The sequence below is a fragment of the Moschus berezovskii genome, chromosome 3, assembly GCF_049115385.1.
Source record: "Moschus berezovskii isolate FMDL1 chromosome 3, NW_MosBer_1.0, whole genome shotgun sequence".
Taxonomy (NCBI): domain Eukaryota; kingdom Metazoa; phylum Chordata; class Mammalia; order Artiodactyla; family Moschidae; genus Moschus; species Moschus berezovskii.
Genome location: NC_142462.1, coordinates 12219035 through 12363213, shown reverse-complemented (window position 1 = coordinate 12363213; position 144179 = coordinate 12219035).

Genomic DNA, 144179 nt, shown 5'->3' with positions numbered 1-144179 from the left:
AACCTTAAGAAATAATTCACACACAGTACGTGTTCAGTAATACTTGTGCATTGAATAAGTGCATATTGCTGAGTTAAGAAAAGGGTTCCTGTTTCTACTCTGTTAATATGCACTATCCTCATACCCGGAAGAAGTTCATGTTTTATTAATATTTATTAATTTTAAACACTTTTATGATTGTAGGTAGATGATCATATATACCTTTCCATTAATCAATTAATATAATTAATTACTAGATTACAGACTTGCCAAAATTAAGCCATCGTTTATTCCTGGGATATAACTCATTTACTTGCATACCACACATACACGCACATGTACAACCTAGTAGCCAGCCTAGACTAAATGAGAATAAGACTATTTCAACTGTGAAGATAATTTTGGGATACTAACTCATTACAGGCAGGAAACAGATTGAAAACATGTTTTAGATATAAAATTCAAGGCATGTTTTCCGTTGTATTTTGGAAGTGACCAAGGAGTGTGATGCAGCAATGCTATCTATCCCAGAGGACAGAGCCAGGCACCATGGAGAACAAAGAACTGGGCACCAGAGAGAAGACAGAAGACCAATCTGAGAGCATTTTCTGCTCAAGACACAAGACTTACAGAAAACAATAAATAGAGTGGCACGTGTACTTCTGATAGTGTCAAGAATAACACTGCGTTAGTGGAATAAGTAAATCAATCAATAACCAAAAATTGTCAAACTATTAAAAACATAAGATCCATCTGTATGCTTTCTGCAAGACATATACTTCAGACGTAATGATATACAAAGATTGAAAGTGATGCTAGGAAGGATTTGGGGTGGGAGGAGATGGGGACGACAGAGAATGAGATGGCTGGATGGCATCACCGACTCGATGGACATGAGTTTGAGTGAACTCCGGGGGTTGGTGATGGACAGGGAGGCCTGGCGTGCTGTGGTTCATGGGGTCGCGAAGAGTCGGACACGACTGAGCGACTGAACTGAACTGAACTGACTGAAGTTACATTTTACAAACAAAAACCACAAGAAATTTAGAGTGGTTATACTCTGCTAAGTCTCTTCAGTCGTGTCCGACTCTACGTGACCCCATAGACAGCAGCCCACTAGGCTCTGCAGTCCCTGAGATTCTCCAGGCAAGAACACTGGAGTGGGTTGCCATTTCCTTCTCCAATGCATGAAAGTGAAAAGTGAAAGTTAAGTCGCTCAGTTCTGTCCGACTCTTTGTGACCCCATGGACTGCAGCCTACCAGGCTCCTCCAACCATGGGATTTTCCAGGCAAGAGTACTGGAGTGCCTTCTCTGGTGGTTATACTAATACCACATAAAGCAGATTTGTTTTAAAAAGTCACTAGTGATAAAAAAGAGATGATAATTATGATTAAAAATTCAATATTTTAAGAGATATAGTGATTATGTATATGTACTTAACAAAAGAGTGCCAGTACAGACGAGAATAAAGATAAAATTACAGAGAGAAATACAGTTGTACCATAATAGTTGGAAACTTCAATTCTCTATTTCTGAAATATATGGCATAAGTAGGCAAAAAATCAACAAAGACTTGAACAAAATCATTAAACAATCAACCTAACAATTCACTCAATAACTTCTCAAGTGTACAAGAAACATTTTCTACGATAGAACATATGTTAGGCCATAAAACAAGTTTCAATAAATTTAAAAGGATTGAAATCATGCAAAGTAAATGGTCTAACTACCATGGAATGAAATTAAACATTAACAACAGAAGTAAGGTTGGAAAATTACAAATAAGTGGAAATGAAACAATGCCTTACCAAGGAACTAAAGAGTCCTATTTTCCTTCTTGAAATGACTACTCAAATATTTGCCCATATTATAATAATTGGTTTCTTCTTGGCTTCTCATCATTGAACAGTTGTGTTCCTTATATATTCTATGAACAAATATATTACCAAAACTATGATTTGTAAACATTTTATCTCAGTCTGTGGCTTGACATTTCCTTTCATAACCATGTGTTTTGAAGTGCAGCGAGTTTTAATTTTGCTGAAGTTCAGTTTATCAAATTATTCTTTTATGGATCTTGTTTTATGATGCTGTATCTAAGACTTTTCCTTTCCCAGTATCATGAATATTTTCTCTTGTTTTGTCCTCTGGGAAATTTCATATTTTTGTCACTTAGGTTTAGACTTGTTTTGGTTTAATTTTGGTATATATATATATATATGAAATAAGGATTTAAGAATTTTGTTTGTTTTGGTGTTTTATTGTTTGTTTTGTTTTTACTTATAGATCCATTCAATGGTCCCAGAACAGTTTTTTTTTAAATATATTTTATAAATATCAAATCATTTTAGCATTTTTGTCAAAAATGAATTGATCATTAATGAAAAGATTTATTTCTGGATCTGTATATTTGTTCCATTTAGATATACATCTATATCTATGTAAACAACACATTGTCTTGTTGATTTAAATTTTGAAATTAGGTAGTTTTTCAATATCAAAACTTATAACCCCAAGATTTTCTCAATTTTTTGGCTATTTTGATTCTTTACATACCCATATAAATTTAAAATTAGCTTTTGAACTTATAATCTATTTTGATAAAGATTGTCTCATGTATGTGTTCACAGAAAGGGACTAGTCTCTGAAGAGACTAAATCTGCTGATCAAGCTGGCCCTGGACAGGTTCTGCCCTTACTGCCTGGACTCATTGCACTGGACATGGTAACCCATTCACCATCATAGATCTGGCTGCAAGAAAGGTCTGCAAAACTGTGATGCAGCACTTACTTACACCAGACTGTGGGTCACGCGAGTGACACTAGTTCACTGTGCAGTAAGAGAGTGAATGGAAAGAGGCACACCTTTACCCGTTACTGACTAGTTGACCTCACTCGACTCTTGCCCCTCTCAGGGTTCTTGGTGCCGCCTCATCTCTGTGGACACTTTTTCAAGTTAACATGTTATTGTTCCAATCTGAAGGGAGCGGAACTTGACACCCCCAAACCTCTCTTTGTCATGTAGACTATTTTAAACTGAAAATTATCAAGGCCCAAAAGACCCAGAAAGAAACTTTGACCTTCTTCCTAACTGCTGCTGCTGCTGCTAAGTCACTTCAGTCGTGTCCGACTCTGTGCGACTCCATAGACAGCAGCCCACCAGGCTCCCCCATCCCTGGGATTCTCCAGGCAAGAACACTGGAGTGGGTTGCCATTTCCTTCTCCAATGTGTGAAAGTGAAAAGTGAAAGTGAAGTCGCTCAGTCGCGTCTGACCCTTAGCGACCCCATGGACTGCAGCCTACCAGGCTGATCCATCCATGGGATTTTCTAGGCAAGAGTACTGGAGTGGCCTGCCATTGCCTTCTCCGGTCCTAACTGCTAAAAGAATGTAAATAGAAAACTTGTTCCAGGAAGAGAGCTTCAGCATATATAACTAGAGCTAGCTATAGTAGACAGGAAGGAACCCAACACAGTATGTTTGGCAAAATTCCTGTGTCCTATTGTCTCTGCTTGGCCTAACAAACATTGGTTTATCAAATCTTTGCTTTTCCAGCTCCATGTGAATTGCCTCCCTACCCTTTGAAGTCCCAAGCCACTAGCCCAACATCTTCTTTTGTCTTTAGCCAAGGATGGTATTTAAAGTGAGGACTTCAACCGTTTTGGTCAGTTATACAGTTTTCTAGGATCTCTCCTATGTATACATGTGACTAAACTTTGGTCTTCTGTTAATTTGTATCATATCAATTTAATTCTTAGATCAACCAGAAGAACCTAGAAGGGTAGAGAGAAATGTCTTTCTCCCTGACAAGTCTAAACAGCTAACTGCAGTCACACCAATGTGCTCTTGAAACTGACCTGTCGTGTCTCCAGTTTTCCAGATGATCTGCAGTGTGACAGGTATTGTGAAAGTCACTTGAGAATGAGCTGATAGTCAGGCATCTGGTGGCCCCTGCTGTTCACAGGCTTCTGGTATCATTGATTTGGGAAGACCCACTGAAAAATCAACTCAAAAAATTTAGACACTCCTTTCCCTTCCATTTTCCTAGTCCACTCACCTCAGAGAAAGGCACTTAGGTCACGGATCACTGAATAAGGTCGTCACCAGAAAGGGATTTTACCCTCCTGACTGCTTCCTGAGTCATTATCAGCAAGAGAGTGAAAGACTTCTGTAAACTTATTTTGAAAACTTAGGATTCCACGCTGGCCATCCTCAGCTATGTTACACCCTTCTTTCCCCCAATAGAAGGCCAGGCAACTTGGTTGTCATATCCTGTGAGTGACAACAGGACAAAAGGGGCTTAAAGTTTTAAACTTAAACCCTAGTTAAACTGTGTAAAAATGCCCTTGTCTCTTTTGCATACGGCTTGTCCAGCTGAAATGTCTAGGTGGAATTAGAGGTGATCAGAAAAAAAAAAAAAGAGGTGATATGCAGATTTTGTAGATAGCAACCCCCAGCACTTGTGGTAGAAGCCCACTTAGACTCTAGGACATACAGTGCCAAGAAGGGGCACAGAAGTTTTCCTGGAGACTTATGAAAGAAAATACCTGTGCTTCTCTCGTGAATTGCTACAAATGTCTTAAATTTAGCTGATCTTTGAATGTGCTCTGCCAGGTATCTTAACCATAATTTGATCCATATTCCCTTCACTTCACTGAAAATTCTTTTGGAAATAGCAGGGGATGACCTCAGCTCCCACACCGATGAACACCTCCATTTGCTGCTGCTGTCCCATTCCCTTCATGGTGCCTCAGTCATTGTGGAAGAGATGAAAGCCACTCGCCTGATGGCACAGGCATGGGACAAGCTGAACTGACTGTTCTCATCTGGCTCTTCAGAAATAATTTTATCTAGGATCACTATGAATATTGATAGTTTTGCCTTTGTCTGAAGTGAAAACCTGTGTGCTGCTGCTGTTCCTTAGTCACTTCAGTCGTGTCCGACTCTGTGCGACCCCATAGAGGGCAGCCCACCAGGCTCCCCCGTCCCTGGGATTCTCCAGGCAAGAACATTGGAGTGGGTTGCCATTTCCTTCTCCAATGCATGAAAGTGAAAAGTGAAAGTGAAGTCGCTCAGTCGTATCCGACTCTTAGCGACCCCATGGACTGCAGCCTAACAGGCTCCTCCGTCCATGGGATTTTCCAGGCAAGAGTACTGGAGTGAGGTGCCATTGTCTTCTCCAGAAAACCTGTGTAAGAGGGTATAAATCAGTCTGTTGGACTGAAGCAGCTCTAAAAAACCCCAGCTCCCCAAATGGTTTTGCAAAGTCTTTTTAAAAGCCAAGTGAGGGAGGGAGTTGCAGGGTGTGTGATCAGTTCTTGCACAATTCTGACTGGTTGATGGTGAGGTAGCAGGACCTTTTCACAGGGATTAACATTCTCAGTCCTTAAACTCCAGGAGGCCTGGGGCTCTGTGCTCACCAGTCATCAGGTAGTTAATGTCTTCCATCTGGTGAGGGTTTTTTACATCTGTAAAACAATCAGGAAAAGCACCTAACATACTATTATCTAGGTACTTCAGAGAGCAGCTACATCAGAGGGTATGGGGAAGGGCTGAAAGCCCCATATAGTCCTGCTGGTTTACAATAAGACGGCATCGGAAGCTCTCTGCTCCTTTTCCCAGCTCAGTGGTCTCAAGATCTGCCTCCAGCACCATCTTTCTTCTTTTTCTTCATACTGCCTACAACCCCCTATACCCTTGGTGTCCCATACAAAGTCTCTTGCTGAACTTCCCATTTTCTCTGAAACTCTCCCCACCCATTTCCCTTTGAACCTATCAGAGCCTGGCCCTTTAAAATTGTCTTCTTAACCAGAGGTTGAAATGTTACTTTCTTATATTTCCTGGACAAAGTGTTAACTGTGAGGTATAGTCAAAAATTTTCCCAAAGTAACAAAATATCTTCACAAATTTACCAAGAAATTTAATAGACATTCAAACTATCAATCTGATTTATCTCACTTAGTCAGCTAGTTCATATGCTTTTTGATGAATGCCAGGCCCAGCATCAGATGAAAATTGCTAATTGTAAAATTCCTGAAAGGTTTGTAGAGTTACAAGAGATCAGACTGCTAATTTATCTTATGATCAGACTCAGGCAATCCTTAGGCAATTTCATGAGACAATTCCTACAACTTTTCCAAAGACTGTTGGTTGGAACAAAATTCACACAAAAATCAGATGAACTTGCTTATGACTATTACAGTTAACTCCAGATTGTTTTTAAAGAATATTTTGATCTTTAAAATATTTAAAGATCTTTATAGAATCCTTCAGATACTGACTTCACCAGTGTACCTGTTAACTCTATGCCTATTTATTGAAGGAGTCTTTGGGCCTAGAAAAAAAAAAGAAACAGTGGTCTCAAAGGTCCTTGCTGAATCATCTAACTTCGGGGAAAACAAAACCGAACTTTAAGTCCCTCCCTGATGCTCTGGGCCAATTGCATCTACCTGGGACTTATCACCCTCTGCCCAGGGGACTTAATACCCCCTGCCCAAAACCTCCCACCCCCTGTTCAACTACAAATGCCATCTCAACTAAAGATTACCCAAAATGTCCCGGCTGACTAACGTTTCCCTTATTGCTTCCACAAACCTTCCTTTAAATATGAAGCCTCCCTGATCCCTCTCCCGCTCAGCCTGGTCATTAGGCCCACTGTCGCCCCTCCTTGCCTGAATAAAGGTAACCTACCTCCGTGGAGGTCGTCTCTCCTTTTCTGCCTCGGCCCGAACTATACCTTACATTTATGAGCTGAACCGGAACCTTTCCCTTCTAGCACAAAGGACCAGGGTGGAATGGAAAACTGTCCACTTCAGATTATTTAATCTGATAAACTACCTCTCTCACACTTTAGAAGAGTCACCTCAAAGGAAGAATGATAAGATTTTAAATCCTCAACTCCAGGAAATAAAGGCCCTTAAATGAAAACAAAACCCTTCTAGTTTCTGTTATTTATTACAGAGATCGCTACAAATTTAAGAGCTTTAGGAACCTTCAGTTTTATAACCAATCTATCCAACATCCTTCCAATTCTCAGTGGTGGGGCTCCAAGGACCTACAGAGGATCTTCCCAATCCTTTGTCTTGACTGGCTTTGAGAAACATTTCTGCAGTTGAGGGCTGAGTCACTTCCAGTTTTAAATGGCGCTGAAGCCATTCTCTCGGGCACACTGCTCAGCCACACTACTGTAAAGCATCAAGGACTAGAACAGTTTAAATAGTGGGGATTTGTAATGAACCTCAAGAGGTTCTTTTTTCCCAACCTGTTCCCTTTGGTTTATGCCCTTTGAGAAATATATACCCTTTTCTTGTATGTTCCCCCATTTAATAAATTTATTTGGCTGAGATGTCTTAGACAAGAATCATGCTAGAACTTTCTGCTCCCATAAGAGGGAAATAAATCTAGAATTTGACAGTAGTTCATCAAAACAGACAGCCAGGTAAATTAAGTGATGCTTTGACATCTACTGTTTGCCCCATCTTTAAAAATACTAGAGCTGATTCTGGAAATACTGATAAATTGTCCCTATTGAACCAGCTAACCCTCTACTTCTGGCAAAATTACCAGTTGATATTGACACATTTACAACATACCTCCAATCAAGGTTTTAATACATCCTTGAAAACCCCTCTCTAAAATTAATCAATATTCTGGAGTAAAGAAGCCCTTCAAGGCATAATGCCTGTAATTGAATATTGCAAGTCTCAAACCCTCACTGTCCTTTGTACTAGTCGCTGTAATATTATTATTTTAGCAATGAGAAAGCATAAGGACCAAGGGCAGAGGGTTGTTCTAGAACTCTGGGCAATAGACAACATTGTCATCATACACTCAGCATGTCACACAGTGCACACACGCTGTTCCTTATGTGCTGCTAATACCCATTCCTGCGTGTGTGCCCAGTTGCTTCAGTCATATCTGACTCTGGGACTCCATGGGCTGTAGCCTTCCAGGCTTCTCTGTCCATGGGATTCTCCTGGCAAGAGTACTAGAGTGGGTTGCCATACCCTCCTCCAGGGTATCTTCCCTGACCAGTGATCGAACCCACAGCTCCTGCATTGCAGGGAAATTCCTTAGTGCTGAGCCACTGGGGAAGCTGTGATCAGAACAAGAGCTACACCTAAATCTAAATGTACTTCTTGGTATTCTAAGTTTCCCAAAACCCCAAAGTAATCTCGAACTGGAAGCATTTCCTGAGCTAATTGCTTATTACCATAATTGGATTTCAAATTTCTGTCTTGCAACCAAACCTCCTTAGTATATTTTACTAAGGAACAACAACTCTGACTCAACATAAAGGAAATGATCAGACAACATAGCCTTTGAGGTGATAAAAGAGAGCTTGATGAACCTAATTGCCCTTGGATATTTCATCTTTTTGTATAAGAATGTGAAGGAAATGCCCTTGGGGTCCTGGCCCAAAACACGGGAACCACCATTGACCCACAGAGTATAATAGTCAACCGCTGGACCCTGTGGCATGGGGATACTCTGCCACCTTGCCTTAGAGCCAATACAACCACTGCCCTTTCAGTTAAGGCCACTAAGAAAATGATTGTGAGATGCCTTTTTAATGGGTCTTCCTTGGTGACTCAGACAGTAAAGACGCTGCCACAATGTGGGAGACCTGTGTTTGATTCCTGATTTGGGAAGATACCCTGGAGAAGGGAATGGCTACCCACTCTCATAATCTTGCCTGGAAAATCCCATGAACAGAGGAGACTGGAGGGGTATAATCCATGGGGTCACAAAGATGTCGGACATGACTGAGAGACTAACACTTTCACTTTCCTCTTTAACAATGTTTATACCTTAGGCAGCAGAAGTTCTCCTGAGTTCTCATCACACTCAACATTTCTCAGTCAGCCACTCACCTCCAATGAAATCCTTTTGTTAACTCCTCCTCATGTAACTTACATGACCCAGCTTCTCTTCTCCCTTCAATGACTGACAAGGTCTCTCATTACTGCTTGGACCTGAGAGACCATATCCTCACTTCCAATGAAGAACTGCAGGAAATTCCTTTGGGTAATGCCCACTTCTCACTTCACTGATGGCTGTTTTTTAAAATGTGGCAATGGCAGATATTGTGTTTGGTATGCTATTTCAGTTTCTTTTGATGTAGTTGAGGCAGCATCTTTACCTATAGCTACTTCAGTCCAACAGACTGAATTATATCCTCTTACATAGGTTTGCACTTTAGACAGATAAAAAACTATCAATATTCATACTAATACTAGATAAAATTTTCAGTGGTTCACAACTTCATAATATTTCTGAAGCAACTTGTCTTTCTTACTTCCAGCTGAAATAAACTTTAAAATGGTACCTATGTCCAGGAATTATTGGATGCAATACTTTTACCTGCCACTTCAGCTATTAAAAGATTCTAGGATATTCCAAACTTGACTCTCTGGAAGCTAAAAGACATCATCTTGTTGACATTTCTGCAAGGAATGCAGCCCTTAAAGGAACCAACAGCAGGCAAACCTCAATCATGGTCCAACAGATTTCCCCAATTGATAACCTAGAAAATCTGATTTAGAGAAGCCCAAGAAGGCAATGACAGCCCACTCTAGTGCTCTTGCCTGGAGAGTCCCATGGGCGGAGGAGCCTGGTAGGCTTCAGTCCACCGGGTCGCGAAGAGTTGGACACGACTGAGCGACTTCACTTTCACTTTTCACTTTCACACATTGGAGAAGGAAATGGCAACACACTCCAGTGTTCTATCCTGAATAATCCCAGGGATGGGGGAGCCTGGTGGGCTGCCGTCTATGGGGTCGCACAGAGTCAGACACGACTGAAGCAACTTAGCAGCAGCAGCAGCAATGATTGGCCTCAGGAAAAAACAAATGAAAAACCAAGATGGAAAATTCAACAAACGTTGGTTTGATAACAAGAGAAACTCTGGCTTGGACCAAAGAAAAACTCTGCTATATCAGAGACAGTAAAATGCCTAGTACTCACTACTGCACGTGAATGAAACCATTGGTCCACTTAACAAAATGATGGCCTTCATGAATGAATACTAGTGGGGAAACATTAACAGCCACAAAAAGTGCCTACTCACTTGTCTCATTTGTCTGAAGTACTACCCAGGGAAGAGTACTTCCAGGCATTTTATACTGCCTGATGGACCAACTGAGGTCTGGCAAGTGGACCTGCACAGCAACCATCTGGTCATCTGAAAGTTAAAATTTCCCAGAATTAAAGCAGATGACATCTGATTGCCCAAGATATGTGACCAGGCCTGTAGAAAGTTTGTCTGTCAAACCTTGGCTCTAGATGACCACCAATGCAATGATACATGTTAGATAAAAAAAAAAAAGGCCTCAATCTTCCTCTTATTCCTCATTACTCAAATGCAACCTCCATAGTTTCACAATCGGTGTGCTTTTTTCTTTTTAAGAAAACTTATTTATTTTTCATAGGAGGATAATTGTTTTATAATGCTTTGTCGGTTTCTGCCATGCATCGATGTGAATCAGCCATAGGTATACACATGTCCGGTAGTTTGAGCATTGTTTGGCATTTTCTTTCTTTGGGATTGGAATGAAAACTGACCTTTTCCAGTCCTGTGGCCACTGAGGAGTTTTCCAAATTTGCTGGCATATTGAGTGCAGCACTTTCACAGCATCAACTTTCAGGATTTGAAATAGCTCCACTGGAATTCCATCACCTCCACTAGCTTTGTTCGTAGTGATGCTTCCTAAGGCCCACTTGACTTCACATTCCAAGCTGTCTGGCTCTAGGTGAGTGATCATACCACTGTGATTATCTACATCATGAAGATCTTTTTTGTACAGTTCTTCTGTGTATTCTTGCCACCTCTTCTTAATATCTTCTGCTTCTGTTAGGTCCATACCACTTCTGTCCTTTATCGAGACCATCTTTGCATGAAATGTTCCCTTGGTATCTCTAATTTTCTTGAAGAGATCTCTTGTCTTTCCTATTCTGTTTTTTTCTTCTATACTTTGCATTGATCGCTGAGGAAGACTTTCTAATCTCTCCTTGGTATTCTTTGGAACTCTGCATTCAGATGCTTATATCTTTCCTTTTCTCCTTTGCTTTTCACTTCTCTTCTTTCACAGCTATTTGTAAGGCCTCTTCAGACAGCCATTTTGCTTCTTGGCATTTCTTTTCCTTGGGGATGGTCTTGATTGCTGTCTCCTGTACAATGTTACGAACCTCCATCCAGAGTTCCTCAGGCACTCTATCAGATCTAGTTCCTTAAATCTATTTCTCACTTCCACTGTATAATCATAAGGGATTTGATTTAGGTCATATGTGAATGGTCTAGTGGTTTTCCCTACTTTCTTCAATTTCAATCTGAATTTGGCAATAAGGAATTCATGATCTGAGCCACAGTCAGCTCCTGGTCTTTTTTTTTGCTAACTGTACAGAGCTTCTCCATTTTAGCTGTAAAGAATATTATCAATCTGATTTCGGTGTTGACCAACTGGTGATGTCCATGACTGTGCTATTGAATGGTTTGCCTTGGAAATGGACAGAGATCATTATGTTGCTTTTGAGACTGCATCCAAGTACTGCATTTCGGACTCTTTTGTTGGGCATGATGGCTACTCCATTTCTTCTAAGGGATTCCTGCCCACAGTAGTAGATAAAGCCATGCTCAAAATTCTCCAAGCCAGGCTTCAGCAATAGGTGAACCGTGAAATTCCAGATATTCAAGCTGGTTTCAGAAAAGGCAGAGGAACCAGAGATCAAATTGCCAACATCAGCTGGATCATGGAAAAAGCAAGAGAGTTCCAGAAAAAAAAATCTATTTCTGCTTTATTGACTATGCCAAAGCCTTTGACTGTGTGGATCAGAATAAACTGTGGAAAATTCTGAAAGAGATGGGAATACTAGACCACCTGACCTGCCTCTTGAGAAACCTGTATGCAGGTCAGGAAGCAACAGTCAGAACTGGACATGGAACAACATATTGGTTACAAATAGGAAAAGGAGTATGTTGAGGTTGTATATTGTCACCCTTCTTATTTAACTTATATGCAGAATACATCATGAGGAACACTGGGCTGAGAGAAGCACAAGCTGGAATCAAGACTACTGGGAGAAATATCAATAACCTCAGATATGCAGATGAAACCACCCTTAAGACAGAAAGTGAAGAGGAACTCAAAGCCTCTTGATGAAAGTGAAAGAGGAGAGTGAAAAGGTTGGCTTAAAGCTCAACATTCAGAAAACAAAGATCATGGCATCTGGTCCTATCACTTCATGGTAAATAGATGGGGAAACAGTGTCAGACTTAATTTTTTTGGGCTCCAAAATCAACGCAGATGCTGATTGCAGCCATGAAATTGAAAGACGCTTACTCCTTGGAAGGAAAGTCATGACCAACCTAGATAGCATATTAAAGAACAGAGACATTATTTTGCCAACAAAGGTTCGTTTAGTCAAGGCTATGGTTTTTCCCGTGGTCATGTATGGATGTGAGAGTTGGACTGTGAAGAAAGCTGATCGCCGAAGAATTGATCTTTTGAACTGTGGTGCTGGAGAAGACTCTTGAGAGTCCCTTGGACTGCAAGGAGATCCAACCAGTCCATTCTAAAGGAGATGATTTCTGGGTGTTCACTGGAAGGACTGATGCTAAAGCTGAAACTCCAGTACTTTGGCCACCTCATGCAAAGAGTTGACTCACTGGAAAAGAGTCTGACGCTAGGAAGAATTGGGGGTGGGAGGAGACGGGGACGACAGAGAATGAGATGGCTGGATGGCATCACCGACTTGATGGACATGAGTTTGAGTGAACTCTGAGTGTTGCTGATGGACAGGGAGGCCTGGCATGCTGTGATTCACGGGGTTGCGGAGAGTCAAACACGACTGAGCGACTGAACTGAACTGATACACATGTTCCCTCCCTCTTGAACCTCCCTGCCACCTTTCACTACATCCCAGTCCTCTAGGCTGTCACAAAGCACTAGGTTGAGCTTCCCATGCTATACTTTAACTTCTCATTAGCCCTCTATTTTGTACATGGTACTCCAATACTTTGGCCACCTCATGCGACGAGTTGACTCACTGGAAAAGACTCTGATGCTGGGAGGGGTTGGGGGTGGGAGGAAACGGGGACGATAAAGAATGAGATGGCTTAATGGCATTAGCGACTTGATGGTCATGAGTTTGAGTGAACTCCGGGAGTTGGTGATGGACAGGGAGGCCTGGCGTGCTGTAATTCATGGGGTCACAGAGAGTCGGACACGACTGAGTGACTGAACTGAACTGAACTGAATGTACATATTTCAATGCTACTCTGTCAGTTTGTCCCACCCTGTCTTTTCCCTTTTGTGTCCATAAGTCTGTTCTCTATGTCTGAGTCTCTTTTCCTGCCTTGCAAATAAGTTCATCAGGACCATTTTTTCTAAATTCCATATATATGCATTAACGTATGATATTCGTTCTTCTCTTTCTAACCTACTTCACTCAGTATAATATGCTCAAGGTTCATCTACCTCGTTAGAACTGACTCAAATTTGTTCTTTTCTATGGTTGAGTAATATTCCATTGTATATATGTACCACAACTTCTTTATCCATTCATCTGTTGACAGACATCCAGTGTGCTTCCATGTCCTGGCTATTGTAAATAGTGCTGCAAAGAACACTGGGGTACATGTCTTTTTCAATTATGGTTTTCTCATGGAATATGCCCAGTAGTGGTTTTGCTGGGTTGTATGGTGGATTAGACTTCCCTGATGGCTCAGTGGTAAAGAATCTGCCTGCAATGCAGGAGATACAGTAGACATGGGTTCAATTCCTGAGTTGGAAAAATCCCTTGGAGGAGGAAATGGCAACCTGCTCCAGTATTCTTGCCTGAAAAAATCCCGTGGACAGAGGAGCCTGAAGGGCTACAGTCCAAAGGGTCACAAAGAGTCAGCCACAACTGAGTAACTGAGAACACACACATGGTAATTTTATTGCTAGCTTTTAAAAAATAAATCTTCATGCTGTTCTCCACCGTGGCTGTAACCATTTACATTTCAATCCTCCCCAGCATTCATTGCTTATAGATTTGTTGATGATGGCCATTCTGACCTCTGTGAACTGATCACTCACTGTGGTTTTGATTCGCATTTATCTGGTAATAAGTGATTGTTGAGCATGTTTTCATGTGTTTGGCATGGGACACTACACCCAAAAGAAGTCCTTACATGTACTGAGGGACAAGAAGTCACAGAAATTGGAAAACTTAACTTTTGATCAATGGTACTTTCACCAAAAAATCTTGGTCAAATAGAGAAATGTAAAAGTTGGGAAAAAGAAACCTCAATTAAAATAGAGACTAGAGGCTAGAAGACAGGTCTCTCTCTCTCTCTCCATGTAATAGTAACAGAGCCCAACCTGGAGGGAAAAAAAAATATATATATATATATATATATTTCCTGGCATCAACTCAGTGAATGAAAATGCATGAACCCTTTGTTTATTAAAGACCCTTCTCCAATTTCCTCTATGATAAAGCTCTCCTTTCCTTCCTTTGGGAACTTCAGGTAGTTCATCATGGTTGCAGGTCCGAAATTACAATTCTTTTTTGGTCCCAAATAAATCATTTTGCTAAAGAAATAACTGGTATATACTTGCTTTAGGTCAACAAGTCATTAGACCCATTTCATAGTTGCAGAAAAAGGCTTAAAGAGATCAAGGAATGGGATTTGTACTCCACTGCTTATTTAGTTCCTGGGTCAAGATCAATTTAAATAACACCTCCTTTTTGTAGCATTCCCCGACACCCTTCCTGTTGCTGTATCCTTGGTTTAATTTTGCCTTTATTTTAGTTTTAGTTTTAGTCCATTAAAACGTTTTCCCAAAAAAAGCATATGTTTTTACATTTCCTAACAAACTTGAATGATATCATTTATGGCTATGCTTTCAAATGGCAACCTTATTTCCATATGAATTAACTTTAAAGAATATGTTAGATTAAGATATATACATGTATATGTGTATATATATATATAGCATGATTTAAGTAAATCATAATTCTGTTATCTAACTTTTTGACCATGCTAAATAGTTTTTGAGATATCTTACATCAGTTTCTGAGATGATTCATTATCTTGTGAGTTTGAAGTGTCACCATACAGGAGGTACATGGCTTTTTTTCAAGGCCAAACTCCCCTAGTTTTGGCTTTGCAGATTCTTGCTTTGAAGACCTAAACGGTTCTCTGACTTTCCTATTTTGTTTGCAAGGTTGACTCCTGTATTGCCAAACACATTAAGTGGAAGAGAAGCTCAATAATGTTTTCTGTGTAAAAACATTCAGTAGCATGGAATACACAATGCATATGTTATCACTGATACATGAAGAGATGGCCACTGAGTGTGTATTTAAAATGCAGAAAATTTACCCTGAGACAATGACACACCAACAATTGTATATTCCTCCTGGGGTTTCTACAGTGTATTTCTAAAATCAAACATGTCAAAACAAAGTCCTACCTCTTCTCCATAAACTTGAAGTGCTACCTTTTCCCTATAAACTTCAAGGAAATCCCAATAAGGCTACAGAGTAGGATTTCCCCTTTTTCCAGCTTTTGCCTCCTGACCAAAACCTGATGATTTTCCTGGGATCCTACCTGGACTAGCATGATCTCTTGGGTACCATAAGAAATAAAAATCTTCTTTCAAAGGCATTAGCCTTCATGTCAAAACTTAGTCACCTCTATGAATTACAAATGAGACATAACCTCTCACAAGGAGGTGGACTGGGGAGTTAGTCTCATACAGTGATTTTCCTAATCAATAGTGTGTATATTTCCTATATGGCTATTTCAATCTACCAGTGACATTACTGGAGTTGGAAGGAGATGGGCACAATTGACTCTGGCTAGATGGTGAAGAAGTCTCCAGAAATCCACTAATATAAATCATGTTAGACATCACCTCCTTCCAGAAACCTTCATCACACACACAACTTTACTACTTTTAAAACTCTGTCAATATTCTTCTTAAATGTATCACATATCTCCTGTTTTTCTAATTACAATAAATAAACAAGCAAAAAGTATTAAACCTTGTTTGTTGAATCAATGATCACATTCTATCCATTTTCTTGCATAGTCAATTTTAAGCCAGGTGCATGACATAGTTTATCTGATGAATATTCTCTTATCCAAGCATGAGTGAATAACATATCAAATAATTTCTGAGTGTGTCTTATATGGGGACAATGAACTAACACTTAGGTTATGAGAATGAACAAAACAAAATACCTTTCTTCAAGAACTTTAAAAATGTCAATGGGGAAGGCATTTCTACATCAACACAAAAACATAAAATGTTAAATAACACTTGTTTGGGAGAAAAGGAAATGAAAGATATGGTAGACTAGTTAATATCTCAGAAAGCCTAATAAGCCATGCCAAGGATGTGGGGCTGCATGTAGTAAGTAGTAAGAGTCATCCAACATTAAACAATGGAATGACATGTTATATAGAATATATGACAATATGCTGTCACACAATAGTGGTCTAAATTGTCTATATTTAATGCATTCAAATCACAAAATTGGTAGAAGAGGGGAAAACCATTTTAAGTAAATCATATGCTTGCAAGCATGCTCAGTTGTGTCTGACTCTTTGTGACCCCATGGACTGTAGCCCCCATCCGTAGAATTTTCTAGGCAAGAATACTGGGGAGGTTGCTAATTCTTCCTTCATGGGATCTTTCCAACCCAGGGATCAAATCATCATCTCTTCCGTTGGCAGGTGAATTTTTTACCACTGAGCTTCCTAGGAAGTCCCGAGTAAATCATAGTTATGTATAAAGAAAGATCATACCTGGAAAAGGCTTACTTTTCATTTAGGCTATTCTAGCATATACAGAAACATTATTTCTACAAGATAAGAGCTAGGATGAGTAGTAACTTGAGGGCAGGAGAAGCTTTCAAGGGACCATTATAAAAGTGCACATGCTTTGGTCTGGGGGCTGTAAAAGATAAGGGAGAATTCCAACCCCCAGTTCAAATGCTTCGATTCATACATCTACTACAACCACCAACAAACTCTATATTTTCATACTAAATCATCAAGCATAGGGGGAACGTCATAAATTCTGAAATCAGGAGACCTCAATGAGTATCGACCTTTTTCATATAGAAAGGGTTTATCTCTTTATTGTTAAATTTTAAAGCTTTATATACATTTGCATACTAATGAGTGGTATCTCATTGTGGTTTTGATTTGAATTTCCCTAACAGGGGGACGACAGAGAATGAGATGGCTGGATAGCATCACCGACTCTGTGGACATGAGTTTGAGTGTACTCCGGGAGTTGGTGATGGACAGGGAGGCCTGGCGTGCTGTGATTCATGGTGTCGCGGAGAGTCAGACACGACTGAGCGACTGAACTGAACTGAACTGAACAATTAGTTTTGCTGAAACTCTTTTTGTGTACCTATTGGCCATCTTTATATCTTTGGGGAAATGTCTGTACAGATTCTCTGACAAATTTTTTAATCAGGTGGTCTGTCTTTTTATTGTTGTTGAGTTGTATTGGTTATTTATATATATTGAATATTAACCCATCTTTGAATATATGAATTGCAAATATTTTCTCTTATTCACTGGGTTGTTTTTCATTTTGATGATGGTTTCCTTTGCTGTGCAGAAGCTTTTTAGTTTTATGTGGGCCAGCTTGTTTATTTTTGCTTCTGTTGCTTTTGGTTTTAGAGCCAGGATTTTATAAAAAATCTTCACTAAGAGCGAAATGTCAAAGAGCTTACTACCAGTGTTTTCTTCTAGGACTTTTGTAATTTCAAGTCTTACATTTAAGTCTTTAATTCATTTTGAATCAATTTTCACGTTAGGTATAATAGACCAAGTTTGTTTTTTTGTTTTTTTTGCTGTGACTTTCCAATTTTCTCAGTACTACTTATTGTAGAGACTGTCCTTTCCCCTTTGTATATTCTTGGCTTCTTTCTTGTAAATTAACTGACTATATGTGTGTGGGTTTATTTGCAGTCACATTATTCTTTTTTCATCATTATGTGTTTATTTTTCTGTTGAAATTTTGTATGAGAAGGATGATCCTGGATCTTTGAAGCTTATTTTAGACTTTTAAATATGCCTGTCAATTCAAATATTGGTCACTAAAAAATCCCTTTTTACATTCAAAAGCTGTTAAATAGCCTTACCTCCCTACACCCTCCCCTTTTTTTGGACAGATTAGATCTGGCACAGTTTTTTGCAAAGGCTGAAGTTTATACCTAGAATTGGGTTTTATATAATTGAATCAACCCCCTTATAAAGTAAAATTCTTACTTTTACTTTTGTAGTATGTTAGAGGAGATAGTTTATATTCTGTTAAAAAAATAAAAATATTAAAAAGTCTTTTAAAAAATAATTGGGTTTGCAAAGTTAACTTTTCAAAGCTTTCAGAATCCTCTATATTGGAAGTTGTTCAAACAGCCAAGCAGCTACTTGGCAGAACATTTTCTGTCTGCTTGATTGGCAATATTTATTAAACATAATTTAGTTCAACAAATATTTGCTGTGTGCTTTCTATGAATCAATTACTCAGCTAGGCTCTGGGGAAATAATAAAAGAAAAAAACACGGTCCCTTGTTCAAATGAGGTGTTTTTATAAAATGATTCAGCATAATAGTATTTCAGCTGCTGCAGGTACTTAAAGAAGACACAAAGAACCCAAGGCAATTGAAATTCCATGAAGATTGTATTTTCTTTCAACTTGGATGTTTATGATTTTCTTTTGTGATTTAGATTTAATTAGATCTCAAATACATAGTGCTTATATAAAGTTCATATTTGCCAATTATTAGGGCAAACAAAATTGTAGCTTTACATAAAACTTTCCACCTAGATGTTGGTGTGAGCTTTGATGAAGAGTATGCCCCAAATGGGCTGGGGTCAGCAAGATAGCTGGCTTGGCTAGACATAAGGGAGAAACAGAAAGAGAAAAGTGGTGAAGGGATTTTAAGGTGTCTTGGATCAGATAAATGTATGGGTAATCCTAAATGGTTAGATTCTTTACATCCTTGAGATCAACTAGATTTCCCAATGGTCAGGATATGATGCTAGAAAGAAAGATCAGGATTAACACTTGTACTGAATAAATTTAGAGATGGAGTTGTCATCAACAGAGAAAGTTTAAAGGTAACATCAGTAACTCACCTTGTGAATGCCAGATTTGAGACTTATCAGACTTTCACTAGAGCTATTGATCTGATAGGATAGTTAGGGAAACCAGAGTTCAAGAGAGAGTTCAGAACAGAATATTTAAATTGTAGATGTATTAGCATATAAATAGACAAGATCATCTAAGGAATGAGTGTAGATGAAATCAAAGAGAAATTCAAGGACTGATTTCAGAGGCATTTATATTTTTAATATCAATTAAAGAAGATAAAGAAACAGAAAAAGAGTCTAGGATGGACCTCCCCAAAAGGTAGAACAGGAAAGAAGACAAAATGATGTATTTCCTCAAAAATGAATAAAATGTTTCTAGGAAATAGGAGTGGCCACATCTTTCCAATGCTGATGACCAAGAATTGACACTGTATAAAAATAAGAATATTATTTGATTATGTGATAAAAGCACAACCTGTGGGGTGATGAAGACAAAACCTATTACAGTTGGAGCAAGTAAAAATTTGAGGAGAAAAATAGAGGAGAAAATACAGGCAAATTTGCCAACACATTTTGCTATAAAACAAATGAGAAACAGAGTGACTGATGAGATGTTAGATCAAGAAAGAGTCATTTTGGGATAAGAAAAACAAAGGCATAACATAGGGAGAGGTTTCACTTGAATCTAGAAGTGAAGGAAACGTTTAAAGCAGAGTTTGAGGATGCGGAAAATTCCCTTGGTTACTCACTTTGAGTTTCAGAGTGGCCAGTGGAAAATTTTTAGATGAGCAGGGATTGAGGAAGCATCCAAAAAGGTTATAGGACTTCCCTGGTGATCCAGCAGTTAAGACTCCACACTTCCACTGCAGACACATAGGTTTGATTCCTGATGGGGGAGTTCAAAAGGCCTTGCAGAGGGGCCAAATAGAAGAAGAAAAAAAAAAAAGATTATAGACTCAACACAATGGAGAGTGGGCCCAGTGAATAACTCGGGAGTCCTGGGAATCTTGTTAACTGAGATGTACTGAGATAAATGGTGTATTGAATTTGGTCCGAGTGTCATCACTACATAACCCTCACTGTGATCTACTATTGGTAGGTAGTAAATGAAGGTTGTTAAGAACTGAGAATTTCATCTAAGAATTAAGAGTTTCACTTGACTTGAGTTCAGAGGGGAATGGAGTCCTGCAGAAAGATGGCTTCCACCATGAATGATGTTGACTTTTGCTCCTCTTGGGCCTCCAGAAAGAGAGAGTAGGTGTTAGTTTTTGAAACAAGTAATCTTTGACTGTCAACCATGATCTAAATAGTTGTTCTCTATCTGGGACCATAAACATTCTCTTGAATAATGCAGGTAGATGAATGCAAGAAAAATGTCTTAAACATACCTATAGAAATGAATAACCACTTTTTTTTTCTTTTTGAATTATGCTTTTGGTGTTATATATCAAATTCAAAGTAATGAAGAGTTTCTCTTAAATTTTACCACAGAAATTTTGTAGTTTTAATGCATATATCTATAATCAATTTTAAGTTAATGTTTGCATATGTTGCGCAAAAAGGTTCAAAGTTTATTTTTAACCAATGCCTTTTCAACTGTTGGCTCAGCATTAAAGAATCTGCCTGCCAATGCAAGACATGCTGGTTTGATCCCTGGGAGAAAGGAATGGTAACCCACTCCGCTATTCTTGCTTGGGATATCCCATGGACAGAGGAGCCTGGCAGGCTACAGTCCATGGGGTTGCAGAGGGTCAGACACAACTTAGTGACTAAGCACACACACATACTTTTCAGCTGTTACAGGACCATTCATTGAAAATATTATCTTTTATACTTATTAATTTGACACAGCCCCTTTCTAGAAAATCAATTGACCATTTATGTATGGGTATATTTTAGATCCTCTTCTCTGTTCCATCAAACTATTGCCTCTCTTTATGTGAATACCATACTCTCTTCATCATTTGAACTTTATAATAAATCTTAAAATCATAAAGATAACTTTTTCAACTGTGTTGTTATTGATCTATTAGTTTTGAATTTCCATATAATTAAAAAAATAATCTTGTAAGTTTTTACAAAGAAGCTTGCTGGGGCCTTGACTATGATTGACTGAATTTATAGACCAATTTTGAGAAAACTGATATCATAATGAAAATTAGCTTTTTGATCTGTAACAATAATATATCTTTCATTTTATTTAGGATTGTTTAAATTTAATTCAGTGATATTTTGCAATATTCAAATTCTTAACATACATTCAGTTCAGTTCAGTCGCTCAGTCGTGTCCGACTCTTTGCGACCCCATGAATCACAGCACGCCAGGCCTCCCTGTCCATCACCAACTCCCGGAGTTCACTCAAACTCATGTCCATCGAGTCGGTGATGCCATCCAGCCATCTCATTCTCTGTCATCCCCTTCTCCTCCCACCCCCAATCCCTCCCAGCATCAGAGTCTTTTCCAGTGAGTCAACTAGGCTCATGAGGTGGCCAAAGTATTGGAATTTCAGTTTTAGCATCAGAACTTGCTAAAATAATTTATTTGTTTTGGTAGTGTTTTTGAAAATTTAGTTGCATTTTCTCCATTGATGGTTATGTCTCTGTGAATAGAGAGTTTTTCTTTTCTGTTCCAATCTCAGTTTATTTTATTTTCCTTGTATCACTGTGTAGAATCTATAGTACAATGTTGAACAGACGTCAGGAGAAAAGAAGAACATTCTCCAGGATAGATGACATGCTAGGCCACAAAATAAGGTCTCTTTAAATTTAAGAAAAATGAAATCATATCAAGCATGTTTTCGAACCATGACACTATAATATTAGAAATTAAGTATAAAGGAAACACTGCAAAAATACACAAACACAGGGAGGCTAAAAAATAAGCTACTGAACAACAAATGGATCATTTAAGAAAAAATAAAAAGAGGAAATCAAGAAATACATGAAGACCAAAAAAAAAAAAAAACACACATAATGATCCAGTATCTTTGGGACACAGCAAAAGCAGTTCTAAGAAGGAAGTTTCTAACAATACAAGTCTATCTCAGGAAATAAGAAAAAAATCTTAAATAAATGATCTAACCTTACACCTAATGGAACCAGAAAAAGAAGGACAAATAAAATCCAACATTAGTAGAAGGAAAGGTATCATAAAGAGCAAAGTAGAAATAAATGAAATAAAGACTGAAAAAACAATAGGGAGGTAGGTGAAAATAAAAGCTAGTCATTGAAAAGGTTTAGAGTAATTAATAAACATTTAGCCACACTCATCAAGAAAAAGAGAGGGCCCAAATCAATAAAACTAGAAATGAAAAAAAACATAAGATACAACTGACCCCACAGAAACACAAAGGAAAAAGAGCCCACTGCAAAAAATTATACATCGATAAAATGGACAATCCAACCAGTCCACTCTAAAAGAGATCAATCCTGGGTGTTCATTGGAAGGACTGTTGCTAAAGCTGAAACTCCAATACTTTGGCCACCTCATGCGACAAGTTGACTCACTGGAAAAGACTCTGATGCTGGGAGGGACTGGGGGTAGGAGGAGACGGGGACAACAGAGAATGAGATGTCTGGATGGCATCACCGACTCGATGGACATGAGTGTGAGTGAACTCCGGGAGTTGGTGATGGACAGGGAGGCCTGGCGTGCTGTGATTCATGGGGTCACAAAGAATCAGACACGACTGAGCGACTGAAGTGAGAACTGAACTGAGAAGAAATAAATCCCTAGAATGTGCAATCTTCCAAGATTGAATCTGGAGAAAAGAGAAAATATGAATAGACCAATTACTAGTAATGAATCTTAAATTTTAAAACTTCCAACAAACAAAAGTTCAGGACCAGACAGCTTCACACATGAATTTTACCAAATATTTAAGGAAAAGTTAACATCCACACTTCTCAAATGACTTCAGAAAATTGCAGAGGAGGGAAATTTCTAGACTCATTCTAAAAAGCAACATTAACCTGACACCAAAACAAGATGAGATACAGCAGCAACAACAAAAATGTACAGACCAATAACACTGATGAGCAGAAGTGCAAAATCCTCAGCAAAATATTAGCAAACAAAATTCAACACTACATTAAATGGATTTATATAATATGATCAAGTGAGATTTATCCCAGGGATGTGAGGATGTCTCAATATCCACAAATCAATGAGTGTGATACACCACATTAACCGATTACAGAATATAAATCATGAAAATCTCAATAGATGTAGAAAGTCTTTTGACAAAATTCAACATTCAGTTATGACAAAAACATTTTTTCCAAAGAAGACATACAGATGGCCAATAGGCATGTGAAAAGATGCTCAACATCATCAATCATCAGGAAAATGCAAATCAAAATCACAATGAGACCTTGCCTTGCATTTGTCAGGATGGATATTACAAAAAAGACAACAGATAGCAGCTGCTGGCAAAGTTTTGGAGGAAAGGGACCCTTCACACACTGTTGATGGGAATGTAAATTGTTGCAGCCATTATGAAAAACACTATGGATATTCCTCAAAAGGCTACAAATAGAACTACCATACCATCCAGCACTTACATTTGTGAGTACTGATCCAAAAATAACAAAAACACTCATTTGGAAAGATAGATGCACCCCGATGTTTGTAGATGCACTACTTCAAACAGCCAGGATATGGAAGCAAGCTAAGGGTCCATCAACAGAATACGGACAAGATGTGGTACATACACAATGGAGTATTACTCAGCTATAAGAAGAAAGAAATATTGCTATGCGTGACAACGTGGGAGACCTAGAGAGCATCATGCTACGTGAAATAAGTCAGACAGAGAAAGACAGAGAGTGTATATATTTCATTTACTTGTGGAATCCAAAAGGAAAACAAACAAACAAACTTCATAGAAGAGAAACAGAAGGTAGATACAGAGGGTAAACAGATGGCTGTATAACAGGAAGGGGTAGAAGAATGAGAGAATAAGGTGGAGGAGACTAAGAGGTACTAACTTCCAGTTACAAAGTAAATAAGTTGGAGGAATGTGAAAGGCACACTGGGGAAGATAGCCAGTAACTACATAGTATCTTTGCATGTTGGCGTATGGTAACTAGACTTACCATGATGATGACTTTGAAACGTATGGCCGTATTGGGTCACTATATTGTGCACTAGAAGCTCACATAGTGTTGTAGGCTGATTCTGTTCAAAAACAAGCAAATATTCTCATAGAAAAAATTTTAAATCTTTTATTTTACGAAGTGATGGATTTTCAATTCACTTATTGTAGTAATCATTTCATGATTTATATGTCAATTCCTTATGCTGTACATCTTAAACATATATATACAGTTCTGTATGTCATTTATATTGTAATAAAATTGAAAGGAAAACAGTTAGGATTGATGATATCTGTTCCAGGTTTGTGATTTTAAGGGTGATGCATTGTCTTTTATCACTGATAAATGTTATTATAATACTGTCACTAAGTCGTGACTGACTCTTTTGTGACCCCATGGACTGTAGCTCGCCAGGCTCCTCTGTGCATGGGATTTTCTAGGCAAGAATACCAGAGTGGGTTGCCATTTCCTTCCCCAGGGGATCTTCCCAGCCCAGGGATCAAACCCAGGTCTCTCATGTCTCCTGCGTTGGCAGGCAGATTCTTAACCACTGAGCCACCAGGGAGGCCCTTCACCCCAGCCACCACCGGACGCCTGTGACCCATGCCGCCTAACCCCATTGTCCTCTGGTTAGCCAGAGACCAGGGCTGTCACCGAGGGTGAGGTCAGCCAGATGTGCACACGGGAGCTGCAAACATTTCATAGATCAGGTTTAGGAAATGTGCTTATATTTCTACATTCATAAGTTTTTGAAAATAAGGAGTAGATGTTGGATTTTCTCAAATTCTTTCTCTAACTCTTTAGATAGTCACTTTTTTTTTTCTTTTTAGGTTACTCATATGGTGAATTACTTTGATTTAAACATGTTAAATATACCTAGCATTCCTAGGAATAATCCCACTCAGTTGAATTTGATTTTCTAATACATTTGTTAACATTTTTTGCATCTATATTTCATGAGACATAATAATTTGTTTTTTCTCTTCAATTTTTGTACTAGGGTAATACTGGCTTTGTGGAATACATTTGAAAGTATTCATTTTTTTAAGTTTTAGAAAAGTTTTGCTTAAATTTTGTTATTTCTTCTTGAAATATTTTGTATAATTCACCAGTGAAGCCATGTTTCTGTGAAGTTTAATTATGGGAAAATTTTAACTACAAAATCAGTTATATAAAGTCTTTCCTAAGAGTTCAATTTCTTCTTGAATGAGCCTTAGCAGTTTGTATTTTTAAGGCATTTGTTCAACTAAGTTGCTGAGTTTCTTAAATGTTTTTTAAAATATTGATTTATAATACTTTTAATATCTGGAAAATCTATAGTAATGCCAACTCTTTCATTCTTACCTTGCTAAGTTCTCTCTCTTTTTTCTTGTTATGTCTGGGTAGGCTTTTTCTTTTTTTAATCTATTTTATTTAACTTTAGAAAGAATCAAATTTTCACACTACTTACCTTTATTGTTCATCTGTTGACTGATTGCCTTGACTAGACGGACCTTGGTTATCGTCCCGTGGTCATGTATGGATGTGAGAGTTGGACTGTGAAGAAGGCTGATCGCCGAAGAATCGATGCTTTTGAACTGTGGTGTTGGAGAAGACTCTTGAGAGTCCCTTATACTGCAAGGAGATCCAATCAGTCCATTCTAAGGGAGATCAATCCTGGATGTTCATTGGAGGGACTGATGCTAAAGCTGAGACTGCAAAACTTTGGCCACCTCATGCGACGAGTTGACTCACTGGAAAAGACTCTGATGCTGGGAAAGGTTGGGGGCGGGAGGAGAAGGGGACGACGGAGAATGAGATGGCTGGATGGCATCACCGACTCTGTGGACATGAGTTTGAGTGTACTCCGGGAGTTGGTGATGGACAGGGAGGCCTGGCGTGCTGTGATTCATGGGGTTGCGGAGAGTCGGACATGACTGAGCGACTGAACTGAACTGAACTGTTGACTGATTGATTTCTTCTCTGACCTTTATTATTTCCCATCTGCTGTTCACCTGATGCCTAATTTTGCTGAATTTTTCTACTTTCTTTTGTTGCTAACTGAGAAAATTGATAATTCTTGAGCACAGGATTCAATGTTATAATTATTTTTCTTATCACTGGTTTAGCAGTGTCCCACTCCTTGGAAGGAAAGTTGTGACCAACCTAGATAGCATATTAAAAAGCAGAGACATTACTTTGCCAACCAAGGTCCGTCTAGTCAAGGCTATGGTTTTTCCCGTGGTCACGTATGGATGTGAGAGTTGGACTGTGAAGAAAGCTGATCCCCAAAGAATTGATGCTTTTGAACTGTGGTGTTGGAGAAGACTTTTGAGAGTCCCTTGGACTGCAAGGAGATCCAACCAGTCCATTCTAAAGGAGATCAGTCCTGGGTGTTCATTGGAAGGACTGATGCTAAAGCTGAAACTCCAATACTTTGGCCACCTCATGCGTCGAGTTGACTCAGTGGAAAAGAGTCTGATGCTAGGAAGAATTGGAGTGGGAGGAGACGGGGATGACAGAGAATGAGATGGCTGGATGGCATCACCGACTCGATGGACATGAGTTTGAGTGAACTCCGGGAGTTGGTGATGGACAGGGAGGCCTGGTGTGCTGTGATTCATGGGGTCGCAAAGAGTCGGACACGACTGAGCGACTGAACTAACTGAACACTTTGATATATTGTATATTTTAATTCAGCTCAAAATTTTGTTTCATTTAATTTTATTTATTTATTTTTTGCCTGATGTTTTATTTAGAAATGTTTTATTAGCTTCCAAATATTGGGTAGTGTCCAGATTGTCTCTTGTTGAATTCTAACTTAGTTTCATAGAACATAATAAGCATTTCACTACAGTTGTGGATTCTGTATCCAGCCTGCCTTTGAACTTGAAATGCAACATCATTTTCTCAGGATTTACGACCTGAAGATCTGCTCTGCAGATCCTGGATTTGCAGCACTTATATCCACTGAGCCAATTCCTTACAGTCTGAGTCTGAAACTCTCACTGTCTACACACACACACACACACACACACACACACACACGTGTGCATATCTGCATGCACACACACCACTTATTGGTTCTGTTCCTTATTAGAACCCTGACTAACATAGAGTTTGATTTTATGGCCTAGAATATGTGCTATGTTGGAAAATGTCCCATGTGATCTTTAACAGAATACTTAATATTGCGTTTTTGAGAACATTGTTGCATGAGTGGCAACTGGGTCAGGATGATTGACAGTTTTGTTCAAGTCTTTTACATTCTTATCTTTTCTCTTATTAATTATTTATAAAGTGTTGTTGAGATATGCAACTACAGTTGTAGATTTATCTGTGTCTTATTACCCTTTTTATCATATTTTATTTAAGTATTTTGAACTCTGAAGTTAAGTGAGCACACATTTAGGTGTAGGTCTCCTTTTTCATAAACAATCCACATTATTCCCTGTAATATTCTTTTCTCTGAAAATGACTTTCTCCTATATTAATGTAGGAATTTGGCACTTATTTTTATTAATGTTCAAGTGGTACTTATTTTTCAATATTTCTGACTTTACCTTACTTGTGTCTTTATATCTGATGCTTCTGCAAGCTGTATGTAACGGAACCTTACATTTCATCCTATTTGCAAGTGTGTGATTATTAATCTGGTGTTTAGACCATTTATATTCAATATGATTATTGATTTGTGCTTATTTTTTAATTTGTCCCATCTGTTCCCACTATGGCTTTCTATTTTTCCTTTCTTTCTTTTATGACTGTATTTTCATCTTCCTTTTTTTTGACTTACCGACTGTTACTTTGTTACTTCTTGTTTCAGCTGTTGCTTTAGGGTTTATAGTATGCATGTCTAACTTACCACGGTCTACTTTCAAGCAATATTATGCTACCTTATGTGCTGTATATGATTACGGCAATCAAATATCCTTGCTTCTCCTTCCCAAGTGAAGGTCACTCAGCCGTGTCCGACTCTTTGCCACCCCATGGACAATACAGTCAGTAGTGAAATTCTCCAGGCCAGAATACTGGAAGGGAAGGGTATCCATTCCCTTCTCCAGGGTATCTTCCCAAACCAGGGATTGAACCCAGGTCTCCCTCATTGCAAGGGAATTCTTTACCAGCTAATTCACCAGGGAAGCCGGTGAAGTATATACCAGGGAAGTATATGAATACTGCAATTAAATATTCTTGCTTCTCTGTCCCAAGAATATTTGATTGCAGTATTCATACATTCTTGCTTCTCCTCCCCAAGGGCTTCCCTGATAGCTCAGTTGGTAAAGAATCTACCTGTGATTCAGGAGACCCTGGTTTGATTCCTGGGTCAGGAAGATCCCCTGGAGAAAGGATAGGCTACCCACTCCAGTATTCTTGGGTTTCCCTTGTAGCTCAGCTGGTAAAGAATTTGCCTGCAATGTGGGAGACCTGGGTTCAATCCCTGGGTTGGGAAGATCCCTGATGATGGGAAAGGCTACCCACTCCAGTATTCTGGCTTTGAGAATTCCATGGTCTGTATAGTCCCTGGGGTCACAAAGAGTCAGACACGACTGAGTGACTTTCACTTTCATTTTCTTCTTCCCAAAGCTCTACCTTTTTTCATTGGATTTAGTTCCATATATGTTATATACCTCAAAATACATTCATGTTTTATTGTTTTACAGAAATAATTGGTTATATTTTAAGGAAATTTTAAAAATCATAAATATTTTTATATCTGCCCATACAATTACTATTCCTATGTTATTTATTCTGTTGTTTAAATCCAGCTTTCTATGTGATATATTTTTTTGTTTTTTCTTTAGGATTTCCTGTAATATTTATTTTAGCACAGGTGGCTGGTAATGAAATCTAAGTTTTTGTAGGTCTGAAAAAATCTTTGATTTGCATTCCTTTTCTAAAGATATGTGACTGGGTATAGAATTCTAGCTTGAGTATATTTTCTTTTTAGTGCTTTAAAGTTGTTGCTCCACTGTCTTTGACTTGAATGATTTGTGAAATGAAGTCTACTTTTATTGTCATTCTTGTACCTCTGAGGATAATGTGAACTATTTTCTCTGATAGCTTTAAAATTTTGTCTTTATCAATGTTTTTAGCATTTTGATTATCATGTGACTTGGTGTCATTTTTTTAATACTTCCTCCCCCTGTAAATTACAGTTTTTGCATCACAAATCTGGAAATGTTTCATCCATTATTTCTTCTAATATATGAAGCCTACCTTTCGGAACTCTAGTTACAAATTCAGTTGTCCTCTTAAACTGTCCCAGTGTTTGATATTGCTCTGTTTGTTTGATGCGATTGTTTTCATTCTGCATTTCACTCAGTAGTTTCTGTTGCCATGTTTTCCAGTCCTTCTGGGATGGTGGGCCCTTCTTGCATATTGGTACTGCTCTGCTGCTAGGAGCCTGGGGCCCCAAGGAAAAAGGAAATTTCCATTTTGCTTCCTCCTGGCAGGGCTCGTGATCCATCTTCCTTCCCAACGTGAAGCCAGACTGGCCTGTATCAGTGGACCTCCCGTTTGACCCACGATAGGAATGAAGCTCCCTGGATCACCTACTTTTGTGTGTTTAGGTCAGGAAATGCTCAGTTTTGCTCACTTTCTTGGGTTGGACATAAGACGATCCAATATTATTTTGTTTTTCCAATTGTAGAGTCCCAACACAGTTATGTTAACATCTTCAAGTTCTTGGTTTCTCTTGCAATGTTTCCAGTACTTTCATTTGTGAGACGATATAGACAGAAAGAGTTCTATTCCATCTTGTCCAGTTTTGACATCCTCTGGTCATCGTCTCATTTGTAAAATGGGCCTAACAACAAAACATACATTATGGGGTTATAAAAATAACGCATTAGCTGGTGCTTCTTCAGTATGCAGTCACTGTTCACTATTGCCTTTTCATCCCCTTTCATCTCATTTCCTTGTTCTATCCTGCCCCTGTCATTTTCCCAACAGCCCCCCCAAACCATAACTGCTACACACCTGGCAACCATAATTTGGCACCCTGTTGCGAGTATTTTGTAACTATCCACCTATTTGGAATTTTATCAAATTTGGTATTTAGTTAGGGCTGAAAGGATAAGTATAGAGGGAGACATAAAGAGGAAATTTACCCTTCTCTACATTGTTGAATGTTATAAAGCATCTATACCACCTAACCTGCTGTTTTGTTGTCTGTACTGCATTTCTCCTGTTATCCTGAAAGATTCACATAACTAAGAACACTAAGAATTAAACTGGAATCTAGTCAATTAATTAAGAACTGTGAAGGTTTTTACTTTCAAGTATTTTTTGTCTTTATTTCTTCCTTTCTTTCTTCTTTCATGTAGGCTTTCTTTTTAGCTTTGAACAGAAATTCAAATAATATAAGTACAGGTATAAAGAGCAATAATTTTCTACTCAGAAAATTGTTTTAAGTGAAGAAATTTTTCTCAATATTATTTTGAGACTCAAAGAAATAAAAAAATTGATAGGTTATATATGCTGCTGCTGCTAAGTCGCTTCACTCTGTGCAACCCCATAGACGGAAGCCCACCAGGCTCCCCTGTCCCTGGGATTCTCCAGGCAAGAACACTGGAGTGGGTTGCCATCTCCTTCTCCAGTGCATGAAAGTGAAAAGTGAAAGGGAAGTCTCTCAGTTGTGTCCGACTCTTAGTGACCCCATGGACTGCAGCCTACCAGGCTCCTCCACCCATGGGATTTTCCAGGCAAGAGTACTGGAGTGGGTTGCCATTGCCTTCTCCGAGGTTATATATGAACAATTAATTATTTTGCATTTATTAAGCCCCAAGAAAGGGATAAAGAAGATAACATAATTGAGTGGCAGAGAAAGAATTATGTCAGACATTAAAGATGCCCCGATACCCTGTCACTTAATATTGGTTTTCTGTCTCCAGTGCTGTGAAGTGTGTAATACATTCTGATGGGCAGATGGATGGGAGAGTTGGATATATTGATGCAGCACTAATAACCCAGCAGGCACCAAGATGAATGGTACATTATGTTTAGTGAATGCAGACACCATTCTTCATGTACCTACTTATCTGAATTCAAAAAAAGGAGGAATAAAGTGTAGGTCCATGAGAACTTCTTTTTAAGTAAGTTAAAGTTAATGTTTTTATAAATAATTACTGATGAAATAGAACAGTTAAACTCTAGTGGCAAAGATCCACACTGATTCCTATAATTAATGGACATATTCTTATCTCTGAGACAGGGGAGAGGTAAAATATTATAAGAGGTTTTAAGTATGTATTAAATATCAGAATTTATCCCAGGACTCATTACATTTAGTAGTTCATTTATTTCTAACAATAACACCACAAAAGACAGGTGGTATTATTTTGGCTTAACTAAAAAAGAAATATAGACTCAGATAAATTAAGTGAATTTCTCAAGGTAGCAGTTATTAAAATAAGAGATTTCATTTACAACTAGTGAAGTTCTGAGTCAAAACTTGTGGCACTTGAGGAATATCTGATATTCCTCTAGTCTGCTAGTCTGAGGCAAGAAGTACACAAAATCAGGACTCCCCTGGTGGTCCAGTGGTTAAGACCAAACTTTCACTGCACAGGCACCAGTTTGATCCCTGGTCAAGGAACTAAGTTCCCACATGGTGCACGGCACAACCAAAAGAAAAAAGGAAGTATACTAAATAATCTAGGCTATTTTATAATGCTTTAAAACAAGAAATCGAACAACATGACATTGGTGCCAATGAGAAGAAGCTTCTTTGGGCACACATGGAACAATATGAACATTAAAATAATAATGAATGCAATTTATGAAAACTGTGAGAATAAAGTTCTTCTGTCAATGATGATAACTGACTGATTTCACTCTCTCACCTGAAATGATAATATTTATAAGAATTATGCAGATAGAGTCAGGCATTAAACATCAGGCAAAACAAGTGATTTATGATAGATAAAGAAACAGAATGACAGGCTTTGTTTACTATCTGGAGAGTTCCCAGTCCACCCCATTTAGGGGAGACCAGGATTGCAGCAGAGACTTCAGATTGAGAAAGCAGAGGTAGGGTCTGGTAAGATTAGGGTGAGTGGAGTTCCTAAAGTAGAAAATTGGAAAGAATAAAGTTGCAAATAGAGTCTTCAGAGTCCTGAAGAGATTTTTCAAACCTCCAGCTGAGCACTAATCAGTGTTTGCACATGGAGCGGTTACCTGAGTTCTGGGGATGAAGCACCTAAATTTACAAGGAGGAAATCTGCAGAGTGCATACACAGCTAGATTTTCTTTAAATTCACAATAGGGAGAATGTGTGAAAAACTACCCAAGGCCAGAAAAAACCCAATGGAATGGATTACAGAGAAAACTGCCCAATGAAAACACAAGGAGGCTTAGGTCATGTTTTCATCAGCAGCTTTAGGTGGGTTGCTGCTGCTGCTGCTAAGTCACTTCAGTCGTGTCCGACTCTGTGCGACCCCATAGACGGCAGCCCACCAGACACCCCCGTCCCTGGGATTCTCCAGGCAAGAACACCAGAGTGGGTTGCCATTTTCTTCTCCAATGTATGAAAGTGAAAAGTGAAAGTGAAGTAGCTCAGTCATGTCTGACTTGTAGTGACCCCATGGACTGCAGCCTACCAGGCTCCTCCATCCATGGGATTTTCTGGGCAAGAGTACTGGAGTGGCTTGCCATTGCCTTCTCTCTCTTAGGTTGGCTACTCAGGTTACTATTCCAATGGTGGATAAGTCCTAAACTAAATGCTGCTCTGTTTTTTCCTAACGTATTCTAAAAGCAAGCAACAAAACAATTAAACCATCTCAAATAATTGACTGAGTCCTAAAATATAGTTTAATAATATTTATAGAATTAAAAAAATTCTATCCTACAAGGTAATATTCACAGAATCTGTCAAAAAGGAAATAATTATTAGGCCTATAAAAATGTAGAAAACTGTAAACTATGATGAAAAGAAAAAGCAATACATTGAAACTAACTCACAAATGAGTTGATGTTAGAATATACAGACAGCAAAGTTATTATTAGAGACGGGAAACTTCAAAATCAGTGAACCTGAAACAACATAAACTATCTCAAATAGCATGCAGAGTATTAAGAAGAAAATTGAAAAAAAAATCAACAAAGCATCATAGAATAGTAAGATGATTCAAGAAGCCAATGTATTTGTAATTTGAGTGCTCTGTGGAGAAAGGGTACAAATATTTGAAAAAAATAACAGTTGGAAATTTCCAAAATATGTTTTTCTTGAATATAAGATAATATCAACAGAGAAACAACAGTTAGAAAGAAGAACCAAATGGAAATTTTCAAGTGAAAATCACAATAACAAATTTTAAAAATCTTATGGGGTTAATATTAGCATGGAGATCACAAGATAGAAGCAGCAAAATTGAATACAAATCAAGAGGATTTACCCAATCTGAACAGTGGATGTTAACTATATAAATAAAGTCTCAGGGGACTTGTGGGACAACACCTGAAACATGCATCATCAGAATGGCAGTATCAGAAGGAAAAGAGATGAAGAGTGAAGCTGGGAAAGACAGTGTCAGATCCCACAGGTCAAGGGCTCAGTCCCCCAAGACAGCTCACTCCCCATCCCTGCGTCAGATAAAGCTGCATGTCCAAGTTCTCCTCCGTACCTCTGACCAACCACCTATAGATGGGAGATTTCCAGGACTCTCCCTTGGGTTTAATTAATTTGCTAGAGCAACTAACAGAATTCAGAGAACCATTTTGCTCACCAGATTTCCAGGTTTTTAAATAAAGGAGTATAACTCAAGAACAGCCAGATGGAATGGAGGCATATGTCTAGGGATGGGAACAGGCTGAGGGTTCAGAGTTAGGTAAAATAGAGACAGCACCTTGTATCAATGCTCAGGTGGCCTCCAAGCAAGGTAGAGAAGACTTAAGCTATAATTCGTTAATAAATTCTGATCTGGAACTAGGGCACTGTTTGGGAATGTGGGCTGACATCTTCAAGCATGCTGCCAAGCCCAGGAATGTTGGTCATGACCAACGTGAAGAATGCCACACAGCTTTCCTACCATTTTGTGTTGCCTTTTCCTAAATTCAGCATTTGCTTGCTTGTTATTAACTTTTGACAGTTTTCCAGATTCCTAAGAAAATTGGTTCTGATAGTTTCTGCTTGTTTTTCAAGATTTTCATTCATTTTCCTGATGCTACTTTGTCAGTGGTTTTTAAGTAGTTTATTTTTTTGTGGCTTGCAAGGAAATCAGGGTTGGAGAACGTAACTCAGGACCAAATATCATAATGAATTATACTAAAATCATATGAGTGAAACATGATAAATGTACTTCTTTGGGGAAGTTTGCTTATCAACTCCATTTACTATGATTGTTGCAATAGGAAGACCATCAGGTTTAGCAGGAACAGACCATTTTATGATCTCTCCTTTTGTTATCTTAGTGACCTTTCATGACTCATTAAATTATTTGAACCTGTTTCCCTTCTCTAGGATGTTAATAGGCTTCCCATGTGGCTCAGACTGTAAAGAATCTGCTGGCAATGAGAGTTCAATCCCTGGGTAGTGAAGATCCCCTGGAGAAGGGAATGGCTATCCATTTCAATATTCTTGCCTGGAGAATCCCATGGACAGAGGAGCCTGGCAGGCTACAGTCCATGGGGTTGCAAAGAGACATGACTGAGTGACTAACATGGACAAATGATATTAATATCTAACACTTTTCTAAAGATACACTGAAATTAAAAAGAAAAACTGAGATAACTATCATATGAAGTTCTATTAAAACAATTTGTAAGAATAATAATGCATTCTCCTACCTAAGTATCATCACAGTTTCTATCAAAGGACATAATTTCTTCCATTGTATTTTTAAATTTGAAATTTTTACATGAAACCAGGTGAAAAATCAAAGTGACTTTGGTGGGATCACATAGTGTTTCACAAGGGGAGGATCTGTTCCACTTGCTAAAATGTCTATAGATGGAAGAAAGAAATACATAGAAAAACCTCAATGGATCTGTCCTGGAATATATGAGTACAGTCGTTTTTCACTTTTACTTCATTCTACATGGATGCACATAACTAAAAGAAGCAAAAAATAACTCAGAAATGTCAGCACCAGTGAATTATTTAGCTTTGGTTTAGAAAAGTTCACTTTATTTCATTTAAAAGTTATCAGAGACTTTACTTCCCAAAAAGGCTTTGTACTTAATAGCTTGAAATTTTTGAGTTCACATAAGGCAAATCCTTCAAACTGGGCCTCAAGTACATGTGACCTGAGAACTTACAGATGTACAAGCTGGATTTAGAAAAGGCAGAGGAACCAGGATTCAAACTGTCGACACCCACAGGATCCTATGGAAGCAAGGGAATTCCAGAAAACACCTGCTTCTGCTTCATTGACTACGCTAAAGCCTTTGACTGTGTAGGTCTCAATAACTGTGGAAAATTCTTAAAGAGATTGGAATACCAGGCCACCTTACCTGTCTCCTGGGAAACCTGTGTGTAGGTCAAGAAACAACAGTTAGAACTGGACATGGAAAAACAGACTGGTTCAAAAGTGAGAAAGGTCGAGGCTGTATATTGTCACCCTGCTTATTTTAACTTCTGTGCAGAGTACATCATGCCAAATCCTGGGCTGGATGAATCACAAGCTGGACTCAAGATTACTGGGAGGATATCAGCAACCTCATATATGCAGATAATACCACTCTAGTGGCAGAAAGCAAAGAGGAACTAAAGAGCCTTTTGATGAGGGTGAAAGAAGAGAGTGAAAATGTTGGCTTAAAACTCAACATTAAAAAAAACTAAGGTAATGGCATCTGGTTCCATAACCTCATGGCAAATAGTTGGGGAAAAAGTGGAAACAGTAACAGATTTTAATTTCTTGGGCTCCAAAATCACTGTGGATAATGACTGCAGCTATGAAATTAAAAGATGCTTTCTCCTTGCAAAAAAAACTCTGAGAAACCGAACAGTGTATTAAAAAGCAGAGACACAATTTTACTAACAAAGGTCCATCTAGTCAAAGTTATGGTTTTTCCAGCAATCATGTAAGGACATGAGAGTTGGACCATAAAGAAGGTGGAGCACTGAAAAATTGATGCTTTTGAACTGTGGTGTTGGAGAAGACTCTTGAGAGTCCCTTGGACAGGAAGGAAATCAAGCCAGTTAATCCAAAAGTGTATCAACCCTGAATAGTCATTGGAATGACTGATGCTGAAGCTGAAACTCCAATACTTTGGTCACCTGATGCAAAGAGCCGACTCATTGGAAAAGACCCTGATGCCAGGAAAGGTTGAGGGCAAAAGGAGAAGGCGGTGACAAATAATGATATAGTTGGACAGCATCACCGACTCAATGGGCATGAGTTTGAGCAAACTCTGGGTAAGAGTGAAGGACAGGGAAGCCTGGCATGCTGCAGTCCATGAGTCACAGAGCAACAACTGAACAACAACAAGGCAAACTGTCCTCTTGGTTATATGAGGAAATCAAAGATAAGAGAACTTTCTCATAAAATTTGCAAGACAAAAACATCCTATGGACAGTTTCAATACTCTAAAAACAAGGTATCTGGTTTCTCAATAAGTGCAGTGTATGAGGGCTTACAGCAGAGCTCCTGTGCATTTACCGATCTATGATTTGACAACAGGACCCTCAAGCTTGAGGGGAGTGGGTAAATATTCATCTGTTTGGGTTCAAATCATGAGGTGATCATTTCTAGTAGTGAAAGGCACCATTGGAAAACCCAGGCTGCACTTTAACATTGATTTAAAAATCCTGCTTCAGACATATTTTCAAACTTTTTAATGCAGAAAATTTCCATTGTATAAAAATGTAGAGAGAATACTGAAATACACCACAAAGATGTAAAATTCTTTACACTTGATTAATCTTGTTTCAATTTACCTCTCCTGTTGCTCAGTTTCTACACACACACACCCAAATTATTTTAAAGTAAATCCCAGAGAGTTTATCAGGTCATCCAATGATGACCTAAGAATGTTTCTCCTAAAGATAAGAGATCTATTTTAAATATAAGTTAAATACTATCACAACTAAAAAAATAACAATTCTATATTATCTTTAAATATTCAGCTAGTATTTAAATTTATTGTTTCACTTTTTAAAGTGGCTGATCTCTTGAATCAAAATCCAAGTAAGGTCTTTGTTAATTTGGTTGCTGTTCCTTGTTATTTTAATCTGTAAGCATCTTCTTTCTTCTTTATTTGCTTTTGTAATTTATTTATTTAAGATCTCAATTGGTTTTCTTATAGAATTTCCTGCTATTTGAATTTTATGTCATGCCCCTGTGTCATTAATAAGTTCAGATGTCACCTGTATTTCTTGTAAATTTGTAGTTAAGTTTACAGTCTTGGATCAATTCAGGTTGGTTCTCACCATAATGAGTTTTCAGATTTTACCGAGTTACAAACGGGTTAAAATATCTAATGCAGACATGAGTATATGATGGATGACGGTTTAGGTCACAGAGTCAAGAGCTAAATATCAATTCAACATCTGGAAAAAATGTGATACCTAAAGAGGATTCAATTCTCAGTTTACAAACTTTAAAATAAAGAATAAATCAGAATAAGTTCTGCCTTCAAACTACCTATCCCCAGGCTGGCTGAAGCATTAACTTTACCATTTTCCATCAGCTGAGCAGAGTGGAGAACTCAGTGTCAAATATTGAGTTTCTTAGAAAGAGCAAAGCGATGTCATATTTCTTTTTTAAAAAATTTTATTGGGTTAATGTCAAGTGTTCAAAATAGTGATTCACATGTTTTAGAAGTTACATTCCGTTTACAGTTGTTGTAAAATATTGACTATATTCCCTGTACTGTACAATATATCCTTGCACATTTGCTTCTGTGAAATGAATTGCACTAGCTCATAAACAAAGTTTCACTATAACCTCACAAAAACCCTTGGTCTATATATGAATATACTTAGGACACTGATACTTGGAAATGACACTGTTGGACTTTGAAGATTCTGAATCTAAGTATTTAGTGATCTTATCTAATTTCCTTCTGAAAAGTCGCTTTGGTTTGCACTTCCAAGAGCATCCCCACTTTTGGAAATGGTATTAATTGCCAAGTTTTTAATCAGAATAGAAATTACTGTCAGTTTCATTCACATATTTCATCTCATTTTATTATTGTAATAATCCTGCGAGTTAGGCTGGTTATGATGAAGTCAATTTGTAACTCCACACAATTTCAATCGAATTTGAATCTGTCCAACTCCAGGAGTCCCTTTGGTAACACACTAAGGTACTCTCCTAGGGGGAATTTTGTAGAGATGGCTTTTAGATGGCATCGGATAAATGGAATAGGCTTTTAGCAACTGTTTGAGAAGTAACAAGGTTCAGGCATTTCGGTTTATAGAACTCTACAGTACGGGGACTGAAATGTTAGTGATGTTCTAAATGACCTTTATCTGACCTTCCAGTTTGGAGATTTACTTCAACAATTAGAATTCAAATAACAAAGCTTAAAGAGATTTGTATCTAAAATATTTGGTAGCCAAAGAAGATGTATGTGTGTGTGTTTGTCTCTTTCTGTGTGTGTGTGTGTGTGGGTGGGTGTGTGTGGGTGGGTGGGTGAGAGAGTTTCTACAATATTTAATGCTTTATTCCCTCAAAGCGATATTTTTTCTTCAGTTACTTTTTGAAATGGATGTTGTTTGAGGAATTGTATACTATTTTTCTTTTTTGTCCCTGAAAACAAATAAATCACTCTTTTCAGGCAAGTTCAGCTTTTCATTTGTGACAAATTTAAAAACTTGACTGGCTGAAAAATGGGAGGGTTTATTTTTCATCCCTTTTCTGAATGAGGCATTAAGTCTAAAATTGCTTCAGTGACAGATTCCTTTCACCATTAATCCTTCATAGAAATAACTTAGTGAACTAAGATTGACAGAGGCTTCAGAGAAAGAAGCGATCTCAACTTTGTAAATAAAACCCATCTTGAAAAATAAAAGTAAAGTAACAGACACATGCTTACCCTAAAGGTTTTTTTTTTAATTTAAATTAGGCTTAAATGGCTTAAAACATAGAACAAAATAAAATGAAATCAAATCTTCTAATTATTTTGTCACCCAAAGTGAAATTTTTAGTCTCTATCTCTTGCTTGTTTTAGCAATATAAACAAAAAGGTAGCCATGGTGCTTGATTTTCTTCAGAACTGTCTGTGTTATTTACGGAAGAAAGTTTTAAAAAATATTTTATATTAGTACTGTCAGGGGAGAGTTTGTAAGTTCCTTGGTTCTGTCTCACCACAGCAAAAATTTGAAGCAATGGATTGATGAGTGTCACAGCTTAGTTTTAGCAAGCAAAGGAAACTACATCCTTGAGACATGAGGGCAGGCTGACCCAAAAGATACAAAGAGAATAAAGGCCCCCCAGCTCAATTTTGGCTCCTCTTTTTACATGTTTTTTCTCCTCCCCATGAGCCTGCCCTATGCAAATTGGGCTAAACCAGGAAGGCTCCTTGTTTTCCCTGAGGTTCTCACTCTGGTCCTCAGACTTTCCTTTGTTCTGTTTTCACAGGCTTTTCCCTTCTTTGTCTTTTAGCCACCACCATCCTGGACTCCTTCTTCCTATTCTAACTGCCTAACAATGCTAATATTAAACCTTAATATCATGGTCATTTCTGATGAATTCTGATCAACAGACTTCTGAATCTACTTTTACATACTTTGACTTGATGAAAGATGTGTGGTGATCACGTATGTTTCAGACACTGTACAGAGCTATTAGAGACACTGAGATGATGCAGATAAGCATACTGGTCCAAAGGACTACTTGTCTACCTAATATTTTTGACAAATGAGTTGAAATAAAATGGAAGTGTATTTAAATTGCTTTGGATGGCAATCAAATGAATTTTGATCGTACCTAAAAAGATGACATGAGTTTGAGTGAACTCCGGGAGTTGGTGATGGACAGGGAGGCCTGGCGTGCTGTGATTCATGGGGTCGCGGAGAGTCGGACACGACTGAGCGACTGAACTGAACTGAACTGACTGAAAAAGATGAGGAAGCATAAGGGTAGAAATAAGCAAAAATCATAACAGACCAAAGGAATGCATATACACCTTAAAAATATTTTTAACAGCACAGCAGAAATTGTTCTCTGTGACGGCATGGCGGCAGCAGAAGCAATTGCTACTGCGCATTTGGGTTCACTTTGAGGGTCTGATGAAAGCCATCTAAGGAGTTAAATGTGAACTTAAATTCAATCTTCTAAAAAGAGACAAACATAGGGATTACAATAAAAACAAGAGTTTTCTGAATTTTATTATCAATATGTTGGTTTAAAATGGATTAATTTTGATGGGGATAATTTTCAATTATTTGACATGTAGTCTTTAAAACAAAGTGAATATAAACAACACTTCATTTAATATTTAAAGTTCATAATTAGTAAATGGGCACTTGTTTTTTGAGAGCTTTATTTCAGTTCAGTTCAGTCACTCAGTCATGTCCCACTCATTGCGACCCCATGAATCACAGCACTCCAGGCCTCCCTGTCCATCACCAACTCCCGGAGTTCACTCAGACTCATGCCCATCGAGTCGGTGATGCCATCCAGCCATCTCATTCTCCGTCGACCCCGTCTCCTCTCAACGTCAATCCCTCCTAGCATCAGACTCTTTTCCAGTGAGTCAACTCATTGCATGAGGTGGCCAAAATATTGGAGCTTCAGCTTTAGCATTAGTCCTTCCAATGAACACCCAGGATTGATCTCCTCTAGAATGAACTGGTTGGATCTCCTTGCAGTCCAAGGGACTCTCAAGAGTCTTCTCCAACACCACAGTTCAAAAGATCAATTCTTCGGTGATCAGCTTTCTTCACAGTCCAACTCTCACATCCATACATGACCATGGGAAAAACCATAGCCTTGACTAGACAGACCTTTGTTGGCAAAGTAATGTCTCTGCTTTTTAATATGCTATCTAGGTTGGTCATAACTTTCCTTCCAAGGAGTAAGCGTCTTTTAATTTCCTGGCTGCAATCAGCATCTGCAGTGATTTTGGAGCCCAAAGAAATAAAGTCTGACACTGTTTCCCCATCTATTTCCCATGAAGTGATGGGACCAGATGCCATGATCTTTGTTTTCTGAATGTTGAGCTTCAAGCCAACGTTTTCACTCTCCTCTTTCACTTTCATCAAGAGGCCTTTGAGTTCCTCTTCACTTTCTGCCATAAGGGTGGTGTCATCTGCATATCTGAGGTTATCGATGTTTCTCCCAGCAATCTTGATTCCAGCTTGTGCTTCTTCCAGCCCAGCGTTCCTCATGATGTACTCTGCATAGAAGTTAAATAAGCAGGGTGACATACAACCTTGACGTACTCCTTTTCCTTTCTGGAACCAGTCTGTTGTTCCATTTCCAGTTCTAACTGTTGCTTCCTGACCTGCGTACAGGTTTCTCAAGCGGCAGGTCAGGTGGTCTGGTATTCCCATCTCTTTCAGAATGTTCCACAGTTTATTGTGATCCACACAGTCAAAGGCTTTGGCATAGTCAATGAAGCAGAAATAGATGTTTTTCTGGAACTCTCATGCTTTCTCCATGATCCAGAGGGTGTTGGCAATTTGATCTCTGGTTCCTCTGCCTTTTCGAAAACCTGCTTGAACATTTGAAAGTTAATGGTTCCAATATTGCCGAAGTCTGGCTTGGAGAATTTTGAGCATGACTTTACTAGCATGTGTGATGAGTGCAATTGTGCGGTAGTTTGAGCATTCTTTGGCATTGCCTTTCCTTGGGATTGGAATGAAGACTGATCTTTTCCAGTCCTGTGGCCACTGCTGAATTTTCCAAATTTGCTGGCATATTGAGTGCAGCACTTTCACAGCATCAACTTTCAGGATTTGAAATAGCTCAATTGGAATTCCATCACCTCCACTAGCTTTGTTCATCATGATGCTCTCTAAGACCCACTTGACTTCATATTCCAAGATGTCTTGTTCCAGGTGAGTGATCACGCCATCGTGATTGTCTTCGTCGTGAAGCTCTTTTTTATACAGTTCTTCTGTGTATTCTTGCCACGTCTTCTTAATATCTTCTGCTTCTGTTAGGTCCATACCATTTCTGTCCCATCTTTGCTTGAAATGTTCCCTTGTTATCTCTAATTTTCTTGAAGAGATCTCTTGTTTTTCCTATTCGGTTGTTTTCCTCTATTTCTTTGCATTGATCACTGATGAAGGCTTTCTTATCTCTCCTTGCTATTCTTTGGAACTCTGCATTCAGATGCTTATATCTTTCCTTTTCTCCTTTGCTTTTCGCTTCTCTTCTTTTCACAGCTATTTGTAAGTCCTCCTCAGACAGCCATTTTGCTTTTTTGCATTTCTTTTCTACGGGGATGGTCTTGGTCCCTGTCTCCTATACAATGTCATGAACCTTCCCTTGCATGGAGTTTTATTTAGACATAATTAAAATAATTAAAATTTAAAATTTTATTGATCACTTCTTTCCTGAAAGAGGTATTTACAGCAATAAATTTCCCTCTAAGCACAGCTTTAACTACATCTTAAGTCTGCTGTGATGTGCTTCTTTTTTAACTCATCTTAAGGCATTTTAAAATTTACCTTATATTTTCTTCTATAATTTTTTAAATTTTGCATAATTTTGGGTTTTCTTATATAATTTACTTCTAGTTACATTGTATTGTTTTGAATAAAGCTCATTTTATAATTTCAATTCTCTTAAAGTGATTGATATTTGCTTTATGGCCTTGTATCTGACATTTAACATCTCTTAAAATGTTAGTTTCTTTCTTCAGTTTTGTTTGCTATATTATGATAGGTACATATATGTTTATAAATTTTATATCTTCTTGACAGAATGGTCCTTTGATAAGCAATAGTTGCTCAATAGTTTAAAATGTTGGTTGTTTTATTTTTTTAATCAATTATTTATTGAATGCTTAATATGTGCCAGTCACTGTTCAAAATTGGGAGAAAAATAATGAATAAACAGGAAAATTTTTGTTGTAATGGAGCTTGCATTCTATTTGGGAAAGCAGACCGTAAGTATTATGAATAAGGAAATAATATATTGCTATAGGAAAACAAAAGGAAGCAAAAAGATCAAACCAGTCAATACTAAAGAAATCAATCCTGAGTATTCATTGAAAGGACTGATGCTGAAGTTGAAGCTCCAATACTTTGGCTACTTGATGCAAAGAAGTGACTTATTGGGAAAGACCCAATCCTCGGAGAAATTGAGGGCAAAAGGAGAAGGGGGCAACAGAGGATGAGTTGGTTGGATGGTTTCACTGACTCAATGGACACAAGTTTGAACACTCAGGTAGATAGCGATGGACAGAGAGGCCTGGATGCTGCAGTTCACGGGGTCACAAAGAGTCGGATACAGGTTAGTGACAAAACTACTGAGCAAGGTAAGGCGATGATTACTGCAGGCTGGAGAGAACTAAAATTTATGCTATGTAACCAGAGGGGACGACAGAGGATAACATGGTTGAATGGCATCACTGGCTAGATGGACATGAGTTTGAGTAAGCTCCAGAAATTGGTGATGGACATGGAAGCCTGGCATGCTGAAGTCCATGGGGTCACAAAGAGTTGGACATGACTGAGTGACTGAACTGAACCAGAGCAAGTCTTTCTGAGGATGTAACAACAGAACAAAGATTTATTGTTAAGATGGGAATTTTGGCTTTATTGTTGGAAATATTAGTTCTTACTAAAAAAGGGATGCAGGTAAAAGAAAAATAAATAGAAATAACTTATTGAGTGATGAAACTAAGACACTGTTTTAGGCACATTATAATCATCATATTGTTGAATTTTCACAGCTATGACGAGTGGTACTTACTTTTATCCTCATTTTCCACTGAATAAATTAAAATTTAAAACTTTTTCTTTAACTTGTTCATGGTCACAATATGAAGCAGGAATTAGTCAGATGAATTCAACTTTTAAGTTCTTATGTGATTCTATTAAATATTAAATTGATTCTGTATATATTAGAGAATATACTTGATGATATTTTGTATATGAAATCTCTGATATGTTTATTTTAAATGACTCAAAGGAAGTATGTGAAGACAACTCTGAAAGTTTAAGGGTATATTTAAACTGATTTTATCTGAATAATGATTCCAGAATTTTTTTTACATTTTTTGCATAATTATTATTAATATTCCTTTAACCTTCTGTTTGTTTCAAAGTTATTTAAGATAGATGAGCTTCAAAACATAGGCAGCTTTCTTTATAGATATTCTAATGCTTTCTGGCATTAGATTGTAAACATGTCTTCAAGTACATATTTTATTTAGTCTTCAACTTCTTACATTATTAAGTAGAATGTCATGCATAAATTTGACTTTACTTCATGAACAAGTTAATTTATATCTCATTAAATAGGAGACAAGATAAAGTCTCTGACATAAAATGAAATCACTACTTCCACTCATCACATTAACATTCTTACTAGGTTGAAATTTTCATTAAATCTATCAACTGTCAGGAAGATATAAACAGGTAGTGAAAGAAGGATTTCACAAGTTACATATATAAGGAAATTGGAAACCTAAGATGGTGATTTGAATACAACATCAGCAATTATTTAGGACCTGAAGAAAGATCAATTCTTTCAAAATTATGGCTCCCCTTAGAAAACTCAGGAAGAAGAAAGCTGTAGAAATATGGAATTTAATAGACGATCAGTGTTTTTCTTGTTTTATGTATTCCTAGATTAAATCAACTTGCCATGTCCAGTTTCAATATCCTTTTCTTCTTTTTTTTTTTTTAAATCTCAACAGTTAACCCTTGGGGAAATATTCTCCTCTTATATATTTTATCTGTTATCCCAAAACAGCTCTGACCTGATATTTTTACCCTGAATTTAGTAAAGATTTTCCTCAATAAATCTCTGAACTAATGAGAAATTTTACCCAGTTCTTGTTGTTCAGAGAAAAATCTGTGTTTTCTTTTAAATACCACTTTTAGAATTATATGATTCACAGGTTTGGTTTTGTTAGGTTTTCAAATATTCTAGTATCAGATCAAAATCTCTCTCAATTGCATTTAAAAAAGAAGTTTGTTTTCTTTCACTGTGCTTTGTTCATGTCAGTGTCTTCAGTAAAATGTTAAAGAAGCCTTGGACAGTTTCTTTAAGCTTTCTTAATATTAATGTTTAAAATAAGTCAACAGTCCCAAAATGGAGTCAATCATGCTAAATCTCATGTCACCAAACCAAGATTTAACTTACTACGAGTTTGGCTATTCCAGAAATGAAATTTCAAGCCAGCTAGTCAAGAATCACCTGCTCAGCACTACTGAGGTGATCTGCCAGGCAGAGTCCTCCCAGTCCTAAAGGAAGGTAACCTTGCAGTAACCAGCTCGCTTGCTTTTTTTGCCTAGAATAACTTCCTTGTTCCTGTTCCCTCCTGTCTATAAAATCTCTTACGTTGTATAGCTCTTCAGAGCTCCTCTCTGTCTGCTCGATTCATGAGTCATTGAATAAAGGCACTAATATCTTAAAAATTTACACAGTTGGATATTTTTAAAAAATAGTTTATGTGGATTCAGTGGTAACAGCTTCATGTGTTAAAATGAAAATTAAAATATATTATAATATAAAGTGCCTAGCACTTGTATATTATTCAAGAAATATTTGTTTTATTTCTTTCTAATGATTCCCATCACTTTCAGAGTTCATACCATTTCTATTTTACTTGGGGGGGGAATGGAATGTCTGGACTTCCCTGGCAGCTCAGTGGTAAAGAAAATCTGCCTGCAATTCGGATTGCAGGAGACTCAGGAGACATGGGTTCAATCCCTGGGTCAGGAAGACCTTCTGGATGAGGAAATAGCAACCCACTCCAGTATTCTTGCTTGGGAAATTCCAAGGACAGAGGACCTTGATGGACTACAGTCCATGGGGTTGCAAGGTGTGTGACACAACTGAGCGACTAACACACACAGCAGAGGAACGTCTAGATGTGAGGGAGAGGCATTGGATTAGTGCAGCTCAACAAAGTAATGAAGCACTTCTGTAATCCAAGTGATGGGGAAAAGTTTTTACCACAATGTGAAATTTCTTATAAAATTTGGCTGTATGTGTGTAACTAAGCAATCACAGACAAGCAGTTTACAGATTCAAAATGGGAACCAACTGTATCTCGTTTCATAACCCAGTTTTTAAAATTATTTTTATGGTATGCTTTACACAAATGTTCAGTCTTTTAAGCTAATTTATAAGTCATATATTAACATTCTGGGAAAAGTTTTATAAAATGCTAACTAAAAGATAGCTATTTCAAAACTTTCAGGAATGCAAAAAACCTAACAGAAACACAAATTGTATTTTAAAGAGAGGGTCTCTTTGGTCAATCGTTAGAAGTCTAAAATGATCAATTCCTTTTTGCAAGGTGCACTCATTAAATTGTAGCACCTTCTTATTCTCTGGAAGAAGCTTTAACAATATATAATATATTGAAGTTTTTGCCCTTACTGCTTTCTATGCTAATGTAATGCTTACCTTAGCATGTCATGAATACATATTTGTGGAGTCAAACTTAAATCAATTAAATTGAATTGAGAATGGAATGAATACATAGTTCTCCAGTGGCAACCACTCCAGAGTCTGAAACTAATTTTCAAAATACTCTCCCTGTTTTTCAAAGTGTAGGATGAGAACAGCAACGATATTTTGCTTTACTTTTCTTTGGAATCCTGTGTGGAGATCCACTGGAGAAAAACTGGGCCAGAATCTCTGGCCATCAGCCTCTTAACAATCTCCCCCAGGTGATAATTTGGCACGGGAAAGTTTGAGAGCCATTCCCTCAGTACAGAGAATCACTTTCATAGTGAAATACCCTACTCCATTCCTTGACTTGATTCAACGTCAAATCGTAAATTCACTATATACCATATGCTTGTGTGTGTGTGTGTGTGTGTGTGTGTGTGCATAAGCATGTGACATGTAGATCCACAGAGAAGTGTGTTCTGTCTTCATAGGCTTGCCTTTTCTAGAATATCATAGAGCTGGTATTGTGGACAAAGAATGTCGCCTGGCATTTCAGTAAACAAAGGATGCTGCATCCCTGAAGCCAGAAGCCTCTGCAGAGACCACCAGTGGTGCATCCTCAGGGAACTCAGGAGGGAGAGAAGAGGATACCGGCCCCAAAGAGTTAATTTGTGCATCAAAGGAAAGGCTTGAATAAGCCTAGATTCTTGCTTCTTCCCATACAAAGAAAAGCACTAAGTTCACTGACTTGAGATGTCTGTTTTTGTGATTAGCAGCAAGCTTTTGATGTTTGAACACACGTTTATCTAGTTTTTGTCCAAAAAACTAATACACATCCTGGCTCCTCTCTTACATCTTTGGAACAATCCTTAAGAGCTATTTGAGAGCTATTTGTACCTCGGGCTTCAGTTCTCAGCCTTTCCAAGTTGGTTTCTTACACTTAGTAACATGCATTTATTTTTGCTCCATGTCTTGTCATGGCTGAATAGCTCATTCCTCTTTGGCACTGAATAATATTGCATTTCCTGGATGTTGCACAGTGTATCTATCCATTCACCTACTGAAAGACATTTTGATGGCTTCCAAGTTTGACAATTATGAATAAGGAGTCTTTAGACACACAATTTTTGTGTGGACATAAATGTTCAACTCACTTGGGTAAATATCAGGGAGGACGATTACTGACTTATACAGTGAGAGTATGACTAGTTTTTATATGAATCTGTCAGGATGTCTTTCAAAGTAGCTGCACCATTCTGCACTCCCACTGTCAATGAATGAGAGTTCCCATTGCTTCACATTCTCACCAGTGTTTGCTGTTGTCACTGCCCTGGAATTCTGTCCATTTTGATAGGTATGTAAGAGTAATTAACTGTTTTTATTTGCATTTTCCAAATGACAAATGGTGGTGAACATCTTTCCACATACTTATATTCCATCCGTGTATTTTTTTTTTTTTTTTTAATGAGGTATCTGTTCAGATCTTGTTGGTCACTTTTTCATTTTTTTATTGTTGAGTTCTTTGTATATATTGAATTACAATCCTTTATCAGAGGTGTTTTATAAAGGTTTTTCTCCCAAAATCTGTAGCTCATCTTTTCGTATATTAATAGTGTCTTTCAGACACAAGAGATGCCGGCTTGGCGCAACCGACCACACGCAAAAGCGTGGCCGAGAGGAGCTACCCCACGTCCAAGGTAAGATACAGCGGCTGTGCTTTGCTGGAGCAGCTGTGAAGAGATATTCCACGACCAAGGTAAGAAAAACCCAAATAAGATGGTAGGTATTGTGAGGGGGCATTTGACGGCAGACACACTGAAATCATAATCCCATAAAACTAGTTGATCTGATCATATGGACCACAGCCCTGTCTAACTCAATGAAACAAAGCCATGCCGTGTGGGGCCACCCAAGATGGACCAGTCATGCTGGAGAGGTCAGACAGAATGTGGTCCACTGGAGAAAGGAATGGCAACCACTTCAGTATACTTGCCTTGAGAACCCCATGAACAGTATCAAAAGGCAAAATGATAGGATACTGAATGAGGAATTCCCCAGGTCGGTAGGTGCCCGGTATGCTACTAGAGATCAGTGGAGAAATAACACCAGAAAGAATGAAGGGATGGAGCCAAAGCGAAACAAATACCCAGTTGTGGATGTGACTGGTGATAGAAGCAAGGTCCGATGCTGTAAAGAGCAATATTGCATAGGAACCTGAAATGATAGGTCCATGAATCAAGGCAAATTAGAAGTGGTCAAACAGGAGATGACAAGAATGAACATAGACATTCTAGGAATCAGTGAACTAAAATGGACTGGAATGGGTGAATTTAACTAGGATGACCATTATATCTACTACTGTGGGCAGGAATCCCTTAGAAGAAATGGAGTAGCCATCATGGTCAACAAAAGAGTCCGAAAAGCAGTACGTGGATGCAATCTTAAAAACGACAGAATGATTTCTGTTCATTTCCAAGGCAAACCATTCAGTATTACAGTAATTCAAGTCTATGCCCCAACCAGTAATGCTGAAGAAGCCGAAGTTGAATGGGTCTATAAAGACCTACAAGACCTTTTAGAACTAACACCCAAAAATGATGTCCTTTTCATTATAGGGGACTGGAATGCAAAAGTAGGAAGTCAAGAAACACCTGGAGTAACAGGCAAATTTGGCCTTGGAGCACGGAATGAAGCAGGGCAAAGGCTAATAGAGTTTTGCCAAGAGAACGCACTGGTCATAGCAAACACCCTCTTCCAACAACACAAGGGAAGACTCTACACATGGACATCACCAGATGGTCAACACCGAAATCAGATTGATTATATTCTTTGCAGCCAATGATGGAGAAGCTCTATATAGTTAACAAAAACAAGACCAGGAGCTGACTGTGGCTCAGATCATGAACTCCTTATTGCCAAATTCAGACTTAAATTGAAGCAAGTAGGGAAAAATACTAGACCATTCAGATATGACCTAAATCAAATCTCTTATGATTATACAGTGGAAGTAAGAAATAGATTTAAAGGTCTAGACATGATAGATAGAGTGCTTGATGAACTCTGGAAGGAGGTTCATGACATTGTACAGGAGACAGGAACCAAGACCATCCCCATGGAAAAGAAATGCAAAAAAGCAAAACGGCTGTCTGAGGAAGCCTTACAAATAGCTGTGAAAAGAAGAGAAGCGAAAAGCAAAGGAGAACAGGAAAGATATAAGCATCTGAATGCAGAGTTCCAAAGAATAGCAAGGAGAGATAAGAAAGACTTCATCAGTGATCAATGCAAAGAGATAGAGGAAAACAACAGAATAGGAAAAACAAGAGATCTCTTCAAGAAAATTAGAGATATCAAGGGAACATTTCATGCAAAGATGGGCTCGATAAAGGTCAGAAATGGTATGGACCTAACAGAAGCAGAAGATATTAAGAAGACATGGCAAGAATACACAGAAGAACTGTACAAAAAAGAGCTTCATGACAAAGATAATCACGATGGCGTGATCACTCACCTGGAGCCAGACATCTTGGAATGTGAAGTCAAGTGGGCCTTAGAGAGCATGACGATGAACAAAGCTAGTGGAGGTGGTGGAATTCCAATTGAGCTATTTCAAATCCTGAAAAATGATGCTGTGGAAGTGCTGCACTCAATATGCCAGCAAATTTGGAAAACTCAGCAGTGGCCACAGGACTGGAAAATGTTTGTCTTCATTCCAATCCCAAAGAAAGGCAATGCCAAAGAATGCTCAAACTGCCGCACAGTTGTACTCATCTCACACGCTAGCAAAGTCATGCTCAAAATTCTCCAAGCCAGGCTTCAGCAATATGTGAACAGTGAACTTCCAGATGTTCAAGCAGGTTTTAGAAAAAGCAGAGGCACCAGAGATCAAATTGCCAACATCCGCTGGATCATGGAGAAAGCACGAGAGTTCCAGAAAAACATCTATTTCTGCTTCATTGACTATGCCAAAGCCTTTGACTGTGTGGATCACAATAAACTGTGGAACATTCTGAAAGAGATGGGAATCCCAGACCACCTGACCTGCCTCTTGAGAAACCTGTATGCAGGTCAGGAAGCAACAGTTAGAACTGGACATGGAACAACAGACTGGTTCCAAATAGGAAAAGGAGTACGTCAAGGTTGTATATTGTCACCCTGTTTATTTAACTTATCTGCAGAGTATATCATGAGGAATATACATATATATCATGAGTATATATATATCATGAGAAGATATATATCATGAGTATATCATGGGCTGGAAGAAGCACAAGCTGGAATCAAGATTGCTGGGAGAAATATCAATAACCTCAGATATGCAGAGACACCACCCTTATGGCAGAAAGTGAAGAGGAACTCAAAATCCTCTTGATGAAAGTGAAAGAGGAGAGTGAAAAGGTTGGCTTGAAGCTCAACATTCAGAAAACAAAGATCATGGCATCTGGTCCCAATCACTTCATGGGAAATAGATGGGAAAACAGTGGAAACAGGGTCAGACTTTATTTTTTTGAGCTCCAAAATCACTGTGGATGCTGATTGCAGCCATGAAATTAAAAGACCCTTACTCCTTGGAAGGAAAGTTATGACCAACCCTGCATATTAAAAAGCAGAGACATTACTTTGCCAACAAAGGTCCGTCTAGTCAAGGCTATGTTTTTTCCCGTGGTCATGTATGGATGTGAGAGTTGGACTGTGAAGAAAGCTGATCGCAGAAGGATTGATGCTTTTGAACTGTGGTGCTGGAGAAGACTCTTGAGAGTCCCTTGGACTGCAAGGAGATCCAACCAGTCCATTCTAAAGGAGATGAATCCTGGGTGTTCATTGGAAGGACTGATGCTAAAGCTGAAACTCCAATACTTTGGCCACCTCATATATAGAGTTGACTCACTGGAAAAGAGTCTGATGCTAGGAAGAATTTGGGTGGGAGGAGACGGGGATGACAGAGAATGAGATGGCTGGATGGCATCACCGACTCGATGGACATGAGTTTGAGTGAACTCCGGGAGTTGATGATGGACAGGGAGGCCTGGCGTGCTGTGATTCACAGAGTCGCAAAGAGTCGCACACGACTGAGCGACTGAACTGAACTGAACTTGCAGAACACAGGTTCTTTTGTTTTAAAAAGTCCAGATTGTAAATTGTTTCTTTCTTGGATTGTATTTCTGGTCTTATACCCAAGAGGTCATTGCCAAACCTAAAGTCACCTAAGATTCTACATTATCTTTTAAAAGTTTTATAGTTTTGCATTTTATGTATAAATCTATGTTATTTTGAATTAATTTTGTGAAAAAGATAAGTCCTGTACCTAGATACATTTTTTTGAATGTTCGAGTTGTTCCAGCAGCTTTATTCCATTATCTTGCCTCAACTGCTTAAACAAGGTAAGTTGACCTTGGGTGGGTCTACTTGTGGGCTCTCTATTCTGGTCTTGATCTCTTGTTCACCTTGTTCAGTTTTTTTTTTTTTTTTTCATATTTTAACCACATTGTCTTAATTACTGTAGCTGTATAGTAAGCCTTAAAATCAGATGGTGTCAGTTCTCTAACTTTGTTCCTCCTCTTCAATACTGTGTTGGTTCTTTTGAGTTTTCTGAGTCTCCATAGCAACATTAGGATAATTTTGTTAATGTCTACAAAATAAATTTCTGAGATTTGACTAGAGTTGCATGAAATTAATAAATCAAGTTTGGAAAAACTTATATATTGACAAAATTTTAAGCGTTCATTTTTGCTTATATACTTTCAACAATTAAAATGTAAATTTTATAAAGTCATAGTATTTAAAAAAATTGTTTTTCATCATTAAACCCGTTTTTATCTTTGCCATATCCCCAATAGATTCTGGCACATATAAGGTACTGAATAAATACTGTGTAATATGACTTTCTACTTTGGATTCTAGTAATGTGTGTATATATCTCAACTCTTTCTTGAGTGGTATATTTAGTAAGGGCAAAGCTATGCCTTATGCCAGCATACTTTCTTCATATCCTGCTAAGTAATCAGTGTGAGTCAATGCGTCTTGAGTAACCACGTTTAAAAAGTAATGAGCTAAAATATCGCTGAAATTAAAAAAAAAAAAAACAAAAAACACCTAACACATTAAAATGTCAATCAGTTCAGTCAGTTCAGTTCAGTCACTCATTCGTGTCTGACTCTTTGCGACCCCATGAATCACAGCATGCCAGGCCTCCCTGTCCATCACCAACTCCCAGAATTCACTCAAACTCATGTCCATCGAGTCAGTGATGCCATCCAGCCGTCTCATTCTCTGTCGTCCCCGTCTCCTCCCACCCCCAATTCTTCCTAGCATCAGACCCTTTTCCAGTGAGTCAACTCGACACATGAGGTGGCCAAAGTATTGGAGTTTCAGCTTTAGCATCAGTCCTTCCAATGAACACCCAGAATTCATCTCCTTTAGAATGGACTGGTTGGATCTCCTTGCAGTCCAAGGGAGTCTCACGAGTCTTCTCCAGCACCACAGTTCAAAGCATCAATTCTTCTGCGATCAGCTTTCTTCACAGTCCAACTCTCACATCCATACATGACCACGGGAAAAACCATAGCTTTGACTAGACGGACCTTGGTTGGCAAAGTAATGTCTCTGCTTTTTAATATGCTATCTAGGTTGGTCATAACTTTCCTTCCAAGGAGTAAGGGTCTTTTAATTTCATGGCTGCAATCAGCATCTGCAGTGATTTTGGAGCCCAAAAAAATTAAGTCTGACACTGTCTCTACTGTTTCCCCATCTATTTCCCATGAAGTGATGGGACCAGATGCCATGATCTTTGTTTTCTGAATGTTGAGCTTCAAGCCAACATTTTCACTCTCCTCTTTCACTTTCATCAAGAGGATTTTGAGTTCCTCTTCACTTTCTGCCATAAGGGTGGTGTCATCTGCATATCTGAGGTTATTGATATTTCTCCCGGCAATCTTGATTCCAGCTTGTGCTTCTTCCAGTCAAGCGTTCCTCATGATGTACTCTGCATATAAGTTAAATAAGCAAGGTGACAAAATACAGCCTTGACATACTCCTTTTCCTATTTGGAACCAGTCTGTTGTTCCATGTCCAGTTCTGACTGTTGCTTCCTGACCTGCATACAGGTTTCTCAAGAGGCAGGTCAGGTGGTCTGGGATTCCCATCTCTTTCAGAATTTTCCACAGTTTATTGTGATCCACACAGTCAAAGGCTTTGGCATAGTCAATATCTTTTGGATTGGAATGAAGACTGACCTTTTCCAGTCCTGTGGCCATGGCTGCATTTTCCAAATTTGCTGGCATATTGAGTGCAGCACTTCCACAGCATCATCTTTTAAGGTTTGAAATAGCTCAACTGGAATTCCATCACCTCCACTAGCTTTGTTCCTAATGATGCTTTCTAAGGCCCACTTGACCTCACATTCCAAGATGTCTGGCTCTAGGTCAGTGATCACGTTATTGTGACTATCTTGGTCGTGAAGATCTTTTTTGTACATTTCTTCTGTGTATTCTTGCCACCTCTTCTCTATTTCTTCTGCTTCTGTTAGGTCCATACCATTTCTGTCCTTTATCGAGCCCATCTTTGCATGAAATATTCCCTTGGAATCTCTAATTTTCTTGAAGAGATCTCTTCTTTTTCCTATTCTGTTGTTTTCTTCTATTTCTTTGCATTGATCACTGAGGAAGGCTTTCTTATCTCTCCTTGCTATTCTTTGGAACTCTGCATTCAGATGCTTATATCTTTCCCTTTCTCCTTTGCTTTTCGCTTCTCTTCTTTTCACACCTACTTCCACTGAAAAATGACCTGAATCATTTTGCTTCTTTAACAGCTATTGCATTCTTTTCATTCATATGGGTGACTTCCATTGAAGTGCTATGGAGGAATTAAAGAATGCACACACTCACACACACACACACACATACACACACACACAATCTTTCTTCCAAGTTGTATGCTACAGTGAAAGAAGTACAAATTCAAATTTGCCAAGCATATAGACATGCATTCTTTTTTCCATATTCAGATCCATAACTTCCTTGTTTTTGGAATCCCTGTACTCTGTCCTAAGTAAGGTTTCCCAAGTGGCCTTTAGGGTAAGTGGTTCAATCTAAGTGGGAACAATGATTTTCTGCCACTGAATCAGCCAGACTTTGAGGTTGACAGGGCAACAGAGATCATGTTTAAGTGGAAATCCCAGTGGAGTTCAGGATCCAGGTAAATACTCCAAAGGTGTGAGCACATTACCATCATATTCTAGGAGCCATCATATAAGAGGAAGAAGTAACTCTACCATATTTATGCAGTTATAAAAAATTTTACTCTAAAAGCATTTTAAAAATCACTCATTTAAATCATTAAACGCATTCTGATCTATTGTCATGCTAAATATAATGCCTCTTCTAAAGATCTAGATAGAAATATTTAAAGTGCTTTGGGGATGGAAAGCCTCCTTAGAGGCCTTCATATGTTAATTCTCCATCCCTGGTGTGTATCATCCTGATTATGATAATCCAAGTTTTAGCTAATCAGCCTGGATTTGTAGGTTAAGGTTAATTTACAAACACTTATATCAAACTATCTCCACTTAACTCTTTCAAATTATACAGATTTGAAGTAAGCCGCAGACAATGAGCGACCCCATGTCTTTAATTACCATCTCCAGGCAAAAGACTCAGATCTAGACTGTCATCTCAGATGCTGAATTTGTTTTCACTGCTGCCACAGCGAATTACCACAAGCTAAATAGAATAAAACACACACCTCTTATCTTGCAGCTCTGTAGGTTGGAAGTCTGTCACAGGTCTCAGGGAACTACAGTCCAGGTGTGGCAGCATCTCATTCCCTCCAGGAGGCTCTGAGAGGACCAGCCTGTAGGCTCATACAGGATTCTGCAGAATTTAGCTAAATGGTCTTCTTACTCTCCTCATCTCTCCGGTTGCCTCTGTCACATCTCTGATTTACTCTTCTGCCTTCTTTCACTCTTAAGGGTCCATGTGATTAGTTTTGGCTCATATGGATAATTTAAAATGATCTCCCAAACTTATGGTCCATATTCTTAGTTCCACTAGCAAATTTCCCTTTGCCAAGTAAGGCAACATACTGGCAGGTTTCATGGAATAGGTTATAGACACCTTTGGGGGTCATTTTTCTACCTACTGATAGAGATGCTTGTATTGATTGAGTCATTCCACATATGAGAGTCCACTGGAAAAACATGCTTGAGTGCTCCATAGAGACCTCCATATAAGCCTATCTAGTATTTAAATTTGTGGCTTTAAAACTTGTTCACCCACCTATGTGCATGTGTTTAATCTGAAGGAATGCTCAATCTATTTGCTAACATGTGAAGCCATAAGTTTTGAAAGTCCTCTTTCATATTCATCCAAATTCCAAAGATCTATTGGTTCCAGCACACTGAATGTTGGGCTTCTCTGGGAGCTCAGTGATAAAGAATCTGCCTGCCAATGAAGAAGACACAGGTTCAATCCCTAGGTCAGGAAGATCCCCTGGAAAAGGAAATGACAACTCATTTAAGTATTCTTGTTTGGGAAATCCCATGGACAGAGGAGTCTGGCAGGCTACAGTCAGTGGAGTAGCAAGAGTAGGACATGACTTAGCAACTAAACAACATCAAATGTTTCCATTTCTTTTCCTCTCCAATGCTGCATATAATTTAGACCATTGACAGTCATCTTGAGTTTTTGAAAAATCTTTTTAACTGGTCTCCTATCTTCCAGCTTTCACTATATACCTTGATTCACTTTTCCATATTTGATCCAGAGGGATCTTTCTAAACCAAAATCAATCTCACGTTATGCTAATACTGGAAATTCTTCAGAATGCAACTGCTTAAGCTGGCCCTATGATAAAGGTCACATTTCAGACAAGGCAGTGAGAAGGTGTCTATTTTTAGTGAATTCTGACTGTACATGGAACAACAGACTGGTTCCAAATAGGAAAAGAAGTCAAGGCTGTATATTGTCACCTTGCTTATTTAACTTATATGCAGAGTACATCATGAGGAACGCTGGGCTGGAAGAAGCACAAGCTGGAATCAAGGTTGCCGGGAAAAATATCAATAACCTCAGATATACAGAGGAAACCACCTTTATGGCAGAAAGTGAAGAAGAACTCAAAATCCTCTTGATGAAAGTGAAAGAGGAGAGTGAAAAAGTTGGCTTGAAGCTCAACATTCAGAAAACAAAGATCATGGCATCTGGTCCCATCACTTCATGGGAAATAGATGTGGAAACAGTGGAAACAGTGTCAGACTTTATTTTTTGGGACCCCAAAATCACTGTAGATGCTGATTGCAGCCATGAAATTAAGATTACAACCCCTTAGTCCTACCCAGCACTGGTCACACTGGAGACCTTGGGGACGTCCACCTCCAGCCTGGGAATCCCAGGAGGTCATCCTGCCTAGGGATCTGGTACTCAGAAGTTTGTCGTGCCTCAACCTGCTCTGGCTGCCAGTCCAGTGGTCCCAAGAGGTCGATATGCCTGGACCTGCCTGGGGACCCAATTCTCGGGAGGCTGAAATGCCTTGACCTTGGGGGATTCAATGTTCAGGAGGCTGTCACGTTTCAAACTGCCTGGGGGTCTGTGTCCTGACCCAGGGATGCCCAGCTCTGAGGTTGCAACCATATTGGGTAGGATAAGCTTCAAAAAGACTAACCCCTAAGGAAGTTCACTCATGGAACTAGAAGGAAGCCTATTAGTTGTGGGACTGTGACCACTCTCAGCAATAACTCAGGAGTCCAAGGAGGACCCCCATTGCCTTTCTGGAAAGGCCAACAGAGGCTATCCAAAAGTGTACCATTCTGAACTTAGATTCTTATGAGGAACAAGTGATTTTAAAGGACAAATTCCTGTCTCAGTGTGCATCAGAAATCAGGATAAAGTTACAACAGCTCAAGCAGCAGGACCCTGCTGCCTCTTTGGATGAGATGGTCCAGACAACACCAATACCTTTTATAACAGAGAACAGGAGAGGGAGGACAAGGCCCAGGAAGGGGAGAAAAGGAAAGAGACAAGGCAAGTCCAGATGCTGGCCACCCTTCAGGGAAGCCCTATGGCAAATCCCGAGTCCCTAAAGGACAAGGCATGAGGCAAATGCTTAATCTGTAGACAGGCAGGACACTGGGCCAAAGAGTGTCCAACCGTGACAAGCTTCCTAAAACGGTTGCTACAGATGCCATCAACTGGGATACTGGGCAGTCCTTTATCCTTGGGACCCAAGAGCCTCAAAGTTAAGCACCAAGCCTTCCCTCACAATGGTTCAATGGAACTGAAGTGGCCTGCGCCAGCCAACTTGCCTGTCACAGATAACCATCACAGGGTTAGAGCCAAGGGTGCAAGTGGATGTGGTAGGTAGGTCTGAGAATTTCTTGATTGACACAGGGGCTACCTACTCAGTCTTGACCTCCTGCTCCAGAGCCTTCTTCTCCAAACCTGTACCATTTTGGGTGCTAGAGGAAAAACAATTACAAAAAGATTGACCAGAGCACTTTGTTTCTGGGATGGACAAATATTTTCCCACTAGTTTCTGTTGGTCCCTGAGTGTCCTACTACCTTACTGAAAAGAGATATTTCCTTGCTTTCGAAATCTTGTAGCTATTGCAGTCCTGATAAAAGATGCTTTAAAACTCTCTCTTGGGGACAAACTATTTTTACCCACCACCAAGTGAAACAGCTCCTCAATGGGAGAGGCATTTATGGATGTCTGATCAGAGGATCCTCAGATATCAGATAGTGCTGATGGAAAATACAGGCCTGACTATATCTCCTTGTGAGGTTTTCTTTTTTAAAAAATTTATTTATTTTAATTGGAGGCTAATTGCTTTACAATATTGTAGTGGTTTTGCCATGCATTGTCATGAACCCACCCCAGGTGTACATGTGTTCCACATCTTGAACCCCCCTCCCAGTTCCTTCCCCATCCCATCCCTCTGGGTCATTCCAGTGCACCAGCCCCGATTGTCCTGTATCATGCATCGAACCTGGACTGGTGATTCATTTCACATATGATAATATGCATGTTTCAATGCCATTCTCCCAAATCATACCACCCTCGCCCTCTCCCACAGAGTCCAAAAGACTGTTCTATACATCTGTGTCTCTTTGCTGTCTCGTATACAGGGTTATCATTACCATCTTTCTAGATTCCATATATATGCGTTAGTATACTGTATTGGTGTTTTTCTTTCTGGCTTACTTCATTCTGTATAATAGGCTACAGTTTCATCCACCTCATTAGAACTGATTCAAATGTATTCTTTTAAATTGCTGAGTAATACTGCATTGTGTATATGTACCACAGCTTTCTTATCCATTCGTCTGCAGATGGACATCTAGGTTGCTTCCATGTCCTGGCCATTATGAACAGTGCTGCAATGAACATTGGAGTACATGTCTCTTTCAATTCTGGTTTCCTCAGTGTGTATGCCCAGGAGTGGGATTGCTGGGTTGTACGGCAGTTCTACTACAAGCAGTGCTGGGAAAACTTGTCAACCAATTGCAAAAGAATGAAACTAGAACACTCCCTAATACCATACACAAAAATAAACTCAAAATGGATTAAAGATCTAAACGTAAGACCAGAAACTATAAAACTCCTAGAGGAGAACATAGGCAAAACACTCTCCGACATAAATCACAGCAGGATCCTCCATGACCCACCTCCCAGAATATTGGAAATAAAAGCAAAAATAAACAAATGGGACCTAATTAAAATTAAAAGTTTCTGCACAGCAAAGGAAACTATAAGCAAGGTGAAAAGACAGCCTTCAGAATGGGAGAAAATAATAGCAAATGAAGCAACTGACAAAGAATTAATCTCAAAAATAAACAAGCAACTCCTGCAGCTCAATTCCAGAAAAACAAACAACCCAATCAAAAAATGGGCCAAAGAAATAAGCAGACATTTCTCCAAAGAAGACATACAGATGGCTAATAAACACAAGAAAAGATGCTCAACATCACTCATAATCAGAGAAACGCAAATCAAAACCACAATGAGATACCATTTCACACCAGTCAGAATGGCTGCTATCCAAAAGTCTACAAGCAATAAATGCTGGATAGGGTGTGGAGAGAAGGGAAGCCTCTTACACTGTTGGTGGGAATGGAAACTAGTAAAGCCACGATGGAGAACAGTGTGGAGATTCCTTAAAAAACTGGAAATAGAACTGCCATACGATCCTTGTGAGGTTTTTAAGTCAGCTCCCCTCCTGCCTACCCTCAAGGGCTCTCTCTCCCCTTTCACTCTTGCCTAGAAACCTTGTACCACTGGACAAAACCCTGAGAGCGATTGTCAGAAGATCCTCTGACTAATCCTGGGGAAATCTGGTAGCACTGTCTTGGGTGGAAAAAGAAGAGCCAGGTATGCAGTAGTCTCCAGGCTTGAGACCATGGAGGCTAAACCTTTGCACCAGGTACTTCATCCAGATTAGCTGAGCTCATAGCCTTGACTCGAGCTTTAGAGCTGGGAAAAGGAAAAAGAGTAGCCATTTACACTGACTCCAAGTATGTCTTTCTGGTGCTAAATGCACATGATGCTATTTGGAAAGAAATATGTCGCTTGACCACCTGAGAGTCCCCAATCAGATGTGGTGATCAAATCTTTAGGCTCTTGGAGGCAGTCCATTGGTCCACTACGGTTTCAGTCTCCCACTGTAAAGGACTCCAAAAGGGAGCACAGAAGTGGTGTGAGGGAACCAAGCAGCTGATCAGGCAGTTGAGAGAGCGACATTACAGAACAATGAGCTAATAGGGGTTGTCACCTTAGTTCCGCAGACTAATTTGTCAGACACTCCTTCATATACTGAAGGTAAGATTCTTAAAGCTAAGAGTGCAGGGTTTCAAGAAATCATATGGGGTGGTTCCAAAAGCGGGGACTCCTTTTTCTGGCTGGAAACTCCAATGGAAGTTGGTTAACTCTTAACATGCCACCACTCATTAAGGGGTGAAAGCCCTTCAAAGATGACTAGAAAGGCCATTTAGAGGAACAGGCCACCAAACGACTATGAGGCAAGTGGTCCCCTCTTGTTCCACTTGCCAATTAAACAATCCCCAAGGAGCTCGAAGACCCCAGCTGGCTCAGCCCATCCAGCTTTGTGGGACCTACCCAGGAGAGGACTGGCAGATGGACCTCACCCAGATGCCAGTTTCTTAGGGGTATAAATACCTATTAGTCATAATAGATACATTCACAGGATGGATTGAAGGTTTTCCTACCTGGACTAAGAAGTTTGAGAAGGTGGTAAAAAAAAACAAAACAAAAAAAACTGCTCCATGAAATCTCTGCAAGGTTTGGTTTGCCCAGGTCACTACAAAGTGACAATGGGACATCATTTACTTCTAAGGTCACCCAAGGGGTCTCAGGAGCATTGGGCATTACTTATTACCTCCATTGTGCCTGGAGGCCTCAGTCTTCAGTAAAAGTAGAAAAAGCCAATCAATTCTTAAAACCAGCCATAAAAAAGATATCCCAGGAGACCTCCCTCAGTTGGAAGGAGGCTTTACCAATAGCTCTTCTCTGCACCCATATTTCCCCTACGGAACAGGTTGGTCTTAGTCCTTATGAGATGCTATGGCCACATGAAGCCGCTCAGTCATGTCTGACTCTTTGAGACCCTGTGGACTGTAACCTACCAGGCTCCTCTGTCCATGCAATTTTACAGGTAAGAGTACTGGAGTGTGTTGTCATTTCCTTCTCCAATGAGATGATATATCATAGACATTTTGTTTAGGTCATAACCTCTTCCTAGATCTGGAAGCTCAGACCCTCTGGTCTTATATCATGACCATTGGGCATTTCCAACAAGATATACACTTGTGGGATGAAGACTAGAACCCAAAAGATTCTAAAGAACCACCACTGTATGCTCCAGGGACTCAAGTCCTAATTAAAGTCTGGAAGGATGGGTCCCTAAAGGCTCAACTCCAGTCCACATGGAAGGGCCCCTACACTGTAATACTTTCTAACCCCACAACAGTCAAGGTACCAGGACACAACTCCTGGATTCACCACTCATGAGTCAAGCAGTGGAAAAAAAATAGAAGAGAACACTAAATACACCTGTGAGCCTCTGGGAGGTCTCAGATACCTATTCAGAACTACGAATGAGTGCCATTCTAGTGAGCACACGCAAAATCAAGTTTCTGGGGATAAGATTTCTCAGGATAGCTCTGATGAGCCAACACAACTTAGCAGGGGTTGTAGTCCAAGATAGGCAGGAGATAGATCTCCTGATCCCTGAACAAGGAGGGACTTGAGCCATCTTGCATGAGATGTGTTGTTTCTGGGTAAATACCTCCAGCTAAGTTAAAGAAAGTCTCAAAGTCCTCAAAAAAACATTCAAATCCTACAGGATCTCAAAGAATGAGATGGAGAGTTCTTGGGTGACTACAATCTCTCTTTGGTGGATCCTTCTCCTGGTGAGAGGGAATTTGGAGTTGGCTAATACCCATACTAATCCCTCTTATCACCTTATTGATGCTGCTTATGATTGCTCCTTTTCATACTGTTCATGGGGTTCTCAAGGCAAGTATACTGAAGTGGTTTGCCATTCCCTTTTCCAGTGGACCAAATTCTGTCAAAAGACTCTTGATGAAAGTGAAGGAGGAGAGTGAAAAGGTTGGCTTGAAGCTCAACATTCAGAAAACAAAGATCATGGCATCTGGTCCCATCACTTCATGGGAAATAGATGAAAAGCAGTGTCAGACTTCATTTTTTGGAGCTCCAAAATCACTGCGGATGCTGATTGCAGCATCCAAGACGCTTACTCCTTGGAAGGAAAGTTATGAGCAACCTAGATAGTATATTAAAAAAGAGACATTACTTTGTATATTACATAGTATATTAAAAAGAAACACTACTTTGCCAACCAAGGTCTGTCTAGTCAAGGCTATGGTTTTTCCCATGGTCATGTATGGATGTCAGAGTTGGACTGTCAAGAAAGCTGAGCGCCGAAGAATTGATGCTTTTGAAATGTGGTGCTGGAGAAGACTCTTGAGAGTCCCTTGGACTGCAAGGAGATCCAACCAGTCCATTCTAGAGGAGATCAATCCTGGGTGTTCATTGGAAGGACTGATGCTGAAGCTGAAACTCCAATACTTTGGCCACCTCATGCGACGAGTTGACTCACTGGAAAAGACTCTGATGCTGGGAAGGATTGGGGGCGGTAGGAGACGGGGACGTCAGAGAATGAGATGGCTGGATGGCATCACCAACTCTGTGGACATGAGCTTGAGTGAACTCCGGGAGTTGGTGATGGACAGGGAGGCCTGGCGTGCTGTGATTCATGGAGTCGCAGAGAGTCGGACACGACTGAGCGACTGAACTGAACTGAACTGGACTGAACTGGACTGAACTGAACTGATGCCCCTACTAGTCCCTGTTATCACCATATTGATGCTGCTTACGGTTGCTCCATGAATTATCAACTGATAATTTTTTATCAAACGACCCGTTTTGTCTCTTTCCAGGTCAACAAGCTACAAAATGCAGTGCTAGTTCAACAAGGATATATGAAACTACACCCAGCCATGGAAAATATCACTCACCCTTAGATGGACACTGGTATAAGGACTCTGAGGCTTGAGACTAGCAAGAGGGGGAGGCCCAATGCCCCTTGCTATCCAAGCTCAGAAGGAAGTAGCCAGAGAGACCTCAACACCACTATTCCCAAAGAATTGGGCCTCCCATCTATTGAAGGGATAATGTTAGGTAGTTAGAAGTGGAAAAAGGAGTCCAAAATGGCAGTGGTTAAAAGACAAAGAAAGGGAAAAGCCTGAAAAAATGGAACAAAAGAAAATCCACGGACTGGAGTGATAACTTCAGGTGAAATAAATATGCCCCCTTCATGGCCAGCTCGATTTGCATAGGGCTGGTTCAAGGCAGGAAGGAGACAAATGTATAAAAGGAGGAAGCGAAGAAGGATTGAAGCCTCTGCTTTGGGATCGGCCCACCCTCATGCTTTGAGTGTATACTTTCCCTTGCATGCCAAATAAACCTCTGCTCTAGTGGAGCTGTAACCATTTCAAATCTTTGCTGAGGCAAGACAGAACTGAGGAAATTACACAATCCCCTGACATCTCAAGCCTGTGAATTTGTTACATGACAAAAGGATGTGATTAAAAATACTGATACTCAGGTGGTAAGATCATTGGAGTATTCAAATAGACCAAATTCAATCACATCAGTCCTTCAGTTCAGTCATGTCTGACTCGTTGCAACCCCATGAACTGCAGCTTGCCAGGCTTCCCTGTCCAACACCAACTCTCGGAGCTTGCTCAAACTCATGTCCATGGAGTCAGTGATGCTATCCAAACATCTCATCCTCTGTCATCCCCTTCTCCTCCTGCCTTCAATCCTTCCCAGCGTCAGTGTTTTTTCTAATGAGTCATCTCTTCCCATCAGATGGTGAAAGTACTCGAGTTTCAGCTTTGGCAACAGTCCTTCCAGTGAATATTCAGGACTGACTTCCTTTAGGATTGGCTGGTTGGATCTCCTTGCAGTCCAAGGGACTCTCAAGAGTCTTCTCCAACTCCACAGTTCAAAAGCATCGACTCTTCAGCACTCAGGTTTCTTTATGGTCCAACTCTCACATTCATACACGACTACTAGATAAACTATAAGTTTGACTAGACATACTTTTGTTGGCTTCCCTGGTGGCTCAGAGGTTAAAGCATCTGCCTCCAATGCGGGAGACCCGGGTTCGATCCCTGGGTCGGGAAGATCCCCTGGAGAAGGAAACGGTAACCCACTCCGGTATTCTTGCCTGGAGAATCCCATGGACGGAGAAGCCTGGTAGGCTACAGTCCACGGGGTCGCAAAGAGTCCGACACGACTGAGCGACTGAATGGAACGGAACGGAACCTTTGTTGGCAAATAATGTCTCTTTCTGGGTTGATCATAGCTTTCCTTCCAAGAAGCAAGTGTCTTTTAATTTCTGGCTGCAGTCACTATCTGCAATGATTTTGGAGCCCAAGAAAATAAAGTCTCTCACTCTTTCCATTGTTTCCCCATCTATTTGCCGTGAAGTGATGGGACTGGATGCCATGATCTTTGTTTTTTTTTTTTGAATGTTGAGTTTTAAGACATTTAAGGACATTAATCCTTAAGAGCAGAGATTCTTTCCCAACCAAGAGGGGAGAGAGAGAGAGACGTGGAAGAGGAGTCACTGGCTTTGAAAATTCAGGTTTATACTAAATTTTCAAAATCAGGAGTATTTTATGAAATGGTTGCAATATGAGGAACCATGATTGCTTGCCAATTCATCTAAAGTGTGTTGTTATAAATTTGAAGTGTTGAGGCTGATGAAGTCTGAGACATCATTTTCAGATCTCAGGATGCATTGATGAAACAACATTGCTTGCCTATTACAAGATGTGGTTCTGGGAGAGTTCCTAGATCTTACCATCAGCTGAACATGGGCAGATTGAGCAGACAGAGGTGTGTGAGCCTGCTCTGCAATAGAGTGTCAAAAGCCTTGGTTTACTGACCCTCATTACAAAGTTCCAAGTTGAAATACAGTGCTCAATAAATAATTTTTGTTTAGTATTATTTTTTAAACTGGAAAATACCCATGATACAAGATGCTGCTAACTTTCAGAAAATCCAATGATAAAATCTTAAATTAGCATGGAGAGCATTCAGTCCAAAGTATTGCCTACAAATCAGACTGCAATTCTCTCTGACAATTTCAGGAATGTGTTTGTTGTGTGAAGTCAGGGAAAACTAATTGAGCCAGAATTAATCAATTCACACTCCCTCACTTCATGAAAATATTGGTATGATTACATGTGTCCCGCTGTATCTCTGTTTCTGTAGGAGATATGGGGACCCTGCAAGCCAACCTAATATGATTCCAAATATTCATAATTACCAATCGATCTGTGTTGAATAAATAAATTCTTTAATACCCAAGAATTATGCCACATTATCACAAAATGCATACTGAATACCAAGCTTTATTGTAGTTTATTTCTAGATTTAGATAAGCTGAGACCATTGTAATTTATATTATCCATTTTTATCTCTCATCAATAAAAACCCTGTAGTTTTTTTGACTAACCTTTCCCTCATCTTTAATTTTGCAACTGTGCTGCATTTTTGGTCTCTCTCTGAATCTTTTTTCACTGATAGGAATTCCTTCCAGGTAGATGTGTGGATATTGGCAAATTGATCACCTTCTGCTTTCCGTGGTCATTGTCACCTTTTATTAATATCTTTGAATATTGGAAACAGCCACTCTGAGTATCCTTCTCTGCCTTCTCCAAAGTCAGATGCCCAATGTACCACCAAACACATTGGCATTTGACCAACATCAAAACCCCGTGAGACCAGAGCTTATAGGGTAAAGGTCAAAGAGGCAAAGCTATGAAAAGATCTATGTCTGAAAAATACTGCAACTGAGGCTAATAATTCAGACTTCAACACATTCTGATGACATCAGATACGATGCGATTAACTCTAGTGATTATCCCAAGGTTATATAGTGGTCTAATGATGGTGAATGTCCATTTATTAAATTGGAGAAAAGATCCTTGCTAGTATGTTTGTATGTTTGTTTCTCTTACTTTACAAAATGTGCGTTTCTACATAAACACACACATGAAATATTTCTCAAGTTCTTAACTTGATGTCTGTCTTTTCCCCGAGTATTGTGGCTTTTGATAGAAATAAGATTGCCCATTCCTCAGTTTCCCACACCATTTTGAACTGTCTAAATTGCCAAGTGCAGGATGCAGTACAGTTGTCTCCAATATACACCTGACATTGTACAGGAGACAGGAATCTAGACCATCCCCAAGAAAAGAAATGCAAAAAAAGCAAAATGGCTATCTGAGGAGGCCTTACAAATAGCTGTGACAAGAGGAAGCGAAAAGCAAAGGAGAAAAGATATACCCATCTGAATGCAGAGTTCCACACAATAGCAAGGAGAGATAAGAAAGCCTTCCTCGGCGATCAGTGCAAAGAAATAGAGGAAAACAATAGGATGGAAAGACTAGAGATCTCTTTGGAGAAGGGAATGGCAGCCCACTGCAGTACGCTTGCCTGGAGAATCCCATGGGAGGAGCCTGGTAAGCTGCAGTCCATGGGGTCCCTTGGAGTCAGACACGACTGAACGGCTTCACTTTCACTTTTCACTTTTTTGCATCAGAGAAGGAAATGGCAACCCACTCCAGTGTTCTTGCCTGGGGAATCCCAGGGATGGGGGAGCCTGGTGGGCTGCCGTCTATGGGGTCGCACAGAGTCGGACACGACTGAAGTGACTTAGCAGCAATGATGGTGTTACTCTACCTTGACAAAGTTTGCCCTTCTCAGTCTCACCCTGGCCTTCACATTTCATTCCCTCACCCTCTCACAACATGACCAGTGCCAAGGACACAGCGTCTGCACACACAAATAAAGAAACAGTGTGCCCTCTGTGCTGGAGGTGCTCATTTCTCTTGCCTTTTTGTCTGGATCACCCTTCCATAATTCACTTCCTTTACAAAAAACTTTTCTCAACCCAAAGGCTCACTGTAAAAGTTACCTCTTTACGAAGTGATATTTATTTTTCCCAGGTTGAATTAGTCACACCCATCTATGCTCCCCAGGACCCTGAACACACTGTGTATGAACACCCTGAACACATCTCTGCATTATTATGATCATCGTGATTATTATCTCCCTCAAGAATGGGCTTTATACCTTGCACTTTCTGCTTTGCCATTTTGCTCTGTAGGGATTGGCACAAGGTAAAAGGCACAGAAAATGCTTGCTGTGTGTGTTTGAGTTAAATCAGATTGAATTGAACTGAACTGCACTGTGTTTTATGGAATTTCCAGGAACCTCTATGCCTCTGAAGACTTTTGTTTTTAAACAAATGAATCTAGATCTAATTAATCTCATTTTAGTTACTGTTAATAATAGTTCTCTCATCTAACACTGACTTCACTTTTAAATGTATTGTAATGATTGTCTTCTGTAGTTACTATTAATACCTTGAAATGTTTATCGTGTTCCCTCCTGGGTTAGTTTAAAATTATAAATACACAGGAGATACATCGGGTTTTATGGTCAATTTTGCTCTACTTTGCTTTTTTATATGGACTGGCACACATACTAAATGTCATTCAAGTGTTTGGATTGTGACTAAAGAAGGAGAATCCAGTGTCAGAGACCCATCTTGTCTCCAAACTTTGAAGTTTTGACACATGTGGGATATGCCTCTTGAAAGGGGCTGGAAGGGGGATCTGGAGGGACCTCTGCTGTGAGCACCCACCTGCTCAGGTGTCATCTTTACTGCTCACCAAAAGGTGGGAACACCTCGTCTTGTCACAATCCTCTGCATTGACTTCCAGGACACTCCCAGGACTCTCCCTGTGTGGAAAGTTGGCAGTCTTCCTCTGACCAACTGGCCCTGAAATAATCTCTCCTGAGGGACAATTTGCTTAAGACAAGAGTTCTTCCTCAGTCTCCTCACCATAGTTCTAGGAAAAGCCTCTTCTGTATCCTAGTCATTAACTGCATGCCTGTCAGTCTGTTTCTTCCACTATAATGGAAACTTTCCACATTGTATGACCATTGCCTACCCCATTACTGTAACGGGATAATACTGTAATACTTCAAAATATTTGGTATGTGAAAGCCAGTGAGTGAATGAAACAGAATACCTTCTGTTTCGCTCAGTTGATCAGGACACATATGTGCTATATTTGAACTTCCAGATGTTAACAAAAGTCATTGGAGTGAAAGGGGAACCACTTAACCAAGCAGTTGTCAAATATTTTCTACCTTTTCAGGGGTCAGATGGCTGAGAAAACCATACTTAAATGGGTTTGTCCTAGATTCAAGAAGTGTGGATCAAAAGAAATGGATTCTTGGACTTCTGGTTTGCACACGTTTGTTTTTCTGCCAGAGGCAGATGCCAATTACTGACCCAGTGCACTGTGTAAGCTCTTATCTCTCAGCTATGAGAAAATTCACATATAGGGGAATGCTTACATTGTAGATTGAAGGCAGTTTTGTTGATATGAAGAATGGGCCAGGAAGACAACTATACAGAAAGCATATGGGATATGTAAAGGAAAGAAACAATTTTGAGGGAGGTTGAGCAGAAAGTTAAGACCCAAAGACCAACAAAGTTAGGAGCAGCTCATTGCCAAGGTCAGTCCCTGGAGAGGACACGTCCACAGTCAGCATCCGCATGGTGAGGTTGGAGGGCAAGTGCTCCCAGAGGGCCCTGCTAGAATATCTCCTATGGAACTCCCTTTGATGTACCTGGGATCCTAAAATGCTTGAGACTACTTTAAAGTGACAGTAAAATACTAAAAACAATTAAAAACAAAACGACGTTGGAGATAATTCTTGCACAGAATATATGCTGGACATGGGCGGGCATGGTTTGTAAACAAGATTATCTGATTAAGTGCACTGGTCAGTTTATCCCTGGAGTTCAGTGTGAATGGGTCATTGCTCTCCATCTAGCTGGGCTGAAGGCTGAAGCCACACAGGAGCCAGATCAGTGAAGGGCAGTTTTGGGTAGGGGCAAGGGGTGTTTTAATTGCGGGGATATGTCCAGGACCTAAAGGCAAGATGCCATAGGTGAAGGCGATGGCACCCCACTCCAGTACTCTTGCCTGGAAAATCCCATGGATGGAGGAGCCTGGTAGGCTGCAGTCCATGGGGTCGTGAAGAGTAGGACACGACTGTGACTTCACTTTCACTTTTCACTTTCATGCATTGGAGAAGGAAATGGCAACCCACTCCAGTGTTCTTGCCTGGAGAATCCCAGGGAAGGTGGAGTCTGGTGGGCTGCCATCTATGGAGTCACACAGTGTCGGACATGACTGAAGTGACTTAGCAGCAGCAGCAGCATAGCTGTTCAGTGCCTAAACATTGATTTTCCTTTTGTTGTCACAGTTTTATTAAAGGAAATGTCAGTTTTCCTTAAAGAGGATTTGAATCAAGTCTGGGTTTTTTTTTTTATTTTTCTTGATTGGTCGTGATAAACATTTTGAAACCATAGATATGTTGTAAGTATGATTAAAATTATGAGCCCCAATAAAATAAATATTCTCATCAATACACATTGCTGCAAATAATTTCATCATATTTCACTGATCTCTACACCTATATATTGAAGGACAGGTGTGAATCTGCCTTAGAAGGAGGCTGTGGGTGAAAAGAAATAAGAAGGAACTTCTGCCAAGACCCACAAGACAAGGGCATCTTATTGCTGGTTCTAAGCCAAAGAGGAACATTTTGTGAACTGGGGGCTTTATGCTGGAGGTATGGGCGTGACCTTGTATGACACACCTGGTCATTCTCATGCCCGTCTCTGGCATGTTGAAGCTACCACATAGAGAGACTCAAAAGAAGTTTCAAATTCTATAATCTCTAGGCAGTTTATGGAAAACTATACCAAAATTACATCCCATGTAAAGGAAAGAGAAGAGAGGACCTGTGCCTGGATTTAATCTCTATAAAGAAACTGACATATTTCTAAAAATAGATTTAAGACAACATAGTGACAAATGTGCTTAGGAATAATACAGTTAGAAACGTGGATTATATTTTTCAAGCAAGGAAACCAAAACCAAACATGTAAACAGTCTCTTCTTCATCCACATATAATAATGAGATAACACTAGATTAAATAAAATTTGGGACATTTGGCAAAACACTTGAACACTGTGCTTCCAAAGTGTCAAAATGATGACAGTGAAGGGAAGGCTGGAAACTGAAGAGATAGAAGAGACATGAGGAGTAAACGCAATGAGTGTCTTGCATGGGATCCTGGAGCGGGAAGAGGACTTCAGGGAAAAACTGTGAAATCCAAATAGAATCAGGCATTTTTTAGTAGTATTTGTTTAATATCTTAGTTTTGATGAGTAAACCACCATTGTGTAAAATAAAACAGAAGAAAGTGGATGAAAGGCATATTTGAACACTCTTTAATCTCTGTGCAACTCTTCTGTAAAGTTAGAACAATACATTAAACTAGAAGCTAAAATAATCATCTTTGAAATGAGGGGTGCTTTTTCAAACTCAGTTACTGTAGGAGAAATTGAAATTAAAACTACATTGAGATATTTTTCATTTATGAACTGGTAAAAATGCAAAATTATGACAATATATACTTAGCTTATGTATAAAACAGGAGTATCCTATATTTCTGGTAGGAATGTAAAATTATACAGTCTCCAGAGAAGAAATTGATAAATATTTGGAAAAATGGCATATACATTTACCTTTGAGTTTATCAGTCCTACACCTCGAAATAATAACAATGCATCCAGGCCAAAAATAAATTTCCCTTACAACTATGTTTATAATAGCAAAAGTTAGAAACAAATATCCATAAGTATGAAAATGTTTCTATGAATTGATCCATGCTGTGGTATACTATGTGTCTGTAAGAAGGATACTAAGGCCCTCTTTTGTGAATTCATCATTAGAATATTTTATGACATTAAAAAGGGTAGATACCCATATATAGCATCACCTAATGTAACTCTCGAGAAGGAGGATGGAGGGAAGGGCAAAGGAGAGAATATATTTTCAAATGGAAACTCCAGAAGCATAATATATAATACATGACATATAATATGATATATGATATGATATATATAAAGCAGTAAGTCATATTTTAGAAGGAAAAAGGTAGAATGCACATGGATGAAAGTGCAAGTTTTTTGAAAATATTTTGAAAATCTCTGCCCCTTCCCTGGAGAAGGCAATGGAACCCCACTCCAGTACTCTTGCCTGGAAAATCCCATGGACAGAGGAGCCTGGTGGGCTGCAGTTCATGCGGTCACGAAGAGTCGGACATGACTGAGCAACTTCACTTTCACTTTTCACTTTCATACATTGGAGAAGGAAATGGCAACCCACTCCAGTGTTCGTGCCTGGAGAATCCCAGGGATGATGGAGCCTGGTGGGCTGCCATTTATGGGGTCGCACAGAGTCCGACACAACTGAAGTGTCTTAGCAACAGCAGCAGCAGCAGCTCCTTCCCAAGAATAGTTGGAATAATCCTCTCCACTTCATAGAATCTTTCATCTTAAGCTTCTTGACAAGAATGAACGTCGACATTTCAGGAATCAGCTAACTAAAATGGACTGGAATGGCTGAATTTGACGCAGATGACCATTAAGTCATTGACAATGCCAAAGCCTTTGACTGTGTGGATCACAAGAAACTGTGGAAAATTCTGAAAGAGATGGGAATACCAGACCACCTGACCTGCCTCTTGAGAAACCTGTATGAAGGTCAGGAAGCAACAGTCAGAACAGGACATGGAACAACAGACTGGTTCCAGATAGGAAAAGGAGTACGTCAAGGTTGTATATTGTCACCCTGCTTGTTTAACTTATATGTACAATACATCATGAGGAACGCTGGGCTGGAAGAAGCACAAGCTGGAATCAAGATTGCTGGGGGAAACATCAATAACCTCAGATATGCAGATGACACCACCCTTATGCCAGAAAGTGAAGAGGAACTAAAAAGTCTCTTGATGAAAGTGAAAGAGGAGAGTGAAAAGGTTGGCTTGAAGCTCAACATTCAGAAAACAAAGATCATGGCATCTGGTCCCATCACTTCATGGGAAATAGATGGGGAAATAGTGGAAACAGTGTCAGACTTTATTTCCTTGGGCTCCAAAATCACTGCAGATGCTGATTGCAGCCATGAAATTAAAAGACACTTACTCCTTGGAAGGAAAGTTATGACCAACCTAGATAACATATTAAAAAGCAGAGACATTACTTTGCCAACAAAGGTCCATCTAGTCAAGGCTATGGTTTTTCCCGTGGTCATGTATGGATGTGAGAGTTGGACTGTGAAGAAAGCTGATCGCTGAAAAATTGGTTTTTAAACTGTGGTGCTGGAGAAGACTCTTGAGAGTCACTTGGACTGCAAGGAGATCCAACCAGTCCATTCTAAAGGAGATCAATCCTGGGTGTTCATTGGATAGACTGATGCTAAAGCTGAAACTCCCAATATTTTGGCCACCTCATGCAACGAGTTGACTCACTGGAAAAGACTTTGATGCTGGGAGGGATTGGGGGCAGGAGAAGAAGGGGACGACAGAGAATGAGATGGCTGGATGGCGTCACCGACTCGATGGACATGGGTTTGAGTGAATTCTGGGAGTTGGTGATAGACAGGGAGGCCTGGAGTGCTGTGATTCATGGGGTCGCAAAGAGTCAGACACCACTGAGCAACTGAACTGAACTGAAAGTGTATATCAGTTGTAAATTCTTTTGTGTCCTTACTAGAATTATCCCTCCAAACTACGTATACCTTAAATCCCTTGTTGGTCTCAGTTCAGTTCAGTCTCTCAGTCGTGTCCGAATCTTTGCGACCCCATGAATCACAGCAGTGGGTCTCACTGTCTAAATATAAGGCCATGAAAATTTGAACATATGGAAGCTCATTCCATTTAGATTTCCTTCTACAATATAAACCTAGCCAAAATATAGTATCATAACTCAGGGACCCATTTAGTGGCCACTTTTCTTGGCTTTCTAGCTTATATTGTGGTCAAACATGGTTACACAGCCTAACAAGCTTCTATGGTTTTAATCCCAGTAGTTTGAATCTTTCCCAACCCTGGAGGATAAGACCCAGGGTGGTGTTGGTTGGGACTGATGCCTCCTGACCCATTTCAGGCCCAAACCAGAGATGATGTCTCTAACTTCTGCTCTATCTAAAATTTTACCCTTAAGTCAAAATCCACCACACAATTTGATCGATATTTGCACTTATGATTTTAGATACTATCCCTTCCAAGGCAGTCTTCCAACCAGTTGTTAGTGCCCAAAAGTTGTTGCAAAAAACCTTTTCTTACCTTATCACTATCCCTTTGTGGTCGCCAACTGAAACAGTTAACCACAGATTGGGACTTGAACCCACGTGCTGGGACTCAAACCCAGACAAAACCCTGCTTTTGACTTAAACCCACATGACTAGGACTCAAACCCAGCCAAAACCCACAGTACCTGGTTTCATGATCTAATGAAGCTCAGGTTCTTGATGGCAGAAAGAACTTGGTGAGAGACAAAATGATAGGTAATAAGTGGATTTATTCAGAGCGAAGCACACCCACAGCCGGGGCCATCACAGAGGTTGAATGTAGCCACAAAATGTGGCCTGGTTAGTTTTTATAGGCTGGGTAATTTCATATGCTAATGAGTGGGAGGGCTATTCCAACTATTCTTGGGAAGGGGTGGAGATTTCCAGGATTTGGGCCACTGCCCACTCCTTGGTCTTTTGACAGTGCCTTGGAACTGTCTGGGCACTTCTGGGTGTATCATTTCACTTGCTGATTCAGAATCAAGGTCTAGTCCTCTCAGTCCCATTTGATTCTAATCAGTTTATGTTGTGTCCTTGGGCTATGCCATTCTTTCAAACTTTGTGCCCTGCCCCTTTCCCTCCTGTTACACTGTGATTAACACAAAAATATATGTTATTATTTGGTGAACATTGATGCTGTTGCTTCATGAAATTCACAGGTATTCTAATAAAGAAGTATTTGAAGCCACAATTCACATATATAGAAACTAAAGTACAAGGTCTCCCGGATACGTCCAAGTCATATACCCATTAGAAGAAAAGCAGCTTCAGCTTCTTCAGCGTTACTGTTCAGGGCATAGACTGGTTACCAGCGTTACTGGTCAAGGCATACTGAATGGTTTGCCTTGGAAACGAACAAAGATCAGTTTGTCCCTTTTGAGACTGCACTCAAGTACTGCATTTACGACTCTGCTGTTGACTATGTTAGGTAGGTAGAATAGGGAAAAGGAGTCCAAAATGGCGGTGGTCAAAAGACAAGGAAGGGAAAAGCCCGAGAAAATAGAAAAAAGTAAGTTCCAAGGACCAGAGTGAAGACTGCAGGTAGAACAGCACTCCTGATAAGCCCAATTTGCATGGGGCAGGCCCAGGGGGAAGAAAAAATATAAAAGGAGGAGCCAAGTGCTTGTTCTCTCTCTCTCTCTCTCCCTCTCCGGCATGCATACGCTCTTTCTCTCTCCCACGTGTGTATGCTCTTTCTCCTGAGCACTGGGCCGCTCTTCTCTTTGGGTCTTTGGACCAACATACCCTCACGCCTTGAAGATGGATTTTCCTGCTATCTTCTAAATAAAATAGAGCTGTAACACTGAGCTATAATTCTGATTTGTCTAAGAGCTATAGCATAGTCCATTCGAGACCTGAAAGCTATAACACGGTCTGTCCAAGCCCTGAGAGCTGTGACACGCCAAGGGGGCTTTAATGTCCGCCACCACAAATCATTGTTGTGAAGAGACATAGAACCGAGGAACATACACACGCATGACAACTATGATGGCAACTCCCTTCCTTCTAATGGATTCTCGTCCACGGTAGTAGACATAATGGTCAGTTCAGTTCAGTTCAGTTGCTCAGTCGTGACAGACTCTTTGCGACCCCATGAATCACAGCACGCTGGGCCTCCCTGTCCATCACCAAGTCCCAGAGTTCACTCAAACTCATGTCCATCGAGTTGGTGATGCCATCCAGCCATCTCATTCTCTGTCGTCCCCTTCTCCTCCCGCCCCCAATCCCTCCCAGCATCAGAGTCTTTTCCAGTAAGTCAACTCATCCCATGAGGTGGCCAAAGTATTGGGAATTTCAGCCTCAGCATCAGTCCTTCTAATGAACACCCAGGATTGATCTCCTTTAGAATGAACTTCTTGGATGTCCTTGCAGTCCAAGAGTCTTCTCCAACACCACAGTTCAAAAGCATCAATTCTTCTGCGATCAGCTTTCTTCACAGTCCAACTCTCACATCCATACATGACCACGGGAAAAACCATAGCCTTGACTAGACGGACCTTTGTTGGCAAAGTAATGTCTCTGCTTTTTAATATATTATCAAGGTTGATCATAACTTTCCTTCCAAGGAGTAAGCGTCTTTTAATTTCATGGCTGCAATCAGCATCCGCAGTGATTTTGGAGCCCAAAAAAATAAAGTCTGACACTGTTTCCACTCTTTTTCCATCTATTTCCCATGAAGTGATGGGACCAGATGCCATGATCTTCGTTTTCTGAATGTTGAGCTTCAAGCCAACCTTTTCACTCTCCTCTTTCACTTTCATCAAGAGACTTTTGAGTTCCTCTTCACTTTCTGCCATAAGGGTAGTGTCATCTGCATATCTGAGATTATTGATATTTCTCCCGGCAATCTTGATTCCACCTTGTGCTTCTTCCAGCCCAGCGTTCCTCATGATGTACTCTGCATATAAGTTAAGTAAGCAAGGTGACAATATACAGCCTTGACGTACTCCTTTTCCTATTTGGAACCAGTCTTTTGTTCCATGTCCAGTTCTGACTGTTGCTTCCTGACTTGCATACAGGTTTCTCAAGAGGCAGTCAAATGGTCTGGTATTCCCATTTCTTGAAGAATTTCCCACAGTTTATTGTGATCCACACAGTCAAAGGCTTTGGCATCGTCAATGAAGCAGAAATAGATGTTTTTCTGGAACTCTCATGCTTTCTCCATGATCCAGTGGATGTTGGCAATTTGATCTCTGGTGTCTCTGCCTTTTCTAAAACCTGCTTGAACATCTGGGAGTTCACGGTTCACATATTGCTGAAGCCTGGTTTGGAGAATTTTGAGCATGACTTTACTAGCGTGTGAGATGAGTGCAATTGTGTGGTAGTTTGAGCATTCTTTGGCATTCCCTTTCTTTGGGATGGGAATGAAGACTGACCTTTTCCAGTCCTGTGGCCACTGCTGAGTTTTCCAAATTTGCTGGCATATTGAGTGCAGCACTTTCACAGCATCATCTTTCAGGATTTGAAATAGCTCAACTGGAATTCCATCACCACCACTAGCTTTGTTCGTAATGATGCTTTCTAAAGCCCACTTGACTTCACATTCCAAGATGTCTGTCTTTAGGTCAGTGATCACGTTATCGTGACTATCTTGTCGTGAAGATCTTTTTTGTACAGTTCTTATTTTAGCATTCTTAACTGGTGGCCAAACAATGGATCCTTTTAAATTAGAGAAACTAACAAATTATTAAATCTAGAGTGCTCTCATTGTAAACAACTGTTTTGTTGGTACCTATGAAACACAAGTTAAATTAACCTAAGAACTTTTTTGAAGGAGTGAAACCTGTTTAGAAAGCTTCATTGAATCCTTCCCAATGGGCCTTACAGATGCTAATAAGAGCAATTAAGAATATCAACAAAAAGCTTGGAAAAAAAACAAAAAAGTTCTAGCTATTATTTTAATGAGGTAATTTTTTTTTTTTCTTTTTAAGAAAGGACTTACCAAAATGAATTTTAAAAAATTCCTGGGATAACTATTTAGAGTGGGATAAAATGATTAAAACAAGATTTGATATTATTACTACACTACCAGTATTCTTGACTAGAGAATCCCCAGGGACAGAGGAGCCCAGTCCATGGGGTCATGAAGAGGCAGGCACAACTGAGCAACTAATGCTCTCACTTTTCTATTGTTAGCAGTCAATATTTTCAATGTAAGGGAAAAGAGCAAACATCATAAAAGCAATGCAGTGAAGTGAAACCTGTAAGGTATAGTTCTGGCCGAGGCAGAAAAGAAGGAGAGATGGCCTCAATGGAAGTAGGTTACCTTTATTCAGGCAAGGAGGGGCAACAGTCGGCCTAAGGACCAGGCTAAGAGCAAGAGGGATTAGGGAGGCTTCATATTTAAAGGGAGGTTTGTGGAAGCAATAAGGGAAAGGTTAGTCAAGCAGGATGTTTGGGGTATTCTTTAGTTGAGATGGCATTTGTAGGTGGGCGGGGGGTGATAAGTCTCTGGTAGATGTAGGGGGTGAAGGCTTCTGGACAAGGTGTGCTAAGTCCCTGGGCAGGGGATGATAAGTCCCAGATAGATATAACAGGCCTGGAGCATCAGGGTGGGACCTAAAGTTCGGTTTTGTTTTCTCCAATGTTAGATGATTCAGCAAGGGCCTTTGAGACTGTTGTTTTCTTTTCTAGGCCCAAAGACTCCTTCAAAACCTGTATTTGTAAAATTTGAACTAAAAATATCAATATAGCCTCACACTTTTTCTTTTAAAATATATACATTCTAGCTCTGTCTGCTAAAAATGTAAAAAATCCATGGCAGCCCCATGGCAAAAATCATATTTAAGTGTCAACATCTCTAAAAGCTAAAATAAGCTGCAAAGATACACTGCGCAACACAGGGAATATAGCCAGTATTTTATAGTAACTGTAAATGGAATATGACCTTTAAAAATTGTGAGTCTCTCTACTGTACACCTGACTTATATAATATTATGCATCAACTATACTTTTAATAAAAACAAAAATGTACCCTGAAGAAATGTTACATTTCAAATAAAATAAATCACCAAGTTCCTTGGAAGAAAGGCTGACTCCAGATCTGATGAAGGAGCTCTGTGAGATGAGCTGAGGTTACTGTGCCATTGGACACTGTGGTGATTTAAAATGTCTCCACACGATTCTCTGAACTTTAGGCACTAATTCTCTCTTCATGATGTGGAGTCCGATTCCCATCCTCCAGAGTGGAGGATAGTGGATAATTATCCACTAACTGGACTTCAGTTCAGTTCAGTTCAGTTCAGTTGCTCAGTAGTGTCCAACTCTTTGCAACCCCATGAATCACAGCACGCCAGGCCTCCCTGTCCATCACCAACTCCCGGAGTTCACTCAAACTCATGTCCATCGAGTTGGTGATGCCATCCAGCCATCTCATTCTTTGTAGTCCCCTTCTCCTCCTGCCCCCAAACCCTAACTGGACTTAGTGGATAATTTAAAGCAGAAGTGGGGGTGTGACTTTGGAGAGGAGACTGTGAAGACACAGTGCTTTTCTTCTAGCTCACTTCTGTTTTGGATTCTTCCCTCTGGGAAAAGTAAGCTGTAAGGTCATGAGAAATTCCACAGAGGGCCCATGTGGTGAACTGAATCTTCCCACCAACAGCCAGAGAGGAGTTGAATCCTTGTCCAAGAGTCACATGAATGAACTTTCTCAGAGAAAAGTCCTCCATTCCCAGTCAAGTCCACTGATGACTTCAGCCCATGGCCATGATTTGGTCACAACCTCATGAGAGAGGTGAGCTCAAACCTTTAGTGATGCTATTGTCAGATACCAAACCCTCAGAAATTGTGTGAGATAGTGCTGGTTATTTTAAGATGCTCCTTTTGGGAGTATTTTGCTGAAAAGCAATAGAAAACAAGGTCAGATATAATTGGAAGCAACCAAGTCACATTTCCTCAATCATAAAAGGAATGATGAAACACTTGTTTTACTATTCAGGAATGAATTTTGATTTCTGGGTAATCAAAGTTCTAGTAGATAAGGGAAAGTTTCTTTTTATAGAGGCATTCTACTTAATACATAAGGGGAAAAAAGGAAAGTGTTGGAAAATTTTATAAGCTTTAAGGTAATAGGTCATCAACCAAACAGATGACAACATTAGATTAGGTGGGAATATTTTCAATGGTGAGAGGCTGCTATCACCAAATGAACCCACTGATTAATCTTAATGCAGAAACTACACACAATGTGGGGTCTCTGTTTTATTCTTGTTTTTATCAACCAGCAGAGAAATCCATTTTAGAGAATATCAGGGAAACCTGAATACAGTATGGGATGATCCAATAGCATTCCTTCTGCTTATATAGTCACCACAGGAGGTCTCATACATATGAACAAATTCCATTCTGAGAGTACGTTTGTAAGTCCAATTTGTTCATAAACCCAACAAAGTTAACCTAGGTACCCAACTAACAAAATCAGAGATATGAGACTGTACTGTAATAGGTTTATAAAAGTAATACATAAAAACAAACTCAAAAAATAAAGAAAACATATTTAATATTACATTATAGTACCTTGCAAAGTATATTAGAATAGTACAACAGATGGCATGCATATTTGCATATTTCAAAGTTCTCAACTTGAAAGTTTGTATGTAGGGAATTTACTATACTTGTCATAATTTTCAAATATTAACACTCACACAATTCTTTTTCCATGGGTCACATTTTTACCTGGTTCTTCTCCCAGTTTCCAGGATGCCTAGGTTCCAGACTCAGACTTATTTCTTTGCATTGCTACACATCCCAGCCAAGCCTTACTTTGGGCTCAATATTTATATATTCCATTTTTACTATTTATTCCAGTGTCCTACTAGAACATGGATGCTGTAAATAAATAAAAATATGGGACATACAGGTTTTTCTTCCTCACTGTTTCATGCATTTTAGTAAGCTTTAAAATTGTGTGTTTTAATGGCTAAGAGGTATGTAAGAAAGCAAACACAAACTATGGAAACATTTTAAAAAGGCACTATTTCAATTGAAGATTTTCTTAAGGAAAATTGACCGATGACAATTTACTATTTAGGAAAAAATGGTATTCACATAAACTTAACATGTTCATTTTATTTTATTTTTTATTTATTTTTAATTGAAGGATAATTATAATATTGTGTTGGTTTCTGCCATACATCAACATGGATCAGTCATGGGTATACATATGTCCCCTCCCTCTTGAGCCTCCCTTCTACCTCCCACCCCATCCTACCCTCTAGATTGTCAGAGAGCACCAGGTTTGAGCTCCCTACACCATACAGCAAATTCCTACTGGCTCTCTATTTTACATATGGTAATGTATATGTTTCAATACTACTTTCAATTCATCCAGCCCTCTCCTTTCCGCATAGTGTCCACAAGTCTGTTCTCAATGTCTGTGTCTCCACTGCTGACCTGCAAGTAGGTTCATCAGTATCATCCTTCTAGATTCCATAGAGATGAGTTAATCTGTGATATTTGTTTTTCTCTTTCTGACTTACTTTACTCCATATAATAGGTTCTAGGTTCATCCACCTCATTAGAACTGACTCAGATGCATTCCTTTTATGGCTGAGTAGTATTTCATTGTGTGTAAGTACCACAGCTTTATACAGACCAGTGGAACAAGATAGAAAGCTCAGAGATAAATCCACGTACCTATGGGCACCTTACCTTTGACAAATGATGTAAGAATACACAGTGGAGAAAATACAACCTCTTCAATAAATGGTACTAGGAAAATTGGACAGCTAGATGTAAGAGAATAAAACTAGAACACCTCCTAACACCACACACAAAAATAAACTCAAACTGGGTCACAGACTTGAATGCAAGGCCAGAAACTATAAAGCTCTTTGAGGAAAACAAAGGCAATACACTCCTTGACATAAATCACAACAAGATCGTCTAGACCTACCTCCTAGAATAACGGAAATAAAAACAAAAATAAACAAGTGGGACCTAATTAAACTTAAAATCTTTTGCATAGCAAAAAGGAAACTATGAACAAGGTGAAAAGACAACCCTCAGAATGGAAGAAAATAACAACAAATGAAACAACTGACAAAGGATTAATCTCCAAAATATATAAGCACCTCATGTAGCTCAAAACCAAAAATCAAGCAGCCCAATCAAAAACTGGGCAAAAGACCTAAACAGACATTGCTCCAAAGAAGATATATAGATGGCTATCACAGAGTCGGGCAGGACTGAGCGACTGACCTGAACTGAGCTGAATAAACACATGGAGAATGCAAATATTGCTCATTAGTAGAGAAATGCAAATTGAAACTACGATGACACCGTCATCAAAAAATCTACAAACGATAAATGCTAGAGAGGGCGTGGAGAAAAGGGAAGCCTCTTGAATTTTTGGTGGGAATGTAAATTGATAGAGCTACAACGGGGAACAGTATGGAGATTCCTTAAAAAACTAGGACTACAATTACCGTATGACCCAACAATCCCATTATTGGGCATATACCATGAAGAAACCGTAACTGAAAACCACACATGTACCTATGTGCTCATTGCAGCACTATTTATAAAGCTGGGACATGGAAGCAACCTAGATATCCATCAACAGATGAAAACTCCACATTTTAAAATATAGGAAACTTACAAAGTATGTTCTTGAACCATAATGTAATTAAACTAGAAATCAGTAACAGTAAATAGCTGCAAGATCTGAAAATAGTTGGAAATTAAACGACACATTCTAAGTAAGTTATGGATCCCAGAAAAGTCACAGGGGAAAGTAAAACAGATTTTCACCTAAATTAAAGGGTAAATACAACTTATCAAAATTTGTGGACCAAAGCAGAAGCTGTGCATAGAAGGAAATTTATAACATTAATGCATATCTTGGAAAAGAAGGAGCATGTAAAGTTATAGTCTAACCTCCCAGGAAAATAAATAAAGGAGAACAAATTAAGTTTAAAAGCAAGTAGAAGAAATGAAATAATAAAAATTGCAGTAGAAATTACTGGAATTAATAGGTAAGTTCAAGGCTTAGGGTTGAATGTCAATATACAAAGGTCAATTGTTTTTCTCTGTAACAGAATGAATAATCAGAATTTAAAATTAAAACAATATAATTTACAACAGTATACATAGTTACTTAAGCATAAATTTAATAAAATATATGCAGGATTTGTTTGCATATAAATGGGAGACAAAGATGAAAGGGGTCAAGAAAGATTTACAGAAATGGAGAAATTTCATGGATTAGAAGACTCAATACTGTTAAAATGTCAGACTTCTTACCACCTTGATTCATACATTCATTGTAACCCCAGTCAAAATTTCTGCAAGACAGAAATTTTTTTGTGGGTACCAGGAAACTTATTTGAAATTTCTTTGATAAGGCAGTCAGTCAGTCAGTCAGTTCAGTTGCTCAATTGTGTCCGACTCTTTGCGACCCCATGAATCACAGCACACCAGGCCTCCCTGTCCATCACCAACTCCCGGAGTTCACTCAAACTCATATCCACTGAGTCAAAGGACCTAGAACTGCCAACAAATAGTGAAGAAGAACATTACAGGACTATAATCCATTGCAAGCTGTCCCATAAAGCTACAGTAATTAAGACAGTGTGGTTTTGGTGAAAGAATAGACAGATCAATCGGTGGAACAGAAGAGAGAGTCCAGAAATAGATCCACAGTTTAGTCAATTGTGGATCACAGAACAAAAGACCATCTTTCCTGGAAAATGTGAACATCCATATGCAAAACATTGAACCTAGACATAGACTTTTCACTTATACAAAATTAATCATGGATCATAGACATAAATATAAATGTAAAACTATAAGACCTACAACAGAAAACACTGGGAGAAATTTATATGCTTTAGGATTTGTAAATGAGGTTTTAGACATCACACTGAAAAAAGTGATCAGTAAGAGAAAAAACTGACAAGTTTAACTTAATTGAAATTAAAAACGTTTTGGGTATGTGTGTTTGTGTGAAAACACTTATGAGACTGAAAAGACAAGCCAGAGACTAGGAAAAAATACTTGTAAAACATATACCTGATAAAGTACTTGTATCCCAAATACACAAATAACTCTTAAAACTCAACATAAAGAAAGCAAGTAAACCTTTTTTTAAATGGGGAAAGAAAAAATCAGACACATCAGAAAAGAAGATATACAGATGGCAATAAACATATAAATAATTCCTCAAAGATTTTTGTCCATAAAGAATTTGAAATTAACACAATAGAGATATAGCACTATATATCTAGCACAATGGCTAAAATCTGCAAAACTGATACTATCAGTTTCTGGTGAGGATGCAAGCAATAGAAATTCCTATTTATTAATTTTGGAAATATACCATGTATAGGCATTTCCAGAAACAGTTTATTGGTTTCTTACAAAGCTAAACAGAATCTTACCTTACAATCTAGGATTCACACTCCTAGGTATTTGTACAACAGTTTGAAAAATTCAGTTCAGTTCAGTTGCTCAGTTCTGTCCAACTCTTAGTGAACCCATGAACTGCAGCACACCAGGCTTCCCTGTCCATCACCAACTCCCAGAGCTTGCTCAAACTCATGTTCATTGAGTCAGTGATGCCATCCAACTATCTCGTCCTCTGTCATCTCCTTCTCCTCCTGCCCTCAATCTTTCCCACCAGCAGAGTCTTTCCCGAGTCAGTTGTTCACAGCAGTTGGCCAAAGTATTGGAGTTCCAGCTTCAGCATCAGTCCTTCCAATGAACACCCAGGACTGATCTCCTTTCGGATGGATTGGTTGGATTTCCTTGCAGTCCAAGGGACTCTCAAGAGTCTTTTCCAACACCACAGTTCAAAAGCATCAATTCTTCAGCACTCAGCTTTATGGTCCAACTCTCACATTCACACGACTACTGGGTAACCCAAAGCTTTGACTAGACCAACCTTTGTTGGCAAAGAAATGTCTCTGCTTTTTAATATGCTGTCTAGGCTGGTCATAACTTTTCTTCCAAGGAACAAGAATCTTTTAATTTCATGGCTGCAGTCACCGTCTGCAGTGATTTTGGAGACCAAGAATAGAAAGTCTGACACTGTTTCCACAGTTTCCCCATCTATTTCCCATGAAGTGATGGGACCTGATGCCACGATCTTAGTTTTCTGAATGTTGAATTTTAAGCCAAAGTTTTCTCTCTCCTTTTCCACTTTCATCAGGAGGCTTTTTAGTTCTTCACTTTCTGCCATGAGGGTGGTGTTATCTGCATATCTGAAGTTATTGATATTTCTCTCAGCAATCTTGATTCCACCTTGCATTTTTCATGATGTACTCTGCTTATAAGCTAAATAAGCAGGGTGAGACTATACATCCTTGATGTACTCCTTTCCCGACTTGGAACCAGAGTGCTGTTCCATGTCCTGTTCTAACTATTGCTTCTTGACCTGCATACAGATTTCTCAGGAGGCAGGTCAGGTGGTCTGGTATTCCTATCTCTTTAAGAATTTTCCACAGTTTGTTGTGATCCACACAATCAAAGGCTTTGGCATAGTCAATAAAGAAGAAGTAGATGTTTTTCTGGAATTTTCTTGCTTTTCAATGATCCAATGGATATTGGCAATTTGAAAAATTATATTCATACAAAATCCTGCACATAAATGTCTCATTCATAATTCCAAAACAGTAAGAAATCAAAATGCTTTTCTTTAGGTATGTTGTTGTTGTGGTTGAGTTGCTAAGTTGTGTCTAACTCTTTGCGACTTTGTGGCCTGCAGCATGTCAGGCTTCCCTGTCCTTCACCCTCTCCTGTAGTTTCCTTAAACTCATGTCCATTTTGTCAGTGATGTCATCCAACCATCTTGTCTTCTGTTGTCCCCCTTTCCTCCAGCCTTCAGTCTTTCCCAACATCAGGGTTAATGCAGGTCAATGTTTGACACATGCTGGAATTCAACTAATAGATTCTGGCATATATACCCTTAACAACCATTCCATGAGATGAATGCAATTATTCCCACATATTAATATAAAACATTTAAGAGGAGATTCATTAGATAATGCAGAATTTGAAAAAATAATATAACTGCCTTATAGATGTGTGAAATATTATCAGAGGTGATAGAACAGTGCTGACCTAGATAACCATGGAAATCAGTGTGATCTCTAAGACCAAACACCTCAAAGGACTGTACAAAATACTATTATCTAGTTGGTAACAGTGTTCCCCAACAGGAGTCTGGGCTAGCAATTCTGATACTGTTGTTAATGTATAATAGAATTAAACAGTTAAGCAGATAGATATCAAGTGATTGGGGCCAGGCTGTGCTCTGTTAAAGTGGGAGCTACAGACAGCAAGGGAAGGAGGCAAGAATGAACCTTGTGGTAGTGGATTGATTTGGAGACATTTGCATAAACTCATGTTTAGCTTAATGTATGTACAGCTGGTTACAATCAGAAATATTTAAAGATCTGTGTCAGTTGCACTATCAACTAAGAGAGCTTTGAATCAACTGGACCCCAATATCAAGGAGCAGTATGGCACCCAGATTCTTGGATTTTAATTCCATTGTCCAATAGAAAGAAGAAGGGCTCCTTGGAGAAATACTGATTCTAGAACTGGGGCAAAAAGAACTGGAGCATCCTGTAATGCCTTAGGATAAAGAAGAGCTCAAAAAATAGCTATAGATATAAAAATGATCATGGGAATGTATTACAACATATGAAAAAACTGACTTAAGCTGGACAATTATAACACAAACTATCAAGTAAATGACTGTGAGTCAACACTAGTAAGTCAATCATTTTATGCATAAATATGAGGAAGAATAGACAGATCTCAGAAGGAGAAGAATTCTGAATAATTAATGTGTGTGCTTCACCCTCAACACTTCACTCTTTAGACGTGAGCTGCACACTGTAACATTTTCCCAAAGGTAATGGACAGTTTAAGTGGAGAAGGCTGACAAACAGTGTCTCAGCCAGGTGGTCAGGATAGCCAGGTGGTCAGGATTGCCAGGTTGCCATCCACTTTGTTAAATTATGCTGCTAGCCTGTCCTCTTGATAGCATGTGAGAATGGCCATGACCTCTACTGTCCTTCCCGCAAGAGCAGTAACTCCAAGCTAATCATGGGAAACGTATCAGACAAACCCATTTGAGAAACAATCTACTGCACACCAACTCAATACTTCATAAACCTCCACGGGCATCAAAAATCAGAAGATTCCAAGGAATTGTCACAGCCTGTTCATGGGAAATAGATGGAAAAACAGTGGAAACAGTGTCAGACTTTATTTTGGGGGGCTCCAAAATCACTGCGGATGCTGATTGCAGCCGTGAAATTAAAAGACGCTCACTCCTTGGAAGGAAAGTTATGACCAACATAGATAGTATATTAAAAAGCAGAGACATTACTTTGCCAACCAAGGTCCGTCTAGTCAAGGCTATGGTTTTTCCCCATGGTCATGTATGGATGTGAGAATTGGACTGTGAAGAAAGCTGATCGCTGAAGAATTGATGCTTTTGAACTGTGGTGCTGGAGAAGGCTCTTGAGAGTCCCTTGGACTGCAAGGAGATCCAACCAGTCCATTCTAAAGGAGATCAATCCTGGGTGTTCATTGGAAGGACTGATGCTAAAGCTGAAACTCCAATACTTTGGCCACCTCATGCGACGAGTTGACTCACTGGAAAAGACTCTGATGCTGGGAGGGATTGGGGCGGGAGGAGAAGGGGACGACAGAGAATGAGATGGCTGGATGGCATCACCGACTCGATGGACATGAGATTGGGTGAACTCCGGGAGTTGGTGATGGACAGGGAGACCTGGCATGCTGTGATTCATGGGGTCGCAAAGAGTCGGACACGACTGAGCGACTGAACCGAACTGAACTGAGGAAGCCATGGAGAATAAATGCAATATGGTTTCCTGGATGAGATCTGTGGATATAAAAAAGATATCGAGTAAAAACGAAGGAAACCTGGATAAAGAATCTGCTTTAGCTAATAATATTTATGTTGGTTCATTAATTGTGAAAAATATGGATAAAATATAAGATGTCAATACTAAGGGATATTAGATATATTGGGGTGATTTTGTTATCTCCAGTTTTCTACAAACCTAAATATTTAAAATTGCATTTATTACAAAATCAGTTAAGGAAACCACAAAAGAGCATATTGACAGATAGACTGAATAATACTGGAAACATGGGTACATAGAATACACAATAAATGGAATTAAAATATAATGAACATGTAATTGAGGAAAATTTATTGACAAATACAGTACCATTTTGTCTTAAAGTTATCAAAGTTATTTTGAAATTATTATGAGATTATAGAGATACTACATGAAATGAGACAAAGTTTCTGAAAATAAAATCGAAAAATAAAAATTAAAATTTCCATCATATTCATTCATACCTAAGCAATTCTACCTTAAAGTGTTTGATTTAATTTTTGACATGCTATGATTGTGTGTGTGTGTGCTTAGTCGCTTCAGTCATATATGACTCTTTGCAGCTCTATGGATCATAGCCCTCCAGGCTCCTCTGTTCAAAGGATTCTCCAGGCAAGAATACTGGAGTGTGTTGCTGTGCCCCACTCCAGGGGATCTTCCTGACCCAGAGATCAAACCCATGTGTCTTACATCTCCTGCTTTGGCAGGTGGGTTCTTTACTACTAGCACCACCTGGGAAGCCCCAAAGCTGTGATTATTTCCTATTAAATGATGTCTATTAAAGCATTTTCTAAAATGTATTTTATTGAAGTATAGGTGATTTGCAATGTGTTAGTTTCTGATATATAGCAGAGTGATTCATTTACACACATACACACACACACATATATATATACACACACATATATGAGCTTCCCTGATGGCTCAGAGGGTAAAGAATCTGCCTGAGTTAGATCTCTGGGTTGGGAAGATCCCCTGGAGGGGAGATAATGGCAACAAACTCCAGTATTCTTGTCTGGAGAATCCCCATGGACAGAGAAGCCTGGTGGGCTACAGCCCATGGGGTTCCAAACAGTCAGACAAAATGGAGCGACTAAGCACATATATTCCTTTTCATATTCTTTTCTGTTATGATTTATCACAGAATATTGAATATAATTCTCTGTGTTATTCAGTAGGACCATGTTTATCCATCCTGTATATAATAGTTTAGGTCTGCTAATCCCAAACTCCCAATCCATCTTCTCCCTTGGCAACGACAAGTTCTGTTCTCTATGTCTGTGTGTCTATTTTTGCTTCATAAATATGGTCAAGCTGTGTCACATTTTAGATTACACATATGATATTGTATGGTATGTGTCTTTCTCTGACTTACTTCACTTAATTTGATAGTCTCTAGGTCCATCCATATTGCTGCAAACAGAAGCATTTCATTTTTTTTTCTTAATATATTTATTTTACTAAAGTAAAGTTGACTTACAGTGTTTCAAGTGAACAGCAAGGTGATTCCGTTATACATATACACATATAATATTTTTGAAATGATTTTCCGTTGTAAGTTATTGCAAGATATTGACTATAGTTCCCTGTGCTATACAGTGAACCTTTGTTGTTTGTTGCAGATCTATTTTTTAAAGTAGAAATCTAGCATTCTATTCATATTAAGTCAAACTAGTGAAATAAAAATGTCATAATTTTTTAGTTAGGCAAAAATTCATGTTTTATAAAATATATATTTACACAAATTAAATATATATATGTATACAAAAGCTTTTCTACTATGTTTGATAAAGTCTTGAGAAAAAAATTCAAAAAAAAGATGGAGAAACTAGAAAGCATAAACTGAATGAACGAATGAATAAACTGAATGAATGTGTCTTCTCCATTGTTCTCCTGAGATCCCGGATCATTTTCACTATCATTACTCTGAATTCTTTTTCTGGAAGATTGCCTATCTCCACTTCATTTAGTTGTTTTTCTGGGGTTTTATCTTGTCCCTTCATCTGGGACCTAACTTTCTGCTTTTTCACTGTGATTAACTTTCTGTATCATGCTTTTTGCTTTAGCCCCTGTGGGACTGTGGTTCTTCTTGCTTCTTCTGTCTGCTCTCTGATGGAGGAGGCTAAGAGGCCTATGTAAGCTTCCTGATGGGAGGGAGTAGCAATGGAGAAAACTGGCTCCTGCTCAGGGCCTTGCTCAGTAAAGCTTTAATCCAATCCTCTGCTGATGGATGGGGTTGCACTCCCTCCATGTTAGTTTGTTTTTCCTGAGGCAACCCAGCCCTGGGGTCTACATCCTCTGTGATAGGGTTAATGGTGAAGCCTAAAGGGCTCATGCCAATAGGGACATTCCCGGCCTGCTGGTGCCAGTCCCCATCCCTGTGGTGAGCCCCTGCCGACCCACGCCTCCACAGGAGACCCTCCAACACTAGCAGGTAGGTTTGGTTCAGTCTGTTGTGGGGTCACTGCTCCTTTCCTCAGAGTCTTGGTGCAAACAAGATTTTGTTTGTGCCCTCCAAGACTCGAGTTTTCATTTGTCCCAGTCCTGTGGAAGTCTTATAATCAAAAAGCCTGCTGGCCTTCAAGGTCAGATTCCTTGGGGATTTCTAGTCCCTTTGTTGGATCTGCAGGCTGGGAAGCCTGACATGAGTTTCAGAACCTTCACAACAGTGGGAGAACTTCTATGGTATTATTATTCTCCAGTTTCTGAGTCACCCACCTGGCGGGTATGGGATTTGATTTTATCACGATTGCATCCCTCCTACCATCTCGCTGCATCTTATTCTTTGTCTTTTGACACAGGAAATATTTTTTTGGTGGGTCCTAGTGACCTCAAATTTCTGCCAGCAAATTTGGAAAACTCAGCATTGGCCACAGGACTGGAAAAGGTCAGTCTGCACTCCAATCCCAAAGAAAGGCAATGCCAAAGAATGCCCAAACTACTGCACAATTGCACTCATCTCACACGCTAGTAAAGTCATGCTTACAATTCTCGAAGCCAGGCTTCAGCAATATGTGAACCGTGAACTCCCAGTTGTTCAAGCAGGTTTTAGAAAAGGCAGAGGAACCAGAGATCAAATTGCCAAAATCTGCTGGATCATGGAGAAAGCAAGACTGTTCCAGAAAAACATCTATTTCTGCTTCATTGACTATGCCAAAGCCTTTGACTGTGTGGATCACAAGAAACTGTGGAAAATTCTGACAGAAATGGGAACACCAGACCACCTGACCTGCCTCTTGAGAAATCTGTATGCAGGTCAGGAAGCAACAGTTAGAACTGGACATGGAACAATAGACTGGCACCAAATAGGAAAAGGAGTACGTCAAGGTTGTATATTGTCACCCTGCTTATTTAACTTATATGCAGAGTACATCACGAGGAATGCTGGGCTGGAAGAAGCACAAGCTGGACTCAAGATTGCTGGGAGAAATATCAATAACCTCAGATATGCAGATGACACCACCCTTATGGCAGAAAGTGAAGAGGAACTCAAAAGCCTCTTGAGGAAACTGAAAGAGGAGAGTGAAAAGGTTGGCTTGAAGCTCAACATTCAGAAAACAAAGATCATGGCATCTGGTCCCATCACTTCATGGGAAATAGATGGGGAAACAGTGGAAACAGTGTCAGAATTTATTTTTTGGGGTTCCAAAATCACTGAGGATGCTGATTGCAGCCGTGAAATTAAAAGACGCTTACTCCTTGGAAGGAAAGTTATGACCAACCTAGATGGTATATTAAAAAGCAGAGACATTGCCAACAAAGGTCCATCTAGTCAAGGCTATGGTTTTTCCCATGGTCATGTATGGATATGAGAGTTGGACTGTGAATAAAGCTGATCGCCGAAGAATTGATGCTTTTGAACTGTGGTGTTGGAGAAGACTCTTGAGAGTCCCTTGGACTGCAAGGAGATCCAACCAGTCCATTCTAAAGGAGATCAATCCTGGGTGTTCATTGGAAGGACTGATGCTAAAGCTGAAAGTCTAATACTTTGGCCACCTCATGCGACAAGTTGACTCACTGGAAAAGACTCTGATGCTTGGAGGGATTGGGGGTGGGAGGAGAAGGGGACAACAGAGAATGAGATGGCTGGATGGCGTCACTGACTCGATGGACATGGGTTTGAGTGAACTCCAGGAGTTGGTGATGGACAGGGAAGCCTGGCATGCTGTGATTCAAGGGTTTGCAAAGAGTCGGACACAACTGAGCGACTGAACTGAACTGAACTGAGTGACCTCCTGTCAATGGTTGTTCAACAGCCAGTTGCAGTTTTGGTGTCTCACAGGAGGAGGTGAACACACATCCTTCTACTCTGCCATCTTGAACTGGAAGCTTATTTCATTCTTTTCAGAATTTTTTTTTTAACTTTATCATATATTACAGCTAAATAGTGGAAGGTGAAAGAGGTAGTCGTTCAGTCATGTCCAAATCTTTGTGACCCTATGGATTGTAGCCCACCAGGCTCCTCTTTCCATGGGATTCTTTAGCCAAAATCACTAGAATGGGTTGCCATTCCCCTCTCCAAGGGATCTTTCCAACTCAGGGATTGAACCTGGGTCTCCTGTTTTGCAGGCAGATTCTTTCCCATCTGAGCCACCAGGAAAGCCATGACTAAATAGTATTCTATTATATATATGTACCACACCTTCTTTATTCATCCATCTGTTGACAATATATAAGTTGTTTCCATGTCTTGGCTATTATAATTAAGAAGCATTTTTTTAAATTATGAAAATTTGGGAGACCATCGAAAAATAAGAAATGTTTTAGGAAAAGTTACTAAATCTATGTGATAAGATCTTTACTCATTAAATTTCCTGCAAATAAATGTTTAAATTCCACAATTGTTATGGTCAGATCCCAAAATATGTAAATGACCCCAAATATGTAATATAGAAAACAATGAAAAATTTATTATTTTAGCATGGATTCTCTCGGGAGTTTTGAATTGTTAGTGATGATTATCTTCTTATTTATAATTTTTTGATTTGCCACTAATTATCATGTACTATCCTATAATGGAATACACATACTGAAAATAAATCATCTGCATTTACTGAGTTGAAATACTGACATAGGACACTGTCTATTAATAATAGATTTTGTCGATAAAATTTTCAACAGAACCTTTTTCTTAAGACAGTTTATTTTTCTTGAAAGATCAGATGTCTTGCTAGGATGCAGAATTAATGGAGAATTTCCAAACCCCTACCACAGGTCCACTGAAGGTCTGAAGAAGGAAAGATTTGTCTTGGCCTTTCTCTGCTCCTCCCACGAATGTCTCATTATCTCTTTTAACCAGAGCTCATCTGGGAACAAAGGAGGGCTATTCTCAAACCCACAAACTCTAGAATCACGCATGCATCTGGGACAGAATTTCAAAGTCAGCTTAAGAATTCAGTAAAGACCACATTGGTGATAGTATGACACTGGAAAAGTCCCCAAAGATTAAAGAGGATGGTAACTTTTGACCTGGGCCTTAAGGGAAAATACAGTTGGGTTATTTGTTGGGGGAAAATGAGTGTGAAGGATGAGGTTGTTTCATTTTCTAGGTACTACTTTATTCAACAACAAATTATTCAGAGCACCCTGCATTCAGTACTTCCTGTTGGGCACCAGAAGTTACAACAATGCACAAGTCAGACCATGTGTACCTGCTCACAAGGACCTGAACTCAAATACAATGAAAAATATTGAGATATGATAAACTGGGAAAAGTTACAATATGTTACAAATTGAAAGAAAAGAACTAGAGGAAAAGGAGGATTTGAAAGTAAAGGAAAATGTAATAATTGAGGTGACATGTCACTGGAGCACGTTTGGGAAGTGACAAGCTACTTAATGTTTAACTGTTTCTCTAAGGAGGAAAAACTCTGATTTGTAGCATTTGACAGTTCCCATGGTGTAAATATCCCATGATGCCTCAAAACATAAATGGTAATGTGCGCAAAATAACTTGGAGGTGATGAATGATAAGGATTTATTATTATTGCTTTTAATTGGTCTGATTGTCAGTTTATATAACTGAATTTTAATGAAGACTCTTTATAGCTAGATGATGAAACTGAAAAATGAAGTCATCGGCTCCTCTGAGCTCGTACAAGCTAGTTCTAACGGAATACTGAGATGAAATGGAAACGTGTCAATTGCATTGACTACTTTGGATATACTCAATATGAATTATTCCAAAGTAGTCAATATATATATTGACTATAAATATATATATATATATATATATATATAAAAGAAGGGGGATCAGGAAAAGACAGAATGAAAAATTTGGCTAAGATCGAGTTGAAGATCTTGAATCAGTCTCAGGAAGGTGGATCCAATTCTGCAGTTCATGGGGAGCCACTGCAGGTGTGTCTGAGTTGATGTGTGTCTGTCTGTGCTTTAATCAACAGTGACACTGGTGTAAAACTGTGCGTTAACATTTGCGTTTACAGTGAATTGAAATAAACAATATTGGAGAAAGGAAGTCAATTAAGAACCTTCTCTATTCAGAGGAAGATGCAAAGTAGAAATGATGATGGCCAGAAGAAGCAGCCCTAAGAATCCAGCCTGTGCTTTGCAGTCAGCCCTGGGCATTGACAAACATTAAGCACTTAAAGAAAAACTCTGAGTGTGAAAGCTGACAGTGCTGAAGAGAAATGTCTTAACTAAGTCTACAAGGAATCTACACTTAGTAAAATAAAGCATTCCTGTGCTAGTTTGCTGTTCCTTTTATTTTCAAATTCCTTTCAGGATACAGTTAATCTATTCATCTCATTGCTGTTGGCGACTGAGCATTAAAAAGGGTGGGGGGTGCTGTTCAACTTTCACTATGTCTAGCAACTCAGCAGGGTAATTTTTAATGTGGTTTCTAACTCCAGGATTCATAGGAAAGGAGGAAAAATGTGTAAGGCTCTTTTATAACTTTATAAGAGAAAGGACTAGCCCCATTTTTCTATGTGCTTTTGCAAATGAGTGATGTTCTCTCTGCAAAACTTAGAACACTGAGTCACCAGTTTTCAGCCTGGGGGTCTGAACTGTAATTAAAATGCAAATGCCTTAGCTTAATATAATAGCTGGAAGAAATCAGAAAGATCAATCTCATTGAACCATTTTATTTCATAGATGAAAAATCTGAGACAGGGTGGTTGGTGACATTCTGCTAATGAGTGGAGATAGCCCAGCACAGACGGAGGCCTGTGAGCCTGTGTCAGAACCCAGAGTTCCCCCACCAGCTCAGCGAGAACAGGAGGTTGGGCAGGCTCTGTTCCCTCTGTGATCATCCAAGTGGGGTATGAGGGGGCCGCCTGCACCAAGATCCCAAGTAATGTCTGTCCATTGGCACAGCTGACATTGTAGTTGCTATTATGATTAATGCTATTTTTGCTGTCTTGAAAAGAAATATCTTTTGAAACATGCTTCTGTTACATTTCTGAACTGAATATAAATTTTATCCAGAAAGATTTCAAATAATGTTATAGACTAAATGGCTACAAAACCTTGCAATTCACTTGAGTATTCTGGACTCCAGGTATCTATAGAATGAGGAAAACAGTAGCTTTCATAGGGTTAATCTGATGATTATACTGGGTCATGTGCATAAGTTGCAGGCCACAATACCTGACACAGCTACTCACCACACCACATATTTGAAAATTAAACAGAAGAGGCTGAATCTTGTGGCTTCCCAGTGATGGCTGATGATGCCCACCCACAACTGCAGACTCAGCAAAGCTCAGGGTTGTTTGAGAACTTAAGAATGATCAGATTCCAATCCCCAAATTTTGTAAATGAAAATTATTATTATTATTTTTTTGTCAAACTGGTTAAGTGTTTTGCCTAAGGGCACTCAGTAAGGGCCAGACCTCCAGGAACATTCACAAGGATCCAAGAGGAATTTCTTCTCAGGCATGCTCAGTCCCTTCCAGAAACTCATTCTTCTATCAGTTTATTTAGGGTGTGGGAGCTTGCTTGTCTTTAAAGTAGACTCACTTTAATATCAGACTAAGAACAATTGAGAGCCTTCTGGAATTACTCACTGACCTGATCCCTGTATATTTATGTATACTTGGTCAGGATTTAGTGTTTAAACCTAACAATTTCCAACCCCCGCTTCATCCTGTTTCATTCCTCAGATTTGAGTCCGTTCCACCTCATCTTGCTCACCTCTGTCTCTAGTAACTTATAGTGTACTTAATGTCACCTCTAAGAACATGGGATTTTTTTGCTAACTTTTTGAAAATAGATTTAGTTGTATCCTTCATGCTTTAAGCCAAATAAGGGAAATATTATATATTTAGAATTTAAATTTCACAACCCTTATTGAGTTGTCACAAGGTGGAATCAATGCTGGGAGATACATCAACAACCTCAAATATGCAGATGATACCACTTAAAATGGTAGAAAGCAAAGAAGAATTAAAGAGCCTCTTGATGAGGATAAAAGAGGAGAGTGAAAAAGCTGGCTTAAAACTCAACATTCAAAAAACAAAAATCATGGCATCCTTCATGTCAAATAACTGGGGAAAAAGTGGAAATAGTGACATATTTTATTTTCTTGGGCTCCAAAAGAACTGTGGATGGTGATTGCAGCCATGAAATTAAGACACTTGCTCCTTGGAAGAAAGCTATGACAAAACTAGACAATGTATTTTGAAAAGTAGACATCACTTTGCCAACAAAGGTTCGCATAGTCAAAGTTATGGTTTTTCCAGTAGTCATGTATGGGTATGACAATTTAACCATAAAAAGAGCTGAGTCCTGAAAAACTCATGCCTTTGTATTGTGGTGCTGGAGAAGACTCTTGAGAATCCCTTGAACTGTAAAAGAGATCAAATCAATCAGTCCTAAAGGAAATCAATCCTGAATATTCATTGGAAAGACTGATGCTGAAACTGAAGCTCCAATACTTTGTCCATCTGATGAGAAGAGCCATCTCATAGGAAAAGACCCTGAGGCTGGGAAAGATTGAAGACAGGAGGAAAGGGGATATCAGAGGATGAGATAGTTGGATGGCATCACAGACTAAATGGACTTGAGTTTTCTGGGAGATAGTGAAGGACAGGGAAGCCTGGCATGCTACAGTCCATAGGGTTTCAAACAGTTGGACATGACTTAACTGAATAAATGAGTTGTCTATGAATGCCATGTATGATGTTAGAGATATTTTGATAAGTACAAGTGCTCTTTTCATCAAGAATATTCACTCCACTGGGGAGGAGGTGGAATAGAAAACAAATCAGACTGGCAGCTCAGGCATTTTAGGAAGGCACACAAAATAAACAGAAAACAGAGGGAACATGATTTATTAAGTGACTTGAAGTCCATCTGAAGAAGCAAAGGCCATGAATTATGAAAATCTCCTCACTTTGTTTTTGTGTGTGTCTTTGGCTTTGGTAATGCTTAACTGCTTAGCTAAGTTTGGCTTAATCTAAAAGCAAAAGTCAGTATTTTTTCAACTTTACTGAGATTTAATTGACAAATAAAATTGTAACTTGACTGTGAGTCTTCTTTCTTAAGGAAAGAGTGTTTTTTTTTTTTTTAATTGGCGTATAGTTGCTTTACAATGTTGTGTTAGTTTCTATTGGACAGAAAAGTGAATCAGCCATACATATACACATATCTGGGGCTTCCCAGGTGGTGCTAGTGGTAAAGAACCTGCCTGCCAATGTAGGAGACATAAGAGAGGAGGGTTCAATCCCTGGGTTGGGGAGATCTCTTAGAGGAGGGCAAGGCAACCTACTCCAGTATTTTGCATGGGGAATCCTGGTGGGCTACAGTCCATAGGGTCGCAAAGCCCCAGACACAATTGAAGTGACTTAACACGCACACACACACATACCCCCTCTTCCTCAGACTTTCTTCCCAATTAGGTCACAGAGAACACTGAGTAGAGTTCCCTGTGCTGTTTAATTTCATAAATATGAAACAAATTTTACTTTGAATACCGCTTTGAAGCTGGAATCATAAATAACATCTTTCCTCTATCAAAGTCACCAGTGAAGGCATTTATGCTTCAATTTTCCAAGACAAGCTCTGGAATAATCTTTGGGTTATTTTAGCAGTCCTGTGCCCTTTGATCTTATAGCTCCTTGGGAGTGAGCACTTCAGAATTTATGGAAGCAATCTCTATCAATACCACTTTTCTTAGGCTTCAAAAGAGAATTTCCTCAAATAAATTGTTTAATTACTTTAAAAATAAAAAGTAAATAAATAATTGCAGGAGGAAACCATCAAACATGTTTTACAAGGAAAGTGGCATGATTGAATAGTTACATAGATCCCTGTGGAATTCAGTTCTAAGGGGTGAATCTAGAAATTGGAAGCCCAGTCATGGACATATGATAACAGTTCCAGGAGAAAGGACAGAGGTCTGTTCCACAGGGAGACATAAAGTAAGTCAGCCAATAAATATCAACTGTAATTCTGAGTTACAGTGTAACAGTAACCAAAATACCACATTTTCATTAAATTATCATTCATCAAGGGGTTGGAGATAATGTAGTTCCTCTGATTTCTAATATTTTTGTCTCCACTATTACCTACTTGTCAGCTCACTTTCCCAGGACAAAGTTTCTGCAAGGCCAGCAGTGTACCTTGATCCATGATGATAAATATCCAGCCATCTGTGAGGTGACAAGAGACAGTGTGCACTTCATTGGCGTCAGAGGGACAGAATTTACCAGGACAGGCCTCTGGGTCAGAGAACAGCCTCAGAATTCACGTCCAGAGGATCCAAATGTGTGATAGACATAGATTGCAGCCTTCCTAAAACTGTTGCATGGTCTTCAAATGAGGACTCATGCCAAATGCTCTATCTAGTTTTTGAGGTTTTTAATAAAAAGTCATAGAGATGCAAGTAGCTAGCAAATGGTGCACCCTCTAAAGGCAGTAAATACTGTGCAAATATCTAAAAGTGGGCAGTTCTAACAGGCCCTCTAGGATCACTGCCTTCTTAAAGAAAGATACTGGTGAGTTCTAAGGCTTTTTCCACACTGAATTTTTTCTCTGTACCACTTTCAAAGTACACATTCCTGGCTAGTTTTTCTTCTCACCTGCTGATTTTGTTCTCAAAGACTGATGTGTGTGAAAAACAACTTGATGGCATTTTTCCCCTTGGGGAGAGTCCAGTGCACACAAATAGAAGTTTCTGTTTCAATTCCTAATATTTATTTGAAGAAGTAGCAGAGAAAGTTTAAAAAAATAAATAGTAACAGAAAAACTTTCTCCATCTAAGACATGATAGATGCTGCTATAATTCAAAAACAATGGACTGAGGGTCATGTGTGTGGACTCAGGCAGGGTCTCTAGAAAATTCTGAAGCAAAACCTGCTGTGAACCCTGTTTATTCTGTGGATTGGGATGGAGTCATCAAGTACCTGGTACAAAGAGACAGGGTCAACTATGGGGGCACTGAGCTTCCCTGCAATCATAGCAGACCTAGTGTGTGTGTATGTGTGTATGTGTGTATGTGTATGTGTGTATGTGTGTATGTGTATGTGTGTATGTGTATGTGTATATGTGTGTGTGTGTGAGAGAGAGAGAAAGACACAGAGAGATACATACACACACAGAGGTGGAACCGATTCAATAGAGGAGAAACACATGGACAGGGAATTAATATTCCCAACACTCAGGCTAGGTCTTGCTAATGGGTTTCTCTCCAAGAACATAAATGCAGGTGTCTACTACTTGGGTCATGCTAGCATAATGCAGAAGGAGCTAAAAACACTATAATGGAAGCCACTTGAGCACAATCACAGCCTTCTGGTCACCAGATGTTGTGGAAGCAAAATATAACGCCATGCACAAGCCAGGTGGTGGAACTGTGTAGTATAAGTTCAATTATGTTCACCTTTGTGAGCCTTTATTTCTTGGGTGTACAATCACTGCTTCCTGCTCTCAGTTTGATTCTTAATGACTCCATGCAACCCAAGACATACCACCTCATTTAAAATGTGTCAGTGACTTTTGTCCATCTGAGCAAAAATAAAAATTCCTTTCCACGGTCCTCAAGATCTCTCCCACACCTGGCATGTTCCCCAGTAGTGAAACTGTTATTAAACCCAGGTCCAGTTGCTTGCCACTCTAAAGCCACTTATCCAGAGAAAAGTGTTGGTAGAAAAGGAAAGTATGCTTTATTTTGGAGGCCAGCAACTGGGGGAGAAGGTGGACTTCTTTCCAAGAACCATCTCCTGATTGTTGCTCAGGCACCAGGAGAATTTAAAGGGGATTTCTAGGGTTGTACAGGCAGAGAGAAGGAGTAGAACAGCACAGTCAGCCTGATGGTCATCTTGAAATCAATGATGTGGTGGTCTGATCAGCTTCATCTTGGGTGTTTTAAGTACAGTTGGTCTTTAGTCCCAGGGTTTGTTCCCATTTCTTTGAGGCCAGTTCCTGCAATTGGGTGAAGTGGAGTAGTTCATGTCGTGGCTTCAATTTGGTCATCTCGTAGTCATCTTCTTCCACCGGGGGCTTCAGTATCTTCAAAACAGCTCACAGGCTCAGAATATTATCTATAAACCTTGAGCAGTAACCAAAGGTCCTTGGCTTTGCTTAGTGACTAAACTATTACAGCTTGTCTTGTGAAAAGGCCGAGAGTGTAAAGTATAACTAACTTCTAAGTCCAAGGTGATGCTTACAAAATGGCCACCAATCCCACACGTATGAGTGGACTCTGAGTCAAGGTGGTTAAAGCATCTTCACAAGGAGGGGAGGCTGTAGCTGTTCTTGCTGGTGGGTTCAGATTTTGAGTGGAAAATTCATAAATGACCATCACAGAGACTCAACCTGAGAAGACCTGAAAAGCCTGGTCTTGCTCAGAGGATGATCAGGATATCAATGCACCTGAATGGCAGACTGATGTTGATGAGAGGAAATTCTAGAGCATAATAGGGCTTTTAGAAAGCTGGATTTAACCACTAAGTTTGAGCTTTTGGGTACACAATTAATGTGATTGGAGATTGTGGGCTGTATAGTGATGAAAATTAATCAGGGAACAGCAGAAAAGATGAATGAAAGAGAAAGTTAGTGAAAATAGAGATATTTGGGGAACTTATTGAAACTATACCAAGAAATGCAGAGTGATGGAGATAAATTATTGGCATTTAAGAGACTTTTGTTCAAATTTCAACCGTGTGTTGTGGCAAGCAACATAATTAAATATACTGTGGAAACATTTTCCTCCCAGATTTATGAAAGTATTTTGGAAAGGTGTGAAACGTGTTTTATTAAATATCAAGAATTTTTAATCAGAAAGTGGTGATACTCCTTCCTTTAATGGACCAAACTGGTAGTCTAGTAGTCTTCTGTATGTTTTGTTATGTTTTTTAAGGATTTTCCAGTATTTTTTTTTTTAAGGAGCAAAGCTCTATTGCTAATTTCCAACATTTTCCATAAGCAAAGTCTGCTTTTGTGTGCCTTTGTAATCTGTATTTATCAGTTGTGTCTGCTGATGTTTAGAGTAAATAGCTTTACTCCCTAGGTAACAAACCTGTTTTTCACCTTTTTAACACACAATTATGATGCTGAGTTAATTTGCTGTGCACAGAGTATCTATTAAGAAATCCCAAGTATCTGAACATTTTCAGGATAGGACAAACATCCTTATTTTGGCTTAATGAAAGTATTCCAATCACTGTTGTCACCTGCTTCCTGGTGCTATCAGACTATCTGTAAAGCAAAGGTCCTGACCTTGGGTTCCCTAAGAGACTGCAGGGAAATGTTTCTATGTTATTACTTGAGACTAATTTATTCATTACATTAAGTAAGGTCCACTCGGTCAACCATCCACTCCCCACAGACCTCTCCAACCTCTTCCTTCATAATCAGGTTCCAGACTCCATATGAGCTGATGACCATTTAAGTGCTTGACTTTGGTGAATGAACATGAATTAACTTTAGATCTTCTGGTTCTCCGCCACTCTCCCATCTAATTACTCACCAACATTATGGTATTTCTTTCTTCAAAATGTTCCTTTCCATTCATGTCACCACCTGAGTTTTGTAGACATTTATAATTTATTGAAGAGTATAATGATTCACCTTAGTATATATCATCACTGCCTTCAAGTGTTGACAAAGACTTTGACAATTGACCTTCATGACAATCCTGAGGTTAAGGATATAATATCATGAACCCTGTTTCACAGATAAGGGAAAATGAAATCTAGACTCAGAAACTAAGGAAACTTGCTGATAGTTCAAAAACTCTGACTTTAGAAAAAGTGTCTTTCCACAAACCACTGGGAAAAAAATGAAGTCATTTGCTCGTTTTTGTTTTATTTTTCAATTCAAATTTCATCTTAATATAATGGGTTTTACTTAACTTTTAATTGGAGAGTACAAGGATCAGAGTCAGTGTTATATCACATCCAGGTGGATCTCTTATTTCAGCATCACTCAGGTTTGCCAACACTGGAAATGGCAGACACTTCCTGGCTCAGTCTTCTGACAACTTTAGGAATGCTGTCTGCTACTTCTGTCTGAATGTCTGCTTTACCAGTGTTGAACAGCCTGGATTCCTTGTGCTGCTTTTCTCAAAAGTGACAAAGAGCCCATATATCTTTTCTGTTCCATGACAGTATTTTCCAGTTATCACTGCCTTTAGTAGAAAAGTGGTTTCCTAATTAATATTTCTTGGTTAGGTGGCTTACTATAACCAATTGACAAGTTCAGCATTCAAAGAGAATGAATTGTGGACACTCTGAGGTTGACAGAGGCTATGATTGCCAGGTATGTTCTTGAGTTTCTCGTGAGACAGCACCAACAAAAGGCATTTCAAAAGAAAGCCGTGCTCTATGGCTGATGGACTTCCATACTTACTGAATGAAGATGATTATCAAAACATTGTGTGGTTTCTCAAGAACATACTGCTAGAGGACTGCACTTTTGAATAAAATGGGAGCTTCTCTGATGCTAGGGGTGGATTTCACACCCACACTTTTCATTTTGAAAAGTGTATGGACCTCACAAGCCCTAACTGAGAAGAGTCAGTGAACTTGTCAGGAAGTGAGAGTCTGTGATGCCTCTGTGAAAGGTCTTACCATCACACTGCTGCTGACACAAAGCCCCGGGAAGATGACTCACCTCTCTTAGGATCTTACAGAGCCAAACTCAGGGCTGTGCTGTATACATTGTAGCACATGTCTGGCTTCCTCTTATTTAGGAAATGTCACTAATTCTATTGCTACTCGCATTTCATGCACAGTGTTGTCATTAGTGCATGTCATATCATACTTTACATATGAATGAAGACACACAGGTACACACAGGCAATGCCCAGGAAACTCTTCTGTCCAGAGGCCCGCTACATCAACCCAGCCCTAAAGATATATAATGGAGGGGATCAAAGACATCAGCAGCCAAGGAAAGCCAGTACAACTGACCACCTGCTTTCTGGTCTCATATCACCCCAGCATGCACAGGGAGGGGAAATCCAAGTCCACCTGCATCCAGGCCATGGAGCAGTTTCCAGGCCACTTTACTAAGGAAACAGATGTGACTCACTTTTCTTCACGTGGACAATAAATTACATATCACAAAGTCAACTTCAAAAAAGAGTATCTATCATTTACTTAGCAAATAATATGCCTCGGATATGGAACTAGATGGTGTGAAATGATTTTTTGTTTATTTAACCATCACAATATCCCATGCTATCCATATTCTTTTATATATGGAGTGAGTGTAGAGCTGGAATCACAAAAGTATTTGTACAACGCATTTTGTTACCTTCAACTCATTTAAACACTAACTATAGACCTCACTTTGTAGTTTGGTGACATATTTAATGTTAATTACTGTTGGAATCCCTTTTTTTCATCCCTATAACTTAGGAAAAACTAGGAAGGCAGGGGGAAAATATAGGATTTGCAGCCCATCATGGTCTTTTTACTGTGTTAGAGATCCTGAAGACATGTAAAGGAAATGGTCTTTTCAGAAGTGTGGGCAGAGTTCAGGAAGCAAACAAAAGTTGGAGAGGCAACCAGAGAGCCTCAGGAGAAGGGAGCAACATGCAGCCTGTCTCTTCCTGGAAAGAGTCAAGGAAATATGCTTGAAGTCTCTGTATTGAGTGAACAGAAATAAAAACAAAAAACAAAAAAACTCTGCCACTCCTCAGGCTTATGAAAAACACCCCTACCACCAATAGACATGAATACACAGAATCAAAATACCCACTTTGCTCACATTGCATCCAGGTTCAATGAATGTAATACTTTCACAGGGATTGTGTCTTTAGAAAACAAGTGAGGCATAGTCTATTTTTCTGGACTCCAATTCTTCTTTAGGCCCTGCTGCCCCAAAGTCCCCCAGTGCAGTAACAAGAGGATGTCAGATGAAGGGAGAAAGGTAGGAGAAATAGAGAGTAATATATTACGTTACCCATGAGACCCTGCGTAGAATTGTGATCTTCATGAAACATATTAAGAAAATAAAATTGTGTGTCATTAACTGCAGAACAATTCTTTAGTGTCCCCCTGTATGATTAATCCACAAAATATGTTCTTAAATATCATTTAGATTCATCCTTAAAATGCTCAACATCCCTCATAATCAGAGAAATGCAAATCAAAACCACAATGAGATACCATTTCACACCAGTCAGAATGGCTGCTATCCAAAACTCTACATGCAATAAATGCTGGAGAGGGTGTGGAGAGAAAGGAACCCTCTTACACTGTTGGTGGGAATGCAAACTAGTACAGCCACTTTGGAGAACAGTGTGGAGATTCCTCAAAAAACTGGAAATAGAACTGCCATATGATCCAGCAATTGCACTCCTGGGCATACACACCGAGGAAACCAGAATTGAAAGAGACACATGTACTCCAATGTTCATTGCAGCACTGTTTATAATAGCCAGGACATGGAAGCAACCTAGATGTCCATCTGCAGATGAATGGATAAGAAAGCTTTGGTACATATACACAATGGAGTATTTTTCAGCCATCAAGAAAAATGCATTTGAATCAGTTTTAATGAGGTGGATGAAATTGGAGCCAATTATACAGAGTGAAGTAAGCCAGAAACAAAAACATCAATATAGTATACTGACGCATATATATGGAATTTAGAAAGATGGAAACCTGAAACCTGTGTACGAGACTGCAAAAGAGACATAGACATATAGAACAGTCTTTGGGACTCTGTGGGAGAGGGTGAAGGTGGGATGATTGGGGAGAATGGCATTGTAGCATGTATGTTAGCATATGTGACCAGTCCAGGTTCGACGCATGATGCAGGATGCCTGGGGCTGGTGCATGGGAATGACATGGGGGGAGGATATGGGGAGGAGGGAGGTGGGAGGGGGGTTCGGGAGGGAGAGCACATGTACACCCGGGGCGGATTCATGTCAATGTATCGCAAAACCAACCAATATATTAATGAAAGGTAACTTGCCTCCAATAAAATAAATTAAAATTAAAAAAAAAAAAAAGTCTCTGGAAGACATATTCAATCATTTGTATTTACAGAGAAGGAACCAAAGTTCTGAGATATTGACTAATGTCCAATTTCATACAATTAGACTATCTGACTCTTCATAGAAAATGAGGGATTCAGAATTTCAAGTCCTCAGCTTTCATCTACTGTCAAAAAGAAAGACATGCTGGAGGCACTCAGAGAAAATAGTATCTAGATATTGACTGATACCGGTTAGATTTTTGTAAGTGGAAAAACAAAAATGACTCACCTGAGGATATAAAAATTGCCTGGATTTGACTACACCAAAATCAGAGCAAATCTAGAGACAGTCTAAAATAATTCATCTAAAGGTCATCATAGGGCTTCCCTGGTGGCTCAGAGGTTAAAGCGTCTGCCTCCAATGCGGGAGACCCGGGTTTGATCCCTGGGTCGGAAAATCCCCTGGAGAAGGAAACGGTAACCCACTCCAGTATTCTTGCCTGGAGAATCCCATGGACGGAGAAGCCTGGTAGGCTACAGTCCACGGGGTCACATAGAGTCGGACACTACTGAGCGACAGAATGGAACGTAACGTAAAGGTCATCATGGGTAGTGACTTTTCAGATGCAACCATAAAAGCACAATCCACGTGGGAAATACCTGTTACACTGGACTTTATTAAAATGTCTGTGAAAGACAATACAAAGAAAATGAGAAGACAGACCAGAGACTGGAGAAAATTTTTGCAAAAGACACATCTAATAAAGGAATGCTATCCAAAATATACAAAGAACTCTTAAGTCTCAATAATAAAGAAATGAATAACCTACTGAAAAAGAAGGTCAGACAACCAAGCAAAGAAGATAAATAGATGGCAAATAAACATTTGAAAAAATGCTCCACATCACGTGCCATCAGGGAAATACAAATTAAGACAACAATGAGATATGATTACACCACTATTAGAATGTTTAAAATCCAAAACACTGACAAACTCCAAATGCTGGAAATGTGGAGCAACAGGAGCTCTCATTGCTTGTGGGAATGCAAAATGGTACAGCCACTTTGGAGATGATTTGTAAATTTCTCACAAAACTAAACATGTTGTTGTTTAGTTGCTAAGTCATGTTCCACCCCTTGTGACTCCTCTGTCCATAGGCTTTCCCAGGCTAGAAAACTGGAATGGGTTGCCAGTTCCTTCCCCGGAGATCTTCTCCATACAGGCATTGAACCTGTATCTCCTGCTTGGCAGGCGATGAGCTGCCAGGGAAGCCCGAACTCAACACAACTAAACATAAACATGAGCTATCAAGCTGCACAAAGTGACAGAACCTTAAATGCGTGTTAATAAGTGAAAGAAGCTAATTTGAAAAGACAACATACTATACGATTCCAACTGTTATGACATTCTGGAAAAGGAAAACTATGGAGACAGTAAAAACGATCAGTGATTGCAAGGGCATGGTGAGTGGAAAGGAGGGGTAAACAAGTGGAGCACAGAGGACTTTTAGGGGAGGGAAAGTACTATATAAAACCATAATGATGGATACATGCCATCATTTGTTGTTCAGTCACTCAGTCGTGTCTGACTTCTTGTAGTCCCATGAACTGCACGCTTTCCTGTACTTCACCATCTCCAGAGCTTGCTCAAATTCATGTCCATTGAATCAGTGATCTAAACATCTCGCCTTCTGTCGTTCCCTTCTCCTCACGCCCTCAATCTTTCGCAGCATCAGGGCCTTTTCCAATGAGTTGGCTCTTTGCATCAAGTGACCAGAAATACGGGGCTTCAGCTTCAGCATCAGTCTTTCCAATGAATATTCAGGATTGATTTCCTTTAGGGTGGACTGGTTGGATCTCCTTGCAGTCTGGGGAACTCTCAAGAGTCTTCTCCAACACCACAGCTCAAAAGCATCAATTCTTCAGTGTGCAGCCTTCTTTATGGTCCAACTCTCACATCCATACATGACCACTGGAAAAACCATAGCTTTGACTAGACAGACCTTAGTTGGTCTCTGCCTTTTAATACGCTGCCTAGATTTGTCATAGTTTTTCTTCCAAGGAGCAAACATCTTTTGATATCATAGCTGAAGTCATCATCTGCAGTGATTTGGAGCCCAGAAAAATAAAGTCTCTCACTGTTTCCATTGTCCCCCCATCTCTTTGCCATGAAGCGATGGGACTGGATGCCATGACCTTAGTTTTCTGAATGTTGAGTTTTAAGCCAGCTTTTTCACTCTCCTCTTTCACCCTCATAAAGAGACTCTTTAGTTCCTCTTTGCTTTCTGCCATAGGGTGGTGTCATCTGCATATCTGGGGTCATTGACATTTCTCCCGGTAGTCTTGATTCTAGTTTGTGCTTCATCCAACCCAGCATTTCACATGATGTACTCTGCATATAAGTTAAATAAGCAGAGTAAAAATATACAGCCCCCAATTTGGAACCAGTCTATTATTCCATGTCTGGTTCTAACTATTGCTTCTTGACCTGCATACAGGTTTCTCAGGAGGCAGGTAAAGTGATCTTTTATATTCATCTCTTGAAGAATTTTCCATAGTTTGTAGTGATCCACACAGTCAAAGTCTTTAGCATAGTCAGTGAAGCAGAAATAGATGTTTATCTGGAATTCTCTTGCTTTTTTAATGATCCAATTTTATCAAATGGCAATTTGATCTCTGATTCTTCTGTCTTTTCTAAATCCAACTTGAACATCTGGAAGTTCTTGGTTCACACACTGTTGAAGCCTAGCTTGGAGAATTTTGAACATTATTATGCTAGCGTGTGAGATGAGTGCAATTATGAGGTCATACATGCTGTCATACAACTGTCCAAACCCATAGAGTGTACACTAAGAGTGAGCTGTAATGAAAACTACAGACCTTGGGATTCTAATGTATCAATGTAAGTTCATAAACTGTGTAACAGTTATATCACTGTGATGTAAGATGTTATAATAGGGTAGGCTGAGTATGTATAGGGGCAGGAGTTATGGGGGAAATCCCTATTCCTACCCCTCCATTTTGCTGTGAACTTAAATCTGCCATAAACAAAGAGGCCGAGAGAAAGAAAAAAAAGAGAAAGGAAGGAAGTAAGAAAGAAAGAAGGAGGCAGGAAAGAAGGAAGTAGGGAGAGAGAAGGAGACAGAAAAAGAAAGGCCAACTGAGTCAGCCTTGTGTCTGCATTTGAATCTAACATCTATTGAATTATATATTATATTATGAACCAAAATTTCAAAAATACTTTATTGAGCACCCATTGTGTCCTAAGTTCCTAGGTATCATTTCAGGTAATCAGGATGCCAATATGATGTATCTTCTCAGCATCTGTTACAACAAGTACTGATTAAAATTTAGTCCCTATTTTCCTTTCAATTTCTACTTAAGTCAAATTCAGCTTCTCAATATATTTTAAGTCCCAATACAATTGCTGCAATGTCAGTTTCTCATAAATGTAATTTTAAAAGTGTTGTCAAGCATAAAACACATATAAAACACACTCCAACAATATTTCAAGGTGCAAAGTTTCTATTAGAAATTAACTTACAGAGCCTAGATTGGATATTGCCTTGAGTATATACATGCAATCTCATTTTCTCTAGTTAAGCTCAATCTACCTTCATTTTTAAGAAAATAATGTAATGTAACTGAATTAGTCTTGTTCTGCCACATACACACATACACACATACACCAAGTGGTTAACACACAACAGAAACACAGAACCTTATGTTGTGGACTGTAGAGAAGGGTCGCTATTAATATAGGACTGGTGTCCTCTCCGACAGCAGAGGATACCACAACAGGAGAGGAGCTAAATCCTGGGACACTGGGAGGTGGGAGGACAAGTCCTACCTAGCTTGGCAGTGAGAGCACAGGGCAGAACCTTGACTGGGAAAGTAGAGAGCTATTAATTTCACCACAGCTGATTTTAAAGCACTCAAGGAAGAAGCATCAATAACCTAAAATAGGGAGGAACAGTTTCAAGACATTTTTGGAAAAGACTGGTAAAAGCCCTTACACAATACATCCTCTTTATTTACCATCCTTTACTGGCATGTTCTTTAAAGAAGGCAGTCAAGTGACTTCTGTACTTGGGGCCCCAGGAACAGAGTGGAGTCAAGGTACCCCACCTAAATCAAAGGAGTAAGAGTTCACATGCACAATAAGTGCTGCACACAAGTCCCAGATCACTAAAAGCTAGACCTCACTGTCCACACAGGACAATGAAGACGTTCTGGAGAAGTCAACTTGCCAAAAAGGCCCAGAGACTTTCCAACAAAACTCTCCCACATGAAGTTGAGAGGCAGCAACACCTCTTAGCATCCAATGCTCAGAGGATTAAATCAGTTTTTAAATTGTTCGCCTCTACTCAAGAGAACAGCATTGAAGTTTTCCCAGTATATCAGCATATCCTATTTCTAGGAAAAGAGAAGTAGGAAGAAATGGGAAACATTCTAGAGACATGAAGGTAATGAAAAACTACAAGAAGAAATTTTTGAAAACTTTAATAGCATAATTTTTTAAAAAGATAACTCTTTAAGAACAACAAGAATCCCTGAAAATTAAAGCCATGATAAAAATAATACAGTAAAAATTAAATTAAAAGAAGGTTTGGAAAATAGGGTTGATGCAATATCTCAGAAAGCAAAAGCTAAAAGAGATGGTAAAAAAACAAGGGAAATATGTTTTTAAATGAAGAAAGGACACCATCTTTTAAATAACAGAAGTTTCAGAAAGACAAAAGGGAAAATAAATTTTGAGGAATAATTCAAAACAATGCCACAGGACTTAACACCTTGTAAAAGCAGAAAGGGTCCACAAAGCACTCCAAATGGACAGGTCATGTGTTAGTCACTCAGTCGTGTCTGACTCTTTGTGACTCCATGGGCTGTGGCCCACCAGTCTTCTCCCAAAGAAAATATCAGTCAAGGGGGATACATGTGTTTAGATGGACAAGATCTCCAAAACTGCATTTATCTTGCTCCAAACCTGACAGAGCTCCTGGAGTGTAGGTGCCATAGAAAAGAAGGAGGAATACATGGAAAATAGGGAATATGAGACTACAGAGAGGAGACAAGTAAAGGCGATCCTCAGTGACTACCATAGAAAAGAACTGGGAATGTGTGCTAAACACCATGCCTTGTGTCTCATTGAGGTGACCAGAAAGTCAGAGAGAAATTTAGTGTATGCTGACCATCTTTACAGTGAAAAGCTGATGAGATTATATGTGTATATGCTCAGTCATGTTTGATGCTTTGTGACCCCAAAGAGTCACTTTTTATTTGTTTGATTCGCATTTCCCTCATATTAGTGTGGAGAAGGCAATGGCACCCAACTCCAGTACTCTTGCCTGGAAAATCCCATGGATGGAGGAGTCTGGTGGGCTGCAATCCATGGGGTCGCTAAGAGTCAGACACCACTGAGTGACTTCACTTTCAATTTTCACTTTCATGCATTGGAGAAGGAAATGGCAACCCACTCCAGGGTTCTTGACTGGAGAATCCCAGGGATGGCGGAACCTGGTGGGCTGCCGTCTATGGGGTCACATAGAGTCGGACACAACTGAAGCGACTTAGCAGCAGCAGCAGCATGATTAGTGGCGTCGAACATCTTTTTATGTTTCTATTGGCTATTAGTATGTCATTCTTGAGAAAATGTCTGTTCAGAACCTTTGCCCATTTTTAAATCCAATTGTTTGGGTCTTTCTTTTTTTTAATTTTTTTTTTTAAATTTTAATTGGAAGCTAATTACAGTATTGTATTGGTTTTGCCATACATTGACATGAATCTGCCCCAGGTGTACATATGTTCCCCATCTTGAACCCCCCTCCCACCTCTCTCCCCATCCCATCCCTCAGGGTCATTCCAGTGCACCAGCCCCGATTGTCCTGTATCATGCATCGAACCTGGACTGGCGATTCATTTCACATATGATAATATACAGGTTTCAATGCCATTCTCCCAAATCATCCCACTCTCGCCCTCTCCCACAGAGTCCAAAAGACTGTTCTATATATCTGTGTCTCTTTTGCTGTCTCATATACGGGGTTATTGTTATCCTCTTTCTAAATTCCATATATATATGTTAGTATACTGTATTGGTGTTTTTCTTTCTGGCTGACTTCACTCCGTATAATAGGCTCCAGTTTCATCCACCTCATTAGAACTGGTTCAAATGTATTATTTTTAATGGCTGAGTAATACTCCACTGTGTATATGTACCACAGCTTTCTTATCCATTCGTCTGCAGATGGACATCTAGGTTGCTTCCATGTCCTGGTTATTATAAACAGTGCTGCAATGAGCATTGGAGTACATGTGTCTCTTTCAATTCTGGTTTCCTTGGTGTGTATGCCCAGGAGCGTGATTGCTGGGTTGTATGGCAGTTCTATTTCCAGTTTTTTAAGGAATCTCCACACTGTTTTCCATAGTAGCTGTACTAGTTTGCATTCCCACCAATAGTGTAAGACGGTTCCCTTTTCTCCACACCCTCTCCAGCATTTATTGCTTGTAGACTTTTATTTAGCAGCCATTGTTTGGGTCTTTTTTTTTTTTTCTTCATGTGTATTTTGGATATTGTTTATTGTCCTCTGTACATGTTGTGGTTAGTCACTAACTTGTTTCCAACTCGTGTGACCCCATAATGGAATTCTCCAGGCCAGAATACTAGAGTGGGTAGCCATTGTTTTTCCAGCAGATCTCCCCAACCCAGGGATCAAACCCACATCTCCTGCATTGCAGGTGGGTTCTCTATCCCTGAGCCACAAGGGAAGCCAGTTTGTTTATTAATGTCTTACTGAATATATTACTTGCAAATATCTTCTCTCACATAGTAGATGGTCTTTTCATTCTGTTGATAGTTTCCTTCATGGTGCAAAAATTTTTAGTTTGTTATAGTCCCATTTCTTTATTTTTGCCTTTGTTCCCTTATCTGAGAAGATATAGCCAAACAAAAAATTACAAAGACTGATGTCAAAAAAAGTACTGCCTATGTTTTCTTCTAGGGTCTTTATGGTTTTAGGTCTTCTATTTAAGTCAATCCATTTTGAATTTATTTTTGTGTATGGTGTGAGAGAATAGTTCTATTTGGTTCTTTTGCATATAGCTCCAGTTTCCCCAACACAATTTGTTGAAGAGGCTGTCTTTTCTCCATCGTGTGTTAGCACTGCCTTTGTCACAGTATAATTGTCCCCAGATGTGGGTTTATATCTGAGATTCGTATTCTGGTCCACTGTTCTGAGTCTGTTCTTGTGTCAGTACAAATCAAATAAATCAAGTTTGATTACTGTAGCTTTGTAGTATAGTTTGACATCAGGGAGTAGGATATCTGCTTTCTGACCCTGAAGTAAGCCTTGGAGAATTGGACATTTGCCTTCAGTTCCTTCTCACTTATCTAGGTGCTGGGCACCATCAAATGGTCTTCCAGACTCAGCTTCACATCTTCAATTGGGTTTGCTGCTGGTGATAATGAGGCAATTCAATAAGTTTAGGCAGGCAAATCTTCTCTAATGGTGATGAGCACACAGTAAATCTCAATATAAAGTAGCTGCTGCCCTTCACTTCCTTCATCTACCATGTTACAGATGGTTTCCCTTTTAATCCACCCCATACTTCTTGAGTCAAGACATGAAGCCAGAATTGTAGAAGCCAGTCCATTCTGCATAATGTAATCAAGAAAGAGATGTCCCCACGTGAAGGAAGAAGTGAATCAGTAAATTATGAAGATGGATGTATCTTCCAGGTTCTAAGCTCTCACCTGCGGAGCAGCCCACACATCCCAAAGGGCAATTCATCAACACACGGTTGTCAGATCCAAGCATATAGCACAGGTGCTTTCATTTTGCTAGGTACTTCTTTGGCTTGTGGTTTGTATCTTCTTATTTGAATCTGATTCTCTGTTTGCCTCACAGAGAAAATCCCTCATAAACGCTTTTCTCATCACTCAGAATACCTGCCACATAAAATGAAGAGTGTCCTTGAATTTCTATTTCCATAAAAGTGAAAATGGAAATTACAAATGAAGTAATGGCTTGTTTTCTCTTTGCTTTTAACTATTTCATGGAGATACTATTGCAGGACATGAAAGTACTTTTTATTAATATTTTGATGTTAATATTTTACTAACATACTGATACTTTATGATGTAAATTTCTTGCTTTTAATATTATATAACTTGTGTCACGTTATGTAAATATATTTCTGAATGTGGTGTATTCATTCATATAAATTGCTATTTAGTTTTTTATCATAATATTTAATGTATAGTTTAATAATGGGAGATACAAGAAAGTTAAGTTGGTTTTTCATAAACATTTAAGTGGTTTGTACTTTTTCAAACTCCTTTACTGAAAAGTATAAATTTCTATGAAAATTCATCTTTTACCCCCTTAAATTTTCAAAAATTATGAGTTTAATGTCTATTTGTACCAATTTGCATTTTTATACCAACATTCCCTTGCTGTCTGGGAAGAAGAAAAGACTTTAAACGCTTCAAGCATCGAAAGATAACAAACATTTTAATGATAAGCTACTGGAATGAATGCTTCTAGTAGGAAATCCTAGCTAACATCTGTGTGCTTTCGATGTGGCAGAGTGTGACAAGCACTTACAGATACATTATTAACCCCTGGTGGCTCAGTTGGTAAAGTATCTGCCTGCAATGCAAGAGATCACCTATTAAGTGGGAGACCTGTGTTCTATTCCTGAGTTGGAAGATCCCCTGGAGAAAGAAATGGCAACCCACTCCAGTATTCTTGCCATGAAAATCCCATGGAAAAGGAGCCTGGAGGGCTACAGTCCATGGGGTCGCAAGAGTCAGATATGACTTAGCACTAAACCACCACCATACACTATTAAGTTTGTGTATTTATTAAGTCTGTGGTCTGAGTAGCAACATTCTTATATTCTCAATGTCATTTATGAAATAAGGAAACAGAGCACTGCATATAAAATAATTTGCCCAATCATTCAGTTGGTATTCAGGTAACTCAACCTATAGAATATGACTTCAAGATGGGGAACACATGTACACCCGGGGCAGATTCATGTCAATGTATGGCAAAACCAACATAATAATGTAAAGTTAAAAAAAAAAAAGAATATGACTTCAATACTTTTACAATATTAACATTCAGTATATCAACTAACATATTTTCAATATTCATAGAAAACCAAGTGGAAATTATTGTAATAACAAAATAACATGTAAATGATCCTATACCTGGATGTTTTTGTCACAACTTAGTTGCTTTTAAACTGTACTTGGCAAGTAATATCATTATCATCCTTGTATAGCAAAAACATTAAGGCGCAGATTTGTGTTACCTGCCCAAGATTGACCAGCTTCTTAGCAGCAAAGCATGTGATCACAAGTGCAGCATTAACAGAAATTGGGGAAAAGCAACCTAGAAGGGAAGGAAAGGGTGGGTGGGAGGTTTAAAATGGAGGGGACATATGTACACCTGTGGCTAATTCTTGTTGATTCATGGCAGAAATCAAACCAACATTGTAAAGCAGTTATCCTTCAATTAAAAATAGATAAAATTTAAAAAATCTATTTGCTTTCTGTCTTTCCTGCCCAGGAGATGATTTTCACACTAGAAATGAAAGACAACTATAGGAAAAGGAATTCTCAGCTGAGATGCGGGAAGTTTGAGGGAGCATCTTTCTTGAGGTATGTCTCTGCCTCAAGGCCCTGCAGACGACCTCATCTTTCCAGCAAGGAGAAAACTTGTGGTCCAGATGGTCAGGGTGAGGTCGGACATGTCTGAGGACAAATAGAGCTGGAAAATGGGAGAAATGAAGGAGCCAAGCACATTGACTACACAGATTGCAGGAAGCATGGCTTATTTGACTCCGGAGAATAAAGTGGTGAAAGTGGTGACCACCAGCAGCCAGGAATCAGGCAAGTAGACTGGATCCATCCTCCTTTCCCTGGGGTTTCTTCTGGGCAACTAACTCATGGTGTTGAAAATGAAAGTCACTTAGTTGTGTCTGACTCTGCTACCCCATGGACTATATGGTCCAGTGAATTTTCCAGGCCAGAATACCAGAGTGCGTAGCCTTTCCCTTCTCCAGGGGATCTTCCCAACCGAGGGATCAAACCCGGGTCTCCAAAACTGCTGGTGGATTCTTTACTGGCTGATCTACCAGGGAAGCCCACGAATACTGGAGTGGGTAGCCTATCCTTTCTCCAGCAGATCTTCCTGACCCAGGAATTGAACCGTGGTCTCCTGTATTGCAGGTGGATTCTTTACCAGCTGAGCTACCAGGGAAGCCCTGTTGTGGGATTGCCCTTCATCAGCCCCATACCCTGTGCCAGGTTCTGTGCTGAATGCTGTGTGCTAAGGCCACTACTTAAACTCGGTTGGCATTTGGACTAATGCTTGATCCCATCACTTTCTGTATGTCTCTTAATGGCTCGCAGTTAGAAAGTTATCACCAGGCCACGTTATATTGGAGTTCTCATGTTAACTTTATAAACACAGTGCGGTGGGAAGTGATGTCAGCATTTTATAGATGAGAAAAGTGAGTCTCAGCAAATACATCTCCCTGCTAGAGTAGGAATGGGGGCTGGAGGAAGTTTTCCTCTGACTGCAGAGCCTGTGAGCCATCTGTGTGGTGGGAGTTCCAGGTAGATGGAGGTAAGTGCTAGAGCTTGTGTCACCGCATTTGGGCATGAGGTTGGCAATGTGTTTTAGTTTTGTGATTTCTTTTTGAAGGCAAGAAGAAATGTGAGCTGGGTGAGAGCATAGAGAGGAGGATTCATGAGTTGGAAACTGTAATCTGAGGCCCCTGAATGACACAGCCAGTGTTAATCACCATTCACGTCTCCAGAGAAGTGGTTCTCAAACTTACCTAGAAGGACAGTGTCAAGGGCATGAACCCCAGAGATCCTTGCTCAGTAGGTCTGGAGTGGACCTGAGAGTCTGCATTTCTCAGAAGCAGACATGGATGCTGCTGGTCCATCCACACCTTGAGAGTCACTGCCCTGCAGGACACTCAAATCCATGATGAAAGGCTTGTCTATAGATGCATACAGCTGACATTTTGAATAATCATGATTTAGGTACACATAGTCTTCCCAGTGGGCTTCCCCGATAGCTTAACAGGTAAGGAATCTACCTGCAATTATGGAGAACCAGGAGATGCAGGTTTGATCCCTGGATTGGGAAGATCACCTGGAGAAGAAAATAGCAACCCACTCCAGTATTCTTGCCTGGGAAATCCCATGGACAGAGGAGCCTGGGGGGCTACAGTCCAAAGGGTAACAAAGAGTCAGACACAACTGAACAACTAAGCATGAATTCTTCCCAATAAACACAATATGATCCAATAATAAGCAAGTTACATAAGTTGATACAAACATGAGTCGTGACCTTATGTGTGTGTGTGTGTACATACACTAGTTGCCCTTTTGTTTTGTTCTTGTCATTATGCACAAATTCTCTGCTGCAAAACGGTGCTCAGACGCAAAAAATAACGATTTTTTTTACTGTTTTTAGATGATTGTCAAAAGAGATGATACAATACTTAAGCGAAGTGAAATGTCCAGAATAAGAAAGAAAACTTGAAAGTATCCTTTGGGAACAAGCTGACCACTTTGTAGATAACACTGAAATAAGTATATCTGTGTATATCTGTGTAAGGAGAAGAGAGGAAAATACAAAATTCCAGAATCAGATTTATTATGTTTCAGAGCATAGGAGGGCAAGATGAGCAGAAAGAAAGACAGAGTTACTGAAGAGTTATGTAAAGAATTCAAATTCAGTTTTACAATTACAGACTTGGGAGAAAAGGAAAGATAAACCCATCTGAATGCAAACTGCCAAAAAATAACAAGGAGAGATAAGAAAGCCTTCCTCAGTGATCAACGCAAAGAAATAGAGGAAAACAATAGAATGGAAAGACTAGAGATCTCTTCAAGAAAATTAGAGATACCAAGGGAACATTTCACGAAAAGATGGGCTCAATAAAGGACAGAAATGGCATTGACCTAACAGAAGCAGAAGATATTAAGAAGAGGTGGCAAGAATACACAGGAGAACTGTACAAAAAAGATCTTCATGACGCAGATAACCATGATGGTGTGATCATTCACCTAGAGCCAGACATCCTGGAATGTGAAGTCAAGTGGGCCTTGGGAAGCATCACTACAAACAAAGCTAGTGGAGGTGATGGAATTCCAGTTGAGCTATTTCAAATCTTAAAAGATGATGCTGTGAAAGTGCTGCACTCAATATGCCAGCAAATTTGGAAAACTCAGCAGTGGCCACAGGACTGGAAAAGGTCAGTTTTCATTCCAGTCTCAAAGAGGGCAATCTCAAAGAATGCTCAAACTACCACACAATTGTACTCATCTCATACGCTAGAAAAGTAGTTCTAAAAATTCTCCAAGCCAGGCTTCAACAATACGTGAATTGTGAACTTCCAGATATTCAAGCTGGATTTAGAAAAGGCAGAGGAACCAGAGATCATATTGCCAGGATCCATTGGATCATCAAAAAAGCAAGAGAGTTCCAGAAAAACAACTACTTCTGCTTTATTGACTATACCAAAGCCTTTGACTGTGTGGATCATAAAATCTGTGGAAAATTCTGAAAGAGATGGGAATACCAGATCACCTGACCTGCCTCCTGAGAAATCTGTATGCAGGTCAGGAAGCAACAGTTAGAATGGGACATGGAAAAACAGACTTGTTCCAAATCAGGAAAGGAGTACATCAGGCTGTATATTATCACCCTGATTATTTAACCTATATGCAGAGTACATCATGAGAAATGCTGGGCTGGAGGAAGCACAAGCTGGAATCAATATTGCCAGGAGAAATATCAATAACCTCAAATGACACCACCCTTATGGCAGAAAACAAAGAAGAACTAAAAGCCTCTTGATGAAAGTGAAAGAGGAGAGTGAAAAAGTTGGCTTAAAATTCAACTTGAGAAAATTAAGATTGCATCTGGTCCCATCACTTCATGGCAAATAGATGGGGACACAATGGAAACAGAGACTTTATTTGGGGCTCCAAAATCACTGCAGATGGTAACTGCAACCTTGAAACTAGAAGATGTTTGCTCCTTGGAAGAAAAGCTATGACCAGCCTAGACAACATATTAAAAAGCAGAGATATTACTTTGCCAACAAAGGTCCATCTAGTCAAAGCTATGATTTTTCCAGTAGTCATGTATGGATGTGAGAGCTGGACTATAAAGAAAGCTGAGCACCAAAGAACTGATGCTTTTGAACTGTGGTGTTTGAAAAGATTCTTGAGAGTCCCTTGGACTGCAAGGAGATCAAATTAGTCAATCCTAAAGGAAATCAGTCCTGAATGTTCATTGGAAGGACTGATACTGAAGCTGAAACTCAAATATTTTGGCTACCTGATGGGACTAACTGACTCGTTGGACATGACCCTAATGCTGGGAAAGATTGAATGTGGGAGGAGAAGGGGACAACAGAGGATGAGATGGTTAGATGGCATCACCGACTCAATGGACATTAGTTTGAGTAAACTCTGGGAGTTGGTGATTAACAGGGAGGCCTGGCGTCCTGCAGTCCATGGGGTCACAAAGAGTTGGACACGACTGAGTGACTGAACTGAACCGAGACTGAGTTTGGATTTTTAATATAGTGAGGCAGACAAAATGGAATCAATAAAAGCAGAAACACTAGGCACATCACTTGCTGCTTGTCATGTAGATTTGTCTCCAGAAAGTAAAGAGCACACCTGTCCTCCCTGATTGGAAGAGCTTCCCCAAACCGGAGAGACCCTTCCCTAAGATCCCCAGCAGACACTGGGCCAGAGCAGCTGCTCAGGGCCAGGGAGCAAAGATCTAGCATTCCAGGGAGTGGGATGAGGAGGACTGGAGACAGGAGGCGTTTCTCCGTAACCGCAGAGAATGGCACGGTCTCTTCTCACGCAGGCTTCCGAGGGCGCCCTGTGCTTCGGAAAACCTCAGCGCCTGTGCGCCACCCAGGGCTACAGTACCAGGCGGAGATGGGCTCCTACCTTTTCGGAAGTGAATTCTCAGGAACCATTGAGGTAATTTTTGAGGTTCCTTCCTTTCTGTGCTTAAGTTGCTGTTTGTTTACATTTGTGGGGGGGGAAGTTTTTCCTTGTTTGATTTTGATTTCTTGATTTTACCACGTTCCAACCACTGTTGGGTCCTTAGTGAGCAGAACTCCTTCTTTTGTGGTGTTTACATTCTGGTGGCAGGGCTGGTGATTAACCCAGGCGTTGGAGGAAGTACCACAGACCATGGACAAGGCAAGTCTCCACGTCCACGTCAGGGGAGCTCCAGGCAGCTCTGAAGATAGCAGGAGTGTTCATGGCAGGCATTACAAGGGGGAACAGGATAGAAGGAAACACGTAAAAGCTACCTAGAGGAAAAACTGCACTACTTAACACGAACTAACACTGCTACTATGAATATCAGCTCACTGCTGAATGCTCAGTTTGGTTTGTGGTGTGTTGATAGATGCATGCTGCATCTGTCTGCATGAGTGAGCTTGGCCTGAAGGTCTGCTTTATGGTTTGCCTTTGGTACAGAGCATGTGCTGACCCATCACATCTGTTGAGGAGAGTTTCTAGTTTCTGGTTTTCTGTTCTTAGAAGGGTCTGTAGTAACCTGCTGATTTCTAACTTGTGTTTGATGCAGTCCACTAGGGTGCATGCACACTTAGGCGCTCAGTTGTCTCGGACTCATTGCAGCCCTACATGCTATAGCCTGTCAGACTCCTCTGTGCGTGGGGTTTCCCAGCAAGAATACCAGAATGGGTTGCCATTTCCTCCTCTGGGGTGTCTTTCTGACCCAGGGATTGAAGCTGCATCACCTGTGTCTCCTCCACTGCAAGCAGGCTCTTTACCCACTGAGCCATCAGGGAAGCCATTCCACCAGGGTAGCCATGCACTAATAGACCACACCATGCCCTGCATATGACGCTGGTACAGCACTGCACTTAGCGTAGTGTACCTGGCTGTGCTGTATGTACCACACCACACATAGCACCAAGCCACACACAGCACACACCACATTGCACCCTACAGTACTGCACCACACCACATCACACCACCATAGCATTCATTTAGGCTAAAAATAACCTGGTAAATTAATAGTAGGAATGAACTTCTTTCATTTCACACAGGACATGGACAAGAAAACTATAGTTATTAGAGTAATTATACTGATGGCATGTTGAAAGCTTTCCCTTTGAGATTAAGAGTGAAACACAGATTCTCACCATCACACTTATATTCAGTATTATGTTTCACATACTAGCCATGGAAGCTAGAAAGGTAATCATGCAATGTTCATGAAAACTGGGACTAATAAAGTGTATCTATCATTATTCATGAATGCATGATGATTTTGAAATTAATATGGAATTGAAATATGAATTTGAAATTAATAAGGTTGTGGGATATAAATTCAATATAAAAGTTCAACTTGTATTTCTGAACAAAAAATAAATGTAAAATAAGGATTTCCCAGGTGGCACAGTGGTAAAGAATCTGACTATCAATGTAGGCGATGCAAGAGCCCCAGATCGGATTCTTGGCTTGGGAAGATCCCCTGGAGGAGGAAATGGTAAACCACTTCAGGATGCTTGCCTGGAAAATTCCAAGGACAAAGGAGCAGGCAATACATAGTCCATGGAGTTGCGAAGAGTCAAACACAAGTGAGCACAAACACACAAATATAAAATTGGCCTTTATAAAAACATAAAAATATAGAATAACAAATATAAATAAAATATGAGTTCAGTATTCAATTTTTACCAAGCTAATTTATAAAATTAAAAGAAATAAAAAAGTTATGAGTAGGTGTCTATCTGTAAAAATAGATAAATTGATTCTGAGGTTTATATGGAGATGCAAAAGATCAAGAAAAGCCTAGACAATCTTGATAAAAAAAAAAAGAACAAGATAGGAGAATTAACTTTTCCAAATATCAAGACATTTATAAAGGTAAAATAAACACAAGAAAGAACAACAGAGAACTTGACTTTCAGGTCATACTATGCAAAAAATGAATTTGGGGTTCTTTAAAATCACATTAAGCTTAGAAAAGATAATATAAATGAATGTATACAAGATCTTGGGTAGATTTCACAAACAGAAAAAAACAAAGTACCAGTAGCAAAATAAAATATTTATAAATTATACTCCATTGAAAAAAATTCCTTGTCAAAATGTGTCACTAAGTGGTTGAAAATTTAAGCCACTAAGAGTGAGAACTTATTTGCAATAAGTATAACCGATCACCACCAAATTATTATGCTATCTGACTTTCCCCAAGAATAAGAACTATAGGTAGCCATTAACCAGTTAGAAAATTTTTGTGGCTTTGGGTTAGAAAATTATGTCTAACACAGGTCACAATAAAACAGAACATAATTAAAAACTGAAACAAACTTTATCAAAATTAAAACACTTTCACTTTTAAAGCTACTATTAAGGAAGATAAACCACAGACAAGGAGAAAGTATTCATAAATTATAAAAGTGATAAAAATTAACTTTTACAGCTTCGTAATAATGCCAATAAAATGTAAGCAAAGATTTGAGCAAACACTTCATAAAATATATTGTGAATGTCCAATAAGCACGTGAAGAAGCTCAACATTGTGAGTCATCAAGAATTCAAATTAAACCACAGTGAAATTTGTCTGCACGCTATTAGTATGTCTGAATTTTTAAAGGCTATCTATATTTCTGGTAACAACAAGAACCCTCATTTCATCACTAATGAGTCTGGCCACTTTGGAAAAAGTATTTGACAATTAAAAATTAATAATTAAATTCTTAACATGTGGCCAGGCAATTCCACTCCTAAATATATACTCAAGAGAAATAAAAACATCAAAACAAGGATAATTTATCTTTTGTTTCTAATTTGTGTATCTTTTGTAGATAATTTGACTCTGACAAATTATAAGCAGTTCAAACTTATATATTCATGCCGAAATATATCTCCAGACAGGCTAATTTTTTAAGAGGTTGCAACCTTACCATATATTTTTATATCTATTTTATCTTGAAATATAATATACAAGATAGTATGTAGCATATATATATATAATTTTAAAAATTATAAATACTAATGTGCAAACAATGAAAAGAGAAATAAAAACATACATAACATTATACTTGATTCATAACAGACAAAGACTAGAAACTCTCAAATGTCCAAAATGTGGATGAGCACATTTTGATATGTATAAAAAATTGGATACTGCTTTCAAATGTAGTTTCAAAACTGTGTCTATACACATTTGAATTCAGTTCAGTTCAGTTCAGTCGCTCAGTCGTGTCCGACTCTCCGCGACCCCATGAATCACAGCACGCCAGGCCTCCCTGTCCATCACCAACTCCCGGAGTACACTCAAACTCATGTCCACAGAGTCGGTGATGCCATCCAGCCATCTCATTCTCTGTCGTCCCCTTCTCCTCCCGCCCCCAACCTTTCCCAGCATCAGAGTCTTTTCCAGTGAGTCAACTCTTCACATGAGGTGGCCAAAGTATTGGAGTTTCAGCTTTAGCATCAGTCCTTCCAATGAACACCCATGACTGATCTCCTTTAGAATGGACTGGTTGGATCTCCTTGCAGTCCAAGGGACTCTCAAGAGTCTTCTCCAACACCACAGTTCAAAAGCATCAATTCTTCGGCGATCAGCTTTCTTCACAGTACAACTCTCAGATCTATACATGACCACGGGAAAAACCATAGCCTTGACTAGACGAACCTTTGTCGGCAAAGTAATGTCTCTGCTTTTTAATATACTATCAAGGTTGGTCATAACTTTCCTTCCAAGGAGTAAGCGTCTTTTAATTTCATGGCTGCAATCAGCATCTGCAGTGATTTTGGAGCCCCCCAAAATAAAGTCTGGCACTGTTTCCACTGTTTTTCCATCTATTTCCCATGAAGTGATGGGACCAGATGCCATGATCTTTGTTTTCTGAATGTTTGAATACTACTCAACAATAAAAACTAAACTAGCTACTGACATCATAACATGAATGAATCTCATATCTCTGCCGTTAGAAGCCATACATAAAAGAATGCACATGTTTTATTCCTCTTGCGTGATATTTAGAAAAGGCAGTCTATTCTGTTATCCAGAGATGTATATTGACTGGGAAGAGGCACAGGGGAATTTTTGGAGTGAGGAAAATATTCCACATCTCAATAGCAATGGTTATTCCTACCATATATTTCTTAATACTCATTGAACTATATGTACACTTAAAACAGATTTTGTTAAATGCTATGTAATTATACCTTAATAAAACTGCTTAAGAAAATCAACACACTTATGAATAATAGATTTGAGAAGAATGAAGTTAAACAAAGAAAGTGCTTATAGGAGTCATTGACTTTCCTGCACAGCCCTCATTTTGCAGACCGCTGTCCAACATCATAGACGTCTTGGTGGTGACTCACAGTCTGTATCACTCATCTTGATGACGACGCCTCACTCAAATACTTGGATCTCTTTTTAAAGATCATTTAGTGTTTTTCATTGTATTTGTTTTTTAAAAAGTTACCTTTATTTGGCTGCATCAGGCCTTAGTTGCTGCCTGCCGGATCTCCGATCACCAGTGCAGCATGTGGAATCCCTAACTGTGGCATGTGGGATCTCGTTCCCTGACCAGGGATCAAACTCCACCCCCTTGCATTGTGAGTCTGGAGTCTTAGCCATCAGACTACCCTGCTTGAATCTTAATCTTCTATTTTCCAGTTCAGAATGGTGCCGATAACGACCGCCTGCCTGACGTCGTGCTTTCCTCCGTTTGGTCTCCTCTCCCACCTCCGTTACAGTCACCACATCCTTGGTAGCACATCTGAGTTGCTGTGCCTTTGGTTATGTGACGTTTATCTGTGCTACTTGCTCTTGGACATCGACCTAGTCTGCCTACTACTTGGTCATGATGCCTTCTCTTTCCACACGTGGCCATGTAAGTATTGTTGCTGGACAGATGAAAAGAAAACCTCCAAATTATGATAATCCACTAGGGAAAAACAGTTATCATACAAATAACATCATTTAAAATGTTAATCAATGGGATTCCATTATATGCCAGCTACAGCTTTGAATCAAAGAATACAGTTGGAAAAGACAACAGAGGCCACCTTATCCATTTAAAATCACTGAAAGTGTTTGCTCTTTCTAATGATGTCGTGATAAAAGATACAACACTAGCAGAGGTGATATCAGGTCCTTTAATGTGATTTTCCCTCACTAGTGAGCTTAAAGAATCAAATTCTACTTTTTCCTGAACAAGGTCATAATCTGCTGCAAGATATTAAGTAAGACCTTCATAGAAGTCAAAGCATAGCTCACTGAAAAACAGAATATGTGTAAAACTATTTCTTCAGACTAATACAGCTTAATTCTCTGTCTTAAGTAGCATGCAACTTGAGGTTCTGACACAGACTCTCCGAGGATTTTAAGATGCCTATGCATGAACACAAAGAGACAAACGTATCCCAGCAATACTGAAAATTAAGAGTTAACATTCAGGGTCACTAAGGAGAACTTTTATTAACCACAAGGTCACAAAAAATGACTTGAGATGCATAATCAGTGGACCTCTCTTGCCATGTGCTGGGAAAAAGCGAGTGTTCTAAAGCTCTTTTCATCTCATACTAGTGCCCTTATGAGGTCAGAAATGTAAGATCTCCCACTGTTACAAGGCTACATTTTTTTTTTTTTTAGATAACTAAAATAATCTCCTCTCCCCTTCCTTCTGCTCTGCAGACATGACACTGTCCTGGACAAAGAAAGTGGTAAAAATGAGTAAGTGCTCACACATGCCTTGGTGTGTGATTGTGCAAAGGAAAAATGGGTTCTCCCTCTGCCTTGGGACAGTGGGTCAGAAAGATGGGATTTCCAGAGCATGGATTCTGACTTTTCAGAGAAAGTGGGGGTGGGGGACTTTAAGTGGACAGAAAGGGAGTGAAGGACAGGCACACACTTCTGGCATTTTCCCTGGGGTGAAGTCTTCTCCCACCCTCAGATCAGTCATGGACATGCTAAAGACAGGGATACTTGACAGTTATAACCCGCCTGACTGTCTCTTGAACTACGCATCATACAAATAAACAAGTAGTACAGATAGTATTGGTCTTCCTTGGTGGCTCAGTGGTAAAGAATCTTCCTGCCAGTACAGGAGACTTTGGTTCGATTTCTGGGTCAGGAAGATACCTTGGAGAAGGAAATGACAACCCACTCGAGTATTCTGACCTGGGAAATCCCATGGACAGAGGAGCTTGGTGGGCTACAGTCCATGGGGTCACAAAGAGTTGGACACAACTAGGTGACTAAACAACAACAATACACAATATTACAGATATCAGCAAATCATATAGCATCCTGAATCTTCAGTTCTTTTCTTTCTGTTTTCTCACTGGAAGAGTTTGGTGTTGACAATTTTCTACTCAACTCTCAAAGCTTAATTCTCTTCATGGGTTGCCAGGTGAAGGACTCACCTCTCTCTGCCATCTGAGGCAGAGCTCTGAAATATTCCTGTTTCTCTCCTGGGTACAAGCGCCACTGTTCACTCCAGCCCTTGGAATATTTATCCCTGAGGATGGTGACAGGGTACAATACATGCTCTACTCTCTTCACCATTGGAGCTGCTACCCACATTTAGCCCCCTAGGACCATTGGAAACAAAAGTGAGTGCATGCATGTTAAGTCACTCCAGTCATGTCTGATTCTTTGCAACCCTATGGACTGCAGTAGGCCAGATTCCTCTGTGGGGATTCTCCAAGCAAGAATATTGGAGTGGTACTTTGCCCATTTTCCTCAGGAAACTAGAAAGTGGAAAGCTAAACTGGAAAGAATGATAATAAATAAAACATAAAAATAGATTCCTAAGATATTAACCCTGGCCAGTTTTCCCAGAGTCAGTCTTAATTGACAATGGTTAGTCCTATTCTTAGGTTGAAATCTAAACCCTGAGGGAAGGACTTTCAATCACCGCTGCCATCAGCAACCCACAATCTGTGCCAGTCCTGCTCAGCAGCGAAACTTCCATCAGAGGCTGAAGCAGCACTTACAGCCCTTGGGAACCCACTCATCTCACGAAGAGCTTGTTTATCCTCCACACTCAGGGCCAGTGACTCTGGTTCTGGAAGGTCCGAGCACAGTCCGCCAGGGCCCATTCTTTTGTCATCTCCACCTGATGCTCCTGTGACGTCAGTTATTGAGAACAACTTTTGGATTAATATTTGAGTTCTGGGTTTTCATATATTTCTTCTTGGCTTCTCAGGGAAACCTTCTGGATTCTTACTTCCAGTGCTTAGTGAGCTTGTGTCTCACGGACTCCAGATAAATCCCATGACGCTCAACCTTGAGGAAGGGGTGCTATCACCAAGCACTCTCTATGATATCATCATTTCTGCTGCCTCTGCTCCTTATTCTCCTGGACTCATCAGCCACCAAAAGGCCACTTTGTGGCAACAGCAGGAATTAAAAGTAGAGGTGAAAGGAAGCCAGCATTGACCACATAAGGTTAAATGAAGGATGCTCAAAGTTTGTTCTTCTGGCCCTTTCAACTATGCAATGTACTCTGTACTCCGATAATAGTAAAATCTCAGGGGCCAGATTAAAAAATGACCTCTTTAGATACCAGTTTTCTCTTTGAAGAAAGAAAGATGTAACTAGACACATGTGTCCCCACTGGACCTGTCAGATGTTGAACCTTCTAACTCTGAAGGCAGCAAAGGGGTGGAAGGGAATTTGTGCCCCCACCTCCCTGGGTTTAGCTCCCACTGTGGGGATTTGGAGTCACTGGGTGGCTTGGATCACACAGAAGCAGCCATTACTTCAGCCATTTTACATGATTTGTTCGAGATGTTTCCAAAATCAGTGATTCCAGGGATAATTTTCACACATCAGGGAAGAGAACGATTCAGACTCTGGGTAGAGTGACTTGATAAGGCTGAGAGAAAACTCTCACCCCTCCTCTATCTGACTCACAAGACTTATAAGGCTCTTCTAATCAGAGCGGAGAGTATCTAAGAAGTCCTGGTGACTCAAGTCTTCAAACTTGGGAATTTAATGTAAGTTACTAAAAACAGTGGAAACAGTGTCAGACTTTATTTTTTTGGGCTCCAAAATCACTGCAGATGCTGACTGCAGCCATGAAATTAAAAGACGCTTACTCCTTGGAAGGAAAGTTATGACCAACCTTGATAATATATTAAAAAGCAGAGACATTACTTTGCCAACAAAGGTCCATCTAGTCAAGGCTATGTTTTTTCCCGTGGTCATGTATAGATGTGAGAGTTGGACTGTGAAGAAAGCTGATCGCCGAAGAATTGATGCTTTTGAACTGTGGTGTTGGAGAAGACTCTTGAGAGTCCCTTCTACCGCAAGGAGATCCAACCAGTCCATTCTAAGGGAGATCGATCCTGGGTGTTCATTGGAAGGACTGATGCTAAAGCTGAAACTCCAATACTTTGGCCACCTCATGCGACGAGTTGACTCACTGGAAAAGACTCTGATGCTGGGAAAGGTTGGGGGCGGGAGGAGAAGGGGACGACAGAGAATGAGATGGCTGGATGGCATCACCGACTCTGTGGACATGAGTTTGAGTGAACTCTGGGAGTTGGTGATGGATAGGGAGGCCTGGCGTGCTGTGATTCATGGGGTCGCGGAGAGTCTGACACGACTGAGCGACTGAATTGAACTGAGCTGAACTGAAAACTGGCAGCTTACTGCTTCCCTTCAAAACCTGCACACCTCTGTGGTGTTGATTTGTGTGTGTGTATGTTTGGAAAGCTTACTGACATTTAATTCACATATAAAATTCATCCCTTAAAATATACAATTGTTTGGTTTTAGAATATTTACAGAGTTAGCCAACCTTGCAACTTATCTTTAGAACAAGTTCATCACCCCAGTAAGAAAATCCCAGCCACTCTTCAGTCGCTATCTGTCCTTCCCAACTTTACCTCTAGGTAAGTACTGACCTTCTTTCTGTCTCTATATAGGCACCTATTCTAGACACTTTGTAAATGGAATCACACAGTGTATGTATTTTTGTATTTGTCTTCTTCATATAACTATGCTTTCCAAGTTCACCTTGTAGCATGCGTCAGTGTTGAATTCTTTTTAATGAACAGATAACATTCCATTGTGTGGATATGCCACCTATATTTATCCATTCATCAGCTGATGAATATTTCTTACAGGACAGGTTTATTGGAGGAAAATTCACTTTTTACAAAAAATAATTTGTTTGCTGATATAGAATTCCTGATTTTTTGTTTGTTTGTTTGTATGACTTTGTATATGGCATCTTACGGCCCTCTGGCCTTCGTGGTTTCTGGAAGGAAGTCAGTTTTTAACCTAATCGACAATCTATTGTGCACATTGAAATATTTTTCTCTTGCTGTTTACAAGGTTATCTCTGTATTTTCCTTTCAAAAATTTGCAATGATATATCTAAGTGTTTATTCAGTTAGAGTTTTTTGAGCTTGTTGGGTGTATAGATTAATGTTTTTCATAAAAAAATAATGTTTTTTTCTGTTTCTTTTTTGTTTTTTGAAATATACTTTCTGTCCTTCGCTCTTCTTCTGGGACTCCCATTATGTTTATGTTGTTGTATTTTATGGTCTTCCAAAAGTTTCAGAAGCTCTGATCATACTTCTTCATTGCTTTTGTTCTCTGTTCCTTATTAAATAACTTCAATCAACCCACCTTCAAGTTCACTGATTCTTTCTTTGAATCAAATGTGTTGTCCTCTCTAGTAAGCTTTTCATTTCCTGTTATGTATTTTTCAATATCTAAGGTAGAGTTGATTCTTTTTTATAATTTTGATCACTTTAATAATATTCTTAATATGGTGAGACATTGCTGGCATGCATTCTTTTAATTATTCATGCCTTTTTTTTAGTTCAGAGAGCACAGTTATAACTGCTAATTTAATGTCATTTTCTAGTCAGTCCAATGTGGATCACTGAAGAGAAAGTCTTCGTTTGATTCCTGCTTCTTTGCATAGTTCAGAATTTATTATTTGAAACTGGACTTTTCAGATCATACAAGGTGAAAACTAAGGAAATCAGATCTCTCCCTCACCCACGGGATTTGATTTATTGCATATTTTTTGCTGCCATATTCTAAACTGCTGTTTGTTTAGTCAAGTCCATGGACTAATTCTGTAGTCTTTTTCCCTGTTGTGCACTTTGTATCTGTCTTCTACATGTAACAATTATTTTCACTTTCACCTGAGTCAGTTGTCTTGTTTCAGTTAATAAATGGGCAGTTCAGTTCAGTCACTCAGTCGTGTCCGACTTTTTGCAACCCCATGGACTGCAGCGCCCCAGGCTTTCCTGTCCATCACCAACTCCCAGATGTTACTCAAACCCATGTCCATTGAGTTGGTGATTCTATCCAACCATCTCATCCTCTGTCATCCCCTTCTCCTGCCCTCAATCTTTCCCAGCATCAGGGTCTTTTCCAGTGAGTCAGCTCTTCGCATCAGGTGGCCAAAGTCTCGGAGTTTCAGCTTCAATGTCAGTCCTTGCAATGAACATTCAGGACTGATTTCCTTTAGGATGGACTGGTTGGATCTCCTTGCAGTCCAAGAGACTCTCAAGAGTCTTCTTGAACACCACAGTACAAAAGCATCAATTCTTCTGCACTCAGCTTTCTTTATAGTCCAACTCTCACATCCATACATGACTACTGGAAAAACCATAGCCTTGACTAGACGGACCTTTGTCGGCAAAGTAATGGCTCTGCTTTTTAATATGCTTTCTAAGTTGATCATAACTTTCTTTAAATGAGCAGCTGCTGCTGCTGCTGCTGCTAAGTTGCTTCAGTCATGTCCAACTCTGTGTGACCCCAGAGATGGCAGCACACCAGGCTCCCCGTCCCTTGGATTCTCCAGGCAAGAAAACTAGAGTGGGTTGCCTTTTCCTTCTCCAATGCATGAAAGTGAAAAGTGAAAGTGAAGTCGCTCAGTCGTGTCCGACTCTCAGCTACCCTATAGACTGCAGCCTACCAGCCTCCTCCATCCATGGGATTTTCCAGGCAAGAGTACTGGAGTGGGTTATCGCAGAGATTTCCCTAAATCTCTTAAACCAATAAATTTTCCAGACATAAACCTGAGGATCTATGCATGTGTCAAGGCATGCCTTACACATTCACTTTACAATTTCACTTTATTCTTCATTTCTGCTTACAAAAGACCATACATCAGACAGGTGAAAGACTGGGGCCTGCTTAGTCTATCTTAGGTATGTTCTTTTCTACTCAGGGCCTTCTAGATCCACTATAATATATCAGAACTGTATGTAGTTCTCTATGAACATCTCTTTTTCCCAGAATTATCATGAAAAAATTATGGCTAGGCCTTTGTTTGCAACTGCTATCACAGATTTAACCCTTATTTAATCTGTGGTAGCAGTTGCAAACAACTATATAAGGTTAAAAATAAGGTGAAATGCCCTATAGATAAGGCTTTTCTTGAGAGTTGTGACATTGGCAATGCTCTGCTGATGGGTTTTGTGAGGATCATCCCCTGTAGGCACTCTCTAGAGGTTGCAGGGTTGATGTGACTCTGAGGATCAAGCTGGAGGGCCACACCCTGTGTTGCAGTTTTCCTGAAGTAAAAGCCTTTCAGATGGTTTCAAGCCTGTGGCTAATTCTGAGAATTCTGAATAAAGTTAGTTTTGATACTTTCTGATATTTTTCATTGCTTTTATTGGAGGAATAGATTCCTGTAAGTTCTCACATCACCACCCTGGAAACCCTACCCACTGCTTGATTTTCTTCCTGGTGTAATTTATTGTGAAAATAATTAAACTTGAGAAGACCCAGAAAATGCAGAAGACATCCCAGCATTTTTGTCATGCTTGGAAAATAATACAAGCTGTTGATTTTTAATATCTTCATGTATCACATAGGGAAATGATGGCTAATTGAAAATACTTTTGTGAGGATTAAATATTATGCTCCAAATAAAGTGTTTGGCATAAAACTTCAGTGTATCTGATGTACAAATAAGGAGAAGTGTGTGGTAGGGATGAGGTAGAAAGTGTGAGAGGTCTTCAGGAGCCAGGAGATTCTATGATGCAGAGACAGATTATTATCACATTTGTGCTTCAGAGGGACTAATTTATTTCCAGTGTAATATTTGGAAAATTATCACTCTGTCCAAAAAGTGTTTCTAAAACAATGAAGGACATTATGGTGTATAAATTTGTGCTAAGATTACAAGATCATACCTAGACAAGAGAAGGTACAGAAGTTCAGCTGAAAGCAGGAGCAGAAATAGCATCTATCTTTTACTCAAAATTAATAGCCAAATGGAAAAAAAAATATTCTTAAAGACCTGAGTATGTCTAATGTGTCATTTAAAAAAACAGTTGGTAGTTTTTAAAAAATGTGAAAAATCATTGGGAAAAAAGGTCAAATAACTTTAGTACTCAAGATGGTTCAGGCCAAATAAGAGCCAACACATACCTTAAATTTTAGGGACAATGAGTGCTAGAAAAACCTCCCCAAGCAAAAGAAAACCCTGTTACTAAAGATAAACATTACTAAAGAAAAGGAAACTGTGAAAGAAAACAATTTTCAGAGGTAGGAAGCAACCAAAAGTGTAATTATGCTGGTATAAAAGGTGCACCATGGGAGAGAAGTTGGAGGTTCCTCAAAAGTGTAACATCAAGATTCCAGAATTGTTTACACTAGAAAAAATTTTAAAGATTGATATATACATCCTGCTGAGTTTCAACAAAACAAGAGTAGACTCTACACATGGACATCACAAGATGTTCAACACCGAAATTAGACTGATTATATTTTTTGCAGCCAAAGATGGAGACGTTCTATACTGTTAGCAAAAACAAGACCAGGAGCAGACTGTGGCTCGGATCATGAACTCCTTATTGCCAAATTCAGACTTAAATAGAAGAAAGTAGGGAAAAACACTAGACCATTCAGGTATGACCTAAACCAAATCCCTTATGATTATACGGTGGAAATGAGAAATAGATTTAAGCAACTAGATCTGATAGAAAGAGTGCCTGATAAATTATGGACAGAGGTTTGTGACATTGTACAGGAGATAGGGACCAAGACCATCCCCATGGAAAAGAAATGCAAAAAGCAAAATGGCTGTCTGAGGAGGCCTTACAAATAGCTGTGAAAAGAAGAGAAGTGAAAAGCAAACGAGAAAAGGAAAGATATAAGCATCTGAATGCAGAGTTCCAAAGAATAGCAAGGAGAGATAAGAAAGCCTTCCTCAGCAATCAATGCAAAGAAATAGAGGAAAACAATAGAATGGGAAAGACTAGAGATCTCTTCAAGAAAATTAGAGATTCCAAGGGAATATTTCATGCAAAGATGGGCTCGATAAAAGACAGAAATGGTATGGACCTAACAGAAGCAGAAGATATTAAGAAGAGGTGGCAAGAATACACAGAAGAACTGTACAAAAAAGATCTTCATGACCAAGATAATCACGATGGTGTGATCACTGACCTAGAGCCAGACATCTTGGAATGTGAAGTCAAATGGGCCTTAGAAAGCATCACAATGAACAAAGCTAGTGAAGGTGATAGGATTCCAGTTGAGCTATTTCAAATCCTGAAAGATGATGCTGTGAAAGTGTTGCACTCAATATGCCAGCAAATTTGGAAAACTCAGCAGTGGCCACAGGACTGGAAAAGATCAGTCTTCATTCCAATCCCAAAGAAAGGCAATGCCAAAGAATGCTCAAACTACCGCACAATTGCACTCATCTCACACGCTAGTAAAGTCATGATCAAGATTCTCGAAGCCAGGCTTCAGCAATATGTGAACCGTGAACTTCCAAATTTTCAAGCAGGTTTTAGAAAAGGCAAAGGAAACAGAGATCAAATTGCCAACAACCGCTGGATCATGGAGAAAGCAAGAGTGTTCCAGAAAAACATCTATTTCTGCTTCATTGACTATGCCAAAGCCTTTGACTGTGTGGATCACAATAAACTGTGGAAAATTCTGAAAGAGATGGGAATACCAGACCACCTGACCTGCCTCTTCAGAAACCTGTATGCAGGTCAGGAAACAACAGTTAGAACTGTACATGGAACAACAGACTGGTTTCAAATAGGAAAAGGAGTACGTAAAGGTTGTATCTTGTCACCCTGCTTATTTAACTTATATGCAGAGTACATCATGAGGAATGCTGGGCTGGAAGAAGCACAAGCTGGACTCAAGATTGCTGGGAGAAATATCAACAACCTCAGATATGCAGATGACACCACCCTTATGGCAGAAAGTGAAGAGGAACTAAAAAGCGTCTTGATGAAAGTGAAAGAGGAGAGTGAAAAAGTTGGCTTGAAGCTCAACATACAGAAGACAAAGTTCATGGCATCTGGTCCCATCACTTCATGGGAAATAGATGGGGAAACAGTGGAAACAGTGTCAGACTTTATTTTTCTGGGCTCCAAAATCACTGCAGATGCTGATTGCAGCCATGAAATTAAAAGATGCTTATTCATTGGAAGGAAAGTTATGATCAGCCTAGATAGCATATTAATATGCAGAGACATTACTTTGCCAACCAAGGTCCGTCTAGTCAAGGCTATGGTTTTTCCCATGGTCACATATGGATGTGAGAGTTGGACTGTGAAGAAATCTGATCGCCAAAGAATTGATGCTTTTGAACTGTGGTGTTGGAGAAGACTCTTGAGAGTCCCTTGGACTGCAAGGAGATCCAACCAGTCCATTCTAAAGGAGATCAATCCTGGGTGTTCATTGGAAGGACTGTTGCTAAAGCTGAAGCTCCAAATCTTCGGCCACCTCATGTGAAGAGTTAACTCACTGGAAAAGACTCTGATGCTGAGAGAGATTGAGGGCATTGCAGAAGGGGACAACAGAGAATGAGATGGCTGGATGGCATCGCTGACTTGATGGACATGAGTCTGAGTGAACTCCGGGAGTTGGTGATGGACAGGGAGGCCTGGCGTGCTGTGATCCATGGGTCACAAAGAGTCGGACATGACTGAGCGACTGATCTGAACTGAACTGAGTACAGCATAATGGCCAACAAAGTCTTGCTGTGGGGTACAGGTGACCTGTATCAGAGCAAACTCTAAAGGGGAGTGGATACATATGCATACGGCTGATTCATTCCGCTGTGCTCCTGAAGCTACTGCTGCTGCTAAATCACTTCAGTCGTGTCTGACTCTGTTTGACCCCATAGACGGAAGCCCACCAGGCTCTCCCGTCCCTGGGATTCTCCAGGCAAGAACACTGGAGTGGGTTGCCATTTCCTTCTCCAATGTGTGAAAGTGAAAAGTGAAAGTGAAGTCGCTCAGTCTTGTCCGACCCCTATTGACCCCATAGACTGCAGCCCATTGTAAATCAGCTGTACAATAAGTCTCCTACATATGAATGTGAAAGTTGCAAACTTTCAAAATGCAAGTTTGCTTTCAAACATCTAATCCCGCAAATTAGTTCACATGTCTGGCATTCAGTGTCCCATTTGTGCAAACTCTTCAAGTGGTTGTGCTTTTGTGTATGTTTCATGACTGTTCAGAGTTCAGTAGTGCAGTACCTTTATTTCAAGCCCAGGGTGTCCAGAAGCAAGCATAAAAGAGACAGTTATGTGGCTGGTGCTACTGTACATGTCAACACACTGTACTGCAAGACCAAAAATGTTTTATTTATTTTTTTGTGTTTGCTTTTTACGTATTATTGGTGTGAAAAGTATTGTAAGCCTATCACAGTAAAATACTTCATGGCCGATTCCATTAGTTGGGTACCAAAACTAACTTTGCTGGATTTATGAACAAATTGAACTTAAAATCATGCTCTTGGAATGGAAGATCTTCAAATATAGGGGACTTTCTATACTCAATAAAAAATTTTTTTAGAAAGAGTGTGGGGAGGGAACAAGTTGGCGGAGGAACAGGCCGTCGAAACCACTTTATCCCCCACAAATTCATCAAAAGAACATTTGAATGCTGAGTAAATTCCACAAAACTACTTCTGAATGCCGGCAGAGGACATCAGGCACCCAGAAAAGCAGCCCATTGTCTTCGAAAGGAGGTAGGAAAAAAACATAAAAGATAAAAAGAGACAAAAGAGACAAAAGAGGTAGGGACGGAGCTCTGACCGGGAAGGGAGGCTTAAAAAGAAGAGAGAAACTTCTAAACACCAGGAAACACTCTCACTGGCGAGTCTGTGGCAGGCCTTGGAACCTCAGAGGGCCACATAACTGGGAGGAAAAAGAAAGAAATAATTAAAACCCACAGATTACACGCCCAAAGGTAACTCCCAGCAGAGAAGCAGAGCAGATGCCCGCCCACCATTACCAAGTGGGGGCTGGGCAGGGAGGAGCCGGCTGAACTGCTTGGAGTGAGGACCGGGCTTGAATGCCGTGAGGGCAATCTGAGACAGCTAACTGGAGATAGCAAAGCAGACTGTGGGATAACTACTCCACAAAAAGGTGAAAAGCCCTAACCTAAGACTCCGCCAGTCCCGCTCACAGAACAAAGGACTGAGCAGAGCTAGCTGACTGCAGACAGCCCATCCCTCACCGAGATAGGCAGGGGAGGGCAGCCAGAACCAGAAGGGGTCAATTGCAGCCCCAGAAAGGCATCCGATACCAAACTGCAGGCAGGCTTCATTGCTAACCAAAACTTCTTAGGTTTCTGGCCGGTCAACATCCACCTGAGAAGGTGCGCCAGTTGTACACCCAGAAGAACCAGCAGCAGGGACCGGGGAGGTGATAAGTCGCAGCAACCGTGCTCGCCAAACACCTGGTCACCTGAGCTGCTCAGAGCAGGGAAGGCACAAAACATAGGTGCAACCAAGTCTGCGCCTTTGTGGAGTACCCGAGAACCTGAACCTGAGTGGCTTAGACCTGGGATGTGCATGCAACCCAGCGCCGGCCTCAGACAGTTATCGGCAGAGCAACCTATAGCCTGTGCAGTGTAGACTGGGACAGTGCACATGCCGTGAGCGGGGTCAAACCCAGTGTGGCCGAGACACTGCGAGCACTCCCCATAGATGCCAGAGATATTTGTCTACACCGTTCCTCCCTTCCCAGAACAGGACTGAACAAGTGAGCCTTCAAAAGTGTCCACCACCTCCCGCTAGTGTCAGGGTGGAAGTTAGACACTGAAGAGACCAGCAAACAGAAGCTAAAACAGAGGGAACCACCTTGGAAGTGACAGATAGAAAAGTCTAGAGGCTACTGCAAGAATAAGACTGAAAACCAGAGGAAGGAAGCTTAAGTCCAAATCCTGAGAACACCAGAGAACTCCTGACTCCGGGAAATCCTCCTGCTCCATTAATTGATAGGAGCTCATCAAACGCCTCCATACCTACACTGAAACCAAGCACCACCCAGGGGTCAACAAGTTCCAGAGCAAGACATACCATGCAAATTCTCCAGCAACACAGACAAATAGCCCTGAGCTTCAATATACAGGCTGCCCAAAGTCACTCCAAACCCACTGACATCTCATAACTCATTACTGGACACTTCATTGCACTCCAGAGAGAAGAAATCCAGCTCCACCCACCAGAACACCGACACAAGCTTCCCTAACCAGGGAACCTTGACAAGCCACCCATCCAACCTCACCCAAGTGAGGAAACTCCACAATAAAGAGAACTCCACAAACTGCCAGAAGACGAAAAGGGCACCCCAAACACAGCAATATAAGCAAGATGAAGAGGCAGAGAAATACCCAGCAAATAAATGAACAGGATAAATGCCTACCAACCCAAACAAAAGAGGAAGAGATAGGAAACCTACCTGATAAAGAATTCCGAATAATGATAGTGAAATTGATCCAAAATCTTGAAAACAAATTGGAGTTACAGATAAATAACCTGGAGACAAAGATGGAGAATATGCAAGAAATGTTTAACAAGGATCTAGAAGAAATAAAAAAGAGTCAATATACAATGAATAATGCAATAGATGAGATCAAAAACACTCTGGAGGGAAACAACAGTAGAATAATGGAGGCAGAAGATAGAATAAGTGAGTTAGAAGATAGAATGGTAGAAATAAATGAAGCAGAGAGGAAAAAAGAAAAACGAATTAAAAGAAATGAGGACAATATTAGAGACCTCTGGGACAATGTTAAACACCCCAACATCCTAATCATAGAAGTCCCAGAAGAAGAAGACAAGAAGAAAGACCATGAGAAAATACTTGAGGAGATAATAGCTGAAAATTTCCATAAAATGGGGAAGGAAATAATCACCCAAGTCCAAGAAACCCAGAGAGTCCCAAACAGGATAAACCCAAGGCGAAATACCCCAAGACACATATTAATCAAATTAAGAAAGATCAAACACAAAGAACAAATATTAAAAGCAGCAAGGGAAAAGCAGCAAATAACACACAAGGGGATACCATAAGGATAACAGCTGATCTTTCAATAGAAACTCTTCAGGCCAGGAGGGAATGGCAGGGCATACTTAAAGTGATGAAAGAAAATAACCTACAGCCCAGATTACTGTACCCAGCAAGGATCTCATTCAAATATGAAGGAGAAATCAAAAGCTTTACAGACAAGCAAAAGCTGAGGGAATTCAGCATCACGAAACAAGCTCTCCAACAAATGCTAAAGGACCTTCTCTAGACAGGAAACAAAGAATGAGTGTATAAACTCAAACCCAAAATAATAAAGTAAATGGCAACAGGATCATACTTACCAATAATCACCTTAAACGTAAATGGGTTGAATGCCCCAACCAAAAGACAAAGGCTGGCTGAATGGATACAAAAACAAGACCCCTATATATGTTGTCTACAAGAGACCCACCTCAAAACGAGGGACACATACAGACTGAAAGTGAAGGGCTGGAAAAAGATATTCCAAGCAAAAAGAGACCAAAAGAAAGCAGGAGTAGCAATACTCATATCAGATAAAATAGACTTTAAAACAAAGGCTGTGAAAAGAGACAAAGAAGGACACTACATAATGATCAAAGGATCAATCCAAGAAGAAGATATAACAATTATAAATATATATGCACCCAACATAGGAGCACCGCAATATGAGAGACAAATACTAAAAAGTATGAAAGGGGAAATTAACAATAACACAATAATAGTGGGAGACTTTAATACCCCACTCACACCTATGGATAGATCAACTAAACAGAAAATTAACAGGGAAACACAAACGTTAAATGATACAATAGACCAGTTAGACCCAATAGATATCTATGGGACATTTCACCCCAAAACAATGAATTTCACCTTCTTCTGAAGCGCACATGGAACCTTCTCCAGGATAGATCACATCCTGGGCCATAAATATAGCCTTGGTAAATTAAAAAAAAAATGAAATCATTCCAAGCATCTTTTCTGACCACAATGCAGTAAGACTAGATCTCAATTACAGGAGAAAACCCACTAAAAATTCCAACATATAGAGGCTGAACAACACGCTGCTGAATAATGAACAAATCATAGAAGAAATAAAAAAAGAAATCAAAATATGCATAGAAATGAATGAAAATGAAAATGCAACAACCCAAAACCTGTAGGACACTGTAAAAGCAGTGCTAAGGGGAAGGTTCATAGCAATACAGGCATACCTCAAAAACAAGAAAAAAGTCAACTAAATAACCTAACTCTACACCTAAAGCAACTAGAAAAGGAAGAAATGAAGAACCCTAGGGTTAGTAGAAGGAAAGAAATCTTAAAAATTAGGGCAGAAATAAATACAAAAGAAACAAAAGAGACCATAGCAAAAATCAACAAAACCAAAAGCTGGTTCTTTGAGAGGGTAAATAAAATTGACAAACCACTAGCCAGACTCATCAAGAAACAAAGGGAGAAGAACCAAATCAATAAAATTAGAAATGAAAAGGGAGAGATCACAACAGACAACACAGAAATACAAGGGATCATAAGAGAATACTATCAGCAATTATATGCAAAAAAAATGGACAACTTGGAAGAAATGGACAAATTCTTAGAAAAGTACAACTTTCCAAAACTGAACCAGGAAGAAATAGAAAATCTTGACAGACTCATCACAAGCACAGAAATTGAAACTGTAATCAGAAATCTTCCAGCAAACAAAAGCCCAGGTCCAGACAGCTTCACAACTGAATTCAACCAAAAATTTAGAGAAAAGCTAACACCTATCCTACTCAAACTCTTCCAGAAAATTGCTGAGGAAGGTAAACTTCCAAAATCCATTCTATGAGGCCACCATCACCTTAATACCAAAGCCTGCCAAAGATGCCACAAAAAAAGAAAACTCCAGGCCAATATCACTGATGAACATAGATGCAAAAATCGTTAACAAAATTCTAGCAATCAGAATCCAATAATACATTAAAAAGATCACACATCATGACCAAGTGGGCTTTATCCCAAGAATGCAAGGATTCTTCAATATCCACAAATCAGTCAATGTAATACACCACATTAACAAAATGAAAAATAAAAACCATATGATTATGTTAATAGGTGTTGATCATCTGGTGATGTCCATGTGTAAAGTCTTCTCTTGTGTTGTTGGAAGAGGGTGTTTGCTATGACCAGTGCGTTCTCTTGGCAAAACTCTATTAGCCTTTGCCCTGCTTCGTTCCATGCTCCAAGGCCAAATTTGCCTGTTACTCCAGGTGTTTCTTGACTTCCTACTTTTGCATTCCAGTCCCCTATAATGAAAAGGACATCTTTTTTGGGTGTTAGTTCTAAAAGGTCTTGTAGGTCTTCATAGAACCGTTCAACTTCGGCTTCTTCAGCATTACTGGTTGGGGCATAGACTTGGATTACTGTAATATTGAATGGTTTGCCTTGGAAATGAACAGAAATCATTCTGTCGTTTTTAAGATTGCATCCAAGTACTGCATTTCGGACTCTTTTGTTGACCATGATGGCTACTCCATTTCTTCTAAGGGATTCCTGCCCACAGTAGTAGATATAATGGTCATCTGAGTTAAATTCACCCATTCCAGTCCATTTTAGTTCACTGATTCCTAGAATGTCTACGTTCACTCTTGTCATCTCCTGTTTGACCACTTCCAATTTGCCTTGATTCATGGACCTATCATTCCAGGTTCCTATGCAATATTGCTCTTTACAGCACCGGACTTTGCTTCTATCACCAGTCACATCCACAACTGGGTATTTGTTTCGCTTTGGCTCCACCCCTTCATTCTTTCTGGAGTTATTTCTCCACTGATCTCTAGTAGCATACCGGGCACCTACCGACCTGGGGAATTCCTCATTCAGTATCCTATCATTTTGCCTTTTGATACTGTTCATGGGGTTCTCAAGGCAAGCATACTAAAGTGGTTTGCCATTCCCTTATCCAGTGGACCACATTCTGTCAGACCTCTCCACCATGACCCCTCCGTCTTGGGTGGCCCCACACAGCATGGCTTAGTTTCATTGAGTTAGACAGGGCTGTGGTCCATATGATCAGATCAACTAGTTTTTTGTGATTATGATTTCAGTGTGTCTGCCCTCTAATGCCCCCTCCCAATACCTACCGTCTTATTTGGGTTTCACTTACCTTGGTCGTGGAGTATCTCTTTGCAGCTGCTCCAGCAAAGTGCAGCCTCTGTACCTTACCTTGAACGAGGGGTATCTCCTCAAGGCCACCTCTCCTGACCTTGAAAGTGGAGTAGCTCCTCTTGGCCCTCCTGTGCTCATGCAGCCACTGCCTCTTGGATGTGGGACAGCTCCTCTCGGCCACTGCCCTTACCTTGGGCGTGGGGTAGCTCCTCTCGGCCACGCTTTTGTGCGTGGTCTGTTGTGCCAGGGCTGTGTCTCTCGCGTCTGCGCTGCCGGGGCCGGTGTCTCTCAGACACAGATGTATAGAACAGTCTTTTGGACTCTGTGGGAGAGGGCGAGGGTGAGATGATTTGGGAGAATGGCATTAAAACATGTCCATTATCATATGTGAAAGGAATCGCCATTCCATGTTTGATGCATGATACAGGATGCTAGGGGCTAGTGTACTGGGATGACCCAGAGGGATGGGATGGGGAGGGAGCTGTTAGGGGGGTTCAAGATGGGGAACATATGTACACCCAGGGCAGATTCATGTCAATGTATGGCAAAACCAATACAATGATGTAAAGTAATTAGCCTCCAATTAAAATAAATAATTAAAAAAAAATAAAGAGTGCGATCTCTGGATTCAGACTCAATGAATATCCGTATTCTGGCTCCATTACCTAATAGCCCTGTATCTTCAGGAAAGATACATGAAATCTGGGGCCTCAATGTTTGTCAGTTAAGTGGAAATGAAAATGATCCCTATGATTTTGGCTTGCCACTAGGGTTCAACAAGATGGTATATGTGACAAAATTTTTATAATCAAGAAAATCTAAAAAAAAGAGAGATTTATCTATTAGTGGATTTTTTTTTAAGAACTAATCCAGGTGGAATTAGAGAACTGTGAATAGGCCTTAAGAGTACTTGAAAGTCATAAAAAAACAGTATCATAATTTTCTGGGAATTACAAAATGACCTGTTAGCTTTAACGAAAGCAGAACAATTGTCCACTGCTTATGAATGACATTCCAACAGTAGTAACAATAGTCACCAAAGGGAGTGCTTGGTTGTGCCTGAGGTGCTGTGCAAACCACCTTTTGTAATAATACTCGTAATAACAGTAATTGCTGTGGCTGATACAGGGGGAGATAAAATTATGGTTTCACCATAAATAAGACTATAAAACAGATCATTAACGAAATGCATGAGTTTCTTCAGTTCAGTTCAGTTCAGTTCAGTCGCTCAGTCGTGTCCGACTCTCCGCGACCCCATGAATCACAGCACGCCAGGCCTCCCTGTCCATCACCAACTCCCAGAGTTCACTCAAACTCATGTCCACAGAGTCGGTGATGCCATCCAGCCATCTCATTCTCCGTCGTCCCCTTCTCCTCCCACCCCCAACCTTTCCCAGCATCAGAGTCTTTTCCAGTGAGTCAACTCGCCTCATGAGGAGGCCAAAGTATCAGTTTCAGCATTAGCATCAGTCCCTCCAATGAACACCCAGGATTGATCTCCTTTAGAATGGACTGGTTGGATCTCCTTGCAGTATAAGGGACTCTCAAGAGTCTTTTCCAACACCACAGTTCAGGGTGGAACAAATGATCATCCAGAAGGGGTTTCAGCTCTCTAAGTCTCTACCAGATTCAACTCATTTCCCCTTGGACAGAAGACTGTAATAGAAGAAGAGAAAATTTGTAGAAAAATACAATTTTCCTGGAAAATGGTATATATCCTGGAGACTTTTCATATCTTCATGAGAAGGCTCCTTAAAGGTCAGAAATGATCATACATTGATCACTGTAACTTTTTTTTTTTTTATCATAGTCTGTATTGTGTTTGTTTAAAGCTGTAGTATATAACATCCAACCCAGTGGTCATGTAAAGTTGTGAGAGCTGGACCATAAGGAAGGCAGAATGCCAAAGAATCGATGCCTTCAAACTGTGGTTCTGGAGAAGACTCTTTAAGGTCCCTTGAACGCAGCAAGGAGATCAAACCAATCAATCTTAAGGGAGATGAACCCTGACTATTCATTGGAAGGACTGATGCTGAAACTCCAGTATTTTGGTTGTCTGATGTGAACAGACAACTCATTGGAAACGTCCCTGATGCTGGGAAAGATTGAGGGCAGAAGGAAAAGTGGGTGTCAGAGGATGAGATGGCAGGATGGCATCACTGAAACAATGAACGTGAACTTGGGCAAACTCCAGGAGATGGTGAAAGACAGGAAGGCCTGGTGTGCTGCAGTTCAGGGGGTCACAAAGAGTCGGGGCATGACTGAGCAACTGAACAGCATAAAATATCAAAGTGTTAATGAAAGAAAAAGCATATATGTGGCCTTCAAACTTTAAAATGAAGCATACCTGGTGCATACATACAATGGAGGAATGAAATTGTGCCATTTGTAGAGATGTGCATGGACTTAGAGACTGACTTCAGAGGAAAGTCAGAAAGAGAAAAACAAATGCCATATATTAATGCATGTATGTGGAATCTAGAAAAATGGTACAGTTCAGTTCAGTTCAGTCACTCAGTCGTGTCTGACTCATTGCGATCCCATGAATCACAGCACGCCAGGCCTCCCTGTCCATCACCAACTCCCAGAGTTCACTCAAACTCATGTCCATCGAGTCGGTGATGCCATCCAGCCATCTCATTCTCTGTCGTCCCCATCTCCTCCTGCCCCCAATCCTTCCCGGCATCAGAGACCTTTCCAGTGAGTCAACTCGTCGCATGAGGTGGCCAAAGTATTGGAGTTTCAGCTTTAGCATCAGTCCTTCCAACGAACACCCAAGATTCATCTCCTTTAGAATGGACTGATTGGATCTCCTTGCAGTCCAAGGGACTCTCAAGAGTCTTCTCCAACACCACAGTTCAAAAGCATCAATTCTTCGGTGATCAGCTTTCACAGTCCAACTCTCACATCCATACATGACCATGGGAAAACCATAGCCTTGACTCAGTTCAGTTCAGTTCAGTCACTCAGTCGTGTCCAACTCTCCGCGACCCCATGAATCACAGCACGCCAGGACTCCCTGTCCATCACCAACTCCCGGAGTACACTCAAACTCATGTCCACAGAGTCGGTGATGCCATCCAGCCATCTCATTCTCCGTCGTCCCCTTCTCCTCCCGCCCCCAACCTTTCCCAGCATCAGAGTCTTTTCCAGTGAGTCAACTCGTCGCATGAGGTGGCCAAAGTATTGCAGTTTCAGCTTTAGCATCAGTCCCTCCAATGAACATCCAGGATTGATCTCCCTTAGGATGGACTGGTTTGATCTCCTTGCAGTATAAGGGACTCTCAAGAGTCTTCTCCAACACCACAGTTCAAAAGCATCGATACTTCGGCGATCAGCCTTCTTCACAGTCCAACTCTCACATCCATACATGACCACGGGAAAAACCATTGCCTTGACTAGACGGACCTTGGTTAGCCTTGACTAGACGGACCTTTTTTGGCAAAGTAATGTCTCTGCTTTTTAATATACTATCTAGGTTGGTCATAACTTTCCTTCCAAGGAGTAAGCGTCTTTTAATTTCATGGCTGCAATCAGCATCTGCAGTGATTTTGGAGCCCCCCAAAATAAAGTCTGACACTGTTTCCACTGTTTCCCCATCTACTTCCCATGAAGTGATGGGACCAGATGCCATGATCTTTGTTTTCTGAATGTTGAGCTTCAAGCCAAACTTTTCACTCTCCTCTTTCACTTTCATCAAGAGGCTGTTTCGTTCCTCTTCACTTTCTGCCATAGGGTGGTGTCATCTGTTTATCTGAGGTTATTGATATTTCTCCCGGCAATCTTGATTCCAGCTTGTGCTTCTTCCAGCCCAGCGTTCCTCATGATGTACTCTGCATATAAGTTAAATAAGCAGGGTGACAATATACAACCTTGACATACTCCTTTTCCTATTTAGAACCAGTCTGTTGTTCCATGTCCAGTTCTGACTATTGCTTCCTGACCTGCATACAGGTTTCTGAAGAGGCAGGTCAGGTGGTCTGGTATTCCCATCTCTTTCAGAATTTTCCACAGTTTATTGTGATCCACACAGTCAAAGGCTTTGGCACAGTCAGTGGTACAGATGAATCTATTTGAGAGCAGAAATAGAGACACAGACGTAGAGAACAAATGCCCAGACACCACGGGGGGGGGGGGGGGGAAGGCAAAGTTGGGATAAATCGCGAGATTGTGATTGATATATATATTCACTACTCTGCATAAAATAGTTAACTAATAGAGAAAAAAAGAAGAAAAAAGGGGGAGAAAGCAAAGTACAATCTGCTCACAGGACATGTATTAAGTTAACTTTAAAAATGGATTCCAGTATACAGTAGGTGCAGACAAATACTGTTTGATTCCTTATATGAGGTAGCTAGAATTGTCAAATTCATAGAGTCAGAAAGTACATTGGTAGATGCCAGGGACCAGAAGGTGAGGATGGGATGGGGACAGG